This window comes from Vidua macroura, chromosome 2 (assembly GCF_024509145.1).
Source record: "Vidua macroura isolate BioBank_ID:100142 chromosome 2, ASM2450914v1, whole genome shotgun sequence".
In the NCBI taxonomy this organism is placed as follows: Eukaryota; Metazoa; Chordata; class Aves; order Passeriformes; family Viduidae; genus Vidua; species Vidua macroura.
The window spans coordinates 72,261,573-72,405,751 of NC_071572.1; the positions used below are offsets into that span (position 1 = coordinate 72,261,573).

Genomic DNA, 144,179 nt, shown 5'->3' on the forward strand with positions numbered 1-144,179 from the left:
CATATGGAGAGCCGGCTTGTGACACCACAGTGCACCCTCAGCTGAGGTGACTGAGGAGAGAGATGCCAAAACCAGGTACCAAAAGGGGAAGGCTGGCTGCCTCTGCTTACCTTAATGACAGGGAAATAGATGTTATGGATCTTGTATAATGAATTGCTGTTTGATGATCCTCTACGAGGCCTGGAAGAAAAAAACATGGCCATGTGCACATGAACTCAGGGACTGATGAGAAGGGTGTAAATGGTGATACAGGAGAGTAGCTTGGGATGCAGAGTCATCTTATAATGACAGATATCCTCTGATCTAAATTGGGAGAGATGGAATTCCTTCAGTTTTGTCTCTGTTTGCTGTCACTAGTATTAGGGAAGAATCCTTGGAGAAAAGGACTTTTCACCACCTCGCCTGGGGAGGCAAGTTTTGTTTCACAGGGAAAAGGGCCGGCATTTCTGTTCAGGGACCTGTGGCCCTGAGTGGGCGGCTGCAGCCAAAAAATCTGAACAGCGAAGGATGTGTCCCAGGAAATGTTGTTATCTCTCCCTAGCTGCTGGCACAGGCTGTCCTCTTGAAGTTTCCCTCTGGTTCTCTGATTTGTATCACTTGTGACAGGTCTGTGCTAGTGCAGTACTTGGGCGGCTACTGACAGAGCCCAGCTTGTGCTTTAAATGGAAGAGGTCTGTCCTGTGCCAACAGTCCTCTGATAGGAAGTTTAATATCCTTGGGACATGAATCCCTGGATTTACAAACCTGAACAGGAAAGCACTTTCAAGTACAGGGCAAGCTTAAATCTGTATTGTTAGAATATGTATCTCACCTAAGAGTGTGGATGTGGCGATTCAGAACTGGCATTCATATTTCACACTTAAGAAAGCTGCTGTTAATGCCTAATCATGGGATTCTCGGTCACTGTGAAGTGTTGAGAGAACAAGTCATCTACATGTATCAAGGAAAATTCCCCATCTCTCTCTCAACATGTCACATGTTGGAAAAAAGATGAAGCATGGGAAAGGACCTTGTGAGAAATGAATTCATAGACTGGAAGCAGAGCTGTGCTTGGTCACACAAATGTGGTGGCTCAAAAGAGCCTGTGGTCTTTTAGCCATTGCTGTGTAGGTGGGAGCAAGGAGGGGCAAAAGACCATGTCTAAGTGGCTCAGTCTTCCACTATGAAGAAAGATGAGCAGGTGAACATTTGAAGGTGCTCATGTGTGACTGTGAACAAGAGGGTATAAGAATCCCTCTCCTGTCAACTTTGTGTACTTGCAACCCCCATCTGGTATGTGCAGCTTATTAAAGGTAGGTGAGCACACAGAACGTTAAGCCTATGATTGTGAAAGCAAACAGAAACTTAGGAATTAGAAGACCAGAGCAGCTCAGCAGCTCCTGAAGAATCACAGTTGACTGTATTGAAACCTGGTGCATTCCCAGTAGTTGAAAAAGGTTTCAGGTGCCTTAGCACAGGTTATTTGAAACCTAATCCCTTTTAAAAACAAACTTAGTGGGAATCATGCACCAGTGCTCTGTAGTAGGGTTGAAATACAGCAATCTTTCCACTGTTTACATTTCAGATAGCCAAGTCAGGAGATCGTGCAACTTTTTGGACCACCTTTCCCATTAACAGGGAAAAGGCAAAATATTTATTCTCATTTAATCTGATTAAATGAATGGAAAAATGACACTGGATATTTCCATAAGGTTGGACTAAAATCTAGGTATTTCAGTGTTGCTGATCCTCATGTTGATCTTCTAGGGCTCTAACCTGTAGTGGAAGAGGACAGAAAATTAACATGAATGGAAGTAAGAAAAAATAAGAAGAAATCCCAGCTCTACCTTTGTACAGTTGCTGAACCAAACCTAATAATTATGTCCAGATTCTCTGCAAGTGTTGTGTGAGCACTGTGATTGCTACAGACTAGCTTCAGATTTGGCCTTTTGCTGTTGGAAGGGAACAACAACATGAGATGGAGTTCTTACACAGGCTTCAAGGAGATTAGGGGTTTGCTTTTATTGCACAAATTGAATGGTACAAAAATCACAGCACACATTCAGGATGGACACTCTGCTTAGGAATACTGAAGATTTTCATGGGCAGCTTCCTGTGTGGTGTTTAACTCTGAGTATGTTAAGAGAATCTTTTTGAAATATTTTAAATATTGGTGTGAAATAACTAAGGAAATACAATGTGATAGGATTAAGTTTGGTCAGGTGATGCTTGATCAGTGATTTTTGCAAGGCTGTCTCTGCTAAGAGGTGTGGCAAATTTGTGATCAAGTTTAATATTGCAGGGAGGTTTCTAGGTCTCAGTAGAGAGAATCACTGGCTCTGGTGATAACCACCTGGGAAAGGTGATAGAAACTTAGAAAGTTCTCAGAGTGCCTCTGCAGTGACTTGACTTTCTGTTCTGAATGGCTGAACAAGGCTATTTAACCAGTAACAGGATTTAATTCAGGAGTGTCAGTGTTCCATGTTTGGTGAGACTAAACCAACCAATCCAGAGTTCCTTGACATGTCTGAAATGGATATGGTTTTGAGTCCAGGAGACTTTGAGGGGAGGAATATTCAAAGAGGCATTGGGTACAGTTGTTTGGGTAGCATGCGATAGCTGCAGCCAGCTTCAGTAGGAATTGTCAAATCAATTCACAAAAGGACACTGTCAGAAGAGAAGGGAGGTTTGGCTGTGGTGACAGCAGCTATGATTAGCTGGATTAGACATGTGAAAGGAGAATACTGTGTAATTAATTTCTCTCCCTTTGTGCTTGTCATGGAAGATGGCTCTGATCAGAACTTCTCTTGGGACTGGGGGTGTCTTACTAAAATGTGGACTGACTGGGTGAGTATTTCTCTTAGGTTTCAACACAGAGTAAGAGAAGTTTATCTAAACTTCCTCCATGATGAGTTCCAGGTTGTAAATCCCTAAGGTGGAAGGCATTAAACTAGTTGTTTTTCTAGACTATAATTGTGTGTTACTTTGGGGGTAGAATTCCACACTGGAAAAGGTAAGAAGATATTTAAACAGGAAAAAAAAAGCTATACTTGATGTATACTGGGCAGTCCTAGAGCAGATGCAGCAGTCAGAGGTACATGTCTGTGAAGTTTTTGAGAACTGACTGATGTGGTCACTTCTCTTTTTCTCCAGAGGAGAGGAAATGAGATACAGCTGGAATTTCTTTGCTGATTGGTTAGATAACATGGCAGGCTTACAGATGTTTAAGTTGAAAGAAAAAGATTATGTCAGTGTTACACACATGAAGCAAACAGGGACTGTTCAGCTGAGGAGAGACATCCATAGGGTTCCTGTTTATGAACTGTCACCATCAAGTGTGTTGTAAAGTGCCTGAGCTCATGGGGGTGAGGTGAACACCAGCCTAATGTTAAACATGTTGACTGCTGGTTTGTGAGAAATTCCCAGTAAGGCTTTCTTACTTGTCAGGGAAGACTTAACCATTCTAAGACAATCTTAGAAAGCATCCAAAGGAGAGCTACAAAGATGGTGAAGGGCCTTGAGGGGAAGTGTGAGAAGTGGCTGAGGTTACTTGGTCTGTTCAGCCTGGAGGAGACCGAGGGGAGACCTCATTGCAGTCTGCAACTTCCTAACGAGGGGAAGAAGAGGGGCAGGCACTGATCTTTCTGCTGACCAGTGACAGGACCCAAGGAAATGGCCTGAAGTTGTGTCAGGGAAGAGTTAGTTAGGATATCAGGAAAAGATTCTTCACCCAGAAGGTGGCTGGGCACTGGAACAGGCTCCCCAGGGAAGTGGTCACAGCACCAAGCCTGACAGAGTTCAAGGAGTGTTTGGACAATGCTCTCTGACACATGGTGTGATTCTCAGGATGTCCTGTGCAGAGTTGGGCCTGATCTTTCTGAGTCCCTTCCAACTCAGGATGTTCTGTGATTCTTCATATAGACTGAATCTGTAAGGCTACAGAAATGTGCTGTATGAAACTGTGTGTGCAGAGGGTTGTGTGTATTTGAACTTGTCACATGGAGGCTGCCCTATCTGTAAGACTCCTGTCCCTTATTAGACTTGCTGTCAGTGTCAGTGGGTCACCAGTAAGACTTGGTTTTAGAAAGTGAAAAATGTTAAGGAGATTTATTGGGGCTTAACTCTAATAAATCCAGCTGCAGGAGGTTCAAGGACTTGTTTAATCTGGAGACAGTAAGTGAAAGATTTGGGACAGGACTGAGGAGGCTTTGCTGTGAGTGCCTCCACTGAGCTGAGCAGTTTTAATAACCTGAAGTCCCCTTGTAGTGAGTGCTTTGCTTAATGTCATCTAGAGTTTCCCTTCTCTTGTCACAGTACCAAATCAGTTTGCTACGTGCCTCATTTGCATGAGCTTTGTTCAGGATGCTGCTGATGAAGTGAAGAGGAGGTAAAACAACTGTACTTTAATTTACAGCTGCTGTCACTGCATCCAGTACTTACACTAACTACAAGGCTTTCGTGGGAGTGTAATCCGTAACCGTGGCTTGGGGCTCGTAGGAACTGCCTGGACTGCTGCTGCCATCCCTCCCTGGGGGTATCCTTCTGGGCGGCGCTCATAAATGTCATGGGATAACACTGGTGGAATACCATGTTAAGGATCTAACCATTTTGGTACATTTATTCAAGTAAAATAACGTGTGGAGGTAGGAATGAATTCTGGAAATAAGGTTGTGAAACATCTTGAATCTGGACTAGTGCCCTCAGCTCAAAGATTAAAGGAACAGCTAAAATATGGGGGAAGGGCACATGTTTTGGAGGCTGGTCTGCAACTGTGTCTGAGGACTGGGTGAGTGGGAACAGAAAAGCAGCTGGTTTTGCTGCTATGCCACTAGTCCTGTCTAGCTCAATTCTTCAATTATAGGCATGAAAGGTTTCTTTGGGTCAATGCAAATAAATTTGGGGAGTTTCAACATCACATCCAGAGCATATATAGCCTCAGAAGAGTGGCTGTTACTCTGGTCAGGCTCAGAGTATCCTGAAGTTCTCCTTTCTTTGGTAAAGGGTGGTCCTTACTCTGAAGTTTCTGGCATGTTTGGATGTAGCTTGCCTTGCTATTTCTTTTATAGGTTTCCAGAGGACCCCTTCTCTCAGACTTCTAAGTGTAAATTTGATTAAATGTCAAACAGAACTTCACCTGGAGCACAAGGGAAATAGAAACAATAGCTATTGACTTGGCTCTTTTCTTTTACTGTACTGCTGTCATGAGTTAAAAAACTGAAAAGTCCACTGAACCCACACAGGCTCATTTCTGGCAGCATTCATGCACTTCTGTGTTTGCATCTTTGCTGCTGCAGGGATTGTCCCGTTTGCCTGTTTACTATCTGGATGATACATCATTTTGTTGCTCATGAGGCTGTACCACCTGATGCTACCACAGATTCAAAAACATAATGAAATATTTTCATTTAGTTTTTAAAAGCAACATTTTTCGGAGTTGCCGTTCTTCTTCACTTTTCAAACCACGTTATTCTGATGTAAACTGTGTTTGGCATCAGAATCTTAAATTGTTCATTTGTTGTGCTTTTGAAAACACCCATTTGTGTATTTCTGAAAAGGACAGTAAAGCTTGCTATTGTAGCAGCCTGCACTGGAAACAGTGCTTGAGGCTCCCAACAGGAAGATGATCCCCAGGGTTGATGCTATGAGGTGTATGTGAGAAATAAGACAAGAAAGGATATTTGCTTTCACAGGCAGGAGAAGAGTTTCAATTTCTGTTAATATCTCAATATCATGGGAAACTTCTTCAAGGCCACCAGTGTCTTTGTCTCCAATTAGCATGGCAAAAATCTCTATCTCCAGTTCAACCTGCAAGCCTGCTGCCACCTAGGAGAGACAGAGAATGACTCACAAGTGAGATGCAAGTTTCATACACGGTCCCCTCCAGCAGTCCTTGGTGGTTGATGCCCCAAGCCTGTCAGTGTTAGAGGCATTTGGACAGTGTCCTTAGTACTTAATACTTTAATACTTATGCTTTAACTTTTGGTGAGCCCTGAAGTGGTCAGGCAGTTGGACTAGAGGGCCATTGTTGGTCCCTTCCAAATGAAACAAAATAAAATATTCTATTCTGTTCTAAAAAGAGCATAAAGTAAGGAGGTACAAAAGGGGCAGATGTGAGGAGAAAAGAATGGAAATTATTCTGGCCATCTAGATGGATTTCTGTGAGGTCTTTGACACAGTCCCTACACCATCCTTCTCTCTCAACTGGGGCCTTTAAAGATTCCTTCCAACCCACACTATCCTATGATTTTAAGTACTGTGTTGTGGCTCAGGCTCTGGACTAGGAGGTTTGATTTGCATTCTGTCACTGACTCTCTGCACAAGTCATTGCTTCCTGATTCCATGCATTGGCAAGATATTGCCAATGGTATTACATGGATGCTGTGGGGACAGTGGCCAGCACTGTTTATTCAGAGATAGCATGCAGGTAAAAAGAGAGACTGAACAAAAGCAGAAAGCATGAAAGCTTCCTACTTAGTGGGATAATTTAATGTGCTGTGGTGTTTTGCTAGATAAAAAACTTAAGGTGGAGAACAGTTGGAAGCAGGAGAAGAAAGGATTGAGGCAATAGTTTACTAGGTTCACATCCTGAAGGTATCAGGACAGGAAGTCAAGTCTAGGCATAAGACAGAGCAGATATAACAAACACCCTAAGCAGAAGGAAAACTCAAGAGGCATCTGAATGGTAGAATAATCCTGTTTGCTTTGGAAAAGCTCTCTATAACTTCACTACTTGACCTACTGTGTCGCCCTGGTTATCAAGAGTTTTCTAAAGCCTTCTGAGTTTACATTCTTGTAGAGAACTTTCCCACACAACTTTCTGTAAACAACCTATTGTTTTGCATTCTTTCATAGAGGCGGAGAAATTTGATGTACAGGTAGTTTGACCAGTGTCGTTGGAGAGGTGGCACGTTCACCCTCCAATCCACTGGCATCTTTTGAGAACTATAAAAGATTGGAGTCAGAAAAAATAAATTAGTCTCTTCATCGTGACCAAGGCTGTGGTGCGTCGTTTTTGCTTGTGTCATTTGGTGACACTACTGCTTTCCACTGAACTTAAAATTTGTATTCCTCTGCATTCTTGCACAGGCTGAGACAGGAGTGCATGGAGTGCTTAGCTGAAGGTGGCATAGGGACAGTGGAAGACAGCATCACTTCAAGTAACTTTAAACAAAACTGTGTACCCTGGCAGCTCTATTCCCAGACAGATGCTGTCCCAGAAAGGTGCCCTAGCTAGCCTGAGGGCCAGCTGACTCTAGAAAAAAATCCAAAAGCTCTCCTGTGTAACCTACAGGTCCTGGTTTGTACATCACTCTCAGTCCTGTGTGTGGAGGCGGCTGCTTCACTCGAAACCTGTCAGAAAGAGAAAATAATCAGTTTGCCAGAAACTGTTTCAGGTGGGAGAAATCACATCTAGGCTGCCTGCTCTTCCTCTGCTTTTTTAAATGACAGCAGAATTTCTTAGCTCATCTTTTCCATCATAATGTAAATGCTGGACTACAGCAGTATTCCTGGGCTTCTTGCCAAGGTTCAGGTTTCTAACAAAAAATCCCCAAAGGAGCAGATTAATGGGCCAAAGTAAGCTTTCAAAGAACTTGTTAACACTGCCTGGTCCTTATAACAGAATGTGTAACAGCAGCATTTTAAATCAGCACAATTCAAAGGCAGCTGAAGTACAAACAGCTTCTTGGCAAACACCTGTGTTTTACAGACTCACAAGTCCATAACAATCTTTATTTAATGTCCTTTGATGTGATTCTATTGCAGAAAGCATGATACTGTATGAATTTCGTGCAAATAATCTTTAATTAAATGGTACCAACTAAAGCAGAAGTTTTGCTTCCTCATTTCTTACTGATTGTTTCACATCTGAGATTCAGTCCTTTTGTGAATGCAGCTTCCTACTGTTCAGATTTTTAAAGATCATTAGATCAGATATGACCTATATTTTTGCATTGCTCTGGAACTGATCCTGTGGATTTCATTCCCCCCTGAAGAAGAGTTTACTGGCATGCCCTTGCACCAGAAGCTGTTAAACAAAAGGCAGTAGAAGAGGCATTCCTAGGATATGGCTCCATCTTACGGAATGCTCTAGCAGACCTATGAAGTGGCTGTCAGAATTCCTTTCTCTGAGTGGTGGGTCCAGAGAAACTGCACTTGATTTTTGTCAGGATCTATTTGGAGAGATAAAAACCAGTGTACTAAGAATTCAAACTAACCTCGAGAAGTTCACACCAACATTCTTCATGATTACAGTGGTTGCATAGGTGCAGCCTTCCTTTAGCACTCCAAATGTCACCCTGGGTGGGATGAGATGGAAGTTGGTAAGATCCTGTCTTGTTGCAAGAGAAGATGTGCTGACCTTTCCTGAGGCAGGATCTTCTATCTTTGCAAACAAAATATGAGACAAAGAGAAAGTTGGTGGCTGTTAAGTCAGGTAGAGAATTACTTAATCTATATTTGACCTCTGTCCACTCACCCTGAAGAATTACAAAAAGACATCCTAATTTGAGTAAAAACTGAAGCAGCACTGTGAATACTGTCTGGAAATTTATACTGGTTTGAGTTTTCAGATTTATTAAGCCATTGAGGCATCTCAGGGAAAATGGGGGCTTTCATGTAGGTGGCTGATGCAGAATGAGTTTTTCCTAGCTGTTGAGAGGAAAGGTACTTCTGGAATTGCCAGTAAACATAAATAAATTGTAACAACCATGTTACAGTAAATAGATTCAAAATACCTTCCAGTATTGCTCCAGGGTGAAGATTTTATAGAAAAGAGATGACTCAGAGGATATGAATACTGACAAGAAAGATGTTATTTTTTTACCTTTTTATTTGGTATGGTGTTTGGTTTTTTCCCCTGAAAGTATGATGGTAATATTACTTTCTCTTTTCTTTTCTGTCCTGTAACATCCACCATCAGACTTGGAACTTTATGTTGAAAAGCTGTCTTTTCTGCTCTTGCAGCCTTGTTTAGGTCTGGAAGGGAAAGATTTCCAAAAGCATGAAAAAGTGACAGATGGATTGAAATTTGTATTGCAAATATTGTGTCAGAAGTTATAAAAGGATACCAAGCTGCTCCAACTACATTCTGGAAGGCAGGTGTACCTGTTGTGCTGCTGGAACCATCATCTGGTTTGGAAGGATCCTGCAGTGGAAGGCCAGATGAAAGTGAAGAATCACTTGTGGTATCAAGAAATTCAGCTGCTAAAGGGAAAATAATAGAATACTGAGTCAAGTGTTTTTTATGATCATCATAATTTTCATAAATATGTGAAAAACAACGTCAGTCTTTGGCACTTTAATTGACACGATCTTGTAAAGCTGTCTACATAACCATGAGAGGCTGGGAAAATTCTGCATGTGACATTTTGCTCTACTGGACCACAGGGATCTCAAAAATGCCTATTGTGTGATTAGTCATTTTTTGTTCTCTGGCTAACTGAACTATAAACCAGAAAGGACTAAAAGACAATCCAGCACAGTCTTATGGTGTTAGAAAATGAGGAAATATGAGAATTAGTGGGGGTCTGATAAAGCCCCACAGAGGACTATTTTCCTGATATGAATCTTTGCTGTGTATGAATTTTAATCTCACTGTATGATTTCAGTAACTTGTCAGGGCTGCTTTTTAAACAGAAATGAAGTACTCTTCTCAGTTCTGAAAAGCTGAAGCCTATGATAATGATTCCCTCTTTCCCTGCTTCCTGTCATGGAGTCACTGCTTTCCTCCTATGTCCTCCAGTCTATATTTAGCCTGCATGTTTCCTATTCCATATTGCTTTTGTACCAGTTCCCTCTTACCACTGAGTTTCAGAAATAAATCTCCCATATTTTTCATATAGTCATACTAGTTGTTTTCTAAGCTTGGCCTCCTTGGTTTTTGCTCATCCACCCCTAACTATTATTTATTCAATTTTTTCTTGACCATTTTTCATCTATCCACTTCTCATTCATAGCAGAATTCATCAGCTTAGCTGATGGTTCTTCCACATTCAATGATGTCTGCAAGGGCTTCTTCCTCCTGAAGAAGGTACAAAACCGATGCCAGACAGTGGATTACCTTCACCGGGTTCTCTTATCAGCAACAGAGGGCAAGTCACACTTCCTTTTTTTTGAAGTGGAGGAAGTTCCTTAGACATTGCTTCCAAATCAGGAAACTGGAGAAAAGGAAGAAAGAGGGCTTAGGTTTCCCAACTAAACACCTAGGAAAACCAGCCAGCAGACACCCTTCTCCCCTTGCAAAAAAAGAAAGGAAAAAAATTTAAAAAGAGGAATGCAAAGCAAACAAATAAGCAGAACCAAAGTGGTGACTATAAAGGAGATGTAATAGTTACATCAGATTACAACCTACATTTCTGAGTAGGCTTTATGCACTTACAGCATTTACCAGTAGAAAAGACCCCAAGATCACCTCTAAATTAGGAGTGTTAGTTTTACTTATTTCCTTTCTAATAAGCAAGGAGAGGGGTTTGAGGGTTAAGTAAAAAAAAACCTGAGCTTGAGTTTTGCTCTGAATCAGGCTCTCTCCAGAGTTTATGTAAGGAATTTTATAGAGTTTGTACTCAGTGAACATATATCATCTTTAAGATATGTTTCCTTTACAAGGATGTATGATTTCTAGTATTAATTCTGCCATGGTTGTCTTTTGTAATGGTTTGTTGAGATAAACAGAGGCTGAGATATAAACTCAAAATTGTCTTTGGGAGCATGGGAGATACCAGCTGGCCTAACAGACTTCATCCAGTTTTCAGCTGCATTACCTTTTCTTTGTAAAAGTCGTTGCTGAATTCAGATTCAAAATATGGAGCAAAAGTTCTGTTTTTTATTGCTGCAAATGTAGCCTTCTGTTCATCCAGTTCTTTCCTAGGGATGTTTTTCACGTTGTTGGTAAGGAAAAGAAAGAAAAAAAAGCATTATAACTGAGTTCACCCTGTTTTTCAGTATTGTGCATCAAGAATTGGTAAAGGCAAGTGGCATTTTCTTCCCTGGTTCGTCACATGAAGTAATATTCTTGTAATTGGCAATTTTCTTGGAGGTGAATTAAGAATTGACTGGCCAGAATGCACATGGACAGCGAGTTGCCTGCTATGAGGAGCTCCTCCTCAGAATATACTCCATTTCTCTAAACCTCATGGAACATGCCTGGGATCGCCATTGGTGTCTTTCCAACCTTCCAATAAACATTTCAAGCTAAGAACTGGTATTCCAGATGCATTGCTAAAATTTTGAACACAAACCTCATCTAATTTCCCTATTTTATCACAGAAAGACTTGATGGCTCTGTGGATACAGAAGAAGCTGTTCAAATTTCTAAAGGTAAGGTTAACCAGAGTAAAGATCAGTCATGTTTTCAGCTTGATATAGCCCAGTTTTACACTATTAGAATTTCACTGACTTGCAGGGTCTAATATCAGCTATGAAATGATCAGTCTTAATCATACTGAGAGTTTTAACACTGGTTTTAGAGCCAGAATTGCACATAATGTTCTTGTGTGCTGACTGCTCAGATTTATATAGTTGAATTATTTTTTTAATAGGATCCAAACCAGTGTGAAATGCTATATTAAAATGTAACTCTGCAATTCTAAAAGGCTTTTTTTATCTCATGCAAATCAGAACATAATTAAGAAGAAATATGGAAAGCCTCACATGGAGTGTTGTGTCCACTTTTGACCTGTCTGGTGCACAAAAGGGCCGCAAAGATGATTAAGGGTTTGGAAGACCTTTCATGTGAGTAGAGGCTGAGAGAGCTGGGACAGTGTTGCCTAGAGAAGCTTTGAAGCACCACCATGTGAGACATGTCTGGGGTTTTATTTGAAAAAATCAGATTTTATTTGTGGAATACCTGAATATTAACCTAAAGCATGAGCATTTGAAAATATTAATATACAGTATTTTCTACACTAGTGGCAGAACCAGAAAACAAAACACGGGGCTTCTGACCTCAGCCTTGGTTTGCATAGTGTAAGTTCACAGTAATGCTGATGGGTTTTGGAAAAAAAAGAAAAGAAAAAAGAAAGAGACTCAAACCATTTATTCAGCATTTCTGTTGAGCAGAAAATACCCCATTATTTGCAGGCAAGCCATTGCACCATCACCCAAGACCTGGTGAAATCAATAACATTCTTTACAAAAGTAGATTAAGCTGGCTTATAAAAGAACGTGATCCTACTAATATTATTACCTGTTCTGTTCCAGTTTGCTTTGCCACTTGGATATTACTCCTGGACTGAATCACCCAGAAGAAAAAAAGAGAGAGTAGTGGGAATGAGAAAACTAGTAGTCTTCTATAAATACAAAAATATTTACAAGATAACCCTGGGAAAAAAAAGGTTTTTATGAGAGTGTGTTATGTAAACACCTCAGGTGGCTCCTGACTTGGACTTGTATGGTTTGCACAAAACTGTTTGTTCTTATCTGCATTTCTATTAGATCATTCAATCCAAGAAACATCCAAAATCCTTTCCCAACAAACTTTGAATTATCTTTCAGATAAGGAAAGGGAGGCATAGAGGGACAAAATAATCACAGGACAAGACAGTAAAACACTGCCATATGTATCTAGGGATCTAGGTCCCAGTCCTTAATGACAGCCAGTAAAGCACAGTTCCTTCCCTGTGTGCTTGGCTTCACCCTTTGTATTATTTACATTTGCACCAGTCCTCGCTGCTGTGTCCTACCTCTGCTGCTGGTCCTCTCTTCGTGCAGTGCTTGTCTTCCCTGTGTGGCCCTGGGCAGGAGGAGCCACTGCCTGCTCATACAGCTGGCTCACGTGGGCTGCAAGGTGAAGGGCATTACTGAATGGGCGTGCTCTGCTATGCAGCGCTAGGTGTCACGAAGAAAAACATCAAAGGATATATTTTTAATGCATCCTCCTGCCACTTTATGGAAACCTAACAGAGTTTCTGTTACTGTGAGGGAAAAGGCAGAAAGAACTGCATCCCAAAATCAAGATCAGAACATTAACAGATAAGAAATTGAATTAAGTATTGGAAGGGCAAGAAGCAGATTAAATTCACGTTCTCACCCTGTATTTCCTGACATATCTTTACATTCTTTCAAGATACAAATACCTGTGAATAGGATAAGTTGCTGACGTTCAGCCACTCTCTAACTGGGGTGCTCTGAGGTCTCCATCTAAGAGTCTCAGCTGAAGAAAATAACGTGGGCTTTCAGGGACCTTATTACATTTAGCTTGCTTAAGCTTGCTTGTGCTTAATTGAGGCTGTGAAGCAGCCATAATCAACATTCTCATGGAAGGAACTACTAGTTCAATATGTACAATGGAGAAATGCCAGCCTTTCCACATTTAATATTGTGACCAGCTCTGAGGCTTTATTAAAGAATTGCCCTGTCCTCTGACATATTTTATAAAGTGTGTTGTTTACTTTATACGTTGAAGCTAAATCATGGGTCCAAAGAAGTTTCCTTGGCTGAAAACAATTTTCTGTAGCAAAATTTAGGAGATGTGAGTATTTGAGAGATATGATTCTCTTAGACTATGACAATATGTCTTAGTGTTCTGGGAATTACATAAGTTCAAACTTCAAAATGTGTTGGTTTTTTTTTTATCAGCTTTTTACACCATAAAATATGATTTTATTTTTCAGCTTTTTCTATTTTTACCGATTTCAAAGAGCTTTTCTTTCCCACTATCTTCTTCATTAGCAATATTGCCTTAGAATTGCAGCTCCATTTAAGGGGAAACTGTTCAGCAAGCATTTGTTGCAGCAGTTGAGGTTTTTTGACAAGTATGAGGTTTTTTGACAAATAGAAATACTCTTGACAAGGTATGAAGGGCAGAAAAATAACACTTTAAAGATGAGCACAACTATGGGATAGAATATAATGAATTTTTCTACAGAAAAGGCTTATGGGTTTTTATAAAGAAACAGACATCTTAACTCTTATTTATACATATTGAAAACATAAATCAATGTTAATAAATATCTTGTGAAAACTTTAACTGAAATCCATTATGTATTGCTCCATCTTTTCCCTTAGGTAAGTGAATGTAACCCCAACACGTGATGGTTTGAGATTAGATTTTGAAGTGTAATAAATAACCAGGATTTACTTAGTTGATTTGAAAAACTTGTCTGAAAAGTTGTTACTTGCATAAAAGTAGCCAAGTATTGTTATAGTTCTTATACCTAAGAAAACCCACTACATATGGAAAAGTGAGTCAAAATGTCAAATACACATGCCTAAAACCAGGAATTATTTTTCAGAGGTACTGGATCATTGATGCTAAGAAGTCCTAATCACCTGTGAAAGTCACACAGAAGCATGTACATAGCACATTGATGAATTCACCTTTATATTCCCTCTTTAAAAATGTTACAATACTTTTAAACTTATGATATTTAAAATTTTAAAAATACAGGTATTCAATTTTTATTACCTCTATCACTGAGCTTTTCAGTTGACTTCTCCCAGTCAGGGAAGGACTGCAATGAAGAAAGAATAACTGTGACTACATGAGAAATAAAATTCACAACAACATTTTATTCAAAGCATTTATATTGTAAACAAGTGCTGTCTTGTTATCCCCATTCTTGTAGTCACATTGTCAGGTATTTCAGTGTGTCAGAAAACATAAGCTGGGAAAAAAGGATATGAAGTACAAGTTCCCTGTTCTAAACAGATATTTGTTTCCTTCTTGATGACCCACTGCACAGATAGCTTTGTATTTTATATGGTTAGTTTTTATTAGGTCAACTAAGCTAATTCCTAATCAAATTCAAATCCTTCTGCAAAAAAACCCAAACAAGATATACTTGTATTGTATTAAACTTAGATTCCCAACAAGTCAAATGGGAAATGTGCTCAGGAATTTGCAGGCTTTGTTACTGAGGAAATCTCATGTGACTGGCTGACAGTAAAGTGAACGAGGGTTAAGAGGCTCTAAAGTTTATTCTCATGCTGCCTCTGAAGCAGTTAACTGGAAACCAGAGCTCCTGACCAGGCAGTCTGGGCTGTAACAGAGCTATTGGAGACTTGGGAGCAATGTGACAGTGACTCCTGGGTCACAGTAGGTGCACAGTGAGACTATTGCGCACAAAGAGTTATCTAATGTGAAATCTGTAACTGGAAATGCAGGTGCTGAAGGTAGCCAGGACAATCAATAATAATTAGTCACTAGAAAAGTCCACTGGATCTGAGAAGCATGTGGGGTTCAGACCTGGGTCTCATCAAAGTAAATAAATGTCTGCCTAGAGGATAGATGTAGATGGAATTACTGACAGATCATTTCTTTGTCCCTCTTTCCAGAAAAGCTGCGATCCTCTTCTCCTATTTACCCACTCTTCCCATTACCTATTCCTCTCCTTTTTCTTTTTATGCTCTAATTATCCCTGAAAATTCACAGATTATATTTTAAAAACCAAAATGCTGCTCAGCAGTAATAAGAATATTCCTCCAGACTGTTTTTGTATTATCCCAAAAGTAGGGTTTAAATTCTTACTATGGAGGTGGCTGTGGTTGAAATAAAAGTCTCCCATGTGCAATGACAACAGACTGGAAACATTTTCATCCTGATGTTGGGGGATATTAAAAAAAGTAAATTACTGGAAAGTAATTTTGGTCTGTGTGTTTGGGAACATATCATTCAGTAGAGCCAGACTCTTGAACTGTTTTGAGCATTGCTTCCCCACATGGCAGCAGTGCCCTGCTGAATTCAGACCAGCTGAAGGCTGAGCGTGGCTCTGCTTTACCATTAACTGGCACTGTGCTACTCTGACATTTGCTGGTTTATTAATGGATAATGTGTTTCAAGGCTCACACTTCCAATGCTATACAAGGGTTTTGTGGAAAGAAGTAGTTAAAATTTGATTTTTCTCACTGTAACTTGTTCAAGGAGACTTGCAGCATTCTCCTTTTCCTCTTCTGTTCTTGGTTCTTTCACATTCATCTCTTCCAGCTCATTTTCCTGCTTTAAGATGTTGTCTATATATTCCTGGTGGAACAACGAAAAAGAAGAAGAAAGATGCCGATGTAGGCTTAAAAATAGATGTTTACATTGACATAATCATACCAACTGCTACAGAAAAGAAGCACATTTCTTTTCCCACATCTCTTTAAATCAGTTGGATAGAAAAAAGGGTTTTAAACACATCACTCTGCCAGAAAGCTACATGCAGTACAGAATTTTACTAACAGACAGGTTGGTAGAAACAATCTGTTTCCAGTGCCAGTTTGTTTTTTTTTTTTTTCACTTGTTTATATCACTTTAATCTTATAGGAGATGAAGAAAGGAAGAATATTTTCCTTAAATCTTGATTTTGCTCTGACAAAGTGAAGGTGTGGCTAAAGATTTAAGATACTTCATTCTGGAAAAAAAGGAATTAATTAAATATTGATTTATGAGCAATGAGGGTATTTTCATTGCACATTTATGCAATTATTACAACTGTTTTTTCAGTGCTAATAATTGTAGGTCTTCCTTCCCAATGTAATAAACAGCATTCATCTTTCTCTAAAAATCAACAATAGATCTGGGCGATGAAGAGACTTCCCTTGCCATTTTGGAACTTTTCTTACACTGTTGCCTTTGAAAGGTCAGTATGCAAATTAAAGAATAATTTTATATATTTATAGACTGAAAAACTGGTAACATTTCATTCTGATAGACTTGCATATCCCAAACATGTCTGGGCTGGACAGCTGTCAGTGTTTTTCTGTTGCAAGAATGTTTTCTTTGAAATGTAATGTGGGAAAAAAAATAAATTATATAAATGGCTGCAATATACTACTATCTTCCACATTTCACATGCTGTTAACTTTCAAATTTAGTCTGCAATGCCATTATCAAAATAAGTTAAATGAATAAATTACAGGACACATATATTTTGTTATTCTCTAATTCTTAAGTAATAATGGGGTTTTGACTCTAAAATCTCTTCTAAGAGCATCTTTACAATGTGAATAAATTCATGTTTTACACCAACACTGAAAAGGACAAAGCTGCTGACTTTTGGACACCATCTCAGAACACTGGCACAGGAGGTCTAGCTTGCACCCTGCTATGAACCAGTCACTAATGAAGGACAGCCACAAACCTTGTCAGAAGGCTACACAGCTATTTCGTAGACATGGATAGAGTAACAAAACTCACACTGGAACCTGGAAATGTTCTACATTGATTTATGAAAACAAATACATAACCAAGACCACAGTGTGTCTCAGTGACCAGGTTAACTGTAGAATTATGGTGAGCTAGAAATTCTTGTTCAGCTTTATAGATTTAAATTCTTGAGACTTTTTGAAGGAAAACAAGCCCTAAGCAAAATAAAAGTGAAGAAGAGGTAAGTGAAACAACTGAACTTTTTCAGAAGAACACAGCACCTGTCTATGTATGAAATAATTGTTCTTCAAGCACAGTAGATTTCTTCCTCTCAGGTATATGCTACACATTTATCACACCCAATTTGTCTACTTGTTTGTTCTCTATTTCCTACTGGAAGAATGAATAAATGTGGTTGAACTACCTTGAGGGAAAGCTGCAGTTTTTCTCTTAGTTCATCACAGAGTGGCTTATACTGGAATAGCTGGCGGATTTGCAGTTTTTTGGGACATTTTCGTACAGGGACTGGCAAGGAGAAACGTGCTGCTCCAATGCTGAGACCCTTCCAGACACACCTTCTGATTGGGTGACCTGTGATCTCCTCCTGAACAAAGAGGAACAAACAAAAAGAGCAAGAGGCTTCTTACATTACCCAAAAATGCAGCTATTGGCACTGTGTCTCAGTTGAAAAGTGTGTGCTCTCCTTATGGAATCATGACCTAGACAATAAAGCCAGTAAAATTCCTGGGAACAATTTATCTATCCTAAAACATCTTCATCTGGTACGATAAACTCCCCTTAAAATTGCTATGTCCCCTCACTAAGTGTAAAAGAACGGGACCATACATTCCCTGACACAGCCTACCCTTTGCTCTGTCTGCTTAATAAACTGAATTTAACATTCACATTGTTTAGAGCTTAATTTCCACAGAGACAAACACCTATTGTTTAACATGAAAGGACAGTTTTGAAACAATTATACCTCAGGAGGAGAAGATTCTTTCTGAGTCCCCGACTGTAGATATGGAGGAACAATACTCTCTGGTTCTTTCTTCATTACCCAGGGGGATGCTTCAGCCATAGGGCGGAGGATAGTAATACTTAAAACACCTGGTTTAAAGACACATTTTGCTAAGAATCAGTTCAAAATAAAAAAAATAAGTGTCTCAGACCTACAGAAAAAAATACCTATCTACAAAAAATCATATTACTAACAGGTAAAACTCCAGGTATCAGATCACTGAGTTGATTATAGAATAGCTGTACAAGTTCAGATTACTCAGCCCATTTTTAACAATAAACTGCTTATGCTACTTGCTCTGATTCTTGGTTAACAGCTCAGTTGTATAGTTGGGAGTAGCCCAAACAAGGAAGAGCAGAGCATTGACCCATGTATACTGAATACTAATCTCAGAAGTAGTACAACATGTTCAGAACATACATAATTCTTCACTGTATTTTATACTTCATGCCCTGATCACTGGATGGATTCCATTAGATATTATTTATTTCTATTGTTTGCATAAATTTTAATGTTCTTCAAAATATTTTTTCCAGCCCAACCCAAAAATTACTTAATCAACTATGATCTACCCCACGGGTGATCTTCAAAATGGATATCACCACTGATGTACTCTGTCACAATGATACAAAATTGTGAAGCCTTGTTGCCAAGGCAAATAGAGCCAGTATTGTGAAATGTGGAGCAGGAAATCTGGAAAATCAGATGTGCTACTATTACAAACGATTGCTGGTTGTAAGTAAATTTTCTTGACTGGGATTTTGACTGGGTATGTATGCTTTCCATCCTTCTGATCTTTTCACCTTCAGCATTTTGCTGGCTCCCTCCATGTCCCTTCTTTTTTTCTTTTTCCCATGGCAGAATTATTTCATTTGGTTTCTGCAAATATTCTTCTATTCTGTGTGAATAGAAGTACATTTAAAAATGTGCCACATCTTATAAGAGTAGTAAGTGGGAAAGCTGTTTTATGTCATATGCTTATGACATAAATCTATGAGAAATATGTCTTAGGACTTTATGGCTTGAAGCAAACTTCCCTTATCGTCCCCTCATATCCAGGGGGACCATACTTTCCTCTCTTTTAAAGATATATTTTTGTTAGCATTTACCTGTTACACCAGTGTCTTTTATAGAAACACAGCATCTCCAACTACCTTTACAATGACAACCAATAATTCCAGGATGTAATTTCTTGCATTGCTGCTGCAAGGTGGCTGGTACCATGTAGTATTGGCTATTCCAGTCATGTCTTTTCAGCTTTTTAATATGTATCCTTTCCAACAGACAGGCTAAAAGTCAACATCAGGGTATCACTGTCCTCATTGCTACATCATTAATGGAGACTGTGATACATTCAATTTTTAAAATTATAAACACAAAGAATATATTTATTTGGTAATCACTTTTATTTGTGTGACTGAGAGTGGATAAAGATATGCCATTTGTTTGTTCACTTATCCCTTAACAGTGTCCTTCAGTTAAGTCTCTGCTTCCCAGAGTTTCCCCCAAACTCCTTTCTTTCACTCCTAGAAGTGTGAACCCTTATTTACAAGGGTATAAACATTTCCTGCCCAAATAAGAGTTTTGAAACTTTTCAATTCTTTCTATTAGTAGTCTGTCAGAGAAGAAACATTTTCTACCTGGCTGTTCTTGTACCGGATCCCGCAAGACTGCAGTGGCAGGATCACTGCAGGCCTCAGCCACATACTTGTGTACATCCTTTTCTCGCAGGAGCTCCATTCCAGAACCATCCGCAGAGATGACAAAAAACCTGCACAGACAGCCAAACACACACATGTCTCTATCAAGAAAGCAGAACTCCCACATAATGACATCAAATGTGCAAATACAGAGTACTGAACAAACGGAGCACAAATCCATGAACCCTGTAAAATACTGTGTAGTGAAGAAAAGAAAGTGTTAACCTATGAATGCAATGCAGTTTACCTGGGGACATGCTCATTATCAGTGATAGGTTTGTTGACATCATCTGCTGCTGAACTTCTGTCCTCCTTGCCATCAGAGTCAATGCTGGGAATGCACACATCTGTGCTGCCATCAGCCAGGACCTATAGCAGAAGTTATGTGAAATTACTTGAGTTAAAAGATCCTTTTAAAACAGTGACTTGTTGGTGAACTTTAACATAACCTAGACCAGTGAAAGGGACAGAAAAAAACATTTTATGCTGAGCAACTGGAAACTCACAGGGAAAAGAAATAAAGAGGAAAACTGAAAAGACAGTAACCCCCCCCAAACATTTATTGAAAGACATGCTGTATCATAAATACTAATATCACATGCTGATATTTAATAAATTCTCAAGGACTGTTACACAAAAATACTCCCTGGTCAAGCCAGGTAACTGTATACTCAAGATAGACATTGATGTATGTTCACACCCACTAAGTGAACTTCTACAGTATTTCCCTTCTTGAAAATACTATGTGCTTATTAACAAATGTGACATTAACATACTCAAACAATATAATATTAACATATTCAAACAATAACTAACAATGACCTAAAAAGGAATAATAATGCCTTTTTCAAGACACAATTTATATAAGGGTGATTCAAAGGACAGTCCAAGAACTGAATCTGACACACTCAGTTTTTAATCCTCACTTGCAGAGCTGATTTTTTGCTATAGTACAAATCATGCCAATTAAAGGAACTTTACAGGTGAGCTAAATTGTATATCATGTGTTCTATTTCAGTCTCTCTAAATAGGGATAAATAAAAAAAAAAATTATATCCATCACTTAGTCAAGAAGATATCAGAGACCTGATTCTGGCTACTTTAAATATTACAAGGTTACAATTTGAGTTTGAGAGAAGTTTATAAGATAAAATTAGAATGCAGAAACTTGTTTTCTTCCATGTATTTTACCTTGAAAGTATTTCCTTCAGGATCCATCATCTCACAAATAGTGCTGGAAGTGTGTTTCATAATGTATCTCCCTGCTTGTTTCTCTTCTTCCTTGCTGCTGGAATCATAAACTTCATGGCTGTAAACTGCTGAGCAATCTTCATCAAAGAAAAGAAAGCCTCCCTTGCTGGGTAAAACCTATGACAGCAAAAAGGGAAGAGATTAAATCCTCAAAGGTGAAAACTTTAATTTAAAGGTACTGTGAAAATGAAGAACAGATACAAATCAACAGGACAGCTTTCAGACATTCAATACTCAATCATCCACTTAAGAGGAATCAAAGGGGGAGAAAAAAGGCAGATGAGGTCCAAGAGGTAGGCTGATCTGAGTCTCTGTAATATTTAACTTCAGGAAATTTAAGACTGTGATTTAAATATCCTGTACATTTGTGAGTAAGTATCTAAACATTGGCAGAGTATGAAAGAAATGGAATAATAGGATTAGTGCAGACTATAGAGAAGGGAAGTAATGAAGGTGAGAGCTGCTAATGGCAGGGGACTTGGAACACAAAGATTAAGCATCTCTGTCACAAACTAAAAATAATTCCTACCTGATATGTTCCCTGTGGCTTTGCTAGAATAGATGTCCCATCTCCAAAGATAGTACAACAGGTACCATCCTCACAATTTGTTATAACAGTAGCAAACTCAGGATTCTCTACTCGTGTACCTTTAAGCTTCTTTGTGGTGGCTTCTGTGGGCTCATCTAAGAATTAATACAGAACAATGAGACAGGAGCACATGAATCAAGGAAATGTCTTAGGATTCAATTTGCTTTTTCTCTCATAGTGCTGGTTCTTTATCTTTTCAGTGCAAGACCTTCATAAACTTTATAGTATCCTTTATCACATATTTTTATGTTATGTAAACAATATGCAGCCTTTGAAATTCTGGACTGCAAATTCAATATGGGAAAACCCAACAGTAAAAAATATCTGTAACCATGTGTAGCTGGCCAGGAAAGTACACTCTAACGTATCAAGTATGGTACTAACCATGATGATCTGGATATTTGTAATATACAAGTTGGATCACTGAAATTCTTTGTGCCTGTAATACAAGCTCTAAAATGTGAAGAAATTCCTGTCCAGCAACACAAATCTTGGAAAACAAATGAAAACAGGCATGTTAATCTGGTTATTGCCTTTCCATTGAAGAGATTGGTCAGTTCAAGGGATTTTGACTTTTAAAATCTCACAGGGAGATATTCCTGAACATCTGCTAACTCAATAATGGTACTTTCCTACACTGTGTTTGAACAGTCCAGACACCCACACAGTAAATGTCTCCCCTTCATTTTAATTAAGGAGGACAGGACTTGTCTTGCAAATGAAGCAGTCATACAGAATAAAACACCAGCCAGAAGAATCACAGATGACCTTTAGCCCCATTTTTTTCAGGCGAATATGAGTTACACTTTTCTTGGCAGGACATTTTCCACAGCTATATTCAGATATTTAGTATCTGTAAGGTTGGTGAGTCCATGGTTTCCCTGGGGAATATAAGGATGTCTCGGTCCTTTCATACCTCTTCAGTTAAAACTCAAAGCAGCTTCCTTGTTATTATTAGGGCAGGGGAGAAAGGACAATGAACACACTAAAACTCTGGCACTGTGGTCTCATGGTGAAGGACGACCATATAGATATGAAAGAAGGAAATTTAATTACTTGCAACAGTATAATTTTTGCACTGAATATACTGCTGAAAGAAAGCAAACAAACTAAGCCTAGACTGCACTAGTGGATCTGTTCTCTAGGCTACTGGTACAAGTCACCTTTAGTACATATTTTGACAACTTTCTGCTTTACAAGATATGTCAAGTGCAAGAAAAGTAAATGCTCCCCTTTAGATGTTACCTGTTTCCATACTACCCTCTGGAACAGAAAGGTTTTCACATTTTTCATAAAATGTTGTGATCCTGGTACCATCAGCATGTTCTACTACTCTGTTACCACCTGGCTTCTCAACAATTATCACTTCATCTTCTCGTACAGTCATAATCTGAAAGAATGAAGGACTACTCATTTATATTGGCACTGTGATACTTGTGACAGCAGCAACAACAATATAAGGCACCAGGACTGAAGCTGTAAAGAAGCTTGACTATTACATTGTCATCTACTTCAGACATAGAGGAATCACATTTTCTTCAAAATCTAAAGCTACTGCATTTCTAACAGTGCAACACAACAAGTAGGATGTTTTTAAAGAATAAACCCTACAATGTATGTGATGGCAGCCCTGTCTTTTAGCTTATAGACAGTGCTATAGTAACACCAAAGCAGTTAATACCGTTCCATCAGCTGGATTTGTGGCCTGATGCATGAAGAGTGGCTTCAGATCCATTCTTGTGGCACCCTCTGTGCCCACTCGAATGCCTAATGGAGTTGTTGTTATCCAGGTTCCTGCCTTAGGTTGTGTAGAACTGGCCTTTTCAAACTCCTCAGACTTCTGTGACTGTAGTGATGTCTTGTCACTGCCTTTTCCTGCAGAAACAAAAATTTCTGTATCAGACTTGATATTCTTTAAGGCAAAAGACAAAACCAGTAAAGTTCAGAGCTTGTGAACATTGCTTTTGACAGAATTGCAAAATGAACTATTTAACAGGCTAGAGGAAAATTACAACTCCTGCTACTCAAAGACATGATCCTGAACTAGCCTTATCTAATGTGCTTCCTTACAGAAAAAATAAGTAGCATGCTAATGCCATCAGTCCTATGGTGCATCAGAAGAAAAGGATAAAGATCTCATTATGAAAGGCAATTGGAGAGATCTTATTAGGAATGTTATAGAGAACTCTTGTCTCCCATATTCAGGAAAATTAGACTAAGTGTATGCAAAATACAAGAGCATAGTCCAGAGAGCAGGCTGAAAGACTTTGAGCAATTATCTAGCAAAAAAGCACCCCTGAAAGCAAAAAGAGATTAAACTCTTTGTTAGAAATTTGTCAAGAATAAGCAGAGGAGAAGAAAGGTGGGGAAGGTGAAAAAGTGATCATAAATAAAGGACAAGGAATGAGGGACATACACTGCTCACAGATACTGAGAATTCATATTACAAAATGGTTTGTCACAGTTTTTCTCATCTTTGCTGGTATCTAAAGGAATATCCTAAGAAAAAGGACTGGACTTGACTCAAAAAGTCTCTTTTTGAGACACCTTTGGCAGCAACTTTCATTCACCTATTTCCAATAAATTGTATGTTAATACGACAGGTCAGAATTATTCTGTGTACTAAGTAATACCGACAGTGATCTTCGACTACACTCTGAAGTATGAAGTAAACATTATTTGGCTCTTTCTCAGTCAACCAAAATACAGTAAGAATGTCTATATTACCACCAAGCACAATTCCATACAACCAATTGATAATGACCAATAGTAGGTGCCTTGGAATACACAGAGTGAGAAAGAAAAATGGATCCTCTTTGAGGGAAGCATTTCTTAATACAAAGACTAAATACTGTAAGACAAAAGTAAGGATTTAACACCAATGTAGTTATAAGGATTTCTTTTAAAAGACTCTGTGTTCACTCTGATACCAATGAAGTTCTTACACAACTTTTTATTTATTAGAATCCTACCATGTTAGAAGAAAAATAAATTTGGAGTAGGAGAGAAATCATTTGCTATGAAGGTAACATAGCAGTGTGCAGCAGCTGAGTACAGATAAAATTACATTTTCACACTGTCAGAATTTTCAGACTAAAGAAATATGCTCTTTATTAGGTATTATTAGCCCTACTAACTTTCTATCTAACTTTCTATCTAACTGTCCAAGATATAAACACAAGAAATATTACCTTTCTTAGTGCTGGTCTCAGATAAAAGGTCTGATTCTGATAAGGGAATTTGCCTCCATGTTTCATCTGGAATTGTAGGTGGTGGTAGGACAGGACCAGAATTGGGGCTATTACTAACTGTGCCATCAGCAAACAGAATCTACAGAAATCAAGAACATATTAGAGGTTAAAATAAATCCAAACACCACTACAAAGTCTTAAAAGAATGTGTCACAAATGCAACAGTCACTAGAATACTGTGGGTGACGGAGAGGAAAAAAGTAAAACCTCTCAGAATTAATACAAGAAATAAAGAAGCTTTCTTAAAGAGAATTAACAGAACAGACTACTTCAGTTCGGGAGGGATCTACAATGATCACCTGGTCCAACTGCCTGACAACTTCAGGGCTGACCAAGTTAAAGCATCTTGTCAATGGCTTTGACCAAATGCCTCTTAAACACTGACAACCTTGGGGCATCAACCAGCTTTCCAGCAAGTCATTTCTAATGTCTGACCACTCTCCTGGTAAAGAAAGGCTTCCCAATGTCCAGTCTGAACCTCCCTTAGTGCCCCTTTGAGCCATTCCCATGTGTCCCGTCAGTGGATCCCAGTGAGAAGATACCAGCACCTCCCTCTGCATTTCCCCTCTCAAGGAGCTGCAGAGAGCAAGGAGGTTGACCCTCAGCGTGTGTCTCTCCAAAGCAGACAAGCACAGACCCCTCAGCCATTCCTCTCAGGATGCACCTGCCAGCCCTTCCATCAGCTTTGTTGTTCTCTGGACTCACTGCAGGACCTTCCCATTCCTCTGAAGTGGTGGTGCCCAGAGCTGCTCCCAGCACTCCGGGTGAGGCCGCACCAGCGCTGAGCACAGCGGATGATCCCCCCTCTGCCCTCTGTTCTCTGTGTTTGATGCCCCCAGGACACGGTTCCTGCCCTCTGGGCTGCCCGGGCACACCCTGCTGACTCTCACTGACCTGCTGCCCCCAGCACCCCCAGGGCCCTCCCTGCAGGGCACTCTTCAGTTTATACTTGTGCCTGGCATTACTCTGTCCCACGTGTAGGACCCAACAGTTGGTTTTGTTAAATTTCATCCCATTTGTCACTGCCAGAAGGAGTGCTATTTGCTGCAGTCCATGGATATAATTAATGGGGACTCTTCTAATTATAAGAAGGTGTTATAAAAATAAACAGTAAAGATTATTCTTTGACTAAATGGTCACAGGTTAATGACTTTTTTTTGGCAGCAGTGATAATGCATCTGTATTGACATATTGATCTGTACTGAGATATTCCACATGTCTAGGACTGCTGTGAATATTTTAGCCATTATGACAGTCAACAAAAAGAAGTCTTGGCTATTTATCAAATTATATCTGGTTTCTGAGATCCATTACACTCATCTCTTGATATGCATGTTCTGTGTGTCAGATAAACTCTGGAATTACTCCAACCATCCCTAAATTAGTTTAGAAATACAGTACAATGTAGAAAAGAAATTGACAACATATAGAAACAACTCTTGAAATTGTTACTGTAAAGAATTAAATATTTATTCTTTTTTGAATGCTTATCATACGCAATAAATTTCTGATGACTCATAGACATTAAGTTAATATAAAGAAGGATGCACTCATAATCTGTTTAAGCAAAGACAAATTTTAGGCACATAAGATCTACATCTTTCTATCAGGAAACAGAATGTTGTGAATATATAGACATACATACACACTATTTCTGAAATGGATACATTTCTCAGGAATCCTGGCTAAATGTTTTAACATCTAGTCTGATGAATAAATGTAAAAAACTTACACTGGGCATTGTGGTCTACTTAGACAGGAAAAAGAAATCTAGGAAATAAGGAATTATTTTGACAGATTCTGAGTCAAATTAGATGACTCCTCTTTTCATCTGTTTGCTAACTACATGTAGAGTCTTATAGTTTAAAAAAAAGTTGCTTGATGATTGATTATAATATTTGCAAAGACAGCTTATATCACCTAAACTGTATCAAAATTCTACACAACAAAAATATGTGTAAACAAAGCAGGTACTTAGGAATATACAGAATTTTTTCCTGAAAATTTAGGATACGTAAAGGTGTCTGCAGGACTGAATTACAGTTCAGGTCTTTTCTGGATCTCATATGAGTGTTTAAACTGAAAAAAATATATGAATGCTTTCATATTGCCAAAAGTACTCAAAGCTGAACTAATCCACACTTCAGAAGCTTAAGAATGTAGTTCTCTGAACCATATTCAGCTATTTCCTAATCACAAAGTTGCCTAAAACCTTCTCATGCCTGAAATTTTCATACTTAAATCTCCCTAACAAAGGGACTGACTCTGAACAAAGCCAAGAGTATTTTAGTCTTGACATGGCTGCATAATTCAGTATTACTTAACTCCTTCATCTACAAACTGGACACTTGTACTAAACTGTACTGCTTGCAATGAATTCTACCAAATATACCTGGGTAGATCCATCCATCAGGTGCTTTATGACAGTTCCTTGACTAGTGATGACTCTTGACACCTCTTGTTCTGTTTGCCTCGCTGGAGGTGAATAAAGATGACAGTTCTTTATCTTTTGGGGATAACTCTGTCTAACCAGAATTTCCAGAGTAGGCCGCTTAGCCTGTTCACTTTTGGTGTCTTCCTGCTTTATTTCACCTTCTGTAACCTGATGTTCCTCCTCTCCACTTTGGATGACCTCTTCCTTCTCTCCACTTGGCATAACCTCTTCCTTCTCTCCTTCATCTGCTTTGGCCTTACTTTCTTCTACCATCTCTTTCTTTGCTTCAGTGGCAGTGGCTTCACCTTTCAAATCTGAAAGCAAACTTTGAATTACTTAGTATTGCATAGCACACATTCAAACAGTGCTACACACCCAGCATCATGGTGTCGACAGAAGATGCGCAACTTTAGCTAAGACTAACCCTCCTTGGCCGAATCTGTAATCCACAGAGTAAAAGACTGACCCTGATTTCAGAGCAAAGTTCAAAACAGTCACCTACTCAGAAACTCTGCATCCTCTTGTGAAGGTGGCTGTCTTTGCAAATGAAAACAAGGGGAATTTGAAGATGGATTTATTATGGATGCCGAACTTTTGGAAGACTAACATGTGAGAGGAATTCCCTAACTGCCCATAACGGAGAAAAAAAAAAACCCAACTGAGTTTCATCAAGTTTGAATTCGTATAGAAACCCAAGTAATATATTCTGTCTGCCTGAATAAGTAAATTTCTTAGATTAAATGATGGCAGTGTTTTGAGTATGCTAAGGGGCATAATTATGGTAATTTTATTGAGAGACTCCATGTAAGTGTCTGTAACTGCTCTGTTCACCTCAACTACTCAGCATTTCAACTTATGCTTCTTGCCAAACTATGTATGTTTGAGAACACTCTGCATGTTCTTTACTTCATACCAGATTAATCAGAGCACACAGGCTGTACAGATTTGTTGTGCATAGGTATTAAATGACATCTGTACATGGCTGTTTTTAGAATTAACTAGATGACAACAAAATACAAATTTCTCTTCTTCAAAACCTAACAGCATGACTAAAAACCTCCAAGATTTACTACAGTTTACAACATGCAAAGATGAATCGAATAGTGATTTTAAAAAACACTGCAAAAAATAATTATTGCAGAAGATTTGTCAGGCACAGAAGCTTTAAAGTATCCATGTACCCTATCAGTTTTCTAAAGGAAATCCAATGATAACGGCAGAAAGGCTTATTCTGAGTGTTTTCTCTGTATGTACTGGATGGCATAAACCAAAGGACTTCTGTGAAATAATTTCTGTTTGAAACTGATTTGATCTTTTAGAAAAGCAACACAAAAAAAAAAAACCCTGATCGTAAAACAACCAGCAGCAAAGACTCCATCACAGCCTTGGTTAGTCTTGTTAATCATTCTTACCTTTATGAGTGTAACATTCTTACCAAATGAGTATAACTTAAATCTAGTATAAAGTCCTAGTTTTCAGTTTAAAGCCCCTGAAAATTGTAATGACTTTGTATACTGTGTTTACAAGCTATCACCAAAATTCAGTTTTCTTGTACTTCCAGGCTGGCACCAGTCACTCCTTTGACCTTTTCTTTGGTACTTAAATGGAGGTCTCTGGTGAAATAAGCTCATTATAAGATACATCTTCTGATGCTTTAATCATTCTTGTCATTCTTCCCCGAATCTTTCAAATTATTAACATTTTGTCTTGGGGGCTTAAGTACATATACTTCCAAAGGAAGTGCAGACACAGGTAATGTGACTATCTTCCTGCTATCACTCAAGATTCCTCAATATATGTGTATTTATTTATTGAATTTACTTATTTTTCTTTAGCATTCCAATCTATGTGCATAGTCAAATGATTACCCAAAATTACTCCCAAGGGCTTTTTAGGGTTGCTACTTCCTTGCCCTCAATCTTTTATATTCAACAAGTTGTGATTCTAGACTTGATATTTGTTTGAAAAAAAACATATTATTCATGTTACAAATACTATGAAATAAACATTATGATAGACTTAGCATTCTGACATGTTAAAAACATTAGAGTTACATCTAAACCCATCAATGAAGAAACAATTTTCTTCTGTAATCTTAGCTTCTCTTAAAATCTTTACTTTGAAGTGTCTCAGAAAACTAACCTTGAAACCTTTCACCGAGGAAAGTTAATAAAAGCCCATTGGGACAGGAGGCATTCAAACTCGGAAAAGCAGGAGCATCTGACATCTCTTTTTTTTGGGAAACTGGTTCTTGCATTTCCATCTACAGAATGAAAAATTAATTAAGTTATATTTCACATATTAAGATAATAAAGAAAAAAATAGAGTACATATTTAGTCTGTACAGATTCCATTTTAACAATACTTTTTTTTTTAGGTGCTGTATACCACTCATATTTAACATTTTCAGAGTTTATGGATTCAGAAGTGAAAACATTAGTAATTTTCTTTGATTACGCTATCTTCTTTCATTCACCCTGAAGAATCATTCCCTCAAAAACCTATGTAACAATGGACTACACTATACCAGTAGTCATAAGATGAAAAATGTTTTGGGTTGCAGACATAAGTAACAGAGATAACTTGTCCTGGTATTACCCCATATTCTTGCTTTTTAGGAATAGAAATATAGGGGGGAAAAGGCAGATATTTTGCCACCTGTTTTTCAGCATAAAAGATGCTGTGTATTTTACAGTTAATTTACATAATATTACTGGTAATTAAAGCTACTCTCAATACCCTAAGATTGTAGTCACAGCATCATGAGGTAGAAGTCACATAATAGGGCAGAAGTAATTCTCAGTTGTCATCTACTTCTCTCTGTCTAATGGTAAAAACAATAATCAAGTATAACTACACTGTTAGCAAAAAATTCTAATGTAACATATTTTAAAAATTTCCAGGGCTGGAGGTCTCCTGGTGAACTATTACAAGGGCTTTGCCTTGCTTAGCCTCACTGACATTTTCCCAATGATTGACCTGAATCACTACTGCAGAAATTTGGTTTACTTCTAAATATCTCTGATAATGATACAAGCTTACATAATACATAATGGTTTTTTTTTAGGTCTTTACAGAAGGCTATTTTGTCTCTCAACTCAAGATCAAACAAACCCAAACCAATTCTTTTAAATCTTTCCCACTGGTTAAGTCTTCTAGACCTGTAATCTTCATGCTTTCCTTAAAACTTTCAGTGTGGCCCATATTTTTCTTGCAGTGCAGTGTCTATAACTGGACACACTACTCCAACTGAGACTCTACCAGCCCTCAAAGAAAAAGAACTTCACATATTTAGCAGAATATACTCCTCTGTATTCACATCTCAGTGGTCTTTGCCCTTCTCACAGGAAGATGGCATTGTTGACTTATGGATAGCTTGTGATCCATGACAACTCTCAGACCTTTCTCTATAGAACTGTCACTGACACAGTCGTTATCTATTCTGTAGATATATACTGATTATTTATATGTAATTGTTAAACCTATCTCTTATTCTTACTGAATTGCATCCTATTTTACAGACCATGTCCTTGTGAATTTGTCAAGTCCGATTTAGATTCTAATCCTGTCCTCCAAAATATTTGCAGACTCACACAGACAGGTGATGTATGCACTAATATGGATATTCTCTATCCAAAGTAGTTAAAAGCCTTTTGGTTTCAAAAGTCATCCTGACAGAATTTTTATCTATAGGGCTATTTTTCTATAGGGTTTGGTTGTGCCACACAATGGCTGAATGTTATGCTGAGTGCTGTTTGGCAACTCCCTACACCATTTTCCACTATGAAAATGGGCAAGGAGCCCTTTTTGTGGATATGCACAGAATCTGTTTTGCAACAACAGCCACAGTGTTACTTCAACCACGAGGTACTAAAACCTACTTCAGAACAGAAATTCAGAGTCCGCTTTCCAAAGATTGATTCTTTCTTTCCAAAGACCTGTACTGTGATAGAAGTACTTCAGTTAAAGGCTAAAGTAGCTTCCTCAAATTGCTGGTCCCTGGCTTCTTATCAGCTGGAAAGACCAAATTACAGAGCAAGAGACTGCAAAACTGTCTTTGCTAATTTTCTGGTTGGTTAGACTTTTGAATATGGGTTTCGGGAAGCCCAAAAAATTCTACTTGATTAAACGAAAAATTTAGCAGTTCTTGTAACTGAGATATTAATAATCATAGAATGGTTCAGGTTGGAAAGGACCTTAAAGAATGTCGAGATCCAACCCCCTTCCATGGACAGGGACAGTTTCCACTAGACCAGGGTGCTCAAAGCCCCACCCAACCTGGCCATGAACACTTCCAAGGTTGGGGCATCCACAGCTTCTCTGGGCATCTGTTCCAGTGCCTCAACCACCTTCACAGTAAAGAATTTCTCCCTAATATTTAATCTTAATCTTTTAGTTTAAAGCCATTTTCCCTTGTCCTGTCACTAGGAGCTCTGGTAAAAAGTTGCCCTCCAGCTCTCTTGTAGCCTCACTTAGGTACTGGAAGGCGTTCTTTAAAGTCTTCCTGGAGCATTCTCTTCTCCAGGCTGAACAACCCCAATGGTTTCAGTTTGTCTTTGCAGAAAAGGTGCTCCAGCCCCCTGATCACCTGCAGTGTAACAGCTGGAACCGTAAAGCCAAATCTGACGAAAGAATATGGGCCATGGCAGACTCGCTGCCTTAGATCACAGAGTCATAAAGACTAAGTTCATTAACAGCTACCAATATGTACATCTGAGAACAACTGAAAGAGTAAAACATATCCTTAAGAGCACCACAAATTGTTAGGAATTTGTAAAGGCGCAGCTCAAAGCCCTCTGAGAAGAATGAACTTCTACAGAAGTTCATGCCTCTGAATTTTTGTTTTGTTTCTTTGGATTGGATATTGTCTCTTCTCTCACCTTTTGTTCTTTCTGTACCAGGTCATCAGGTGATGAAGGGACTAATTTGCCATGATTTCCTTTGGCAGAAGCTTTTCCTGGTTTTCTTCTGTCAAACTTATCTTTTTTTCCTGGAGCTGGTGTAATAGGAGAAACCGTTGTTGGAATTACCGTCGGAAGATGAACAGAAGGGATGTTCAGAATTCTTGTTAAGACAAGAACTGTTTCGTCATCTAAGGAAGGGAAAAACAAGATTTTCAATGTAATTAAGCTTAATAAATGTAGATGGCCACATTTTTTTTTTAAAAAGATTTTGTACACTGAATTTTACCTTAGAAATAATAACCTCAGTGGGGGAGTTTGTTATTTCAGATAGAGGGACTAAATATATAAGAGTATTTAGAAAATCTTTCCACAGACTGACAACTTATTAGCCTAAAAGGCATCTTGAAACTATTGCTTCCCACAAGTTGTTACTTGGTTGTCACCTCAAAAATAAATTACAATTTTAAAAATCTTTTTTACTTCCAGAATACTTAGAAGTGGAGACATTCTGAATCTAGTATCTTGTAAATGATCACTGTGTTCTGCTTTATCATGGACTGATCCAGCACAGACTAACTCTACAAATTTTGTACTACATATGTCTATTTTGCTATAAATTCTTCAGAAAGATTCTAATGACCTAGACTTGATGAGACTCTTGCAATTCTTCAAGCCTAGCATTAGGACAGCTTGCTAGGCATGTCAACAGGAAGTACTCAGGTTGCCTTTCAAAACAATTTCTTGAAAATAAAAGAAATACAAAATTACATTTTCTGTAATTATTTCAACAAACTGACACTTCACTTACATAGAAATTTCACCTATGTCTTTATTCTGGTTGCCCCCAAAAATAAGAACATGGTGTCTGAGGGTAACAATGAAAAAGAGTGGATTGTCAAGACTGAGATAAAGTGCCTTTAGAAATCTTGAGAGAGATGTAAAATTCCAGATACACATATTCACATGGTTAAGACTTGGAATTATACTCTCATTATTTTGTCAAAATATAAAGAGCAAGTGCAGATGTTCTATAGTATCCAGAATCAAAAGCCCTACAGGTGCTCAAGCAGTCCCAGATTCATAAAGAGACAAGGAGATTATTTCTAGCATAAATGCAAGGTGATCAGAAATTAACCTTTGATAATGCTGGAGAAAACAAAGAAAAATTCAAAACTTGAAGAATTATTAACATCTGCCCCCTAAAAGAAAAAAAAAAAAGTTGCATAAAGCTGAAAAACAACTTGAGGCCTTTTGTCACCTTAGCTTCCCTAAAAGGAAGATAGATAAAGTATGAAAAACAGTAAGAAAGATGCGAATTAGAGAGTTTCCAGAAAACTATTTCAGTACTGCAGAGAAAAAGGGTAATTTGCACACAATTTAACTGATCAGTGGAGAGAAACTGTAGATTTCATGGTATACCATTCTGCATTAGGGATGGATGGCATATGAGAATCACCTAAGAGTGTATTTCTGGTCAGAATTATTCTGAGCACTTACAATACAAAGACCCATGGGAATTTGGCATAAGCAAAAGATCATAGAAAAACTGCAAGCAATCAAAGAATGTCAGTTAGCAGCACTCTAAAGTTCAACATGGCAAGGATTATTCTAATGCAGAATAGGATGATTATGGTGAATGTGAAAAAAAAGCTAAACATCATAGCTGACATGTTGGTATTTAATCAGACATGTGTCTCTTTTATGCCATAATCCAAGTTTTTGTGGGCCACTATTGTGAATGCTCTCTTGACCCAAGTCTAAACAGTCTATTTTTCAGTAATTAATTTGTAAAATATATTTGAACAATTAAAACTAAGTGTACAGTTGAATGGTTTACCACAGTCCACACAATGATGCATTCAATTAAATGTTTTCATATTTTAAGAGCTGAAAAATGCTGGAAACATTTTCTGATCAGAGAAGGGTTTCACTTTTGTCCATAAAATGGCTTCAGTGGCCTTTCAAATGTAATGGAAACAAAAAGCTCTTGGTAAAAGCAGACACTGTTTTCACTGTGGTTTTCTGAAGCAATTGCTTCCAGTTGGTGAATGTGTTTATTGAAAGGCTGAGAGAAATCCCTCATTATGTCTGCACAACTGTAACCTAAAGTCCAACTCCTAAAGTAAAATGAAAGTTCCATAATCGCCTATATAAGTTTACAAAAATATTATTTCTTGGAAAACCAAGAAGACTCCTCAGCAAATCACATTTTCTTTGGCTCAAATTAATTGGCTGATTTTGCTGGGCTACTTAATAACAATACTTGCACTGCTCTGTTTTCACAGTAAGCAGAAAATCTTGGAGACCTCCCTCCATTTTGAAAATTGAATCACAGAATATTCTTGACAATGTAATCTCATTTTGAGCCTTGCTGAAAATTCTCTACCATGTAGTAGCAGCTGCTGAGAAAGGCAGAATTGCATGCAACAAATTATTTGGTTAAGGAGTGTATAGAGGGAAAAAAAAAGGAAAAAAACTTCCCCCTATGGTTCTCAAATATCCTCTTCTATTTGCTTACTTTACCTGCTGCCTCCCCTGTAGGTCCGTAATAGCTCAGAGACAGCTGGATTCCATTTTCCAAGGTGGCTGAAAAAGATCCAAACTTGCTCACAGCTTTCTTTTTATTTTTCAATTCTCCTTAAAAAAAAAAAAAAATTAATTTTAAAGACAGCAACACATACCATAACCACCTGACCTGTAAACCAATGGATGATGTGAGAAGTGGAACCTCAGTGAGGATGACTAACCTAAATAGACTAAATTGAGCAGGGAAACCAACATTCCATTCTTAGGGTATGATATAATAGTCAGTTTTGTGCAACACACCTGTGGTTTTTTATCCAGAAATAGCATTCTAGTAAGTTAGGTGTGTAAAAACAGGCTTAATACAAACAACTAGTGTAAAACCTTATGGAATTTAAGCAGCAAAAGAACCCAGTTCTGGAGTTATGGATCCTTGTTTCCTGGCTAACAAGAATGTTAAACTGCTTATTTCTATTGCATGTGGCCTATGCATTAATAAAAATCACTGTCCCTCACATGTTGTCACAGGGACAGGAGCTGAACTTCAATTATCCCTGAGGGTTCCTTCCAACTCAGGATATTCTATGATTCTATGTGTGTACTTTGAGGAGAAAGTAAAAGAAAGGACAAAAAATTGAGAAATTAGATCCAAAGACATGTCTGGGATTTGTAAAAGTGGAACAGGAGTCAAACTCACATAGAGGGGCAGATTAAGGTGTCATGTGATGAGTATGTCATGGTGAAAGCCACATGAACTAGGCAAGATACCCCTCCCAGACTCTGGGTCCTACCTTGCCTCTACTTCAGCTGCTGTTGACTTAAAGAAATGTCCTATTGGTAAGAGAAAAACCTGGGATTTCCCATATGGAGAGCAGCTTCTTAAAATGGTGAGGAGTAGCAGAGAAGACTACAAAAGCAGGTTAAGGCAGGCCGAGCTATCTCCCAAACTCATCAACATGGGACACATCCTGAGACCTTGTCTGCACCTATTTCTTGTCTGTCATTGCAATGCTTATTGCTGAATACCACCTGTAGGATGATGTTTTGGAATTTTGACTGCTTTACACATTTACCATTGTATCATCCAGCCACTGTCAAGTATCAGAGTGGATTGATTCTTGTCTTCCCTACTGCCTTTCTATAAGGTGATCCTGTTTATATAGGAGGAAAGAAAAAAACATTCACTTTTGTCCAGTGAATACAACTTGTCTCAGATACTCACACACTGGTGATGCCAGTACTGTCTGGCAGACCCCAGAATTATACAGGTCAGCTGTCAGAAGTGCGGACAAAAAAAAATCTTGTCAGTGGAAGGGATGCAAATTTTGTATTAATACAACCTACAATTACATTGCTGGTAAGCCAAGGGGAGAAGCAAGAGCAGGATGTTTTCTAACACTGATGAAGATGAAGATGAAAAGAGCTAATATGTATAAATTATCCTTTTCTAATACTCTTCCGTTTGGTGACAGGAATTCCATAATGCTTTTGGCAAACATATACACAAATTATCACAAACTGGCTTCTTTCTTGGAAACACTCTCACCTGGGCTCAGAAAGGATTTGGATTCAATGCTTTCTGAGTATTAACAATATGTCAACCAACTGTAGAAATTGCAGGATTGCAGAAAGATCTGTTTTCAAAGCAAAGGTCTTGAGGAGGCAACAATGCTATGGTCATCTGACCCACAAAAGGAGGTCCACATCAAAAGGGGAAATCTTCCCTTTCAAGGGCAGATATTTACTTTGGTTACAATGGGCAGGATTCAGTTTTCATCTTCTTAGGCTTTCTCAGGCCACTTTAAGATCTGAATGAGTCCTCCACTAAAGAAGAAAACTAATTTTTTAAGGAATGGTGATTTTTTTGCTTTGGAAAAGAGACTGGTTTGCACATGTTGACCTGGACTGTGCTTCTACATCTTGCTAAGAACTCTCTATAGTGCCTAAGTCAGCCAACTGGATTTTTACTTTATTTTATGGAACACTGACTTTTCTTACTCTCTGCCATTAGTAACAATATATTTTTTGTTACTTGGTAAGTTTTGCATCCAATTATTAAATACATCAAACTATTAATTCTTTATATCAGTGACATCAATCCACTGACCTGATCTAATTTGCTGTTTTTCATTAATTTCTTGCTCTTCAGCTTCTTTGAAGTTTTCCTTGGGGTCTGTGACATGAATGAAGAAATTATGCTTGTCTTTCATTACTTTCACCTTTATAAAAGTTTCTGTAAAGCAATGGAATACTATTAGTGCTTCCACCAGGTTTCAGAACTTATTTGCACCTAAAAAAACAGTGCATCTGCTACTTTAAAGCACTCAAAAAAAAAAAAAAGAAAATTGCTCATAACTGGACTGAATCATGTAGTAGAAAACCAAGGCAACAAAATAAAGGTTATCTGAGTTTAGACTAAATATTTTAAAACTTCCTGATAACTAAATCTGAGAGTCAGCAGAAGAATCTGTTGCTTATATATATTGCATTTGACTGGAAAAATAATTTGAACATTCTGGAAATATCATGCATCAGTTGCCATTGAACAAATAAATACAAACTGATTTTTCTGCATTTTTAGTTTTCTGGCACTTCATTTATCTATCAACTGTTAACATATTACAGGTAACTGTAAAGATTAGTAGTGATAGAGCCAAATATGGAATTTCTCTAACTGAAGTTTTACTGCTGAGACATGAAAAAGCATTTATGGATTAAGAAATTATTCCATCAGTTAGCACTGAGTCAAAGCAAAGCATAAAGAAACAAAGAATCACTTTTTACAAACTGTATAGTCTCTACTTGAATCTGTCCTCCATCGGATGGGAAAAGATATTGATTGGTTCCTGATACTTGAATGATATTCTCCCCTGTATTGTAGCCACGAAACTGGAAAAAAACAAGTTTTAAATTATCTGTAAATGAGAAAGGCAGTACACGTGATTGAGGTAAATGAAGGACAGATGATAAGGATCACACTGCACTGCTCATCATCTTTTGCTTAGCTATTTAACTAATGTAAAAAAACCTTGAGCAAATGTCTATCATACTATAGTCATATCCAAATAATTGCCCAGTTATTAACTGATGTAACTTGTTACATATGAAAACCGTCATGGAAACTGAAGAGTAGCAAGTAGACCAGTGGGTTAACATAGAGTGTGAGAGAAAGAAAAATTCTGATCAAGTCCAAAGAGACAAAGTACAATGCCATGGGATTACATAAAGGCAGGTAAATATTCAACTTTCTACCCTCTAGGTTTTGGAATTCAGATACTGTCAATCTAATTAGATTTCTATGCCTTCCAGAGTGCCACAAGAAGGCAAAAATTACTTGACTGTATTCAAATAAGTTCAGACTGAAACGCCATCTATTTCTGAGTTTGAAGTCTGTACTTTAGCAAATTTAGACTGAATTATATTGATGTGTGCGAGTTTTGGATGCAAGACAGACTCTACAAATATAAGGCAGTGCAAGCTGCTGAAAAACTGTTTGAACAAAACTAGCGAAGAGCTCCCTCTGTTAGTGCAACAGGCGCAAAGAGGGGAGCTGCTGTGTCTATTGAACTGTCTAGACATGAGTTCCCGGGATTGCTAGGGACATGAAGCACAATTACAGTTTAGATTTCATGTATCTTAATCTCCAGGAGTGATCTGAGCTCTACATTTCCTGTTGCACACATGCCAATGGAGTTACTTTCTGAAATACGGGAAAAATACATATTTTAGATTAGGGCACTTCAAGAACATTAAATTTGAAAGAGGAAATGTAAGAAACAGTGATTTCCAGCATGGACTAGGTCTAGTAGTTCCTTACTATGGAAGATGGGACAAGTTCTTATGTTCCCCTTTCCTATCCTCTCCCACAGAAATCTCAATATGATCAACTTATGTTTGTGTTCATGTCATATTGCACTAAAAAAAAAAATCTGGTGAAAGAAAATCTTGAACATCAAGTACTGCTTTTTAAAACTTTTAGAAAAGGACCTGCTGCTAAAACAACAGAGGTAACAAGACCCAGTTAGGCTTAATTTGCCCTGAACTCAAATTTCACAATAGATAATAGCTCTGCTGTAATCTTGACTCTCTATATAGTTAGCACTTTTCTAATGTGGTATAATAATACAACTCCTTACCTTATAAACTTTCTCAGAACATGGTTCTGGAATGCTATGATCCTCCTCAAGTTCAGTGGCTTTTGCTGACTCATTTTGATGCTTCTCTTCAGAAGCTATTTCGTTTGATTCTTTACTTCCTTTATCTTTTATATCCTGTCCTTTCTTTTTACTTTGCAATCTTTCTTCCTCTTCTTGATTTTCTTGGTTTTCTTCTTTTTCTTCCTCTCGTAATCGGTCCTGCTCAATCTTCCAAGCCTACATTCAACATTAAGAATTAAACAGACTGTGTTTATCTTGGTACTACAAGATATTTCATATGTGCATGCTGAAAAGAGTAGAAGCAAACAAAACCAAAGGAATCAAAGTTCTAAGCTAAGACACATTTCCAAATGTAGCAAAAATCTCACAGTATTACGCACCAAATTTTGGATAAAAATAGTGATTCATTCAATCTACAACAGCAGCCATTGTTGACCACAGGAGATGAATCAGGTGATTATTCATACCTTACAAAATCAGTTACAGGAGAATGATTTTGTTGAATACTTTTCCACAATGTTTACCACCAAACCACAATGCATCATTGGTATTAGCTTATTCTCCAAATGCAACTGTGAGATAAAATGATTTTATTTTTTACTGAAATAGGAATGAGGTGTCAATGCCAAAATTAGCAGCTTGCATCAGGAAGACATTTGAGATTTTCTGGAGTATTTAGGGGTTTGTAGCACTTTATAATCTAAACAAATTAAAGGAGAAGCATTTATGGGGAAGAAATGGCAAGCATTGAGAGCTACAAGTCAGGCGTTAGCCTCGACTGAGCTGTGACAGTTAACCTCATTTCCTATCTACATTCCACATCAGGACTTGAACTGCACAGCATTACACACAACGAGCAAGATGAGACATAATATGTCTGTGAGGAGTCAAAAAAAAAGCAGGAGGACACATGAATAAAACTAGATTTGTGCAGATTAATGGATACTACCATTGCTAACACCAAAACGACTGTGTGCTTAATCCCAACCTCAGTCAGAAATTTACTGTGCAAAGCTGCGCAAGTCAATTAATCTGTAGTGGACTAAATCTATGAAATGGGATTCTCTGACATAAGGGAACTCTGAGGTACTATATTTACATTCCCTAATTGCAAAGAGCTGTAGGCAGTGAAAGTATAGTTGGGTACACAAGTACTTCCATGAATCTGGATCTTATCTTTTCATACCTTTAAAATCAGAAAACTTCAGTAAATAGTGGGATATTATCCATAGCTTTCACTTCCTAGTATTGCAACTATGAATTGCTTTGGAATGCCTAGTCTAACTCCAAATAGTCGTCTCCTAAGAAAATAACATAACATGACTCACAATCATGAAGAAATAAATTAAAGAAAAGAACATATACAAAAAATAACAGAGCAGAAAAACTAAGAGGACTCAGTCAAACCTATGTAAACAACAAAGGCTTACCTTCCTAAGAAAGCACTGCTATCTAGTCCATTTCAGATACATAAATATTTTTGCCTCACCTTTAGAGAATCTTCTCGGATAATGAGACTTTCTTCATTCTTGGATTGAGACTCTGTTACATTCTCAGGTTCAGTTGTGCTGCCTTTGAAAAGTGAAAGGGAGAATAAGTGAGGTTATAAATACAGGAAAAGAGAATAACTTTAAAAAATGGGGAAAAAAAGATGTGCAAGTAAATAAAAATGTATATTTAAAAATAGGGGAAGCACAACAGTACAATAAAGCAAACCTTAAATATATTTAGAAATAACATTAAAAATCTGTTTAGGTTAGAAGAAACTTGATTCTCATAACTAGGGACCAAATACACTAAATAATATATCAACAACTTGTAAAGACTGGCTCTCTGCTTCTTGCTATTGAAGGCTTTGCTCTGGCAGTGTTTTGTTTTTAACTGAGCCAGAACAAGCTGAATACCAGTGTCATAGACATCGCAACCTTTCAGGACAAAAAACCCCAAATAAATGCTATCTGAATCTTCAAACCTTCACTAAAGAAACACTCACCATATCCCCCAGTTACTATTACAGCTTTATAGCATCTATGACTTATGAAAAGAGTATCTTCTATAAGTGTAGTTTTATACTATGCTTGGATAACCCTTATTAACCTTCTAGAAAAGATAATTTAAACTATATTAAATTAATATCAGAAACTTCTAGTTAAATATCTAGTTAAATATTAGATATAGTTGATATCACTATCAGAAACTTCTAGTTAAATTACTTTGTATGATAAAGTAGAAACTGCAGTGTCAGTGAAATTGAAAACACCTAAGGACACTGTTGCTCATCTATGTGTTCCAGCTAGAGGTGATTATGTCCTTTCAGCAAGTACTCTATGAATCATAACTGTCATGAAGCATCACATGGGCAAGATTCAGTCTAGCTCCTCTGACAGCTAGATATGTACAAATTATGATTTAGTAGTCATAACTGTACTTTTAGTTTCCAAACTATAATCAGAGGTGTTAACTGAGTTGAGAAGTAATGTTTCTATTTTCGTAAATGCTAACAGCTAGTCCAGGGAGGTTTCAAAGTGCATTCTCAAGAAAGGTAAGAAAGCAAAGGTTAAATATAGACAAATCATTGTTAATACCATTTAAATAAACAAGTAGACAACTTTCACAGAAGTTCTTTTTTGTCAATAGATGTTTTCAGATTCTGCTGAACAGTTATTTTATGAACTGCTTACAATTTTCACAACCCAAAATGGTGCTTATAATTCAAGTTTGCTCTGCAGTCTTGTCAATTCAAGTTTCCAGTTTTAGCTTCTAGCCCACAGCTTATGGCTTCCAGCTTTTATCCTGGCCTTTAAAAAGGAATTTTCCTGAATCGTGTTACCAGCTTTAACCACTGCTTACCTCTTCATATTTTCAGTAATCTGAACTGATACATATTTGTACGTAATTCTTAATCTCATTAGATAAGAACAGATATTAAAAATGTAAATTGATACTAAAGCTGTCAGTTTTCAGAACAGAGAAAGACACAGAATACATAAATATATACATTTAGTTAATTCCAAAACATATTTATGCCTATATAGATGTCAAAACAGCGTCATCCTACGAAAAAACATATGAAATTCTGCTCTGAACATATCTGTGTCTCAGCATTTAGAGTGAAAAATTAATTTCCTAGGATACAATAAAAAGATACCCACTTCTGGCCTTCTTAGTAAAGCCAGTTTTTTGACAGTACAGGCAGACAGTCCTAGAGGGCCTTCTGCCTTGGCTTTTTCCAATTTAAAAGACTCTCTTTGCTTACCCATCTTCTCTTTTTGATATTTAGCTTCTTCCTCTTTCACCCAGTCTTCAATTGAGTTGGCCACCAGCTCAAGATAGCTCCTGAAAAGCAGAATATACCTCTATATAACATAATACGGCATTCACTAATATGATTTCAGGTCAAACAAGATCACTTGGCTTCTCAGTTTCTTATACAAGTATTATTCTATAATCTTTGAGACAAGACTTGTATTTGAAAGGATTTCTCTCAGTTTTTACAGGAACTGGTACTTTTGCTTGGTTGGTATTTGCTTAGTACATGTTACACTTGGAATTTTGATTATCCTTTCTGCAAAGAAATATAAGAAACTTGCCTGCCAAAGAATACCTGCTAAAGAAAAATCCAGGAAATCAGAAAACTTCAAGACATTCAGTTCCAAAAGGTTCAGACATTCAGTTCCAAAAGGTTCAGACATTGTCATCCTCACTCTTTTACCACTGAATAACTTATTTTCTTAGTTGCTTTTGATGTTGATTTTTAGCATATACTTTACTTGTTCGTTCAGAAACTGAAGTGTTATTGTATATAATGCAAGCTCTTCTTCATCGCTGTGACAAGAAAGGTGTTTGGAAATTGTCATCCAAATCCAGATGACAGAATCAGTGTACCATAACCTGCCATGAATTAAGAATACTCATAAGTAACAATTAAGTTGAAGTGAGAACTGAAAGACAAACTGATCCAGAGTTTGCTGCTGGCATCTGCAGTTGCCTTGTCTCATCTTCCAAAGGTGTCTGAAATGATTGCTAAAGTAGCTCGCTGTAAACAACTGCTTTCAAGAAAGGAGGAAGCCTGGGAGTCTTATATGCAACTGCCACTCAAGCCCTCATTTTGAGGTTTTTTTTCCAATTCTTGAAAGTAAAATTCTTCATGTGTGCAAAATTGAGAGGAGCTTTTGAAGAACGCATCGGATTCAGTTCCTGAGTGTATATAATACCTTCATGATATTTTGTATTTACAAGTTCAAGATGATTCAATTGTATTCAAAAACTCTATGTGGAGTAGAGGTTTTTGAGTATGAACATGTAGACAATACAATAAATTCTTGACTTCATATCAGTTTTAAAGTTCTTATTGCAGCAGTATGTCCAAGAGAATTAATCTGTAGGTCATGTACAAAGGCTGGAATACACAGTTCAGGTATTCAAGATATACAAGACTTTCCCAGCTTCTGCAATGTAGGTGGAGTCTGCTTTGGGAAACTTGCATGGAGAAACTGTTGGTCATATATCTACTCAGCAGGGAGAAGTTTATTCTGTTTGTATCTGACAAAAAGTGCACAAGCTATAAAAACCTATGGTGTTGAAAACAAAAGGCAGACCTAGTTTGGAACATAGAGCTGCCAGTACTGGAATAACTTGAAGATGAATATATGTTATAAATAAAAAAGACTCTATTTGTGTGGAAAATATTTTAGGCCAATGAAACAGTCATTCAAAGTCTAAAATACACATTCTATTAATATATATTCTGATGTCACTACTGCCAATGTCTGACTCAGAAGCATTTCTCAGAAAGGATTATTCTTTTCCAGTAACTTGTGTAATGTGTTTACTGTGAAACTATAAACAAATGTCATTAAGATTAACTTTGAGCAAAATAATGGTTTTGATAATGCTTGAATTAATTTGGCTTCCTGATAGAGTGGCCACTTATTCTAACCAGAATTAAAATGTTTTATATACACACTTATCACGTGTCCATGCCTTTGGATTCCCTTACTCAGTGGCATCCATTACATTTCACATGCAGACTCCTGCTGCCTACCCTTTAAACAGTATAATTTCTGAAATTTTGTATGTTCTATATGAACTACAGGAGGTGATATCCATAAAAAAGAAGGAAGGTAACTGGAATCTCCAGGAGCAAAAGCTGCTGCAATGTCAGAAATTTAATTTCCTTTTTGCATGAGAATTTGCTGTAACAGGACCCACTGTAATCAAAATGAAATTATTCTGTGATTCTGTAACCAACTGATTAGCAGATAACTGATTTATATTCCAGACAGCAACTATGAAACAAGCCTACAAAGATGGTCTGTAGTCTATAAGTTGTCACAATAAAGAAGTAACAAGTGAACACAGATAGAGAACTCTTATCAGAGAAATTGTCAAGTTCTGCACCTATTGCGCATTTGTAACTCTTCTATGATGATTCTTAAAGCTATACCAAAACTCTTCTGTGATTCTTAAAGCTATACCAAAAATAAGAATGATAGTAATTTTGATAAAAATAAAATCAATAAATTGTTATTAAACTCATCAGGAGTCAGTTATTTCATACAAAGGTAAAAACAAGTAATACTACTCTTAATTAATAAGTTGAGTTTGTGCCTGTTTCTGGCAACTTAGCAGGATCTGGAAGCTAACTGCAGGAAATAGCTTGAAGCACTCCAGGTATTTAATGAGTGTCTTCCACAGAAGTGTTATGTTGCTTGGAAACATACACTAGCAAATATTTATGATAGTTTGTCTGGAAATCTGAAATCATCTTTAGCAATAAGGGCTGAATAAAGTCTGAAAATGTGCTGATTATTTTGCAGAGTATAGACAGGTGTCAATGACACATAACAGAACCAAAAGAGGACCTATAGCTCTTCAAAAATTCTAAGTAGCATATATAGCAGTGATGTTGAATATGTCTAGGAAACAAGAGCAAAGCCAAACCATCTTGTCAGCATTCATTCCACTTTCTTACTCCTTGTTGCTTTGAAACAGAACCTGGACAAGCAGGCATTCTCCAAGCAGAAGTTATCTTTAATGTCTAAGCCTTGTTTCCAGGGGATGTGGAAGAGTAAGACATAGAAAGCACACAGTTATTTCATCCTCATCTGATTTATAATGCAGATAAAATGCATAATTTCTCCCTTGGATGCAAAATTAGCAGCTTGTCTTTTGCAGCTAACAAGAGCCTTTCCCATCTCCCAGTTGGTCTTGATCGATTTCAATGAATGCTCTTTCAAGGTGACCAGCCAGTCTGTGGTTTTACAACCCCAGAGATGATCAGTGGTTGTTTCAGGGACAAATGCTTCCTGAAGAAGTCTAGTACCTCCCTCTGCTTCTACAACACCAATATGCTGTTAGGATGAGGCGTTACTCAGCGTATGCAAACACCAGGTGACACGTCAGATGTTCTGGGGTGTGTGTCGTGCTCTCTGGTGTTTGTTCCTAAAGTGTATGTATGGGTCTCCTGGGGGTCTCATGTCATATGTGCCAACTCTGCCCAGAAAACCCAAATACACCAGGCAGCTGAAGTGGCACCAACTGTTTATGTTTAGGAAACTTGAATTAGGCATCTAAAGTCCAGTCCCACAAACGAGTGTAAGAACTTCTGGCAGAGTAAAGAGCTCTGGGTGCCAACAGACTGCTGTGTGACAGCCCTTGAGACCACTGACCCTATGCTTGGGTCTGTCTGAATGCAAGACCCAGCTTTACTTGAACATACCATCTTTCACTTATCTTTTGGGGAAGATTTTTGTTGCTATATAAATGCAAAACCACTGAGCAGACATTTAGTGGATCTACCCAACAAAACATAAAACAGCCAGCATTTTCTCCAAGGAACTTTGAATTTCTGCTGGTAAATATCTTCTGGCTCTGGTCCTATTCACTGCTAATCACAAGACACTGTTTTCATGGCAAATAATTTAAGTCCAAATGCCTGGAAAGCTGAGATGGACCTACACAGAGTTCCTCGACTGAGAGCAAAGATACAAAACACAATACAAAATATAGCTTCAGAAAGGCGCATTTTCCCTATGTAGTATTCAAACCTGTTCAAATTTATATAGGTGTCAACAAAAGTTTATTATAAAAGTTCCCATAATATGATAAATGAGGCAGAACACTCCGAAAATGATACCTGCTGACAAATGGCGGGGAAGTATTTTTACACTGCATAATTTGTTTGTAATTTTATTTGATAAATCTAATTAATCCATAGAGCACAAGAGTGACATACTTACAAATATTTCAGCTGTCCCTCTGTGGCATTTAATATTTTTACACATCAGTATATGGACAGTTATTCTATTTTCAGTCAAATTATTTGGAATAGTAGTTGCATCTACATAATCATTTATATCACTGCTTCAGTGCAAAAATGTGTTCCAAAATAAATAGGTTCACTAACAAAAGAGCTAATCGTGGACATATCAACCACTTGCACACATCCATCAGGTGAGCAGGTATTGATAAGGAATTAAGAAGAATGTGTTATTTTGTGGGGAAAAAAATCTAATAGTAACAAAGGGATTTGAACTTTTCTCAAAAAAATTTCCCACTAAATCACTCAATTTATGTATATATAGTAGAAAAACCTGGTAAGTATATACTTAGACAGAATTATTTTTTTAACATTCTTCACTTGAGATGTCCTACAATTTTCTTGCTGTGGCATTTCTAATATGATTTTGTATGTGTGTGTACACTATTTACATTTTTATACTTGATGATAAGGAGCTACACTCTGCATTGTTCTCACTCAGAAAAGTTCAACAGAATTCTTTTGATATAGCACTGTTTTTGACCTGCATGACTTCCTCATAAATGTGTCACATAGCCATATCTTAATTTCAAAGCTTTGCCCTAAGCACATCCATGGAGGCTTTAATTAAAAATGACTGTGAATAAGATAGGGAAGATAAAATCCATCACCTGAATCCCACATTAGAGTGCAGAGCAATATGCCAAGTCTCTTGGCTCAGACGATGTTGATTCATAGGATTGTGAAAAACCATTAGTAAAGAGTTATCTTGGGTATGATAAAAGGAATCAATACATCTATATTCTTGAGATGCTGTATGAAGGACCTGAAAAGGAAAGAAATAAAGGTACATCCTTCCTGCAGATGGTAGCATATGCGCAGAGGCTACACAGCACAGCTTTGAGCAAGAGGTGCTCCAGAACACTCTCCTACAAGATATACCCAAAGCATTTGGATTCCAGCAACCTGAATTGTTCAGGTAGGTGGAAACTGGAAGTGGATTGCTATTCATGTTGAGAATAGATACCAACTATGCTCCACCTTCTGACTGACCATGAATGAAAAATTTCAGCTTCACAAAACCCAAATAAATTAAAATAATTAAACAAATACTTAAACAAGTTTAAATAATAAAGTACTTAAATAAATAGCAAATAAAACCAGAATTATCATATACCAGATTAAAAAACACCCTAATTTACTTTTTTTTTATCTCAGTTGAGTTCCCTTGGTATTCAGTTTGCTTTACCATGACCTGCACATCTCTGAGATTTGCTGTGATCTACATTATTCCACCCTGCTCTGTACTGTCCCATCATTTTCAATATTTACATTGCCTGCAGGTTGAAACTTATTTTATAGTAATAGGTAGAAGAAAGCCTTCTTTTAAATTATTATTTTTCAGAACTATGCAGCTGAAGGTTCTAGAAGGATCTGTTCTATGATCTTTCCAGGAACAGAGGTGAGGCTGATTAAGTTGGTAGATTCCAGAGTTCTCCTTTCTACCCTTTTTAAAGATGTGCAAAATGTTTCTCTTTATCCAGTCATCTGGAACTTCACCTGACTGCCATGACTTTTCTTTCAAAAGGTTAATTTCAGCTGCAATAAAATGCTATTTTTTATTTTCCTTCAGTATATTTTTACTAGACTCACTAGTTATTGGTAGTTGAAGTAGTATTTGCTATTTATGTTGCATATGAAGGGATTCCCCACGCATTGAAATGCATGACCAGACTTCAAAATTAGCACACTAAAGGTGCTGCAAAAGTCCAGGCAGCACTTCCTTCATCCATGTGTCAGGATGAAATAAGAATTACAACCTATGAAGCTCAAGTCAGCACTAAAGCTCAAGTCAGGAACTAAAAATCCACTCCTCCCAAGAGGATGCTTCCCAATTCAAGCCAACTATACTTGAACATATCTTTCAGATTTGTCATTCTGTCTTTCTGCAAGATAAGTTATTAGTGTTTAGCTTGCAAAATTTCTGTAAATGATGCTTTTAGCCCTTAAAGGGTGAAGTACTGTAACAACTAAATTTTCTATTTGCCCATAAAACATACATTGCATATGCATTTGCAAAGTATGTTTTCACAACCATTGCACTGAGTCCCAAAACTGCTACAGAGGATGACCCAAAGGGCAAGGTGGTTTTGTCTCCACCACTCTTTCAGCTAAGAGACTTGCTGCCAAATAGAACACCTCCAGTTTGCCTAAACCAGGAAATAACAACCTGTTACAAACTAAATTTCGCATGAAGAACTGAAAAGTACCTAAAGCACAATAATTTTTTGTAAAAATGAAAGATAAAACTGAATCAATTATTGAGCAGAAAAATACCCTGAACTCCACTACTTCTACTTTATATAATGTTCCGAGGGAGGACTGCATAGATGAGTTTGTCAGTTCAAAGTTACCTGACGAAGAACATGTGGTTGAAAATGCTCTTCCAAACTCCAGTCTGCCAAGCAACGCCTCTGTGTCTTTTTTATTTCTTCTAAACTTGGTCCCAGGCCATAATTTTCCAGACTCATCTCAAAATACAACAAACCAAAATAATGAATATCAACATTTCAGTGTCAGTATTAAATTGACTGTAATCTTGTTGGATTAATAGACTGCACCCCATGTTGCATCACAGTTAACTGCATAATGATGCATATGTGCAGACCCATATGGCACTGTTTAATAAAAAATACAATTACTTGCAAGCAGGTTTGGTTTTGGACTTTTTATGACAAAATAATCTAAATACTTTTATTATTAGCTTATGTGTTTTTGAGTTCTGTAAGCAATTATGAGTACTCAAACATGTCCTGTGATGTAATTTTTAAATTGCTATGTTTATTATGGGATGTATGGCGGACAGGTGATTCTGAAGATGCCAAACTACACAGTTTTCTAGTGTGACACAGTTTGACAATTTCTTTTAAACTTTCACATTTGTATTTGTCCCCTGGTATTCAGCAAAACCAACAGAGAATTAACATTAACAGCTTCATCGAAACCTGTCACCTTGGAATTCAAAGAAAGTGATTTCACAGAGCTTAAAAATTATGTCAGTCTTTTCCAAACATCATAGAATTAACATTTGCATGCAGGATTGCAAAGGAATCCCCAGTAACATGGCCTGGCATTGAACAGTATCTTCTGCTGCCTCATATAAAGCCTAGTTGACTCCATTTCTCACACTTACCATATCAGAATAAAGATGATCCAATTCTATGTTCAAAAGAGGATAAGCCAGATCATCTTCATCTTCATCACTTGTTTCTGTACACCCTGCAAATTGAAAGCAGAACTTAAAGAATTGTTCCATAAATTTCAGCCCTACTAAGGTTGGAGTAGTGCAATTTCCTTGGTGTCCCTGATGAGACTGACAAAGTTGAAGCTTCCTTTTCTTGTCCTATAATTATGTCCTATAATTACACAACCAGCTCTGCTATGCTTCTTTACTAAGACAGCACTTTAAAATCCAGTGACAACAAGTGCCAGATATTTAAATAAAATTAAAAGAAAAAAAGAAGACCCACTCAAATCATCCTTTCTATCTGACCCATGCTGGCCCACTAAAAATACTCTCAGAAGTAGCCTCCAGGTTCATAAACAAAGAACCATTTTTCTTCTTTAAAAAGCATTGCTTTGCACAGATGGTATTAAAATAAAAGGCAAGACCAATTGTTCTAGTATTTTCACACGTTTTTGACAGATGTAAATTTTAAAGTTTAAATTAATTTGGTTTATACAGATCCATAAGCTACTGACAGAATGTTAGTTCTCCTGAGGATCTGACTAGTCATTCCATTGTTGCAATGAGCACCTGATATGAACAGCATCACATGAGGACTTTAACTTCTATATTCTCTTAATTAAAAAAAAAATTCCTTTCAATACAATACTTTATTCCCTAAGTAAGGGCAGAGGTCCCTAATATTTGATCAAAATTCACACGTACAGGAAAATTACTCTTTCTGGTGGAAAATACACCACAAAGTATTTGTTTGTAAGTGTCTTATAACCAGCTCAGCTTCCAGACACACATCTTTAGGCTCTGCTTCTCTTGGAAATTATTTCTGTTTACTGACTGCCTTTAGAAGATTGAAGAAACCTGAAAGGAAATGTTTTATCTTCCTGGTATTTGCTTTTGTGCTGCAGAAGTGCTGAAATGTTATGTTTGTAACTGCAAAATTTAGTATCATGACTAGTACAAAAGCAAAATAAAATAACACCAAAAATGTTCCCTAGATGCAGAAGAAAAGCAGATAAGCAGGACTCATTTTTGTCTGCTCCAGCCTTCTAAGAAAATGATCCCATCTAAGCTTCTTGCTTAGATATTGCTGTTAGGAAAGCATGGACAACATCACAAAGTACTGCATCCAGCTCTGGCGTCCTCAGCACAGGGAACACATGGACCTGTTGAAGTTGGTCCAGAGTAGACCCAATGAAGGTGATTGCAAAGATGGAGAACCTTTCCTGTGAAGACAGGCTCAGAGAGCTCAGCCTGGAGAAAAGAAGACTCTGGGGAGTTCTTCTTATTGTGGCCTTGGAAGAGACTTTGTAGTAGGACCTGTAGTCTAGGATAAGGAGTAAAGGTTTTAAAGGAAAGGAGGATACATTCAGACTAGGTATAAGGAAGAATTTTTTTATCATAAGGGTGATAAAACGCTGGAACAGGTATCCCAGAAAGGTGGTGGATGCTCCATCCCTGGAAGTACTGGAGGTCAGATTGGACTCTGAGAAACCTGATCTAGTTGAAAATGTCTTTGCTTATTGCAGGGATGTCAGAACAGATGACCTTTAGAGGTCCATGCCAACCTAAACAATGATTCTATGATTCTGTGATCATGAACCTAAAGGTATAATTGCTTAAAATGACCTAATTTCTACTTTTCTTGTGTCCTGAAAAAATAATAACTTGATTTTAATGTTGCTTTTTGGCCAACACATCCCTTTAACCAGGCTGACAACTTTTCATTATGCTAGAGTCTGCAGGAGAAAATGCAGAACTTGAGAAAATTCATTCTGCGTCATCTACAATTGTTAATGCTGTAGTACAAAATAGCTTTTGTCTTTATTCTAGTATTCCTACAGAGTTACTCAATGTACAGGCCATACAATATTTGAAAATTTGATGACTTGTGCAAGGAAGAAAAATCACATCCCTGCAATAGCAAATGATACGGTAAGACAAATAGTGGATTCAAATTCTTCAGGACTAACGTAAACAGAAAACTTTTTACCAGAGCTTCTTGGAGATTTCCCATTAAATTTCTTTTCCATAAGGAAGAGTTGTCTCAGCTGTCTTGCAAACATGGCTGGATTATCCCAAGGGATATAAGACACTTCAGAATCACCTCCAACCTTAGATCCAGAGCTCTCCAGGAAACCAGAGTCACTTAGCCCAGTCAGCTTCATGCTTTCAAAAGTAAATACTCTGAAGGCTCTTTCTACTTCAGCCCAACTCAGAAGTTCTAAAAAAGAATTACAATCATTAACTGAAAATGCCCTTACAGCTCAGCAGAAAATAAATACAAGACTATTTAAGTGTATTGTTCTTGGCAACTCTGCAAAAGCCAACAGCAATTTCCTTTATGGTACTGGATCAACTTATGTGGGCTACATTTTACACTGCATTCAAAGTTGAATGCTTCAAAATCGCAAAATGATATGGCTATGTATTAATCCATCTTAAATGAAGTGGTTCCTACATCTGAATACCTTCTGGCTCATTAACTTTATATAAATGATGTTGATTTTAAAATACTGAGTAGACTTTATCAGAACAGTTAGCAACTAGTTATTTTCAGTTCATGAAATGTTTCCATTATCTGTAACATTTCAAAAAAAGTATCAATTTTTTTTCCTCTTCAGAAAGAATTTTACACATAATTTAAACAGAAGCATGCAAGGTGCAAAGGCAACAATAAATCCTGCTTATGCTTGTATGCATGTGTGTCCATATAATAATGATAATCATGCGAGGGACTGAAGTTTAAGACATGGAGTACAATGCCCAAATCACATAAAGCATATCTTCAGTTTTAAATATTTTCTCTTTAGAGTGGTTAAGCACCTAAACACTTCATATATGTTGAGAATGTTTGATCTCTCATCTTCTGTTCAAATTAATCATCTCCTTTGATAAAAGCAAAGGCTTTGCTAGCTAAGTTACCAGTTAGGAGAGTCTGGCAGTACAGTATGGCCCAGTGAGGATCATCAAATTCAACACCCATCAGCTGGAAGACTATAGCAATAGTGAATACTTGAATAGCTTACTGTCCAAAATGAACATACCAACAACTAGAAACAACAGAGAAGTGTAAATTAATCCAACACAGGGAATTCAGGTTGAAAGAGCTGGGAAAGTACCTTCAAATCCTGTGATTTATATGATGACATGAATGTAATCAAAGAGATTTGGATGTTTATATTTCTTAATAACCTAGAGCAGACTTTTGACACTACCTAAGGGTATTTATGTAGTCTTTGGGATTGTTTCCCAGCATATGTCATGGCAGCAAGCACACTCCAAGAAAAGGTAACTGCAGAAGTGATTATGGTTGGAGAAGTGAATGTATTCTTGGTTTGATAAAGGGACTGTTATAAAGTATCTTCATTATTAACACCAACAGCTTACACATGAATAACACAACACACAATGTATTGTGAACATTGTATGAAATATACAATGTATTTCAGAATACATTCTGAAAGCCATGTATTGTTCCATAAAAATTGTCTACCTAAGATACATGTGCTTTACCTCAAAAAGTGAGTTGATAAATCAACATAGTTTACATCAGTGTATCTCAAAATGCATTCTACATTCTAGGACCAAAATTGCAACTTTTTACCATTGTTTTTTTTTTTTTTCCCCGTCAGAATTAGTAAGGGTTTGTAAGTTTGTAAATATAGATAAATAAAGTAGTTCCAAGATAAGTTCCAGCTCTTAGTTACACAATATTTAACACTCACAGTCATTCCCGTTAACCATGAAACTGAGGTCTGAAGTTAGGGTTAACTTGTATAGTAGGCTATAATTATATATAAGCAAGAATGTGAAAATGGGAAATTCTGCAAAGGTTTATTTGGCAGCTTTAAAATCTTGCCCCAAAATTCCTGCTATTTGAGAAGATCATCAACCAGAAATAAAAAGAATGGAAATTATATCAATGAAAATCATTTTACCAGTAGTAAAATAATGCATGAGCTCGTGAGCTCTGGCCAAGCGTTTAGTGTTGTTTTCAATTGAAGGAGGGGTGAAATGGATAAGTTCTGTAAGAGGCAGTTTATCCATCATTTCATGCTCAATCTTTTCTGGATTGAAGTTCTCCTGGACCTGGAACAAAAATCAAAGTACCAGAGTTAAAGTAAACTTTCACACTATTGACTTTCCAAAAATTATGTTTGAATAAAGGATAATGTCTGCTTTCTACGGCAGAAGACTTTAGCATGTGCTTAAGCCAGTTGGACATATATTTGAACATGTGCCCACAGTGTGGTTTTGAATCATGGTGTCAGATACTGTAGGCAGAAAAATATTAGACACATAAAAGAATGACTGACAGCATAATAACAGACATTTGTTAGAAGTTATTTGCCTGTGCTAGCTAAAAACACAGAAATATGTACTGATCTGTTCAGACTGGCAGCAGGTACCTTCCATGTATCTTTCAGCTGGCCTGCGCTACTTTTTATAGTAATGAAATCAAGAAACTTATTGATCAGTCTGTGAAGAGAGGCATCCCTCTATATCCAAGGATTTATTTTTTCAGATGTAGTGGTATCTTTCAGTTTCACGCTTTTTAGTATTACACACTTATGGTACCTTTGTCTTCAACTGCCTATTACAAATGTTTGTCCTCTATTCTTTCCTCAAACATTGTGCTATATCCTGAATTTCCTCTTCAGCAAGTATATAAAATACATCAAGAGTATGTCTGCTAAGAGCATCTTTTACATTGATTACTCAGTCCTTCCTTCTGCTTGAATACATCCAATGTGTCAAACTTGAGTTGTTTCTGAGTAGTTTTAATCAGTGGTTGTCAAAGTATTCCCCTGATAATTTGTAATCCATGAAGCCAGGCAGACATACCTTAGCTGTGAAATCTAGAACTGTATTATCACTTTTATTATCCTCAGTGAATTTTTAAAGTTTAATGGTAAAATTACACCTTGCCTTTGGAAAAATTCAAGACATTCACAGTGATTTTTTTAATTCAGAAAGTCTGGGAACTGTTACTTTGCAATAATCCCAAACTATGCAGTCTCTGAACCTTTCTGTCTTTGTTAGAATTTGGCAGTATCTTGGTTACATGCTATGCTGCAACTATTTTGCTAACCTGAATACATTTGTTGTGTTCATTAATAACTGCTATGTATTTTCTTCTACTTCTCAGCATTTTATCATTCAGTCTAATTCTCCATGCAAAATCACTGTAAACTAGTTAGCAACTCATTTTCCATAGTACCATCAGTATTTAAAAGCAAATCAACAGTTCTGTAATATCTCTCATCTATGCCAAAGGCTAAACATTCTCATTAATAATGCAAATAGATCACTGACATCAGTAGGTTTGTGCTCCATGTTTGTGAGGTGCCCCCCAACAGTAACTCATTGCTTCTTAAGTAAACTAAACATGTGTTGGTGTGTCCATCTCAGTAGAAAAAAATATGTAGGACATGCTGTCCTATTGTGTAAAAACACCACTCCTCCCCTTCTAGTGCATTGAGCATTCATTGCCAGTGAACTTTGGAAATATTTATATATAAATAAGTTGCACTGTACCTTCAGCAGGTGCAACCGCTGAGCCAGGGCATCATGGTAGTTAAATAAGAGAGGGTATTGGGGGGTGACAGTCTCTTGTTCACCATATTTAGGAGAAAAGTAGTCATAAAGATTCTGTTTAAAAAGAAAAGGAAGCAGCATTACACCCCAGTAATGAGATTTGTCATTTTAGGAAATGAACAAAAGACAACACAAACCTTTTTTTCACTCATAGGAAGTGAAAGAGAAGGAAGGACAGAGATTATATGATCTGCAATGGCACGATGCAGGTCATCTGCCTGAGGCTCTGGTGCCACCAGACTTGGTGGTGGAAGGTCTTCTTCACTTGCAATAACCTGGCAAATACAGTATATGTTAGCTTCCATCACGGTGTGACTGCTACTTAATTTTACCAGAAATACCAGGCAAATCCTGCTATAAGCTAAGCACACATCCATAAATTTTGTGAGGGAAGAAAAGCCTATTTTTTTCTACAAGTAGCAAAAATACAATTTTCCAAGTAAGTTCCTGCACAAAGCAAGGGCTGTGGAAAACAGAATTAAATGTTTTCCCAATTAGTTGCTTCTGAAAAGATAAGAAGAAAAATACTTCCAACTTGAAATGTTACAAATCCTGTGTTAAGGAACACAGGTAATTAAAACCTGATTGTCTATTAGGTGTTGGACTTTGAGTATTCTTACTCAGTCTATTTTCAGGCTAAGTTACAAAAAGAAAAACCCCCAAAATTATGCTGAAATGTTACTCCTTAAAGAAGGATTTCCAAATCATATTGTGTGTCTCGTCTAAATCATAAATTGTGCCTGAACTCAACAGAAGTCAGATCTGCCTAGCACTAGCATGGATGCTCTTATGTTAGGCTTGACCTAAAACCTTTGAACTGAGTAAACCAACAGAAGTTCAGTATCAATAACATTGCTGAAGGACACGAAAACTTGTTATTGACTTGGATAAGAAATTGCACCTTTCTCATTTGATTATATTTGTAGTCTTCAAAAATTAACTAGGGAGTAACCCTACATATATATATATATATATATATACATATATATATATATACAGGGTAAGTGCACAATATGAAAGAAAATCAAAGTTTGGAGTTTTGATGCCTTTGTATTGAACCTCCTTGCTCGGTGCCTCATGCACAGTCTCATATTTTAGGTTTAAACAGATGGATTTATTTATCTTTGATGATTCATTATATTAGGTCTAGGCCAAAATAGCCACAGAAATTAAAAAGAGAACATTCCCACCTGTTCCAACATGCAGCTCAGCATTAAGGGTACAGAAAAGTACTCCTCAGGAATCTGATTCAGCAAGTCATTGTAATACCTCATGTCCACAGAAGGAAACAGAATAGAAGTTTCTTCTGCTGTATTAAGAGATAAAACATTAAGATATGTTTGTTCAGAAATGCCAATTTATAGTCCAAGTCAGTTCTGCAAGCCTGCAGATAATGCAAAACCGGGAGGAGCTGTTGATTCTCCCAGAGGCAGGGAGGCCCTGAAGAGGGACCTTGACAAACTAGAGGGCTGGGCAATTATCAACTGTATGAAGCTTAAAAAGCAGAAGTGTTGGATTCCATGCCTGGGATGAGGCAACCCTGGATGTACAGACAGACTGGGGAATAAGATGCTGGAGAGCAGCACCACAGAAAGCAACCCAGGGGTCCTGTTTGATGGAAAACTGAATATGAGGCAGTCATGCCCTGGCAGCCAGGAGGGCCAACTGTGTCCTGTCATCAGGCATGGCATCGCCAGCAGGGCAAGGGAGAGGATTGTCCTGCTCTGCTCTGCACTGGGGCAGCCTCACCTTGAGTCAGTGGAGTTTTAGGTTGGGTATCAGAGAAATTTTCACCAGAGGGTGGTTGGGGACTGGAACAGGCTCCACAGGAAAGTGGTGAAAGTACTAAGCCTGTCAGTTCAAGAAGCATTTGGAAAATGGTTTCAGGCACATGCTATGTGATGTCCTATGCACGGCTAAATTGGACTCAGTGATCCTTGTGGGTCCTTTCCAACTCAGAATATTCTGTGATTCTGTGAACTTTCAGACAATATTTATTAAAAAGAGTCTAACAAAGTTAGATACCAAACAAAATTACTGAGATATTTTAAATCTGAATTTTTCTAGGAATAGATAGAAAATGTGATTTTCTAAAGAACTTGGTTATCGCCACTCAGACACTTCCAGAATGTTCACCAGGATACACAACATCTTCAGCTAACTGCACAAATCATTTTGAGGATTTGTGCTGTCTGATGAATGAATGGTTTGAAGAGGGATCAACTACAGACAGGTGCTTTAACCCTTTAAACATACTCTCTGAGAAAACTACTGTTGGCAGAATTTCTTCTGATTTCCCTTTTTTCTTTGTAGGTGACATCTGTGGTGCTGGTTGCTCCTAAGTGAACGAAAGTTAACATAAAAAAAATCAGAAACCACAAAACAAATAGGTATTGCACAAATAGGTGGGAGAACTTAATTTCAAGTAGCTTTGGTTACTCACCCTAGACTACATGATAAACTTTTAACTGGAACAAGATAGTAAGAATGTAGCACATGTTCTAATAAGCTACTTTCTTCTGCCTACTTAACCTTTTGCCCACTACCAAAAAAAAAAAAAAGGAAATAGATATTGCATAGAACTAATAATCTCTTTTTTTTTTTTTTTGACAGTTCACAGGTCTGTAACATTGCATAGTAGCTCTGTGCAGGCATATTGAGTTTTCAGACACAAGAATGTATCATCAGACGCTATTTAAGAAATATCTACACCTGTGATACTTTATGCCTATAGGATCCTTCCAATTTCCTTTTTCTGTTTCCTCAATGCTCAGCTATTTTTTCCCCGTTTTTTGAGTTTTAAATGCTAAAACCAAAAATACAACTGAAAATTATTCACAGAGTGATGTTCCAAGGTGAATTTTTGAGACAAAATTAAAGACAGGCAATTCTACCCTATGAGTAGTTATTTTCAACAAGAAGAGAAAGGGTCCTTGCCTCAACTGAAGGTGGTTGTGTTGATTTGCTCTCTGGTAACAGAGGCACATTAATTAACTTGGTGTTTTCCAAGTAGTTGCAATGCTGTCTTCTCCAGTCCAGGCAGTCATACATCAAACAAGCAATGTGTTCAAACAGCACAGTACCAAATGCAAGCTATGAGAGAAAATCAGAGACAAAGGATGAAGAGCGTGTATAAAATGTCATGTAACTTAGTGACAGCAGTCATTAGCTCTTTAACCAGCAGATCTGCATCTGTTTATAAAATTTCCAAAAGACTTTTTCCTCCACCAATTCAATATGATTTATAGAGTTATTCTAAAACCTTCATTTTATTTGCCTTAACACTACCACAGCACAGTATGGACTGGTTATTGCATAAAGGCTGTAGTTGTTATAAAGTCTAACTTGTCTTAACAGTAACTGCTCAAGATCTGCTATCTTAAAGATGGAACTTAAGAGGTTTTTTTGGATGGTAAGGAATAGGAGAGGAAAATTAAAAGTAATTTGTAATGTATGTACGTTTTTACTAGTGATCAACCTGCAGCATATTTGCAAGGTCAATAATTTCCCTGCTCTAGAAGGATAAAAAATAAAACCCTAACCAGGTATTTAATATAATCTCATATTATTTGCTTTCTTTCTGTTGCCCTTTGAAAACAAAGAAAGCCTCAAGAATAGCATTCTGAAATCCACAGCTGTGAGTGAAAGAATGTCAGCATAGTACCCAAATGTCCAAAAGGAGAGCGCTGTATCTGCAAAAATCTGACAAGGTAAGAGTCATGGTTCTTGAGGTCATGTACTGTGGTTTTCACCAAAGCTTGAGAGGAATAAAAAGAATAATAGCAACTGCTATTTTAAATATTAAATGTTCTTGTACAAATACCAATACCCTGTAGGAAACCACTTGAAACACTCAAGTTTCAGCAGCTTGAATGGATGCATTCTTATCATGTACATCCTGGACTTTGTGGAAAGGACGGAATTATTATAACTTCTAAATGATTTCTGTAAAAAGCCCTTTTCTGAGTGATTCTTTCACTTTTGTGAATTGAGGGCAAGTCTCTTGTACTAAGAAGTTTGCCTCTAAGAGGTGGCTAACAACATTGAATTTCTCAACTTTAAATTTCCTAAAATAGAACACAGTGAAGAAGCACAACTGACATTAGGCACTAAGAATAATAACAAACCCTTAAGAATTATTAAACATCTTATTTCCTCAACTCAGTGGCTCTTTATGACACTGGGAAACAGGCAATCCAAATCATTGATAAGTTATGGAATACTTGACTCCATTTTCAGAGCATTTAAAGACTAGAAGAGACACTTGGGAAAGAAATTCTATTTGCAGAAACAAAATGTTCATTAATATTCTTGCACCTTTGTTTTCCCAGTTCAATAGTCTTCTGAAGAATGGGTGTTAGTATAACACCTTTTCATCCATTTATTTGTATATATAAGGTATCACTAGAGCCCATAAAAGTTTTATATAAAATACTGGAATGTTTTCAATGCAGTCTTTTAAACAAAACAAGATTTTTTACAAAGTCATAAGTAACAAAACTCTGCTACTCAATGGGATCCAAGCAAAGTTTAGCATAATTACAATTTTGTGATTCAATTTGCCTGATCTCTCCTCAGGACATAGATGTTTATCAAAAGTTTTTCAAGTCTAACCATTAGTGACTCTTCAATAAAGTAAATATTTTTTAAAGTACTTTCCATTTTAAAGATCTCAAATCTGAGAGCAGAGACTACTTGCAGTACGCAATACTCTGTCATTTTTGTATTAATGTCTAACATTTTGCCCCAAGAATTTTCCTCCTATGTGTCTTGCACATCAGAGATGCAGCAAGTTTGGACTCAGAGATTCTCCAGAAAGTCCAGAAGAATGGACTTACTTTATCCACCTATGATTTCAGAACTTATATGCTCCCCACCTGTTTCCTAAAAAACTTTCAAGCTTTCTTACTTGTGTAGGGCTCATGAAACTGTAACTCCAGTCTGTTGAAATCTGTTTCAGTGACAGATGTTTTTTCCTTAATTTCAACTATAATATAGGTGCTTGCAAGATATTCAAAAGTAGAAACCCTGTAAGATGTGATTATAGGGAAGATAAAAACTGTTTTCCCAAAAGAGGCTTGGCACTGTAAGATTATATAAAGAGGATAATGATAAGTAATATCATAAGTAGCAAGCCTACATGATTCCACAATTAAGGCATTTTCAGTGAATGCTTTGGAAACCACTGTGAGTTGTTTGCATACAGAATCCACTGTACTACAAATAAGGGTTAAAAGAATGTAGTTTAACCCTAGAAAGTCCTTTAATCCTCATAATGCAGACTACAAATACAGTAGGTCAAATTATAGCATGTTGCCTAATTTTGTTTTAGCAGTTTGTATTTTTTACTGCTGACACTGTAGATTGAGAAATACTAGACTCTTTTACCTCACTATATGTGAGAATCTAGGATGGAAAACATTTCTAATGATTCATTTTCTCCTTCAGTGCCTGGTAATAGTCCTGACTCAGCAGGCTATAATGAGTAATAAGTTAGAGCCATGTTTTGGCCAAAAAGAAGCAGAACTGAGTATGATAAAGCAACATCATATATCAAAATGTATTCTTGCATTCAGCTATTTTTTTCTCATGTGACTATTCTGAGGTGCAGTAAGTAGGCCTGATGTTATGAGAACAAAAATATATATAACTATGTGTTATTTCATACACACATATGACTCTCAAGTGAGATGTAAACTGGGTCTATAAAGATGCTGAATAACTTTAAAGCCTCAAACTATTTTACAACTCTTCTGTTGTGGCCTACAATATTAAGAAACTCCAAATCAGTCATTTTCATTCAAAGACTCCTTGTAAACAGATGCTGAATGAAGTTGTTGGATACATAGAAGTAATTTTTGTTCAAGATAACAAATATACTAACTACTATGGTTCTGTTTCAGAGAAGACTTGAGATTAAATTCCTAAAGCGTTCTTAAAAGTTACAAACCCTAAAGCATGGCATGCACTGTAAAAACCGAATGTACTGACCAGCATTTCACTGTCTGACCAATCAGGGGGAAAGTCACTTTCCTTAACTAGGTAATGAAGCCTGGCAACATCAAAGAGACTCGATCCATGCTTTCCACTGTTCAGAATGGGCTCCAGGAATTTCCAAAATGTTTCCAGGTCTTTCTTAGCTTCATCTTCCTTTTTTTTCTCTGCTTCTACATCTAAAATATATAAGTATTTGACAAATCATGGTACAATGTCTCCCTTTAACATAAAGCACAAATCATGCATCAGTCTTCTGTAAGTATTACTAAAGTATTTCCATCCTCAGAGTCTCAGCAAATATCTGACACCCAACTTGGAGATTAAAAAATACCCCCACTTATATCTTGCCATCATCTTCTATTCCAACTACATCACTGATCCTGAAAGGGACCTGAGGGGCTCATCTGGTAAAACTCCTCTGCTCAAGCAGGGTCACCAAGAGCAGACTGCCCAGGACCATGTCCAGATGGCTTTTGAGTACCTTCAAGAATGAAGACTCCATGACCTCTCTGGGCAATCTGTGATAGCATTCAGTCAACCTCATAGTAAACAAATGTTTCTTTGTCTTCAGGTAACACCCCTTGTTTCAGTTTTGTCATTGCCTCTTGTCCTGTAACTGAACACCACTGAAAACAGCCTGGCTTCCTTTTCTTTGCACATTCCTGTCAGGCATTTATACACATTGATGAGTTCCCTCCAGGCTCTTTCTTCTCCATCATTCCCATACATTTCCATACATCAGAGTAAACATTCCCAGCTCTCTCAGCCTCTCCTCATATGAGAGATGCTCCAGTCCTTTGAACATACTTGTGGTCATTTGATGGACTCTCTCTGGTAGCTCCGTATCTGTCCTGTACTGAGAAGTCCAGAACTGGACACAGAACTCTAAGTATGGCCTCACCAGTGCTGAGTACAAAAGAAAGTTCAAATCCCCTGACCTGATGCAGCCTTGGATACCACTAGCCTTGTTTGCTGCAAAGGCACAGGCCTGGCTCACATTCAGCTTAGTGCCACCACCCCTGAGTCCTTCTGTGCAGAGCTGCTTTCCAGCCAGTTAGCTCCCACCATGAACTGGTGCGGGACTTAGGCCTTACTGAATTTTATGAGGTCCTGCCAGACCATTTCTCCATCCTGTTGAGGTCCCTCTGAAAACCAGCACAATTCTATGGTGTTTCAGCCATTCCTCCTAGTTTTGCATCATAAGAGTACTTGCTGAGAGAACTCTCCTGATCACTAACAAAGATGTTCAGCTGGACTCATACCACCAATACCCTCTGATACCCTCTAGGCCAGGATGCTCAGCCAGTTTTCAATCCAACTCAGTGTTTGCTTACCCAGCTTCTTTATGAGAAGACAGTGTCAAAGATCTTACTGAGTCAGGGCAGACAATATCCCCTGCTTCCTCCTCCTCCTCTACCAAGACAGTAATTTTGTCATAGAAGGTTATCAGGTTGGTTAAGAATGACTTCCATTGGCAAATCCATGCCAAATGACCAACTCCTTGTCCTTCATGTGCCTGGAAATGTTTCCAGGATTAACTGTTCTATCATCTTCCCAGAGACTTAGAAGAGTCTGAGTGGCCTTTACATTTCTGAGTCATTCCTGCCATTTCTGAAAATAGGAGTGATGCTTTCCTCCAGTCTTCAGGCACGTTTTCCAATTGCCATGTTTTTTCAAAAGTAATTAACAGTGGCCTTGCAGTGACATCACAGCCAGCCCCCCAGTATACCTGAGTGAATCCCATCAGGTCCCACAGACTTATGTGTTTAAGTAATCCCTAACACAATCCTTTTCCACCAAGAGACTTTCTCCAGACTTTCACCCTGTCTCTCGGGCCTGAAAATTCCAAAGGCCATTCACAAACACTTTTTCTTCCTTCACGTTCCTTTAGCCAGTCTTTGTAGGGAGGCTGTTTGCTGAATTGAATAGAGTTTATTGGTATTTTTTTTACTGTAGAGTCCATAATTCTATTCTCATGACAGCCAAATAGCAGGGAATCACCACCTCCCTTTTTCTGCTGGCTATGTCACTACATCTCAGGATAGCCAGCCATCACTGATGACACATATCTAGCCTCTTGCTCACCAGGATACCAGTTCAAGAAAGGTGTCAACAGCCTTGGGACAGCTGAGTATAATTACAGAGCATTTTTCTGTGGCGTATTTTCCTGTGGCTGGGGCCATAGTCCCAAAGCAGCCAATCGTTCACTTTCTTTGAACTTACCAAATGAGCCAAGTTTTCTTACCAGTACACTTCCTAACAATTCACAGAAGTATGCATTTGATAAAATGTTGTTTTTTGGTGGCTACTGTGGCTGGAAACTCTGTCTGCTTAGCCAGACCCCCTTTATACTGTCCAGTTTTTGCACTGGTAAACCATTTGTTTTGGTGGCCAACCAATGGCAATACTACTTTGGCACTGGCAAACACAGCTGCTCATCGGTAGCATTCACAAACACAAGGCATGGAGAGGGAGAAAAATACAGCCAGAACAGTCATTCCCTGGATATAAAATTATCTCATTTTTACTTTTTTTTTTAATGACCAGATTACCTTCAGGTAAAATTGAAGATTGTCTTTCAAGTTTAGTTGCTTCTAAGTATATCTGCAATGGCTTGTAATTCTCAGAAGAAATTTGAATTACACTTGAAATGTTAATCCCAAGGTCAGTCAAGACAGGCAATAACTGAAGATTGGGGAAACCCAGAATGATAAAGTAATAATGAGCACCATCATCTGGTTCATCATCTGTTCAAAATACAACAAAAACAAATTGGAGTAAGAAACATACATCAGCTAAACAAAATAATTTTTTTACTTGACTATATGAGGCAATGCAAATGAAGGTCAGAAAATCAGTTCTTTTATACTCTCATTGGGAAAATTACATATAAATTCAAAAATTATGTGCATAAGACTCAGGTCTTCTGGACCAAACCATCTAGAACACAGCAGGAAGAATACAAGTCAGAAGTAATAATTGTTTGGAGAAGGACCAGGAGAGAAACTGCAGAAGCTGATTATAATCAGAATGTTATAGCAGCATTTCTGTAATTGCTCCTCTCAAAGGAGTTTAGTGTCAGGACATATCCACATGCTTTAATGGTAGTTTAAACTATCCTATTTAATTCTGCTAATAAAGCTGGACATGGAGCATACGAAGAGTAAGTTACTGTATCTTACATGGAAGATTACCCAAGTCATAATAATTTCAAAGTATTAGCTGCAGGTATCAGCTGACTCACTGCTGACTCCTCCCTACCCAGCAAGTTCATGTTCACTAGATGTAATTCTTGGCAAAATCCTCATCAGCTGGTAATACCAGCTCACACTAGTTCTTTTAGGTGGCAGGGACATACCCAAATTTGTATTAAAATGCAGATGAGGAGTTTCATTGAGTACCTGCTCTATTTGGGCTTATCAGTTATGTAAAAATATGCATAGCAACATGTCAGTACCAAAGGAAAAGGTAAGCATGATATAAGTAGAAATGAACTCTCTAAAAGCTCTAGAGTTGTATAGTTTCCTTTTATGCCTTAAGGAGAAATACAGGTAGTAAGACAGGTTTCAGGTGTTTAATTCATCCAGGACAGTTATTTATCCTAAATTAACAAAACTGCCTGCTGTAGGTCCTGTATCTCTCCATAAATGCTGAAACACAGAGTTAGTGCAGACAAACCTACACTAAAATCACAGCTTTATACTCAACATTAAGATCCTTTCTTATGTTTACTGACACATCACATGTCCAAGTGGTTTACTGACTCCTCAGCTTGTGGGATTCATTTATCCAAGGAAGGAAAAAAGGTATCTGCCTGTGCTCAGATATATGGTCAGGGCTGTGCAAATGCTGCTACCACCTGGAGCAGCAGGCTCTCTGTTGCTTGTAATATCAGCTAAACATAAAATAACACAGAAATTTAGAGAGAGACTGACTGAGGAAGCAGCCACCACAGTCCAGCGCATATATTGCATAAAGCAAAAATCAAAACCAGAAGAAAACTAGCTTATTATTTCACTCCTAGTACTGAAAATGAAGTACATAAATTTATGTCTCAGTTACTGCAGGAAGAAAAAGTATGAGCACATACAATTACTGAACATTAATTATTTTTAACAAAAAAGACACAGTTTCTGCACAGTCACTTACAGAGATCCAAAAATTCCAATGCATACATGCCGAAGACTGCCTGCCATTTGAAAATGATAATTATGATTATGCTAATAATCACAAGTGCATAACGATCAGTCAGTTCTGATTATCAGTGAGTAGTCCATATGCAAAAGAGGAGAGACAAGAATGCAAGCAATTTCAATATTACTCAAAAGTAGAAATATTTAATTTCAGAAAGGTGATAATGTATTAGGGATGAATGATAAAATGACTGCTAGCTACCAGAAACAGATATAGACTGTCTTTGAATTTAAGGCATGTTCTTTTTTTTCCTCTTTCTTTATACAGCCATATTAGAACAAATATAAAGAGGGGAAGCTTAGATTGGATGTTATGAAAAATTTCTTCACTGACAGGGTTGACAACTCTGTCAGCTGTGTTTTAAACTATAGTATAAGGAGAAAGCCACCTTTGGATACTGACACATTTAATTATTCTGAAATCTTTTTCTAGGATAAGTTTTCTGTAGGATTTGTTTGGCTACTTTCTTGTAGTCCTACATATGCCCAAACATTTTGATGTTGACATGCCACATATAATTTATCTGCATTTTACTTCTTGGACTGCACAATACATCCTAACACTGAGCAGAACACAGTGCCCTCTTCAAATGCAAAGTGGCAAAATTTTGATATTGCTGAATAGATCTTGACTTTTCAACATGGAACAAAACAAAATATTCCAAAGGTTTATCAGGAGTATATCATTATATTTTACTTACCAATGTATTTGTCTTTCACTTCCATTTCTCCCCGTTGTTTCAGTTTGGTGTCCTTTTTAGCAGGGGTTGATGCCACTGACTTTTTTCTTTTACTATCTTTTCCATTTGTCTGATCAGGAGATTTAGCTTTTTCTTTCACTTTTTCTTTTTGCTGCTGTTCTGCCTGACAAGATGAATAAATGAAGTTCTCATTAAAACATTTGTGCAGAACAAAGGTCAGACTGTTGTAAAACTTTAGGTGTTCAATTTTTTTATTTTCACACTTTTCCCTTTCAGCTGCTATAATATTCATATTGTGGATTATTCATTCATTCTACAATATTCAATTGACGGAGCTGTCTTGAACACCCTGCTTTTTCCTGCTCAAACACATATTCAATTATTTATATCTTCTTACTCAGTCATAATGCTAAGAGTTCACATTAAAAAGGAACTGCAAGATGTAGGTAGACATTATACCTACCAAACTAACAAAATGCATACGGGTAGAAAGATGAGGAAAAAAACCCCTGCGCTTTAGTTACTTCCACTACAGCACTTGCATCAGCCAGAAACCTTCCTTGAACTGAGGGGAAATATGGCAAAAATTCAATATTTGTTAATATCTTTAATATCTCTGTTAACACTCTTGACTATGGTGTAAAATAGTACCAGCATTATTTTTCTTTGATGTAAATATCTGTCTAATGTAAACTAGAACCAAGAGTTGTGCGTTCATTTCACACAGGATGTTACTCAGCCCTTCTCATTATCTTCAAACAAAAACACCTACATAATGATCTTCCTAGTAATTTAAGAATACAGGATGAAAAAAGATTTTGTAAGTGTCCCAAAGCCTCACACTATAAATCCAAAAATTTGACATTTTGAAATGAAAACAATCAAAAAAGGTTTGAAATGAAAACAATAAAAAAATATTAAGGTAAAGTAGGTTCTGTAGATCAAGAAAGTGTCCACCTTATTTTTGCCCAGCAGAAATACTACATTCAAACTATGTAAAAATTAAATTTCAGGATTTAAACCTAAATTAATTAAAACAAAAATATTAACTTAACTTACAGTTACAATCCTGCTGATGTCACTTTAAAGGCTATTAAAGCAATTAGAAAAGCGCTTCATGCAAATGAGAGAGGGCAGTTAACACTATATAGTTGCTTTCCCTAGATCCAGCTGAAAAGCAGACTTTCCAGCTGTGGAAGTTGTATTTAGTTCAAAATCAAAATCAAAACAGAAAATCTTTTCCTGCTTTTCCCTTCCTTCTTGAATTTGCTTTCTGTAAAATTTAGAAATGTCTTTGACAGAATCTTGAAACTATTTCCACTGTGTAATGAAGGATTTGGAGGCTTTCATTATTTTCTTTCAAATTTGTTCCACCTTTGACATTTCAAATCAGAAATTTTGATAGCACTTTGAATTCTAAGCTGATGAACACATCAAACATGATACAATCATCATGCCACAAAGTTCACAATCAACTTGATCTATTGCATCTGCATAATTTTAAGTAATTCTTAAATAAGCAGAGACATTTCTGGACTTGCCAAGATTCTAACAAAGAACATTACTTGACCTAAATACTTTAGAAAGTAAAAGCCTCTCCTTTCTTGGACTCTTTCCTTTTCCTTTCAATGTCCTATTTCTCCTCCCCTACAAGGTGCAGCTTTTTGTGGAGTTTCTAATAATTCATGAACTTCTGCAATTTTGTTATTTTAAGCTTCACATTTCAAAATTTTACTACCTCAAAGTTTTCTAATTCAGAGATACTTCTCTTCTACATAATATTTATGCCTGTCAGTTTATGACAAGCTCCTCCTCCTAATGAAATACAGAAATTTCCTAATGCCTTATTTTTGGTTATTTACATGTTGTATTAGTTCTGCTGATCCATTCTATTAACTGGTATCTATTTAAGAAAAAGACCCAAGGACAGATATGTTTGCTTTCTGAGAACTGATTTGTGAGTAAAATCCTGCTTTCAACACCCAGATTGTTGGCAGCAGAACTTGTATTGTACAAGCTGGTTGGAAAGGATTAAAAATTCTATGGCAGCCAAATTAGAGATAGAACTCTAAATTAGAAGTCAGTTTCTGCCCACTCTGTACTGCAGAGCATCCTCATAACCAAGAGCCTTCCAGTTCTTGACTCTGTCCTTCAACAGCTCCACTTGTCACACATTGATATAGACACAATTCAAAGGAGGTGACAACTTTTGCAGACAGTTTGGCTAAAACAGAGAACTGGAAGTGTCAGAGACTCTTCAACCCTCAACATTGATTATCCTCCAATTAATCGGGGAAATAAAATTACAGTTACAAGACAAATTTTGCTAAATCAAAGCTCTAAAGACTCCATTTTAATATTAAATTGCCATTAAACTTCAAAGTTTTGTTTGACAGTTTACTTACAAGAGTTGAGTGCTATCTAAGAAAAAAGCTATTTTTCTCAATTCACTATTAATAATCTATTCTATAGCTTCAGCCTCTCAATTTCTTTTCAGATTGAAAACATTATTTTTCTCATATTCTTCATATATTTCTGTGGTTTAAATTATCATTTCCGAATAAATTGACTTCTGTGGAAAGAGGACACAATTGTAATGGAATCACCTAGCATTTAATGTTCTTGTGATTGTGTGCTACACTTCATCCACCAACTACTCCCACAAATAAAATTATTAATAAAGAAATTTACAGACTTTTCAGCTATACAAAGTCCATTAAACTATTTTCTGCTTGCATCTTTTACATGTACAGACTACTTAGGTCTCCATATAATCACATTCTACATTATAGTTTTTGATCAAAATTAACAGGGTAAACTTACTGCAGCAATTGTATGACTTCCTGATCATTAACTGACTTTCTTCAGTTTCATGAATGTTTGTTGGAAAAGGACTATAGCAAAACCAACTGTTCAGTAAGTTGTTGAAATGTACCACTGACAACTCCAAAAGATGTTAGAAATTAATTAGAGGTCTGATCTATGATTCTGGGCAAGCTTGGTGAAATTCCTCCTAGAACACATAAACAATCTGTCTGAGACAATCTTGAAGCTAGTAGTGATGACCTTGGAGACAAATAGAAGCAAATTTTGGGAACACTGGAAAATGTGGTACCTGGTTCTGAGAAGTGGACTTCAAAATATGTACTGCTTTGAGAGAGTTCAGAGGAGAGGAACATGCATAATCAAAAATGAACAACCATGGCACATATTTGGGTTTGTTCAGTTAAATATGTAATAGATTTCTGTAGAATGGAGTGTAATGTTGTCCCCATACACAGGGAGAACTCAAACAGATTTAAGTGAGAGTAGGGTTGGTAGGATCAGAAACCTTCTTCAAATGCCCGCGTTGCTGAGATGGCTCAGAAATAATACTGGTTGCCATGGAAAAGAAAAGACACAGCACTGGAAAGGTTTAAGAAAAGATTCAACAAACATCTGCCAGGAATAGCTTATGTAAATATTATCCTGCCTTAGTGCCGGAGGATGGAAGAGATAACTTCTCTAAATTCCCTCCAGAAAGTAGATTCATAACAAGAACTCCGTGATAGTCTGCTCTGTATCTATCCTTGATACCTCCCAAGTAACAACCTCTCCCAGTACAATTTGAGTATTACACCTTTACTTCAGCAGGGATACATTCAGCAGAAGCCTGTTCCTAGCTCTGTTTTCTATTGGTCCTAACACTCAGCAAAGCCATTACTAGTTCTCACTCTAGCAAAGACTTCTTCCATAGTGTTTTTATTTTCTTTTTTTTCCTCCACATTCTCACTGGCATTTGAGTAATTGAGAACATCATCCACAAAATCTAATCAACTTAAAAAAATATTCCTAATCACATTTCTCTTTAATTACAGTTCTAGAAAGCCAAAGATGAGAAGAAAGCTGAATTTATGGAAGCAACAGCATAGAATAGAAGTGTCTTCAAAAATGTAATGTTGCTAGGACATACTATAGTACCTTCTTTTCCTCTTGTCTTCTCTGAAGATCCTTCTGTTTGAGACAAAGCAATTGAAATTTCAACAGCTTTCCAATTAGTGTTACAGGAATTTTTTCACCCTGGTCCAGAAAGGCTTTGGCTAATTCCATCACCTGCAAAAGAAAAAAAAAATTACAACAAAACTACTACTTGTATAGTTTTAATACTGCACTCAACTCATATCTATTTGCATGTTGAAATGAGGAAATGCTATCTCACACTGTACCATGTATGGGTTGAAATGGCCATATTTCCAGAAGAAACAATGCATCAGTATGATACACCACTATTCTTTGGTTCCAAAGACCTCAAATAAAGTTATATCAGCTACAGTATCAGCAATAAAAATAGAATGGAAAAAAACCTTGTATGATTTATGAGAAAGTCAACAGACACAGAGGTCTCACAGGAAAATGTAATTTTCTTTAGGTTTTAAACAGAGAAACAACATGAAGCAACTACATATCATAAAGCAATAAATTAAAAAACACCTAACAGATAGCAAATCAAGGGGAATAGTTTCCAGTACTGTTTACAAAGTGACCAGTGTCTTAAGGACTAGCCCTAAATGAAAGATAAAAACTTCTTGAAGGGAATTTGAGAGGGTCTGTCTTGGTGAAAACACACCCCCTCCCTGTGTAATTCTGATTCTGTTGGTATGCAGCCTAATTGGGGTGAAATAAGGCTATTGAGTTTTCTTAGGGTGATGACAGCAGCGGGAACATACAGCTGCATTGTCCAGATGTGTGGCATTGACAGGCTGTTTTATGACTATGTTTTTTACAGCTTGTTTCCACTAAATTTCATACAACTCACTAACATCTGGGCCGTTTTCCTTGGAGCCTCATAACCACTTTATTTACTGCGAAAAAAATAAAATAACATAAAAATACTGTTAAAAAGTTGTTATATGTTTCTTTTCACTTGTGTTGTCTCTGTAATAAAGTTCACCTATGTAGGAAGCGCTATTGAGGAATAATATAACCATAATATTTTCTTACTTTTGTTTTTAAGCAACCATCAGCTTTATTTATAACCATGGGCTGAATTAGGTGTTACTCAAATTTTCTGACATGTTTCTCTTTTCTCCTCATGGAGCAATTACAGTTGGGCACATATGGTGTCAATTTTGCTTGCTAACACTGAGACAATGAAGGTGCACACTGCATCTCACTGAACTGTGTCTTGTCTAATGCAAATACCACCATTAGCTTTGAGCTTCCATAGATTCTTGCCTAGTTTAGAAATTTTCACTTCTTACCTAAATGTAGCCATTAAAATGCTTCTCTGAATAAAGCAAAGCCAAATCAGAATCCAGACCATTATATGCCAAATCATTGTTTCATGAAAACAAAAGCAAGGAGCAGAAAAAGAAATGTCTTAAAATTCAGATCTTTTCCAAGTCGCATAACAGGGAGACAAACCAAAACATATGCATTTAAAAACCCTTCCAAAACAATCCTGCTTCTGCAACACAAATAAATCTAATGATCTTAACATACACAAAGGAAGATACATCATGATTAAGATGAGTTTTGCTTTGTATGTTTTGTACTCAAAGTAAGATCAGTCACTGGCTCATAAGCCAATCATAGAAGGCTTCGGGAAAGACCCACTGACATCAGAGCCACAGCAGAAAATCAAGGACATGTTAAGAGCAAGACTTAAAAATTACCACACACTGTGGGCACACTGGGAGCTACTAGTTATTCCAACAAGAAATAGTCACTCAGAGCTAGGCACACAAATCGGTGATCTGAAAGAAAGAGACTTTGGTAGAAATATCACAGTAATTTCCCTCAGAGAGAAAAATTCTCGTGAAGTTTTTCTTTTTCAGAATCGATATTAAATGACAAAAGTGATGCTTCTCACTGGCCAATGTAGATGAGTTGCACTTTTCTTGAAACACAACAGAGGGGAAATGGAGGGATTCTGGAAAGATCCCTGAAGAGTGTATATATAGTAACCCAGCTCAATGGCAGTCGCTGATTTATTGTTCATGGAAGAAGAAAAAAGTTCTTAGATTCTTAAACCCCATTCTTCCTGAGAATTTTAAAGCATTTTACTAGTCAAAAGCAATGCATAATAATTATTCCTATTTTGTAGATACAGAATACAGGAATGAAGAGACTTGATGAAGTAGAGTGGGTAGGAAGGACAGATTTTCTTATGTGAGCCATGAGAAGTATAACCAAAACTATTTAACAGGAATACATTCCATGACTATGGAAAGAGGTCACACAAATAAAACAAAGACAGAATGAGTGCACTACATTTGGCAATACAAAGAAAGCAAATATCTTTTCATGCAGAAATGTAAAATATGCTTTATACAGGAGGAAATTAAAAACAATCCTAAAGACAGAACATAGATCAATCCATGCACAGTAGATAAAAGAAATTAAATTTATTACACATCCATATTTACTTCATCTGTGGTCCTGTGAGCTATGCAGGCACCTGGCATAAACAGTTAAAAAACTACAGAGCCTCATCTGAAAAAAAAAAAAACAACCAAACAAAAACCTCAAGACAAAAACTGGGTAGGGATACAGAAGGAAGTTTTTCAGATACTTTGAAGTGGATTTGTTACAGATTGGCTATACTTCATCCCACCAGTGATGATCTTTTTCTTATGTGAGAAACCATGGAAAGTTGGATGGACAAACTTAGTTAGGTAGGGCCTTTTTTCCTCTAAAGCAAGAGGAAACACAGCATTCCTCACACAGCAGGGGTCACACTGGTGAAGTGCAGAAAGGCTTTGGTGATGCAGTATTTGATCTCATATGGTGGCAGTATGAACCACGCAGAGATTTAGCTGTCTGGTGCAAAGGGCATGTATTTGGAGCCACCCAAACACTGCATGAGTGCTTATAAGTGACCCTACATTACTGACAGATGTCAGCACCACTGAGATAGGAGATAGGTCTTAAAAGTTAGGGAAACATTTAAAGCCAGAGTCTTTGTGCTATCTTTCTTTGAAATACCTCTTTTTCAAGATACAGAACAATCGTGGTTGCCAAATTATAATCAGAAAACCTTCCAAAAAGATAAATTAGATTATAAACTTTCACAGCTTTATTACTACCTGGCAGCAGTAATATTGCTCACTATGAACAGTGGTCAGCCCACTTCACAGTATAGCTCTCCCATACTCAGGGTGAGCTTTCTAAAGCCTTGTCTTCCCTCTTGTTCTTGAAATTGTAAGAAATCCAGACCATCACATATGCCTCAGACTCATATAACACTTCCTAAAAGAAACATAATAGTTCCTAGAAGAACCAAATAAGTAAAATCCCTTAGTTGCTGACACAGTTCAAGTCAATTTGAAGCAGGATAGTCATCAGTCAAGAGGCTCTATGGACTACACAACCAAGCTAGTAATTACTATTCAGATGTATTTCCCTGAGCAAAATAATGAAAGTGATGAAAAAAAAGTGGTCTTGACTTATTACAATCTGCTGTCAGTCTCATGAGTCCTTCACGAGCAACTTTTAAGATAGACTAGGAGACAAAGCTGCATGTGTCAGAATCTGTTTTTCTAAAGAAGACTTCTTTACCTATACTATTAAATACTTCTGACTGTCATTGTCATTTCATTGACTAAAGCATATTACAAGCAATCATTTTGAAAGAATACCAGAAGGATCTGAGGTAACTGAAATAACTTTTTTCAGATGACACTTCCAGTGTGTTGGAAGAATTCAGTTTCTCAGACCATTCACCTAACTTCATTTTAACTCTCAGAACCTCTTCCCACCTATGATGTCCAAAGACCACTTGCTTAATCATTATCTTTCACTACTGAATTTATGACTCACAGTTCAAAGAGAGCTTAAGGACTCACATAAATTAAAAAATCAATTGCATATCTGAGCAGAGCTCCATGTAATGCTTATGTATCCACAAGGTAGACTGTGAAACCTAAGATAAACCAAATGAGTCATCCTTGTTACTCAGTGAAGATGTATTCCAGAGAATGAAAATAATTAAAGTGGATTTGATGATTCCTTGTACCCCATGGAGTCCTTTTCAACTAAACCTACTAAAATGAAGCAATACTGAGCAAATATGAATGTTGTTCATGTGCTAAATATCTTCTTTTTATTGTGAGAACATTTTTCAAAGCAGAAGCAAATGGCTGCTTGTACTCTAGAAAAATAACTTGCCACTCATCTGAGTGAGTCTGTTTTTTGCCAAAACACAACACAGCTTGATCTGGTTAGCAGAAACCTATAAGAATTATCCATTTTAAGAAAGTCTGTTCTTGAAACCTCTCTCTACAGAAAATCTGCAACCTGAGGGGATATTTTAACTGATTTAATCTCAGGGATGCTCTACGAGCATTTTCTAACACACATGTACAGCATTATGTCAAGTACTTATATAGTGTTTTAAGAAAAACACAAATGGTGAATAACCTAATTTCAGTAAAAAATGAAAAAAATACATTAGATACAAATAAGGAGGGTTTTATTAGAGAGCTCATACAGGAGCTCTCACCATCTGGGATGTGCACCTCCTATAGCTCTCTGGCCATTAGCTGCTATGAAAACCAAATTGCTTTAAGGGATACAAATATCCAGTGATTGGAAAGATCAGGCATTAGCACTGCTATCTCAGGAAGGAGTTCCATGCACAGGCAAGGTTTTCTTACGTGACCTTTTATATATCTGTTTTATTTTAACACTGATTGGGGGGCAGTAGTTGAAACAGCATTTAAGTGATTTCAGAAGAATCCCTACAGAACCCAGATCCTTTTAGAAAAAGAGGACAGGCCAGTCTGTTGTGATTTGTGATTAGATGAAGGGATATATTGCTATGATCAAATACTGAAATGTTTACATTTCAGTGGGATGAATCTGCCCAGCAAATCTTTCCATTATGGCACAGAATATTTTAAGCTTCTGAGAAGTAAATTGTCTCCAGCAATTTCAGCCAACTAAATCCACAAAATGAACATCACAAAGCTAAAAGATTTAGTCATGCTTCTCTAACATTGCATCTGGCTACAAAGAGAACCCAATCAGAGGTGGAACAAAAAGATTAGGAAACAAAATTGCTTCATCAAACCTTGTGTTGGCAGAACCCATCCAGCTACATCTTGACAGAGTTTTCTAAGCCACATCAGAATATTTCGGCCAGGTAGTTCCAATGGTCTTGTAGACTTGGCACCACAGAACTGGGCAGGATCTTTCCACCTTGGTTGGTCCAGCTTTGCAACAGGGCTTTATGCTTTTTTTTTTTTTTTTTTTTTTTTTTTTTTTTTTTTTTTAATTTGGTGACAAGGGCTTCTAGGATTAGTTGCTGTACTTGAGAAAAATGTCATACACTTTATTGTCCTTAATGAACCTATTACAGTCCCCCAAAAACTTTGAAGACAAAAAAAACCCAGAAGACAGCATTGCCATTGGCCACTTCAGAGAGTCCCTCTAACACTTCAAGGATGGCATTCCCACAGACATAATTGCTGTTTCCTGTAGTTACACAGACATCTCAACAACCTGCACAGAAAAAGACGAAATTTGATACCAATTTGCATGTAGGCAGGAACTCTTGAAATCTGTGAAGGAAACCCAAAGTCTCTCCAGTGTTCTAAAGCAGATTTTAAACAGGTAGATGAATTTCAAAAGGTTATCAATTGTCTTCCCTAGAAAATAAATTGCTAACAATTTGAGTATTACAAATGGCCTGTCTTGGTTTGATAAAGAAGTGAGTCAAATAATTTCAACTAACAGAAATAAAATAATAATGCATGTTTCTAAAATCCTGGCTTTAGGACTATGAAGAGTCACTATTCTGGAATGAAACTAGAAGATATGCATGTAAATTGCCTCATGTAAATAATAGAACCTGATGGATCAGAATTTAGGAAACAAAACTAGAAAACACAGGTCATTTTCCTGATCAAGCTCAATAATTTTTCCCCCAATTTTAACATTTAGAAATGCTGGTACATCGTAACATGGCATGCTCCTGGAAAAGGATACTGAACTGGATACACCCAAACTGACAACGAACAGCTACAACTTATAGAACTGCCTGGTTCATTGCAACAATGGTTTCCTCTCATGGAAAAATTAAATCTGAATGGAAGCCATACAATTTGATAACTTAAAGGACTACACAGGGCACTTGATCATGCAGTGGCATCAGATGCTCTGACAATGACAAAGGCAGATGCAAAGACATGCTAAACCAAAATTAACAAATTCTTTCCCTAACATCTTTTTAAGTAGATTGACCTAAATACCAGGAACCAGCAGGCAGAGTAGATAAACCCTCCTCAGAAGATAAGACACGAAATACCTCAGGTAAATATACCACCTAATTTAGTGGATCATTTATAAAGCATCCTATATTCTGTAGTATAAACTGGTAGGAGTTTGGTAAGAGATAGAAAAGAGCTGAAAACAGATGAGTAGATAATGCCCACAGCAAGATTTAAAGTCCCTTAACCTTTCCTGAGCCAGTACCTCCCTAAAAGGCATATTCATTTAACAACAATTCCCAAGTGTACACATTAAACCTCTGTGTATCCACACAGTGTAAGGGCCAAGTCCTTCTGCAATAAAATTCTCTTCACTTGCATCCACACAATACCACTTGACAAAGGCTGACTGGAAAACTGCTCCATTTTATTATGGCATTTAAGAGTGCAGTATGAAATTTACTTTGTACTGGAATGAAAAATAAAATTAAGTCTTTCTATCCTTTTAACCATTCAGCATGGCTGCCGAAGTTGTTTTTAGTGTCAAACCCTCTCATGAAAACAATGACACCAGATAAGTTTTGGCTTCTGAGCTGTTCCACTTTACACCAACTTCTAAAATTACTTTTGTCCAATAGGAATGAAAACAAAATCTTTCTAACTTGTATTAAAAACAAAATTCTATTGACACGCACATATAGAGTGAGGTTTGGTTTTGATCGGGCTATCTTTACTTTTGAGAAAGCCTAATCTTGACCACAACCTTCATTATGGTGTTGTGTCAAAATCTATACACTTACACAAAAATAGGAAAGCTTTCATTATATATTTCCACAAGAAATAAAAAGGCTTTCTTAAAAACACTCCTGACTAATGTTATGTTTGAAACTGTTTTCTTGAGTGCCCCATATCCTGGCTACTACTGGGTTTGCTCTTCTGCCAGTGGCAGACAACTCTTCTGAGCTTGTACTTGGGTGAAAATATTCCTTCCCGTAAGTGTTACATCTCTGACATTAAAAGTCCCCTTTCACATCAAGCTAAACCAAACATTTTTGATTTTTCTACCCTAGGAGTTTACTATAAGGAACACAAATAAATGCATACTCCATATCCCTAGTGCTACCCTCCTTTTTTAAAAATTTTTCTGAAGATATTTTTAGGCAAAATGATGAGAATCTAAAAAAGGGACATAGACAATAGAATAATATAAGGTAATACAAAGGCATAAGGTATTTAAGACCTACTGAAGAGAGGATATGAAAGATATTTAGAAAGAGAACATCTATTTTTAACTTTTTTAAAAATTAAATTCAGGCTATTGGGGTGAGTAATAGAAGGTAGTTTTGAATAATTATACACATGCATACACAATCAAAAACATATATTTTAAATATATCTATTACCTAACTATAATTACATATAAAAATAATATATTTATACATAGTACAAGATGCAAATATATATAACATTTCATTATATAGTAGGAGCACCTATCCCAGGAAACACACACTCTGTTCCAATCTAAAGTGGACCATCTCTCTACATCATAATGTGATCAGTACTTCAAATAATCTTACCAGCAGCAACCTTTACTTCATAAGTCTACACTCTACACATTTCTAACAAAGCATAAATTCACAGGAATGCTTGAAAACTGCTTTACATCCACTGCTTCCTGGCTAAAAGTATTTCACTTTTTTCGACTTGGTCTTGTCAATTGTTATGTTTTATTTTCCTACAGAAGTTCTTAATATCTTGGTAATATATTTTGTTTTGGAAGTGACAGAAGAGGAAGCTGTTTCATGCACACCCAGAAAACTCAAGGATTCTTCTGTATCTGCTACAGTCTATTGCCTATTAAGGCAAGAAATACTGTGAACACTATGCAATTTCCCAAGGATTATGGCATCACAGTCTTAGGGGGAAAAACAACAATAACAATGAGCCCAAAGAAAAAAACCATAACATGTACAACATAAATAATTTTAAAACAATAAGATTCTTTTTCTAAGCAATTACCTTTTAGTCCTTTAAATGAGCTGTACAAAACATGAGCTAATTAAGATTTAAATGCAAGCACTCAACTGAACTGGATTTTAATAGCAAAACTATGCATATTATGCTTTGCAAAAGAAGGATCTAGTTTGGGGATCTTTTTGGTTTGTTTATTGAAACTGCACAACTAGTTGATATATCATTATGCCTGGTGATAAGGGTTGGCTGTTATGTATCTTGACAGTAAGCCTGGAGCTTCTCCTGCTTTTATCCATCCAAAGGTTTGAAGTTTCCTTGCTGACACTACTTCCCTGTCAGCAAGGAAGTAAAATAAAGTGAGGTTTTGTATGAAAACAATCTGCCATGCAGATCTGGAATAGGAGAATCCAACAGGTCTTGTGTTCACCCAGTCATGACAAAAAGTAGAACGATTTGTAGTCAAATTTTTGTATTATCTTCTATTTAAATACTTACAGTTCCAGCATGTAATTTGAAATCACATGTTTGTTTGCTCATCACATGTGAATATCAGAGATAATTCACATAAACCAGGTGGGATTACAAGATCCTGGATAATGTAAATTAAAAATTTTCACTATTTCAGATTCAATGAAGAAAGGAAAAAAATAAGAGACAACATATGCCAGCAGATATAAGGATGAGTTTATTTTTTAACTGTATCAGAGGAAAGAAAATCATTAACATGGCATTGGTCTGGTATTAAATTGAAACAATAGAACACTGATCCCAGAAACCCACTGACTCAAAAGAAGAGAAAGACTGAGCATGAAGACTAACCAGCATTAGAGGTGAGGTAATAATTTAACCAATAGCATAAGAGAACTCTGTAGCCAACAAGCATTAATTCCTTTGGTTGCTAAAATGTAGAGATAATGAAAAGCTTTGAATGACCTTGGGACCCCCCACCACCAAAAAGCCCAGAGCGAAGAAGGACCAACAGGATGCTGTTGGATCCACGGGTGGTGTTATTTTTTACTTGAACGCTCTCTCTCTTCCCCCTCTCTATTCTATTTCTAATTAATTGTTAAATAAAATCTGTACCATTGACTTTGGCATACGGTCTTGTTTGCACCTTAATTTGGGCAGAGGTATCTCTCAATAATCAGATCTTAACAACACTATCATATTTAATACTGGCAAAATATCTTAATTACACACAATGTTATTAACCTTAATAGAAAACTGATCCAACAAACAGGTGTGTAAACAATAAAAAAATACACCTGATAAAATACATATATTTCCTGATAAAATACATATATTTCTAGTTGTAGGTCTTGTTAGAAAAATTGTACATGATAAATTATGAAATCTGTTGATATATTACAGGAAGTATAACATTTTCCCTTTAACATGTAAGGAAAAAAAAAATTCCTCAGAATCTTTATGAGAGAATCAGCCTATCATTATTCAATTAAGAGCTGGAATTAGTACAAAATTACTAAGCAGGACTCCTACTCCCATCAAGTCATGTAAGAGTCAGAAAAGTTGTTGGACATCTACTTCTCCTGGATTTGGAAATCTTTTAGCTACATCTTTATGACCCTGCCCTGAGCCTCTTCACTTTGTACATTAAGAGTGATATGAGATACAAAACAATAAAATGATAGAGAGCCTGAAGAGGAATAACTTAGAGCAGACAGCAGGAATTATTTTAATATTATATATGATTAGCTTGCAATGTATCATGAGCCGTTTGTTAAAGGTTCTTGACTTCTACGCACTGCAGACTGCTGCACTGAAATTTATTAAAACCCCTGCATTTCAGTGGATGCAAATTGTAAGACCAATGGCATGGGTAACTATATTACTACTAATACCAATAATAATCACATTACTATGCATGTTATTAGTCCCAAATTCACACATATGTTATATGTTCAAAGACCACTGAATATTAGGAATCTCACAGTACCCTTAAAAATGAATATGGAAACTTGTGGAAATGGCAGCATGTTGAATCCTCCCACAGAGAACTGTATGTGGCAATGACAGAAATGCTCCTCTCAGAAGAACTTTTCACAACCCTGTGCTCTGTGCCAACCTTGTATTTGTTTATCTTTGCTAGTGGAAGCAGTAAAAGCAGTGAAAGTTTTGACTGCTCAAACTGCACATGGAATGTATGTGAATATTCAGGAACAAACTCTGCCCAGAGAGGTGGGATCTTAATGCTGTGGCAACATGATCGATCTTTTAATTTGCTACAGCCTGAACGGAAACTGAGTCCAAGCAAAAGGTCAGAACAGGCATTTTATATTCTGTGTTAAAGGAGGGGAGGAAAAAAATGTCTTTGAGGAGTAAAGTAAGTAGCTAATGGGACACAGCACTGACAGCTGGAATTTAATAAGTGTCCACTTCACAAAGAAAATTGCTCTTAGTAATTAAATACAGGTATCATACAAAGCTTCTGCTTAGAGCTAGACTTCAAAATCCTTCTGTCAAGTAGGACTGAAGAAGATTACATACCAGGTAATATAAGGGTGAGTTTGCCTGGGAGGCTAGTCCTAAATGAAGAGAGTTAATTGCATAAAATTCACAGTCCTTTCAGTGGTAAATAATTCCAAAGGGACTTACTCGGATAGTAGCCTGGCATTACTGAAAAACAGACCGCAGCTAAAAAGTACTGTTATAAAGTTCACCAAAACCTGAGACACATAAAAAGTTTATTAGTCATTGCAGAAATAAAACACAAAGTCTTTTTAGAGGGATCCAAAATTCTTTACACTCCAGGTCTGTAAAGACCATAAAACTCTACCTGAGAAAATTTTAAACAATCTTCTGATTAATCACAGGATTTTATCACCTCTCACAAGCTGTAAGTAAAACATTAACAGGGTAGGAGGAAGTACTCTTTGTACTAAGCATGATTCCAAACCCTGCTGACATAGCCCACTAGATGAATCAGGTTACATCAAACTGAGATTATAATGGGTACTATCACACAGAATAGTGTTTTATATAGGGGACTGCATACCTATAAATAAAGGTATAAGTTTCTAAATTATTGGGAGCCTCTGAAACAGAGGACAGGTTTTCTGTAACTTGAGACACCACCATCAAAATATGACCACATAACATATCCTTCAATAGTGAAACTCTCATCCCTGAAAACGTGTTTTGATCATCACCTAATCAGCAGTCCAACAGAATATTGCTGGTATCACAAAAACAAAGCAGTTTAAGTATCTAGATGGTTGAATGTTTTTACTAGCTAGAGCCAACAAATCTGCATTTATTCAAGAATGTATAACAAAGCCACACAGGTTCACACACTTCTGTGTAAAAGAGCACTGATTCTGCAATACCTGTTTTAACCTACCTCATAGTACATAGGCACATCCTTAGCCTTTTTTTCCTTTTGACCCCCATATTCTGCGATCTGCAAGTAAATAAAGCATTCTAGTGTGAGAAGATTTTATGTTTACCCAAAGTATTTTACTCATTATTCCCTTTTGCAAACACTACACTCACACTCCAAAACAGTGAGGCATCATCTTACGGCAACCCTGTGCCTTAGGCAGGGACTTTTATTGATCAGCACCTTGAAGAAAAGTCTGTAACAAAACTTCATTTACAGGCAGCAGAGCAGCTTATATCTTAAGCTTTTCTTTTTCCATTTTTAACGCCTATGAATTAGAGCAATGAAGCCGGTAAGAAGAGAGTAAATCCTATGAGGAGTGGATGAGGGAGCTGAGGCTGTTTAGTCTGGAGAAATCCATTTCTCATGGGAGACTTACTCACTTGCTACAACTCCCTGAAAGGAGGTTGTAGCAAGGTGGGGATCAGCATCATCTCCCAGGCAACAAGTGACAGGATGAGAGGAAATGGCCTCAAGCTGTGCCTGGACAGGTTCACGCTGGACATCAAGAAGAATTTTTTCACAGAAAGGGTTGTCAAGCATTAGAATGGGCTGTCTAGGGAGGTGGTAGAGTCATCATCCCTGGACGTGTTCAAGAGATGACTAGATGTGACACTTCATGCTGTGCTTTAGTTGATAAGGTGGTGTTCAAAGGTTGCACTCCATGATCTTAAATGATCTTAAAGATCTTTTCCAACTTTAATGATTCTATGAATTAGAGTAATTTTTGAAACTTCCACAGGGTGGTTTATCACTACCACAGACCAAAGAAGGCAGGATCTAGAAGTGACATCTACAGTTTGGTTCATTATTAAAAGTTACTTTCTTGAAATACCTGTCTGTAAATGTCTTCACACGTTACCACACTGAAGAGCTTGCGCAGTGGCACCTGCACAGCAAGAGCCAGGGCCTGGGTGTGGATTTCATCCTCAATCTTGGTCCCAACAACAAAAGTGATGCTAGGCTTCCAGTCATCCTACATTCCAAAATAAAATATTTAAGGTATTAAAACTCATGCCAACAAAAGTCCTCTGCAGTTTCAAAGAGTAAGCTGTAGAGACGGCTTTATGTCACTTTAAGACATATTAAACATCACTGTATTAATCACTGAAATTGCATGCAACTCGAAAAAGCCCCTACTACTTTGTCCCAATTCTTTCTGCCATCAGGTGGCAGCATTATGCTACGGAAAACACAAATGTCCACTAAAAGCCTTAAACCTTTTCACACGCAAATTATGCATCAGCATCTCACAGAGCTGTACTAACCTTTAAATGACATTTGCAGATTTGACAGTTCAGGTAGCAAAAAATAAGTGAATTTTGAATATATGTATTGTGATTATTCGATGTAGCAAAAAATTAACAATTTTCAGCTCCCTCATCCTGTGAATTAGATAATGCCCAGATACTATTTTCTGTACATCGTAGCATTATTTTATGATGTTTTATGAAGGTATATTTATGCATAGTATGGCTCTTGCATGGCTTCACTAAATATTCTGAATCAAGAGAAATTACTTACCAATGGCAAGTTGTACACTACAATATTGATAAGTTAAAAACACTAGCAGTTTTCAAACATTTGCAGTAGCATACACATTATTATAATGTAAAAAAAATGTTTTCAGCACTGAAAAAATGCAGAACAAGAGACGACTGGAACACTTTCTTTAGTGATGTATATCCACAAAAGCTTAAAAATTATGTGACTTAAGCAACTTTTACTGGTTACTGTCTTTCACATTCCTACTGGAATTCCTTTCACAGAGTGAGTCACTATCTCCAGCACATCTACATTTAACTCTAGAGTATTCTTTAACAGCATTAATGGTGGCTGAACTAGGAGCATTTGTAATGGTTGTGATGTACAGGAATCACCTTTTTTTTTTTTTTTTTTTTTTCAATGCATGCCTGCATGTGTAAACTGCAAGGTTCCCAATGCAGCTGCATAAAGGTAAACATGGAAAGAGATTCAGTCAGATCAAGGCAGTCCCAGGACAGTCACATTAATCAGGACTAGGCTAAGCAGAGTCACAGTCCTGTGTGCATCACAGCAAGGAAAGATTTTAAGATATTTAAGACAGGGTGGTGAATTTAGGATATTGAATATTTTAATATATTTATATTATGTACAAAGTCCTTGTATGATAGGAACAAAACTTGAGCTGAGTTATGGTAAAGTAAAGAAAATGACCATTCTAAGAAAAAGACTTAGATGGTAAGAGAAGCATTTTCTTCCAGTTTTATAGTACCCTTCTTCATTTGTTTCTTTTCTTAGCTGGTGAAAAGCCTACCCAATGTCTGCAATTTGAGTAACTGATGGCTTGGGATGGGAGAAAGCCACAGTTGACTTCAGTTTCAAAACAGTGCATGCTTGTATGGTGGGAAACAGTTTGTCAAACACTCAAGGTAACAAAGGATAACATCACATGAGTATGCCCCATTTTTCTAACCACAGAATATTCAGAAAAACAAAAAGATGTAAAGATCACCTGGGTCATTAAGTGAAAATGCAAGTAGTTACAGATCAGATAACTAATCCAAAAGGGTGCCTACAGCTCCACATATCATGAACTTCCTTGATGGTTTATTGCAGCACAAAATAAACTTCAAGTTTTAAAAATTATGAAGTGCTAGAGAGATCAAGCATATCACTGATGCTCTAGGAGTGTGCAAACATGGTGGAATTTATGAGCGTCCAGCTGCACTGCGGCAGCAGACACTGCTCATTGGGAGAAGTGGCAGCAGTAGTGGGGACTGCACCAAGTACACTGAAATTTATTTTGCTCTTTGAAGTCTTTCTGCCTAAAGCTAGATAGCTACTGGTGCACAGCACTTTGAAAGAGCTCTAGGTATTCCAGTATTGTCAACATGCACAGAAGTTGCACCGAATCTGGATTAAAGCTATCACTGTATACCTGACAAGAGCTGGATGGTAAAACTTCAGCATTCTTTGAACAGGAAGTATTTAGATGCCCATGCTTGTGAGGAAATGCATAATTTTCTAGGCTCTCAGAAGTGAGATTGAAATGCTCCCATGTGGCAGCATCCTGGTGTTCCCAGTGCTGACCAGCAGACACAGAATCTTTACAATAACCATCTACCTGTAGCATGAGCTAATGGAGCAATTGTTATCACTACACTGCCCACTTCAGTGAGGACCACCAAGAGAGGGAAACAAGGTCCAGTAAGTCTCACAGAGAGACGCTGACAGCTCGAGAGCAGCAAGAATCAGGAATGTCAGGTTCTACTCAGGATCCTATAGTAAGCATGGTTCAGCAGCAATACAGAGCTTACTCCCACAACTTCCTGCAGTTCTTCACATATATAAAAAAATATCTATCAGAGACCTCTAAAGCCCTGCCTTGTGCCTTCTTTAGTTCCTTCTTAAAACATGCTGATAGCTTGCTGCCCACTTTAATTAAACCCGCTTAGCTCTGATTAATATCACTGCAACAACAATGTCTGTGGAATCTGTCTTATCGTCCTCTCTCTTCTTATTTTTCCACCCCTTGGTCACAACTGTTCGTAGTTAATTTCTCCTTCATTTTCCACTCTTTTTTCCTTAGTTACGCCACTTGTCTTAATGTTTCCCCCACATGCGAGTTGCTCCCCAGCTCCTGTCCTCTGCCTCCTTGTTCAGCTAGTCTCCAGTTTCATTATCCAATCCCAGTTCAAGATTCCTTCTTCAAATTCTTATTCTCTAGCCCATATAATAATTCCCAGGCGTTTTTCAGAGTTATGGTTGAGCAATGAGACCCTCCTCTTTCACAAAAGTACTATAAGCCTTTCTAAGAAATGAGAATTTTCCTTGTTTCCACCGTGGTGCCCTCCTTCTCAGCAGCCTGTGACAAAGCACCAAAGCAAAACATCAGAGTAGGTCCTGTTTGTACAAAATGAGTATTTAAAAAAAAAAAAACAGGACTTAGGCAAACAAGATTTTTGTTATGCAAGAAGAAATTATCATCAGTGGGCCACACCTTCTCCCCACTGAAAATGCTCTGCTTCAAAGAAACGAGGTGATAAAGCTGCTCCATGGAACATCTATGAGAATATTTATACTATAGGCAAACCATTGGCTAATACATTAAAATAAAATAAATTGAATAAGCTTCTACAAGATAACTGAACTGGTAGTGAAAATTATAACCTTACTTAATTCTATAGAAGTATATTCAGATTGATACAAGTTATTTTGTACAAAAATTTAATTATTATTAGAGACAGCCTATACCTCTCTATTGCTAAAGGAAGAAAAGAAACTGCAAAAAAAGTGCAATACCTGGGAATAGGAGCTGGAAGTGGCTAGTAAATATCTGAAGCAGCTACACACATCTTCAAAGGCAATAATGATCTAGACTTCCCGGAGTCATTAATAGTATGTCATCTATTTCTAGACTGACAGGTTTTGAAGCCATTAAAGATCATTTTTCAGAAAAGCTGCACACTGAGAACATGAATTGAACTCAATAGTCAATGTGCTGTATAAATACACAGCTTAAGGTGTTTAATTGATTAGACTATTTTCTGAAGTTAAAAATCTAATATTTTTGCAATACTGCGTTTATATTATCGATCCTGTAACAGTATCCTTAAATGTTCAAGGCACTGAAAGGACAGAGGAGAAACAGACCCTTCTTCTACAGCTCACCACCTAAAATCACAACATAAAAATGTGAAGGAAAAGTAGTAAAATGTATATGGTTACTCTAAAAATATTTTCTCCCTCAATATACAACTGCTCCTCTACTTAGTTTCATTCTTTCAAATGTTATTGTAGTATGAAGGCTTAAGAAAGGATCTGAAAGAGGATAGATTAGTGACTCTAAGGCTACCTCAAATGACATTCCCAGCTTAATGAACAGGATAGAAAAAAACATAAAAATAACTACTGGAAAATCATGGAAACTGTCTAGGAAGGTTGCCACTGAGAATTTAACATGAGCACTACAAACTGCACAAAGACCAAAATGCAGGGAGCAGATATCCCACAGAATCAGCAATGCCAGTTCAAACGTGAATTTAAAAAAAAAAAAAAATTGAAGCTGGAAATGTGGCATTGGCAACTGAATATTGCTTAAGCAATCTGAAACAAACTCCAGTTAAGGGCAGGCCAAATCACTTTCACTGGAAAACATCTAGCGACAACCATTGCTACAAATGACACTGTCCTGGTTTTAAAACTCCTAGCCATGTCAAGAGTTGAAATGCACCAAAGTCTCTCGGTGTTAGAAATAACCATCTGTGTGGGAAACTTCTATGTCCCTCAGCTGGAGAGGCTCCAAATCCGCAAGATCAACCTAATTCTGGAAGCTCCATGTAAGCAGCAAATGGCTGTCCAAAATCCTTGCTTTCACAAAACACAGAAGGTGCCTCATCTTCCCATGATTTTCCTCTCAAGGCTTCATTGTGTTCCTCTGTAATGTGATTTTTCCCAGCTCTTAAAAACCAGTACACATAGCCTGTATATCTTCATCACAGCAGTACTGGAATAGCATAGCTGTGGTTGAGAAAATATCTAACTTTAATTCACATTGAAGAAAAAAGCAGATGTACCACACCATTTTTTTCTTCCTTTTTATACGTATCTGGTTTTCTCTGCTTCATTTCCTAGGCACAAAAGGCCAGCTGTTCTAGGGAAGACAGTTGAACAAGTCAGGTATATTGTTTATTTTTTCAGTACCAGTTTCTAGATTTCTTTGGCCAAGAAAAGCATCAAGCAGCCATCTTACCCTCCTCCTATTTCCAGACAATCTGGGCATCATCATTTTATTTTTGTGGTACTTACTGTTGTGAAGTTTACTGGATTTTTGTTTGGTTGCTATTTTGGTTGTTTGTTTGGGTTTTTTTTTTTTTTTTTCAGGCTGTGTGTTTGTTTTCTTTGATTGTTTGTTGTTTTTCCCTTAGGACAACAACAAGTAAGTTCATTTCATTATAGCAGAATTTCAAATTTACCTGTAAGGGCTGAGAAGAAACATTTGAAAACTCAAAACATCCGAGCATCATACATATTAGTGATTTATGAACAATTAGAGTAGTAACAACTTTAGCTAGCACTCTTTACTTTCAACAATGGGGGAAGCTTGTAAACCAGTAAATGCAACTGCCATTACTTGGAAAGGTTGTTTATCAGGAGTTTTGTAGCCTTAAGGTTCCATCACTGCTTGGAAATCTGCAGACCCACTTTCATTGCTGATGACACACCCACTTTTACTAATGGCTTTTGTTCTTAAGAGCCTGAGCTTTTGCTGTATAACATGGGCAAGTGAGAGAATATCAAAGCTCAACAGAATGTTAATTTTTCTCTGAAGAGAAAGTAGTATGAATGGCAATTAAAAGCGGAGCCATCCTCTTCAGAACATTTTTAGAGGTTTCACAAGATTTTAAGTTCAATTTTCTGGCCCTAAAATGCTAATTAAATGAGAGAAATCATACAGATGGAAAGTCAGCACAGAATATGGCTTCCCACTGCTATGCTTAGTTATACCAGTTAATAAGAACAAATAATAAATGACAGTTATTTCAATTAAGGGTTGTATTTGCCCAGAATTCACCATTCACTTAGCAAATATCACCCTTTAGCTACTTAACACATGCAAAGTTTAAAACTACTTAAGAATCTTAATTTATATTTTCCAATTTAATTCTTCTGTAGTGAGCCCAATCAAAATAGATGATAAATATCTAAAGGCAAATACAGTTTGCAGCTCCATGTTCTTCTGCATAGCACATTACAAACAAGAAAGATATACATAAACTATAATGCGAGGCTCTGGAAAATCCATATTTCCTCTGTATGTGTTTTTAAGTTGTGTGGTTGCCAGTTTTCACAGTGCATTTAGTAAGAGCAATTATTTGGTTAGTAAATACCATTTAAATCATATTTTAGTTAGTATACCCGTTCATAAAAATCTTAACGGCACTGGTAAAATGCTTTTCATAGATTGAACTAATAAAATAGTGTAAGTCATAAACACATTAAAATGTGAAATTTCACCACTCGGTCTATCTGGTACAATTTAAAACCAGTTGTAGTAAATTCCCTTTGCCTCCAATAAAGAGAAAGAATATTTTTCAAATTGATACAAGCAGATCTAAAAATTCTTTACATATGAATTATGAGGAGAGACATTTATTTACTTGATAGGAGTTCCTGTCATCTCCCAAATAATTTCAGATTCATACGGTATTTCATATACAATACTGAGGACGAGTAAGAAAAAAGTCTGGTAAGAAATAATAGGTCTGGTCAGATTTAAAATTCAAGCTGTTCAACACTCTTTTACAGACTGCTTTCAGTTCCTGAGTTTTATATATTTGAGTTTATACTTTGTATGTTGCATGATTACTGGGTTAGGGCGAGTGGGGGGAGGGAAAGTGTGGTTAGACTATTTGCAGAATGAGATTTGATTTTTAAAAATCATGTTTATCCTTTAATAAAAACCCCTATGTGATTAAGTAGTTAAGATATTCAATGCTCTCTGTGTTCAAGAGGAAGGAATTAAATTTGGCAGCAGAGCCATACTTGTGTCAAAGATTTGCTTTTACAGAGCATGTTTATTTACATTATGTACACCCACATTTGGCCACACTTGATGAATCTTGATTCACACATGCTCTGAAGAGATTTGCTGGCATTTGACATTTTTGCACCGAGTGTGCTCTTGCCCATGACTGTAAGAGCTGAATAAGAACACTCCTGCAGTAAGAAATTTCAGTGGCTGCCCAGCATCTCAGAAGCCTGAGCTCAAGCTGACCGCAGCAAGGGGACAGTTTTTCCCAAGTTTCCAAGGCTCTGTCTGTGAACAGCATGGCAGAGAAAGTGAAATTAGCTTAACTGGAACAGAAAGCAGTCAGACGATACCAGAATTATGGAAACCAGAAATCTCAAGTCAGCTCCCATGGGTACAGGAATTACTATAATCTTTAATTAGGTGATCATATACCTTTCCCTACAGAATTCTTGCCCCATTCAGTGAACATTCAACATTTTTTCCATCTGCCTCAATGAGTGGTCCAGAATAATACCAACTTTGACATTTCCTAAATTTTGGGCATTTTACTTCCTACCTTTAAAAATAATTCAATATAATGGTTTGCATTTAAGAAATGTAATAAACTACATGTAGAGGCAGCAGAACATACAAAGCACTTTGTTCAGCGAATTCACTACACAATATCCACAGCCACAATAAACACTACCATAAAAAAACATAATCACTAATTGGCACCTTGCTAGTAAGCACTGGAGGAAGACCAGGAACAGAGTAGGTGATGGAGATTGAACCTTCACCCCGTTCTTATGCTTCAGGGAGGTTTCCCAAGGGTAGGGACAAGATTCACAAGTAAGAAAAGGCTCAAGCATCTTAGAACTCTACTGAAAAATCCGTGTTCTACGGAAAATGGGAAACAACAGCCTAAGCTATTCAAAAAGTCATCTTGTTTGGCTAAGCTTGTATTATACGGTTACTACCAAATAAAAGTAAAAGCAAGTAAATATTTAAGAGATTTTTGGACATCTGTGGCCTTTTCAGGAAAAGCAATTAGCCAGTTTAAAAGCCTCCCCCTGAATTAAAAGTTCCTCATATTTAACCAGTGTTGCTGGCATATTAAAAGAAAAAAAACCCAACAAAACACAAACCCACATCAGCTAAAACAAAAAACTGCTTTTTTTTTTCTTTTCTTTTAAATAGGACACAACAGGAATCCAGAAAACAAGGAAACCACGGAAGCAATTTGTCTCACTTGCAGAAGCTGTGCTAGATAAACACATGTGAGATAAATATTATTGTTTGCTAAACTACCACCCTATTTTGAAACAAAACTCTCTCTTGCAAGTCAAGATTTATGAGAATTACATTGCTTACACAGAACCTGGAAACCTAAATATGCCTTTAGATCCTCACACTCTGTAAAAGAAAAAAAAAATTAAAAGGGAAAAAAGTGCCCTTTAGCTGCACACACTCGGGCAGGAAAATTACAGCCTCACATTTTCAACGCTACAGTTAATGCTGTGTCAGCACCTCCATCAAGCCTCGTTGTTCAGCAGTTTATAAAAAGTTCACTCCGAGCCGAAACTTGGCACCCAGAGCCCAAAAAAGAAAGTGCCGAGGAGAGGAGGAGCAAAGGAACCCGCAGGGCCATGCTCGATGGCGGGGGGCAAAGGGGCAGGGGGGCTCCGCCGCACATCGGGACCATTCACGGCCCTCCCCGGGGCCCCCCTGGAGCCCCCGGCAGCCGCGACCCCCGGGCCGGGAGAGCGGCCCGAGCCGCCTCCAGCCCGCTCCCCGCTTCCCCCCGCGCCGCCGGCTCTGCCCCTCGGCTGCCTTCACCTCCTCGAGGCGGGCGGACACCAGCGCGGGCTCCCAGCTCGGCAGCTCGGGCACCGGCGTCTCCCGGCCGGGCTTAGCCCGCTTGGGGCCCATGGCGGTGCGGCGGCGGCGGCAGCAGCGACAGCGACAGCCCCGCCGGCCCCACGCGTCGTCCCGGAGACGGCGCCCGCGGGCGGAGCCTGCCCGCCGCAGGAGCGCTGGGCCCGGCCGGGGCTGCCGCCTGCAGCATCGCTCCGACGGGGAAAGGCTGGGGCGGCTCAGCCTCGGGAAGGGACATCACCATCAATATCTAAAGAGGGTGTCAGAGCATGGAGCCGGGCTCTGCTCGGTGATGCCAAGCCACAGGACAAGAGGAAACGGGCAGAAACTGATGCCCAGGAAGTTGCACATGAATTACGGGTGAGAACTTTGCTGTGCGGGTGGCCGCACACTGAAACAGGTTGCCCCGGGAGGTTGTGGAGTCTCACTCGCTGGAGATAGGCAAGAACCATCTGGATGTAACTCTGTGCCATGTGGTTGTAGGAGCTCTGCTTAAGCAGAGAGGTCCACTGTGGTTCCTTCCAACCTGATGGATTCTGTGCATTCTCTTGGGGCTTTTGGGTACTTTCATTGTCATTTTTGAGACAACGAGTGGCCCCCATCACGGCCACCCGAAGGAGAAGCCTCACCGAGGCTGTGTGGGGAGTGCTGGCATGACACACTTACACTGACACCAAGTGACACATCTCATCCCCAGGGCCACGTGGCAGCGCCCGTGGCAGCTCTCGGCATGCCCCTGAGGAGGGTGAAGGAGCAGGCTCAGGCGCAGTGCCGGAGCGTGACCCGAGCGGCGAGGCTGGGGGCACGCAGGTGTGGGCAGCCAGGCCTGCTCCCAGGCCCAAGTGGCTCTTCAAATACTACCATATGTTACGGCACTGGGACCAGGAGGGGAGAGGGAGGCACTATTGGGAGAAAACAGGAGTGCTGCCAAGATAAAGAATTCATTACAGAGGAGTCATGTCGTGATCTCACACTGGAGACGAGTGAAATATTCTGTGTGATTTAACATTTGGTGAAAATACCCCAAACCACATGCTGCCCTTCCCCCACCCCTTTATGCTGACCGGGGTTGCTCAGAGCCTCCAAATCTTTATTTTATTTTCGTCAGAGCTTAAAACCCTACTGTGCAGTGTGTTACTGCCTTAGTCAGGATTTCATTCTGGGATGATACTGACCTGGTATATGTGCTGCATAAAACACCTTTCATTACACAGCGTTGGTGAAGGAGTAGGAATTTAGCTTCATAGGGGACATAACAGGCAAGTCTCTCATCTTTTTAGTTTGCAGAAAGGTGTCTTCCCAGTGTTTCTAAATAGTGATACAGTTGGTAACGTGGGAAAACTGCACAGAAGATTTGCCAGCATCCATTAACATTTCCCCCCCACCCATCTCTTAGCTGGTGTCCATTTTTCTGCTTTTGAGTTTTTCTTTTATTGTCCACAAAAAACAAAAATCAGGCTTTGCTTGTTCAAAGAAACAGGCTGCATGACATTCCCACAATATCCTTTCTCTTCACTAAAGTCTTGGATACACAGCCTGTGCCTGCTAAGGTGCACTGACAAGAGTATGGAAAAGAGAAATGGGGAAGGATCACCAGCTGATGTAGCAGAACAATAGAGAGGTTCGGGGTTGAAAACACAGATAATGTTGCTAAATATCATAACTATGAACCACCCCTCAGATTTTTCATGGTTCAGTTTTCAGGAATAAATATAAATTTCAAGAGTGACAGGAGAGGATTGTGTACCCAGATCGTGATGGTGTGGCTGGAATGTGCATTACCATGAATTTGGTGGGAAATTATAACTGTTTAATAATGCCCATACCTGGATCTGTATGCTCAGATCACTGGAAGGTTAAAAACCAGAGAGATGGATGTTAGCCAACCAACAGATCTGAGAACACACACAGTAGCTAGGAGAACCATGACCTGGCCTGTTTATATCTACTGTGGGTTTGCTTGATGCATGAGGACTATTTGAAGGAAATGGTTTTGTTCTGCTGCTTACCACCTTTGTAAATGCATCTTGATAACTTATTTATTGTTGGCTGCTGTGGCAGATAGCAAGTCCAGCTGAAGCAGGACTGCTGATCACTAGGAGTTGATACCAGTTCATTTAAAATTACCTCCACCCCTCTCACCAACAAAGGAGAGGAAGAAATTGTATTTATGCTCTATTAGAAAGGGTTGTAGTGTATAAAATGGGTTATCCACCAATGAAGTCAGATGAAGACATGTCCTTTTTGGTTGCTTGTCCCTGTCTGTTGTGCTGCCAAAGATGCTTGTAGGCCAAGCTGTGAACCAGGTCACTGAAACCCCCTTGGTTAAATCATGAAACAGACAGACAAATCAGAAATACTGAGAAACTACAGCCTTTGTTTCCTCCCAATGGTCTGAACTGCACAACACCCAGCTGCATGTTTTGCAGCTGAGACATCTGAAAAACTTCAGCTTCGTTCTGATAACTAAAATATGAAGCTGCTGCAATCTCAAAACTTGTATTAGCAAAACTGAATGTAATTCAGCTATACTGATAAGCCTCTGGTTAGATTCAGAGAGACAGTATGCAGTTTGGGGTACCTTCACAGAAAACAGGAATGTGCAGATGTAAGCTGGACATTTCCAAGAAGTGAAATTTGGTTGAGGGCAAGAGTTAATGGGACTATCTGTGATGACTTTGTGTGTGAAAGGAATATTTATGGTGACATTTTCAGGGAGAGTGGCAACCTAAAAATGCCAAGATCAGCCTTTAATTTTTTGGCTTATTAAAAAAAACCACTTGTGAATATATGTGTGGAGTAACCTAAGGCATGAGTTTACAGTACGCTTGCAATTCTGAATAATACTCTGTGTAAATAAAGTGTAGCTTACTTTACCCTGGGGGACCGCTTAGCAAGCCTGTGTGTTGTGAGTTTATAGAGCAGGGTAAGAAAGCATGCATGGTTAATACTGGAGTACCAATACTGCAGTGTACTGTGGAGTAGCTAAACACAATAACATGTTTGCATGCCCACACTTTTCATAGAAGTATAGAAGGAGTGTTTAAAAATGAGGCATACTCTTTGCTTATCTTCAGGAAGAGAAAGAACATTGATTGCATTTTCTTTTAGGGCAACTTAAAGAACATTTGCACTTCTTTGTTCTTCAGTGAAGTGTGGGGAATGGAAAGGCATTACTAGTTGTACATGTCATTTTTTTCTTTGATATTTTCTGAAAGACTATGGCTGACTAAAGAACCAGTAAAGGTTTTGACTCTTACTAATTAAAGCGTGATTAACTGAGAGGGGAATTAATTTTAATCCTGCTTGCTTTGTTTTAAAAATGTGCTTATTTTAAATTCTTGAAAATTATTTGGAAAAAATGATCTTTTCAGTAAGAACCATCACCTTCTCAGCTTTAGTTGGGAAGTAAGCAGAATCTCTTTGCTTGAGTCCTTAAAACACGTAATTGCTTTATACTGCTTTCATAAGATTTAAATGTTGCTGAAACAGGGAGGCTTCCTGAATTATGGCTTCAGAAAGCTGTTTTAGAAAGCTGGCCAGAAAAGTTGTCTAGAACAGCTAACATGGCCCTCAGCACTGCTAAGGAAACAGCCTTTCATCCTCCTTATATTTCTAAAAGAAGAAGAAAGGTATTAAGAAAAAAGAAAAAAGCACACTTCCTCCCCCCCCCCCCCCCCCCCAGGAGAACACTCCTTTTTCCCTTCAGAAAGGAAGAAGGGGAGGAACAAAAACCTAATTTTGCTTTCCTTTCCAGTTTCATAGCACTGCAGCATCTGGGCTGGGAACAGTTTTTGCTTGAAGTTTGCAACCCCCCAGGACACAAGTGTCTCACAAGTTACACATATTTGACAGCTATAGCATGTGTTACCAAAGCTTCCCTGAACTCTCACATACCAAGCTGGATGTAGGAGGTCTTTGCCTACAGTTGCTGCTCTGGCCACCAAATGATTCTTTATAATAGTCTCCAAAATTTGTTTATGCAATTTGCATAAAGCTTCCCACATGGGATCAATTGGCCTTGTGGATGTGGACCAAGTATCTCTTTTGGCTTTAGGATCTAGAAAGGTTATTTCTACATCCGTAAATTTTAAGTGAATGTGACCTGAAAGGGGAAAGGTTAAGCCAAGTGTAAATATATTAACACATCCCCCTTCTGAATATGACATGGTGCTCTTATTTTTCTAGTGCCAAAGGTCAGTAACTTCTTCATTAGACTGAGTTCTAATCATGAGACAATAAAACAACCTCTCCTTCTCGGACTGTAATGGGCCTTCCTGATAAAATAAGGGTTACTAGATGTTTGCTGAACTGTGAGAACTTGCAGGGATGGTTAGAGGGAAAGGGAACAGCTGGATTGTGAAGGCAATGCAATTCAGACAAGTCCATCCACCACCTGGCAAGGCCTGCCCTCCAGTGCTTGGCCACTCTATGCATGCTCTGGGCCTTTCCTATTTAAACTGGTCCATCTAATATCACGGCAAACAGCAAAGCAAGTTGTAGATATTCCCTTCTCCCTCCAGCTCTTGCATTTAGTGGGTGCCTGGCTAGTCAGTGGGGTTTTTTTTTATTCACGCAAATGTTTACAGCCAAGCTGAGTTCTAACTGTTTGCAACCTCTGTTGTTTATTGCAAGTATAACATATAGAACAGATTAAACTTTCTATATACAAATACATTTACATTTAAGAGTCTTCACCAACCTTGTTTTACTAGGAAAAAATCCTCAAAACTTGCAAGGCCCTGTATTTAATTTTAGAAAAGATGCTTTCTTAGTCTGCTCTCCCATGTGCATGCATATGCAAGGAGAATGTTTTTTCCCTCTCTGTAGCAAATGGCATAAGGGTTCCTGGCAAAGCTCAAAATGAAATCCATTATAATCTGTCAGTAAAATGACTTCCAAATTCCAGCTGGATGCTGGATGTGCAACAGTCTCTTTAAAGAAAGATTCCTGCATTTTGTATTGTAGTTCTACTATCTCTAGGTAACTGAATTTTGGAAGTAGATCAGTGCTATCAGCTAGCAAAAAAAATTCCAAATTCAGGAATCTCAGGTTTTATTCCAGATCCTTTCCAAAACAGCTCACAAGTTTTTATATTTCTCCTTTAAGGGAGAAATCCAAAGAAAACATTCTCCCAGTCTTCCAGAAAGCCAAACTCCCCTTCTCCACTCAATTCTCCAGCATTTTCAAATCCTGCATCATTGCATGCTTTCTTCTGGCACAAAAGGCGTAGTTTCCCTAAGGTTATAAAGTCTTTAATGGAGATCTGCTTCTGTAGCAGTCTTTATTTCTACCACCATCCAGAAAGGGTGACTTGCACAGTAGTGCTGAGCACTAGCTGCTAATATTTCTCAACAGCCAAACAAAGCAAAGTCTAAATAAGCAGGATTTGAAATATTATGCCATTACTAGTGAAAAAAAAACCAAAAACTTTCTAATCCATTAAAAACAAACATTAGCACCATACAGGGTAAACAGACTTGAGCTGTGTGCCAGAGTTTGCAATGAAAATATTGATGAAAAGAGGTGGAAAGATATGGTGTGCTTATTAAAAAAAAAAAAAACAAAAAAAAAACAAGTGTAAGCTGTACTAGAATTGGAGAAACTTAATGGCTAGGACTATACTTCTTTGGCCTTGGTAGTCTCATTCAGTGAACTTTTAGTTTGTAGCTGGATTTTCTTAAGGTGATGTCTAATGGCAGAATGACTAAATTGCCACATTATAGACTATACTGAAACTGTTGCTTTGACTTTATTTCCCCCTCATTTCTTTCTAATCCATTTTCCTGAGCATATACACCCCCCAATAGATCTGGTTCAGTGAGAACATTTTGGAAAGAAGTACACTGAGTAATGACTATTTCCTGCTCCATTTTGGCTCTCAGTCATACTAGTGCCTGAAATCTGCTTTGTAGAACAGCCATGACTAAACTTCCCAGTCCTAGGGCTATATCACAAAACACTATCATGCCTTACAGGGTCACCCACTAAATCCTTTACTCTTTCATAACCCTGACGTGCAGCTACTATCTCCTTACAGCAGACTAGAAGAGAATTCTGTGCTTCTCTCTTCCCACCTGCATCATTCTTACTGCACAAGCTTTTCTTATCTTGCATCTCCAGAATTCAAACTGGACTGCACGCTGTGGTACCATAAAGAATCAAATCCAGTGTTGCTCAGCAGGAGCTCATCTTTCACCAGCACTTCTCTCCTGCCAGTCTTGGCTTCTAGATACAGCTGGTCTGTGTGATCTGAGCTACACCTGCCAAGAACCCCATCCTGTGAACGCCAAGCACAGTGCAGCAATTAACATATTTGTGCAGGTGTGGTCTTCTTCCTCATCAGCTGTGCTGGAATGCCTCCTCTCTTTATTGGGCACCCCACTACCACCATTTCCCAAGCAATTGTATGAAATAAAAGAACATGGAAAGGCTGGCTTCTGTGATAGCTGGTGAGTTCAAAGCCTAAAATTTGTGAGCCTTCCTATAAAAAGTCCAGATAATTCCAGAATTTACTTACTCCTAAGGGCATCAGGATCTAGCCCTGAACCTGTGTAGTGTCCCCTGCAACTGTTGTAACCCCTGTTACTAGGAAAAGGATGGTAATAACCAGGTGATGGAGATGAGAAGGCTATTGGCAGTCTCTGCCTGCCAGGGCCTCATCTTGCACTGTCCTGCCAAGAGAGTGAAAGTTGGAAAATACTATGAAATCTGGTTTACCTTTGTGGAATTATCTGTAAGGGAGTAGCATTCTTCTGCTTCTTTGGAAGGATATTATGCAGTTATGTGAAGTGACCACAAAAAGTTTTCTGCCTCACCAAAGTCCATGTATGTATCCTTTGTGCAATATTTTAGCAGGTCTTAACAATATGGGAAGTTGAAATAATTTGTGGTGTCTTTTTTTTTGCAAATGACAGCAAAACCAAGGCTCTGTCAGAGTGATTTAATTCTCAGAGAACTATTTATTTAAAGATCAAATTAAATAATTTTAGGAGAGATAAACAATATTTTCATCTCCATGAAATGCTAACACTTGCTTTAATGCAAAAGCTTCACTTATTACTGACAGATGCTGTGTAATAAATAAAAGTTAGAAGGAAGATTTGGTAATGCTTTATCATAAACATTGGATAGCTTCTGCCATGACCAGCCATTCATATGGATTCAGTAAGCTTTAAGCAAATAAAATGTGGCAAGTTTTTATATTATATCGTATTATTGCAGAGACTGAGTTCAAAAGCATTTCTAATTAACACTTTTCTTAATTAACAAACTGTGTTAGCACTAATTCCCATCAGTCAAATTCCTTAACTCAACATTAAGATTAGTCAAAATGAAAAAACAGGCTTTTTTTCCATCTCTCTCCATCTCATTACTTCAGACAAAGCAAAACATTTACTGTGGCAGGGCTGCAATAGGTGGAGGGCCATTAATGGAAAAGGTACAGAGCGTAACTAAAATCTGGCCATGCTCCAGATGCATTGACTTGCTTGTACCAGTGCTTTCAGATCATGCATCCTTAATACTTACTTTTGTATCCAGTGATTTTTAAGAGAGGTAGTAGTCAGCATTTGAAAATAATGTGGAGAGATTTGAGATAAACAGTTGAGCTCAGCAGTTTGGCCCAATGTACCAGCAAGAGTGTCTAAACTCTAATTCTCAGCTGCACACTTAGGCTTGGAGTATGTGAATGTTGTAATGTCATTATGATAGTCATTGGGACTATCATAATTAGGACTGAGAGCAAAATGAAAGAAAGCAAATTTCTTAGTTTTCTTTATAAGTTACATGCCAACAGAAAGCTTTTTTTTGGTGAAAACATATTTTTTCACTTGCCTTGAATTATCTTTGCTTTTCTTCGTCATCCCACAAAATCCTCTGGTGACTAAACAATAATAATTTAAAGAAAACACTGACAAATTAGTTATTTTTACTGCAAACTCTCACCAGTAAACCTTGAGTGCCATTACTACCAGTGTGGATCAATGAACTGCAACTTGTCTGGTTTTCATTTAGACAAACAGCTAACATTTGCAAGATTTAACTGAACTTTTAATTTTTCTTTTATTTTGCAAATATTATATTCCAGAACAGAAGGTTAATTAACTGAAATTGAAGTCTTGTAGTGTAATGTTGTTTAGACAACACTACATAGACAGAGCTTTACCACCAAAAAGTGTGAGAGTTTGGATGGAATAAAAGACTGATCTGAAAATTAATCACTCCTAGAGTGATTTTCATTTAAGAGGTGATGGAATTATATTTTGGAGATCATAACAACTTTTGCACAAAAGGTTCAATCAGCACTTTCTGTTGCTTTCTAGAGCTCAGTACTTGAGATTCCAAGCTGGAGCAAATATATCTCTGTTAGTTGTTTTGGGGCAGTAAGTTAGCTGTGGGAAAACTGATGAATTCTGAAGTAAGGAAATTATTGACTACTAAAGCTCAACAATTACCTCATTCAGATCTTGCCATCAGAGTTCAGGTAATTCTAGATGCTTTGAACAAGAGGCTGAAGCCCAGATCTGTGGGCACTGAGCTCCCCAGACACCTTGAGTGACCTGAGCTTTTGTACCTGCCTTGCTCGTCTTCACCCACACACCCTGGATCACCGGAGGTATCCTTGCCTCTGATCAGAGTGCTATCTGATAGGGAAAAAACAGGGCAGACTGAGGTGGATTACCCTTCTTTTCTGCCCAGAATGAATGGATTAGCAACATGCAGTAGGTACAATTGGCAGCATTTCTCATCCAGTGGTCCTAATCGATTTTAAGGAAATGTTAGTCAGTTGATTCACTACATGTACTAGGATCCTGTTCAAATCAGAGACTTGGAGATCTTTCTTGCCAAGAACAGTGGAATGCCCTGTAGAAGGCACTATCCTTTTTTGCTTTTCAGACATGGCAAAATGATGGAAGGCTGCACAGTGCCATAAACCAATTTTTTCCCCAAGTGTTCATGATAAAAGACTATTGATGATGCAGCTTGGCCTTTGGGAGGCATTCCTCAAGGCTTCATTTATTCCATCATTGATATTTCTTCCACTAGCCAAGAACAGAGTGATCTTCTGAAAGAATGAGTACATGCCTGATCCTGATTTTATCTATAGAAGTAATGTGAAGGCATGGAGAAAACAAAGGAGTAACAGAGTTCAGAACCCTGGGAGCCACCGCATCACTGCTCCAACAGCGATGAACAAAGCAGCTTGAAGTGTACAGCCTGAAGTGTGCTGAAGGGTGAGAATACACTAAAGGCAGGCATTTGAGACTGGAAGAAAATAATTCCAATTCTCTTAATGCAAATACAAGTGGTGCATGGCAATATTACCATTTGAGACTCTATGCTATGTGTTCAATGTCTTTTTAAACTGAGATGTCTTGACCTGCTTTAACCCATTCATTTGCCCATCCTCTCATGCTGGTATCTAAACCTCCACTTATATATTTGGAATTCAAAGAATTGTTGAAAGGAAGAAACATTATGCACACAATTTCATCCAGTTGTTTTCCTCAAGTCAGTGGGGAAATAGAATATTTTAATTCCATTTTAAAAGGCTCCTGACCTAGATGGGAAGCCCTGGAACTCACTTGCATCAGACTTTCTAAAAGAACAGCTTATCAGCCTGATAAAGATCAAACTGGGGATGTTTTGCCCAGCTGCTTTCTGGGTTATGTATGAGAATCTGAGCTAGTGTTTTTAGAGTACTTTTTTTTTAAGTACATAAGACACTTGTGTACAGTAGTACGTCTAAAACATAAATTTAAGAAAGGACAAGACAAAGTAAAGCTAGTTGTAATGTTAAATATCCATATTTTCAGTATGGTTCAGTATGCATTTGTAAAGCTGGAGATGCAAAACTCAGGTGAGATTCTTGATAGCAGTCGAAGAGCAAGATTGTTCTCTAAGCTAACAAATGCTCAGTACTTTGTATCTATGAAAAGTACAAGCATAGGAAAGCAAATATCAGTAGGGATTCTATCCTTCAGGAACATGTGTATGTGTTACAGAGTTAACCTCTGCACTTCACTGGGAGCAGAAACAGTGGGATGTGTGTACATGCTGAATCATGAAACTTTAGTATTTCCTTTCTTACCATTTGCTTGTTTCAAACTTACACTCATGACCTAGAACTCTGGAAAATACTTCAAATTATGAAAATATTCTGACAAATCTGGTGAAAGGTAGACTTGTTACCTGAGATAGAGCTAATGGTAGAGATCTCGATTATTGGCTAGATGGCAGTAGAGTTTATTTATGTTTTGATGTACATGTACACTGTGTATCATACCACTTTGAAATTCAGCTTACTGTACTATTGGAAAAGTTTCTAATATCATAGATCTACTCATCCCTATGCTAATGCTACTGTGCTCTGTTATGTCAAGCAAAAAACAATTTTCATAAGGACAGTTCACTCTTTGTCTCCATACTTCCTTCCTATTCACAAGCACTTGTCCCTTTTCAAGAATAGATTTCTAATTAGCATTATACAAATCAGCCAGATGCCTACTGCTCCATGGCAGTGAAAGCTGTTTTCTCTCAGCTTCTTGGTAGACTCCCAGTGTTTCCAGTGGTCCCTCTGCTTGGTTTGTACAATAGAGGGTTTGGGCAGGATATGGGCTTTGGTTTGCTAATGTAGTGATGTGGCCTATGATAATTAATCCTCTTCATGGTGAGGACAGGAGTAGCTGTGGGAGCGCCAGGACTTTTGTGTCCCCTCAGGGAATGTCATTCAAGATGGTGGTTGGACTCCTCCAGCAGAAGAAGGATGCTGTTGGTGTGGGAGTCTCCGTGTCTCCACAGAGCCTCCACAGGCAGAGTGGCTGCAACTGGGGAGATCTGAAGTTTAGGCAACACAGCATGTAGGGGAAGCTCTGGCAGCCAATCCCTGTGATTCCCAAGAATGCTAAGAAAACCAGTGGTTTGCAGACCACATAAAGTACACTATGGCAGGATTCCTGGAGACTGAACTTGTACAAGCCCTGTGTTGCTGTACCAGTTGCCAGCCCACCAGATGCTGGCAGGGCAGGGGAAACACAGACCAGCCTGGCCCAAATATCTTTCAGAGAATCAGGCAACATGCTGATGCCACCACTGAGTCACAGACCACCAGGATGATTTAGATCTGGTCCCCTAAACAGGTGTTGATGCAGCTTGACGACATTATGCAACCCCTGTCTCTTTCAGAGAAGGAAACTGCCCTGCAAGGGAGCTTTTCACAGTGCCCTTGGCCTCACTCTGTAGCTGACTGGGACAGGTTTCCTGGGGCCTCAGGGAACGGACACACTGAGATTCAGGCTTGGATCTGAAAAACCTGAGGCCCAGAGGAGCTGTTTTACATCCTCCATCTCCTCTTCTTTGATCTGCTGTTCACAGCGTCCTGTGGAGCCCTCTGCTGCAGCTGAAGCTGGTGCCCCTCTGTAGCAGCAACTGCCTTCAGCCCCGCTGCTCTGCCCTTGCCTTACCACCTGTTGATGGACGCACTCTCCCAGGCAGCCTTAAGCCCGAGGAGATTAGACCCATTCATATCTGAAATGACGGGGGGTGCGAAATTTTAAAATGGCTTGTTCTCCTTAGTGCTGCTCCCTCACAGACCCCTGTCCCCCCTGAGCAGCTGCCCCCTCCCACCCCCCAAAGCTCCTTGGAGCAGCTGCTGTCCGTCTGGCTGCCTTGGCCTCCTTGTCAGCTGTTTGATGTCACCCATCAATCTTCCATCTTTCCTGCAAATCTCTGATGATCAAGTTTCATGTATCCAGGACTCTGGCCGTAAAGCCCCTTTCACTGGTATAATTAGTAATTAGAGGAATAATGTTAGCAAACTCCTCTTGGCATAAACAGACACTCAATCCCCATCTGTCAGGTCAGGAAATTCACATTAGGGTGAAGACCCAATACAGATTTTTCTATCTGAGGTGACTGACCGCACACGCTCTGCACTACTTAATTAAGCTGGCCACATGACATCAAGTGGGAGCTATTTATAAGTGACCACATCAGTTATAAACAATTTTCAGTGTTTTGAAAGTCATTGCCTCTTTCCTGCTACGAACCCCCTTGGGCTTGGAAAGGAATGGTCTCTCTCAGCAATGCTCTGTAACTTTCTGTAAGGAGCCAGGGGGTCATTGATGACTGGTGTTCAAGTCCATGGGTTTTTTTGGAGCTGCACTGCTGAGATGACACCATTCAGCAGAGTTATCCTGACATTCAGATGTGGCAGGTAAGGCAAACTGAGCACCAGATCTCTTCACGGTAGACCTCTTCACTGCAGCTAACAAACTCCTGATATTCTGCAGTGGGTAAAAACTCAAGATAGACTGGTTCAGACTGGAAACAAGGTAGCATGTATTTAATGTGAATCAGGCAAAATTGAATGTTTTATTATCCTGTAATAGACACTATAACTCAAATATAAGATAATTTAAGGGAGTCCTATGCCTTTTGTTATGCAGGAGACTGGAGCAGATGATCACAATGGCTTCTTGTGGCCTTATCATCTGTATTGTTTGGCTCCTCATAAGAACTACTGTTTTCCCTTCTGCAGGGGGGAAGGTTCATATATGACTGAGGATCAAGCTTCGGGTCCTTCTGTAATTATATGAGGGAAGCCAAAAGCTGTACAGCTGGGCAAAGCCTCAGCAGCGGTTAAGATCAGAAATCCTTTTCTGGGGTTTTTGTTTCATTTATAGGTGTTGGTGCAACCAAAATAAAGATGAACAAGCCAAGTCTGTGGCTGTGTTCCATGCCTGTAGTTGGGCAGACTGTAAATACAAAACCACAGCACCACAACCAGGCAATTCTTATGTGCCCAGAGGTGTTGTTTGTAACTCAGTCCTGCCAGGTCTCTCCAGAAGGAAAGCAATCTCTTTTCAGGTTTCTGAGCTAAATAAGACATAATAGCCCCTGGTTGTTTCAGGAATGGGCAGAGAAGCTTGAATCACACTCAAATAAGGACCCATTGCTAAATGGGAAAATATGATCTGATTTTTCAAGCAGTATTTAACTTTAAATTACCAAGGCCACTCCATAGTTTGTAAGATGTGTAGCTGAAGAAGGATACAGACAATTATTTTTTTGTTGGAACAAAAAGGTATTTTGAACACTGTGTCTCAGCGTACTAAAAATCAAGCTGGAGATTGAGTTCACTGTTAGATACAAAATAGAAATTAATACAGTATGACAGGATAAACTGTGTGAAAAACAGGGTTAAATTCATACAGTAGCATATCCTCATACTTTTGACCTGATACATACCTCACAATGCTGTGCTAATTTTAAACAATTTAAAAGTCTTTGACCTTAGCAGTTCAATAGTATTGTCTTAAAATATTTTTCTGAATTATGTTTCTAGGCCTCAAAGAGGAAAGGTGAGCTTAAGGAAAAATAAAACAGTCATGTAGGATCACCCTGACATCCTTCACAACTGATAACTTAAGGTCACTTTCTGGAGCCCTTGTCACTTGAGCTAACTGAAACAACTGGCAACAGCAGAGGTTTGCTATGTGATGGTGAAGGAGCGTGAAAAAGAGATGAGGTCATACAATTTGTAGTACCCCAAACTATTGAATTTTGGAGAGAGTGTGTGGCAGGAGAGGAGTGATGAGATTCAGACTTTGCTCTCACAGGGACCGTGATCACAGCGGATTCCCTCTGCCAGCTCCAAACAAGCTGTGATCCTCATGTTCCATCTCTGTTCTCTGAACCTTGCTGCAGTTCTTCCTTTTTCCTGTTCATAGGTACATATTGAAGTTAAATCCCTTCTCCCCCATGCTTGCCCCAGGTTCTTGGCTCAGCTTGTTTCTGACCCCCTTCTCTGATTTGTGTCACTAGCATTGACTAGTTCACTGATCAGTGTTTCTCTTCCACGCTGAGTTTACAGTAATTTCTCCCTACCTGTGTTTCTCACTATCTCTGTTGCTCTGTCTCACTCCAGCTTCTCAGAATCTTCAATCCCCCTTAGTGTTCACTCTTTTTTTCTGTCTTCTGTATGCTCTTCTCCCTCTCCAGCCTCGGGCTCTATGCGGACAAACTCTTTTACTTTGCACACAACTCTTACTAGGATTAATGTCTCACCTGCCACACCTCTTCATCTGACAGGTTTGCAAATAGCTTGTGACTCCGTCCTTCTGTCCTTCTCCCCAGGCCGAGTCTTTCCTTTTCAGATGCCGCCTCCTCTACTCTTCTGAATGTGGCCTTCCCTTTTACTCAGATTCCTGTCCTGAGCATTCTGGTCAATTTCCTGCTCAGTATCAATTGGTTTTTATTCCTTCCCTCTTCCCTCTCCCCTCCACATCTGCTTCCATTCAGTAGGTCTTCTCCACCATTTTCTCTGATTGCCAGTAGCAGGTCATCACAATCCTGAGGGGAGTCTGTCCTACCACTATTAACTACAGGAGCAGGAACTGTAAGAAGCAACCTACTCGACTTCTTATGCATGCAGGGAATGCACAAAATCTTTAGTGACTTCACATGCACAGCTCTGACCTGCACATATCAATATGTGACCTTTGAACTTGGCCAAGCTTTGATAGTTTTCACAATGAGAAAATGAGGAACAGTCCTGACTCAAAAGTCATTCTTTCTGATAGGACTACATTTTCATTTGAACATTAATACTACTACAACTTCCAAAAAAAAACCCAAAAAACTCAGAGTACGATCAATATGAGAAAAAAAGTCTATAAATTAATTTTTTTTAAAGTTAATTTTTCCAAACAAGTGTCTTACCATGAATATGATCATGACCAGGCAGGAAAGGCTAGGAACAGAGGGAGAGGAAAAGGAAAAGTGAGTGGAGACCTGAAAAGGAAAAATATCAAGGTATCTATGTCTTCATTTCTTTAGAAGCAGTTTCAGTAAGTCTTTAACAGCATATGGTTATTATGGTCCTCTTTTTACTCCTCTGCCTGTGTTGCTTCCTACTTTATTCAATCCTTTCTCTAATTCCCTGTCCCCAGCATTTTTATCCTTCAGTTCTGTACCTGTTTCGTCTCCTGCTGTATCTCCTTATACTCACTTTGCACCTCATTTTGTTTTTCTTTCTTACTCTGCCTTTTAATTATCTCCTAAATCTCTTATATTGGCTCCTCTCTCATGTCATATTTTTTCCCCCCTCTGTCTTCTTCATGGAATAATTCTGGCTATAAAAAAAAAAAAAAAAAAAAAAAAGAAAGAGCCAAGAACAATAGCTATGAGGCCAGATGTCTGGACATCAGCATTCATTTGTGCTCTTACTTTTGGTCATACACAAAATGTGCCCAGCTGTTGCACTAAGCCCTTTAAACAATCAACAAATCCCTGCTGTGCCTGCCTGAATATATTAATGCATAGAACTCCATCTGGAATTGCTCATCTTTTCTCAGGTCTCTTAAACTACCTTACACTTCTGGGTCTGACTGAAAAAGGATTTTATAAAGAATATTTTGAGAAAAAATTAGCAAATCTTTTCAGTTGGAAATCTCTTCAACTGACCTATATTTTCAACTCTGAAAGCAGTGTGTGTTTCCCTGTCATTGTTCTCTGTCCTCTGTTTGTCCCTCTGTTGCTTCATCTCCATTCCTCCACACATCAGTGCTGTGCTGCAAATTGGCTGGAGAATGTGTCTGGTTTGAAAGCCCCAGGCTGCTTAGTGATAACACCTGTCCAACCAGTTAGAGAGGGTACAGATCTAATGGGGACTGTGAAGGGAGGCAGAGGCAGCTCTCTCCATTCAGCATGACACTGAGGGTTAATAGAAGGAAAATATTGATGTTTTATTGAATTACTCCTATAGGTCAGATCATATAACATGCCCAAGATCTAAACAATGATCCTGTTCTGGAGGAATGTGTGGTTCAGACTGATGAGATAAACCGTTTGCTGGAATATCTCTCTGAGTTCACTAAATTGCTTCCCTTATTTAATTACAAATTAATTGGAAACACTCCTTGCCCAGTGGAACAATGCTTAAATTCTGATTTGTTGATAGTATCCTAATCCTGCTTCATATTCTGTAGACTCTCCCACAGTTATGTCATCAGTTTTGCATGTTTTTAGACTTTGGCAAAACCTTTTATGCAGGTTTTTCTTTTGTTCATTAACATAAATAAAAGAAAAATCTGCAGCCCCGTGGCACACAAAGCCTCATTAGTCCCAGCCAGGGTGATGCTGACATAAATAACAAAGTGGCACACTTGTGTCAGATGTAAATTTGGTAGCAGAGGCGCTATCAGAGCTCAGAATGGAAAAATGTATCTCTGTTAGTAGAACAAGGAGATGAGTATTCAGACAGGAACCAAATTAAATCTTCCTTGCTAATGAAATCTTGCAGGAAGAGGCTGAGTTATGGAATTAGTTGAATTTAAAGCATCTAAAGGGTCACATGACCTCTGCCTTTTGCATTTCTAATCTTTAACCAGTACAAGATTACTCACCTTGCTGCACTTTTCAGTGCTTAGCACAATCTTTATCTTGATATTTGAAGGGAGGCAGAAACTACCTTGAAGCAGACAGCTCCACAGTGTGGTAGAAAAACCTGGCTGTCAAAGAAAAAAATCAGAGTTAACTTTCAGTCCACATGAAGCAGGTTGCTAATTTTGCAGTCAAGTCATTGGCCTCTCTGTTTGGGATGATAATCTGTTTGCCTGCTGTGAAATGCTTTGTAACAACAATAGAAATCTGAATACGGCATTGATAAGGTACTTATCAAATTCTTACAAAACATCTGAAAGCCAGCATCACAAAGTATTCTTACTCAGATAACCCAACTCTATAAATTCAAACCACTATCCACTTTCCTTCACACAGATAAAAGCTCATTCTTTGCCTTCTATTCTATAGCTGATCCTTTTCCTGAAACACTGATCATATAAACAATATATATGATGTACCAAAAAGGCTGACAGATCTGGGGAATTTTGAACACCATAAAGAAGAAAATATATGATATGACATGATACGATATGATGAGATGATATGATGTGATGAGATATGATATGATTGATATGGAGATTCTGGGTCTGGATTTGTCAGCCATCCCTAGCTTCAGTGAGGACAGGATCCTGGGAAGAGGGAATGTTTTATGCATATTGGTTCTACCTATTTTGGGTCAAAAAGTGAAAGTTGGAGCCTAATAGGCATGTGGTACAAAGCCTAGGGCTGTGGGGACGCATTATCTCAGGAAGATGCTCCTTTAGAAGGCAAGTAATACTTCCCACTCCCATCGTTATGGAATTTACTTCAAGTATCAGCCCCTCCCTGGTACATAACAGTGAAGAAATGAAAGCATGAATTGTAATGGCACAGTGGCTAAGTCCCCACAAAAGTCACACCCTAATGCAGGTGGAAAGGCTGAGAGTTACTACCATCATTTGAATGCCAAACAGCTACAGAAGACATTTAGTTAGCTCACAGATGGGCATAGTTCAAAGGCCTCTCTGAACTATGCCCATCTGTGTTTTAGATCTGGAAGGATGAGACTGCATGTGCTGAGTTTTCCAAATACCTGGGTCTCTTACCATAGAGGAACCAGAAGGTCTGAAGCTCTGCATTTGGTTGGGCTATTTAGCAAGGGTTCTGGGAAAATAAGATGTTAAATACAGCCTGGGGTGCTGTGTAAGCAAGCAGTTCCACTTTTAATCAGCCAGAGCTTATTTCAAGCTGGCACTACCCATCCTAGATATAGATGGGTGTTCTGGTAGTGGCTCCAGGACCCATCTGGACATCTGAATCTTCACGAGCAAAACAGGTACAGGGTTTCTGCTAGTTCCAGTCTTGCAGTGGAGTGAGGAGACCACTTTTCTCTCTGATGGGGGTGGGGAAGATGCATATGTCCAGTTCCTGTGTGATGGGTGCTCTCAGTTACCTCTTTTATAATTCCCACTATGCAATGTCCCCATCCATTTCGAACATTGTATCATCAGTCAGAGAAATTTTAATAGTGCCTTTTCCTGAGGAATACTGTTCAGTGCAAATATACTAATTCAGTTCTTCAAAACAACTCTGAAATAAAAATCACAATGTACCCAAGAAATAGGGATCGTCAGTCTGGGATTGGAAAAAATGCCCAGGCATGTTTGGGTAATCAAGTAAAAGAAGTATGAATATATTGATGGATATAGTGAACAAAAGAGTGGATCAATGAATAGAGATAATGGACTCAAAATTTTCAGGTTATACAGTTTTGTGTGTTTGCAGTGTCCTTGGAGTTTTCAAGATAAGGAAAACCTAGCATAGGTTCCAATGAGTACAGGGACAAATGACTGAGGGCTTTTAAAGATCATCTGAACATGCAAAGATTAGGTACCTGTATCCCCATCTATGTTTTTCTAAAAGCCAATTTACCACTTTTCTAACTTCACTTTTCCTAAGGCTAAAACAATCCCTGTCGTACTGTTTTGACGTGGTTGAAGTCACTTTAACAAAAACCAGGAAGATTCGTTTTTCTTTAAATACAATGAGAAGTGGGAATGGAAGAGAGCAAGAGACCCAGAAGTCATGGAGTGCTTAGGGCAGAGAGGAAAATGTTCACAAACTGCTGACAAGATTAATATGGAGTTGATGGGAAACGCTTTCACACCAGGGTGCCAACAAATAAACACAATTCAAAAATATCGTCCCTGCTGCACTGGGTAAGGATGGATTCCCAGCAACAGAGAGGGAGGGAGAGAGGGAGGGGGAGACATTTAGAGAAGGCGGGAGACCTGTTTGCTCTGTGAAGCTTCATGCCCAGAATTCCTCTGTTGGAATCTGATAGTGGGGGGCTAGCTGGGCCAAAGGGTTACTGCTTTCTGCTTTAGAAAAAAAAAAAAAAGCAGGGAAAGAAAGCTTGGGCAGGGGAGGTTGAGGACTGTGTGTGAAAACCTGAAGACCAAGTCTGTGCACAGCTGCTGCAGGGCTGGGAGCTTCCACCTGCTGTGAAGGCTGGGGAGTGCTGCAGGATTTGCAGAACCTGGAGATGAACAAAAGGGTAGAGTCCTCTCCTTGCTTGGCACATAGTGGGAGGCTGTGCCTGGTTTAAGTAACACATACATGTCTTGCTAGTGTGGGCTGTCTCAAAAGAAAAAAAAACACACTTGGGGAGAGGTAAGCTGGAAGACCATGAGGGGAGGCACCTCCACAAGCTGAAAAATGTGCTGTGAGACTAACAGTTTACAATCACTTTACCAAATTAAAAAAAAAAAAAATAAAAGCCGATTATTTTCCTTTTCCCTTTGACCATTTCTGTCTTCATTCCCTTCTTCCTCTGCCTTCTCTCATCTCCCTTACACACTGCCATAGTCTGCTATTGAGGGAAATGCTGCCATTTCACTGCCAATCACCTGTTTAAAAATGCAATTTAGATAATATTTCAGTTAAGCTGGGTTGCAATTGCCAGGCTTGAAAATTGAACAGCGCTGGATTATGTGTCTATATATATCAGCAGAGGAGATTTAATGAAATTGTTCACTAATGAAATCTTAGCTTTAAGACTTCACATCCCTTCAGAGAAATGTGACATTTAGAGCCCTCTGTCCTATGACAGCCAATAACTTTAACTGAGATTTTACTCAGTAAAACTTTAGAGTAGATTTACAGTAGTCTACAGTAGATTTTACTGTAAACAAATATAAAACATTGCTGAAGTCAGTGTGAATGCCACCTGTTGCTTTAAAAAGGAGTTTTAAACCCATATGTTCATCTCCTTATAGTTGAAAGCACAGTCATCTTAGTCCTGTCCTGCAACTCTTCACTCTTGCAGTCCTAAAACTTCCATCCCATGCTACTTATTTTCCCCAAGCCGTTCCACTCCTGCCATTTCCCCTGGGCAAATCTACTTCCCACCCCCTTCCAGCCTTCAGCCATTCAATATCTAATGCAGGCTTTGCACCCAAGAAGCCACACAATGGTTTAGTGATGTGCAAAAATGGGGACTATGAAAGGCAATAAGGAGAGAGTCCCTCTCCTTGCCTCTTTGAAAGGGAATGTTTAGATCTAGGTTTCCAAAGGGAAAAGGCACTGGAGGAACTCTGTCACACCTCTCCACCTGCGCCTCTATTGGATGAGGAAGGATGGTTTTGCTTTTGGGGCTGGTCCAATTGGTCTTGTAACCTTTGGGTTCCCACAGAGCATGACAGCTCTGTCTGTGTAGCAGCTAATGCCTCGCAGTTGACCTCCAGGGTCAAGGACATTGTGCTGATCTGATGACAGTAATAGTTCTGTTGACAGATGCATTTCAGCAGCTGTACAGCCACTTGGTGGGACTTCAAGTTAACTCTTCCTGTGCCACCTGACACCAATGGCTCAATTGTAACTTGCATGAAACAGATCGTCTACAGCCCCTTTGCCCTCCATGCAGCATAAACCTTTGCAAAATAAATTGCCTCATCACTTTAAAGAAGAAATATGCAGATTCTAAATACCAAGCTCTCCCTACAGCCTCTCCTTCTCCTTGACTTAGTCTGTGCAGCTTTATGCCTCTTCCTTCTCCTCTCTATTTGCATTCTCTCAAATCCCTGCTTCATTGTTAAAATACTCATTTAGACCTTGTGATCTTTTTATGGTTCTACTCACTGCCACTGAGACCAAAGTTTTCCCCTGATGAAAAGCCTGACTCAGCTGCTGCACTGAGGATCCTGGATGACTGTTGTTGATGAATCTCCTTCTTGCTCTGTCTCCAGTCCCTCTAATTTATTTCTCTGAATTTTTTATCTGTCTACCTCTTTCTCCTTCATTGATACCCAGTCCTTATGCTGAATAACATCCCTGGTTGCACTAGTGATGTTTTGAGCTTAGATTTCTTTTTGCTTTCATCCTCTTCAATGCTGGTCCAATATCATTATGCACCCACTCAGATGCTCTTATAGCACATTTTCTGTGGCACCCTGGCTTCTGATAGGCCTCTAAGTTTCTTTCTCTTTATTTCATTTCTTCCTCACTTCTCTCTCAGCCCTTTTAGAATCTTGGTGGGGTCTTCTTCCCTAACAACATCTCTAGCATCTGTGCTTATACCTACCCTGCTTCGTTTATCTTTGACATGTTTTTTGCCTTGTTTTCCTGTTGACTCCTTTGTTGCCCCAAATAAGTGTGTTTTCAGCCCTGTTCTCTGAGTTTCCTTTAGGACTTGTGTAGGTGACTTAGGAAAGGAAAGCTTTTCCCAGCTTTCCTCACCCATGAAGCTGCAGCAGCAGCTGTTATACCTGCAGTGACTTAGCTGAGAAGCACCACAAACATTGCAGGATGCTGCATGGAGGCCACAGATCAGGCCTAGCTCCATCATCCCTCAGCTTCTTGGAATACTCCTGAGGTTTCATGACAGCTACACTTGAGCCCAGACCTAATTACCCGTTGTACAACTGGTTTGTGTATGTGGACAGCAAGATGAGAAAGCCTCCCAAAAGGGCTGCAGCCTTTGGATCTACAAGTCTGCAGTCCCAATCTGCAATCCCATAAGATGGAAGTTTCAGGACTGGCTTTGCGTTTCAGGACTGGCTTATAAAAATTGAAATAGATGGTTATCCTGCATCTGGAAAGTAACAGTCTGGTGCTTTCTGGCCTCTCTCACTCCTAGACCTTTTTTTCTTTTCCCCTCCCTCTCCCATATTTTAAAGACTAAATATTCTGACACAATTGAAAGCTCCTTCTTGGGTAATAAAAGTGGTTTTGGAATCCATTTCTGTAAAGGTGAAAAAATACACAACTCAGGAAAGAGAAAGAAATGTAAAATGTGTAAGATTTTTAAGAACTTTTGCAATACATACAGAATTAGAAAGGTCAAATTGCTTTTTTTTTTTTTTTTTTTTTTTTTTTGCTTCTGCTTTTGACATCATGGTACCATTTTAGATACACATTTTAATTTTTACTTGTTTCCGTTACTGTTCTGTTTTTTCTTATGCATAATTTTCCACTGACTTTACTGAACTTCTTTGACTGCTTGGGAGCTTTTATGGAGCAAACTGGCACATCTTTGTCCAGATCCTAGCAAATATAAATTGGTCATGTGCCTAAAATCACCAACACAGCTTCCTTTGGCACACACTACTCTTCCTGCCCTAATCGTAAGAACAATCTACAGCTCAATTTCCCAGTGAGACTGCAACATTTCTTAACACTCATTTTGATAGAGTATTTGTGAAGGGTTTGAACTACCAGAATGATATGGATCAGTACAAGCACCCTCCTGCTGGCTCTCAACTTTATTAGATTAAGGAAAATTGATCTATCTCCAAAGTTACTCTCTAGGCTTACTATTGCACATGACTTTTTCCTGCTCTGGATTTAGAGAAATAGTGCATGTCTCTCCATTGCCATCTCTTAGCCACAGTAATTTTGTAAAGTTTGGAAAAAGAAATAGTCAAAAAGAAATGAGAAATTTTGAGAAGCTTGTATTCCTGTATTTCACAGATATTGGATACATATCTTTTAGTGGACGGCAGTGATGTGGTAATTTTCTTGTGAATCTAAATGTGATATTATATAATTCCATTAATAACCATGATGCTTGTATATCCCTCGTTATCATGACTGTAGTGAGTAAGTGATAAAAAACATTTATGCTCTCCCTTTCCTATGGGGAAATGATAAGTTTGGTTTGATTTTCTAAATGAATGCACCACATAAAGTATTATTACTTAAAAACAGCAACAAAAACAACAACCCCCCCAAAAAAACCGACAAAACCCAACCCTTTCCAAATATATAGGTATTGCATTTGTTTCTAAAAGTGGCAAGACTGAACATTCACTTCCTTTTCACCAGACAGAAAAATTCTGCAGCCTGACCTCGGTCCTGGCCAGGCTCCTGCTTCCTATGGTCAGAAGCCTCCCTCTATCGACCAATAATCTTACTGTTCAGAAGGAGGGAGCTTTGGCCAGAAGTAGGAACAGGACCTGATCTGCCAGGTATCTGGGACCTCTTACAAAAGGTCTTTGAATCTGCCAACAAAATAAAAAAGTAATCATTTTATCTGCATAGTTTTGAATAGTTTCTACACTGACTTCTTTTTGTTGATTAAATGCATGCTTATACTGTTGAATGAGTTGGTCCAGCAGGACTAGGAAAATTAATTCTTTCTGTTGATACAGAATAAATTCTCTTTCTGCTGTTGTGTCTCTGTTCCTAAGGACAGTGAAAAAAGGAAAAACTTTTCCTACATGTTTCTTACCTGAAGGGCCTTCAAACAAGAGCTGTGGAGAACTGAATCAAAAACTGGGTGTAGCATTCAGAGATGACTGTAACACCTTGGCTGTATTAACACAGTTATCATGAGAAGCCACACAGAAAAACTAGAAAAAAATTGTTGAACCTGTCCTTTCATACTTCTTTGGGACAAGCACTCAGTATGCATTGTTATGTATGAAAAGCTATTTTCCTGGCTCCAGTAATACATTTTTTTTAAATCCATTAGAGTCAATAAATATATGCTCTGGTTTTTGGTTGTTTATTCAAATGAGATTATCATGGGAAAATACAAATTTGCAGAATTATACTTACTAACAAATCCCAGTGTACCAGACAACAGAGAACCATACTCAGGCAGGCAAGTAAGCAAGACTGTCTAAAATGTGTCTTGCCCTGAGTCATGATGGAGCAGATCCTCACACAGTGTAAACCAACATGGTGCCCTTAACTGCAGTGGAGTGCTGGTGAAGTATCACTGGATGCCTAAATTGTCTGGGAGAAACTAGCATGGTTCTGGGCTTTGTCATGTGTACTGACATGCTGATTTATTATTAAAATTTAGGGGTACACAGGAGAACTGGACAAGGTACACTGTGCTGCTCTTTTGAGTTTCTTAGGAAGGCTGCAATGTGCACCCAGAGACTTTAACAGCGTTGCTCAGAAGATGCAACTGGGGAGCATGAATTAAGAAAATGGAGAGTGAGAAAGCTCAGGGAAAAAGGAGAGTTAGAACATATTTCTAGACTATAGCTGTGGGAATAATTTAAAAAGCACATTTTTGGATAATTTATTTTTGAAACTCTGCAAAATTTGTCAAATCATTTATTTGATGAGCATTATTTGACCAGCTGTACAGAGAGCCACACTGGAGTGCTTTAATGAATGCTTTGGAATGCAACCAGCGTTAATGTGCCTGTGATAGTTGGATAATTCTTTTACCCTGCTCATTTCTGTGGTTTGCCTGTAACTATGGCCCCACTTGATTGCTGTTATGATGTGTGCTTTGAATTCTCTCTCTCCTTTGGCCTTTTCCTTTTGGCAGTTCCTGCTGAGCTGAGCCCTGATTAGAACCACAGCAGGTCATTTGATCTTCAGATGGCTATAAAAGGTCTGTATAAGTGACCATCTCGCTCCTGTCCCAAATGGATGATCATGCATAGCGCACATTGCCGCACTCCTGGCAGGACTTCAGCAAAACTGGCGAGTTTTTCCTTCCAGAGCTAAAGCATAACACAAGGTACAAGGAGCAGTTCCATTAAATGTCCCTTTAAACTGTCAAATTTAGCAGGAACTTTAAAACAGATCAGACTTTCAATTGATGAGGGAGAAGTACTGTTCCCCTGCTTGAAACTGCAGCTGGGTTTGTTACCATCAGGTGTGATATGAAGTCAGCATTTTCCTTGATGACTTTTTCCTTTGCCATTGTTGCAATCTGGCACTGGAGATTGGTGCTTCATTCCAGGTTTTTAAAGGGAACTATAACTTTCCTGAAGGATTTTATTCCTTGTCTCCTTTTAAATGGATTTCGCTATTTTGTAATTTCTCAAAAATGAGTCAGTTTGATAAAATCCAGATATTTGGAATGAAGATGGAGAGTTCAGATAATAACAGTTTTACTGCAGAAAAAATAGAGGTTTAAATACTCATGCTATTAAGTAAAGTTTATGGTAATACGCTGTTCTTTTTCATTCATGGGTTTCTTCAGAATACTGATGCCCTTTCTTGAGAAACTTGTGCTGTTCAAGTGCTGGTGGCATTTCCAGGTGAAGCATCATCTAGATTATCTTCCCACCTTGGTGGGAAACACTCAAGTGAGGGGTCTCCATATCTCAGTACCTGCATATACCTTGCTTTGTTCAAAGACATATTCTCTGGAGCACAGGCCTTTGAGTGCTGGACCCAATTGTTTCTTTGGGAGTCTCAGTCTCTAATGCAGTTCACAAAAGACAGTGTTTCGAGAGTTCACTTCAATCAGACATTGAAACAGAGAGGGAATTTTTCCAGTGCTGTCCTTAGACACAGATGATATCAAAGGCTGAAATTCATAATGCAGAATATCTTCATATAATTAAAATGCTGCTTTTTTTTTTTTTTTTTTTTTTTTTTTTTTTTGCTAATTGCAAGTATTGTTTGGGATGCCTGGTGTAGGAACACCACCAATTTTGGTTTCATTATTTGTTTGCGTTATTTCATTGATATTCAAATGGTGATTTACAGAAGTCTGAAGTTTCAATCCAGCTCAAAGATCAGCTCATTGACACTACTTTGGACTCAGCTTCTGGCTAAAGGTCCCAGTAGGAAAGAACATTATTTTGCTGTTCTGTCAAACTGTCCTTTAAGATCTCTCAATACACTCTGCATTAGCTCTCACAGGTCTGATCTCAAGTTTGAAAATATTAATAGCAAACAGCTTATGATTTTGAAGTAGCCCATTTAAGTTTTTATCCCCCAAAAAGTTATCCTTATAAATTCTTTAAAAAATTACAATTCCTGAAAAATACAATGGAAAGAAATTATAAAATATACAGCCTCTTGGACATATGATTTAATTTTTGCTTTTGGTCATTTTGACTGATCAGCTGATATGTGAGTGTTCAAATCAAGGAGTTTTTCTACTTTCTTTGTAAAAAATCACAGTAAAATACATTGAGAAGGATGATTAGCTAAGGAAAAGAAATGTGGTGTGGCCTATAAAAAAGTGATTCAGCACTGAAATAAACTCTGCTCAGTTAATATTATATGCAGATAATTATCATTATCAGTGCCACTTCAGCATGTCATGATAGCTTATAAATATAAAAAGGATATTCTTATTGTTAGGGAATTAATATAAAAAAATTCAGATATATTTTTTTTCATATTGGAAGTATTTTAGCTCATTCCAAACGTTGGTGCAGAAATTAAAAGCTAAATACTGGAATGCCCACACAAACTCAAACCTAAATTCCTCTTTTATTAGTGTTCAATCACACTCATATTACATAAAGTTATATCACAGAGTTCTGCCAGATGTCAGGGAACAAAAACTCACACATTACCAGGTGAGGAGAGGGCAAAGAAATCTGTGTTGCAAAACCAAAGGCCGACCACAGAAATATTTTGGCAATAGCTTTCATGTGAGGGGATCATATGTATCTCCTGGAATGCAAGTCCAGCAGTAGAGCAAGAGCAAGAACTTCATGTGCTGAGATGGCCACAGGCACCACTTTCCCCTGGCATTTCTGCTTCAATCCTTTTCTGGAGGCATCACCTGTTTTAGCAGAAGTGCAAGGATAGGAAGTACATCTGTGCTTCAATGCTGCAGTTCACACCCTGGCATTTCAGCTTGGCCCAAAAGCTACAAAGACACTTTCTGATGAGTGGTTGGAACATACAAAATGTCCGTCCTCCCATTTCAGGAAAATTCAGCAGAGCTTCTTGGTTGGTTACTAGTGAAGAGTTCCCATCAGAAGGAACTGTAACAGGACACAATTTATTTACATTGCATGACATTGTGAGAAATTCTGATATTTCAACATTCATTTATGTTCCCAAATCAAAACACAAATCATAGGATAACAGAATATCCTGAGCTCGAAGAGACCCACAAGGATCATTGTTTACAACTCCTGGCCCTGCACAGGACAGCCCAAGAGTCATACCATGGTGCCTGAGAACATTGTCCAGACGCTTCTTGAACTCTGTCAGGCTTGGTGCTGTGATCGCTTTCCTGGGGAGCCTGTTCCAGTGCCTGACCACCCTCTGGGTGAAGAACCTTTTCCTAATATCCAATTTAAACTGACACAACTCAGGCCATTCCCTCGGATCCTGTCACTAGTCACCACAAAGAGATCAGTGCTTGCCTCTCCTTTTCCCCTCTTAAGGAAGTTGCAGACTGAAACGAGGTCTCCCCTCAGTCTCCTTCAGGCTGAACAGACTAAGTGATCTCAGCTGCTCCTTACAAGGCTTCCCCTCAAGGCCTTTCACCATCTTTGTGGCCCTCCTTTGGATGTTCTCTTAAAAAAAAAAATTAACAACCAAAATTTCTCCTTAAAAAAAAAAGTGATTCAGAAATAGTGAATGTTTATATATTTATTTAGTATCTTGCCCAAGCTAAACCCCTGAAACTGATGACATTGTTTTGAACTGATATGGTTCATCCTGTGAAACATCAACCCATGATACACTGAATTCTCCCCACTAAAGCCAGTGTTCTTCCGGGGAGTTCCTTGCCTGATGCCCCTCTATCACAGCTCTGAAGATAGCTTAGTAGCTGGATTGCAGCCTGCACCTATGATCAGTTTTTGGCTAGAAGTGAAGCACCGTGACATGAAGAGGAAGGTAACTTGCAGGGAACTTGACTGAGAGAACAGACACTTCAAAGAAGCAAACAGACAATTCAAAGAGTTCAAAGAAGCAATGGTCTGATGGGGAAATACAATTCAAGAATGTACTGAACTGAGGTGCCTAAAGTTGTAAAGCCTTGAAGGAACAATCATCCTTGCATCATCCTTCTATTAAAACAGAGGCTCCCAAACTTCTCCTATTAGTTGTCTAGGAACATGTGAATGGCACAGTAGATTTCATTCTATATATATATATATATATCACTGTCATCATTGTGCTTATAACCCTGGAGGCCTTTGTGATGGGATGAAGATCTCGCTATGCTAAATGTGATACAAAGAACACAAAATAGTCCCCTTCCAAATAAAATTATGATGGAGACAAAGAGTGGAAGCAGAAGAATCATCTTAACTGATACAAGTTGCATGTACTCTCCCCTTTATTAGCATCAGCCATACTACTCACTGCAGCATGCATACTACCTTGTTCAGATAGGACCCGTAATTGCCCCCAAAAAACGAAATGAAGATACCATCTTTTCTTGCACAGAAGGGATGTGGTTCCAAGGAGGCATACCATAGACAGTACTAGAGATGGCTCAGAGGATGCATGGTGAAGGAAGTGATCCTGAACAGTGGAGACAGAAGTGGAAGAAGACGCTGCTGGAAGACAAAAGGTTGCTTCATGGGGAGAAACCCTTTGATTGTAATTTTTTATTATTTTAGAATATAAGAAGAATATTTTGCTACATGTCTCTATTAGAGAAGAGTGTATCAAAAAGCATGTGGGCATGTGGAGGAGCAGATGGTAAAGAAGATGTTTATCCTAATTTCCTATATCCTTATTCACATTTTACACATCTTTGGAGTACACACCCTGAGAATAGGGGAAATCAGACGTCATGGCTACCAACCTGTATGGATGAAATGATAGCCTGTTCCCCTCTATATGTAACCAGAATTTCCTATCGGTTACAGGCTTCTTCACGAAGTCTGTGACCTGGGTATAGTTCAGCCATATGATGATGAAGACACAGCCAAGGCATTCTCTGCTAGGACAGCCTCCCAGCTGCCCGTTAGTGGAAAGAAGTGTCACTTGAAACTGTTTTTGGAGGTGGCTGAAGAGGGAGTGTTCTGCAAACTGGAATAATTTTTCTGTTAGTTTTTTTGTTGCTATCACCTTTTCCAAGTGCCCAGAGTCCTTCCTTCCATCAAGTGACAGGGAGGGAGATGAGCACATGACTGAATGTTATTCCCCATTATACCACTGCATACGTGCCCCTCACATGGGTGGTGGCATTTTTGGCACATGGCCTGTGTGCATCTGATCACATGTCAGGAAAGGAGAAAACGGAGAGCAGCTCTCCCATATGAGGCTGTGTAGCTGGCCCCATGCTCCCCCTATTTAAAACTTTGTCTTGGTTATCTGATAGGGAATGGAGAGTGGAATTTTGTGAAGCAAGGTAACAAGGAAGTTTCCTGAAGGAGATGAAACATCCCCAAGGAGAAAAAGTCAAGAGGCTGTTTAATTTATTCAGATTTTAAAAACCTATTAAGCAATGCTCAAACCTCCAGTATAAATACTGAAAGCACAAACTGGACCCCAGTGAACTTTTTTCAAATTTTTCTTTATTTCTTCTTAAACAGATGTTCTTGGTTTTCTCAGAAGATGCATGAGAGAGATGGTAATCCTATTATCAGAACCTGACAACAAAATCAATTCCCATGGTACTTTCAATGTTCTCACTATGAACAGAAAATCTGTTTGATACAGTAGGCCTAACTAAAACTATTTCCACTACAGTTTACATGAGGCATCATTTTACCAGTCTGCCATCTAAAGAAAGGAACAGCTCACAAAGACACCAGATTTCTATTTCAATTACTTGTGTCACAGGATCTGATTTACTGCTGGACAGAGGCTTGATTGAGATCAGCACAGATCAGTTTAGCATCATCCTGGAGAACTCCCTCCCTTCCCCCACCCTTATGCAACCCTTCTGGACAAGTGTGACCTGCTTAGCATGACAGTGAGTCATCAAGTTGGCTCAAATTGTCTCCCCATACCTTTGAGACGGATGATTAAGATCCAATTGCAGGCCAATTGAAAACTTAACTAACTTCAGCAGTGCCAGTGGTTAAAGCTGAAATGAATTAATCAGTGAAGCATCCAAGGATTCTATCAGGGGTCATGTATGAGCGATCATTGCTATATCAATTTTCCACTCAGACACATTTATTTACGTTGTGACTACCTGTCAGAAGGAAATAGTGGCAATATTTCCTAAGGCATCCTCTGCTAAGGTTTTGGTTATTCTGAAATAATGTGCCTTTCATCACAGAAGAGCCCTAAATGGAGCTATATGCCAGTTTGTTTTTGCAGAAGGCCTGGTATCAAGAGTACAATGCTAATAAGAAGGCATCAACATCCTGATGTTCAGAATCAGGAGGTGGGAGCAAGGCTACAGGGCATTTATGCTTTTCTCTAAGTTAGTATGAAGGACGTAAAGAAAATTATGTTCTAGAGTCTACCCGTCTGTGGAATAACAAATAGTGCCTCTTTATTATGTATTAGTTACATGTTTGTTAGTCCCCACCTTACCACTCTGTCTGGATCACTGCTTCATAACATGATGGGTGTCCCACTGCAGCTCTCCCTTCTCAGCATCCTCATAAGATAATTCTGATTTCACTTGTAACTGTCTACACGGGAAATGTGAAAATACTGACTTTGTCCTTTTCACATAAATGTCAGAATTTCTCACTTGAGGACAACTTACAGCATGGGGTTACAATTAATTGCATTATTTGCTTGAAAAAATAAAATAGGACTCTCTCCCACTATGTCTGATGAGAATAGAAATATGGAGGAAACATATGAAGATGAAAAACTAGCAGCATGAAATGATCTTAAGAAAACAGAGGGTTTTTATTTAGGCTCTCCTTTAAAAGTTTGGTCATGAGGTGAGAAAAAATCTGATATTATACTGGGCAAACTCCTCAAATTACTGTTCTATAGCCCAAAGTTTCATGGTATCTGCAGTACCAGCTGGAAGACCAGGTATTTGTAATTTGAATAGTGATATGCAAACATGAACAACTATCATTGACCTTTTGCACATACTGTGAACACTGGTAAGAGACAGTTCTAGGACAGGCAAATATAACGGAGCATCTGGATAAAGCCCAGCTTACCAATGACAGACCAAGCAGGTCTCATATGTCTGGAAGCTTCCTCAGAATTTAACTAAATCTACACTTAAATTGCAATACAGTGAAGCTATTCCTCAAACTTCCTGTGAGGTGAAGGATTTAGACCTATTATTGAATCAGGGACTTTGTGGGTCCAAGAACATCTGAAACTCGCGAAAGAAAGATCATAACACTGAGATATTTCCTGCAGCTGGATGGTGAAACTTGTTTAAATTGCTCTGTGGTATAATGGGGAAATTTTCTTTGGCCATCACTGATGCTTCAGGAGTTTCTTGAAGGGCTTCTTTATAGGAACATCTGGGTTGACTGCAGCAATTTCATCACCGGCTCTCTAGCAGTATTTGCAAAGCTGGATATCTCTGTGGTTCCAGGATGAGTCATGTAAAAGAGTGCTGAGCTTTTCCTGTGTCAGAGCCTCCCATGTGTGACTGATCCCCCTCTGCTAGCTCACACACCAGACTCCATTTCATGGCTTTTCCTCATCTTTCATGGTTTAGTCACATCACAATATTCCTTTACTTGCATGGCAAAAATAACATCTGCAGGAGCTTTCCAATGTCCTGTGATTGAAACTAAGATACAGCAGGGTTTCTGTGTGGGTCTAACATGCATGTGAGGATAACACAAAAGAGTGCCTTCTCACAACTTTCCCAGCAGGTCATTTTGATTGACATATTTGTAGAGGCTTCAGGGTGGATTGTAGATTCAGCTGGCATGTCAAACCAGCTGGGAGAATTCCACCAAATGCACAATGAAATGAGTGCTGTTGTATGGCTTTCTCTGCTTCTAACAGATGGATGGGAAAATAAAATACCTCATCAAAATCTCCTTTTCATTCTGAGGGCCACCTCTATTCCTCTCATTACCTTCCCCTCTTGTCCTTCCCCTGTGTTTTCCTTCTAATTTTGTATGTCCCTTCAGCTTCTCCTGTCTTTGGGCTTTCCCACAGAACCATTCTTTTCTGTTTCTTTCCCTCCCCTAAGTGTTCTTTGTTGCTCTATAACCAGAGGTGTTCCCAGCAGAGAAAGAGCAGACAATGCACAACAATTTGTGCAGCTCTGGGAGGGGTCAGTGAAATTTTCTATCCCAGTGTGGAATGAAAAACACCAGATCAGATCAGGGAATGAATGAACCTTGTGGCATTAGAGGTTTGGCAGAATTTTCTTGCTATTTTGGGAGCTCATTGAACTAGATGGAGTCAATAAGTCTTTTTCTCTTGTAATTTTATTCCCCCCATTTTTTTTTTTTTAATTTCTTTTGGTGATTCAGTTAAGGAACCCAAAGATGTTTTCCTAGCCCAAAGGAATCTTTTGTATATGTCAGGGAAAAAAGAAATACTCCATTTTCTGGGCTGGTACAAGTAGTTACCCTATATTATAGCTTTCAAAACAACAGAAGCTATCATCAAGGTTATGTCTGGACTTTTATTATAATCTCCCATTTCAGTGCATGGTCTTAGCTCTGGAGGTAAAATGTTTTAGAAAGTTTGACCACAATCTCATTGTATGTTTGTTAATTATGCTAGTGAAAAAGGTTTCCCATCACATGATGTGTTTAGATGCTTTTTAATCAAGGAATACTGAAAAAAAAAGAAAAAAATTACAATAAAATGAAGGCACTTTGAAATATGAAGGTAATCTTCAATCACACTAAAACAATTCTCTGCAGCAAAAGCAATAATCATGCTTTAAAACTTAGCCTTCTACCAACTGGATGTTCTTCTGTACTCTGGCTGCTCATAATTGTCTATATAAAGAAGGTAGCTGAAAAAAGCAGTAAAGGCATCCTTCTCTTTTCACAGAGCTGCACACATTATCTACAAGAGGCATCTACACTGCTGCAGGGCCGTCAGTGTACCCAGCAAATTTTGCTTTCAAGCTCAGACTCCCCTAAATGTAGTATTGCAGTCCTTCAAGCCATGCTCAGGAGTTTGACCTGTAGAAGTGAGGCTGTGCAGGAGAACATCTACCAGCCATTAAATGCAGCACAAGTGAAAGAAAAATAAAAGTTGTTCAAACAATCTTTATCATCAGGGCCAGAGTTGTTCCAAACAGGGATTTCTTTGGCTACAGACTAAACAGAAGGACCTTGTTTACATTATTTTTGGCGGGGGGTGGGGGGGGGTGGGGGAGTGGGGGGTGGGTGGGAAGTGTTTGGTGGAGCTGAGTGCAAGTCTTCTGGGAGAAAAGTAATGCACAGAGGTCTCCTTTGCCTCTGGAGAGCCTCAATGGTCAGCTGTGGACCAGGAAGGATTTAGAGAAGATGGTTCCTTTGGGCTGCTGAAATGCATATGCTACAGGTTGTGAACTATCCTCAACTGAGCACTCCTCGGGGCTTCCGGTGGTCATGTCCTGCCTTATTTCCAGCCGTGGCTATTTCAAAAGCTTCTCCCCTCAACCACTATCCAGTCCTTTGTGGCCATTCCATGTTTCTTCTCAAAAATTGACCAAGTCCCTCAGGGCTTCTTGCCATGGGGACAACATGAGTCTTTTGGCAGTGCCAGAGGGAGGGCTTTGGTGTGTGGTGAGCACTGAGCTGTGTGGGATGTGCTGGAGCAGGATCTGCACACTCATTGAGATACCTGAGAATCTTCTCAATGTGAAAACCTGAGCTGTCTCTGAAGCTCAGGCTTCATCCACACCCCTAGTTTTCATCCAAAGAGATTTTCATCAGTGCCCTCTTTGCTCTTCATATCTGTTAAACGCAAAAGTATTTGTGAATGTCCAAGCAGTTGTTGTAAACATGAACATGGGGCAGAAGTTCCCCTACAAGCCACCAATGCCCCCAGCTGCCCCTGGCCCCACACCTGTCAGTCATGACACCAAAAGTGCAAAGAGTGTGAGATCAGGCATGTGGTGACAACATCACAGCCATCATTATTTGTTTTGAAAATGGTTTCTTGACGCACGGCCGCCTTGCTGTAGCTGCCCATTGCTGTGGCAACAGCTGAATCTTTTTTTCTCAGGTTAACAGAGTTAGAGTGAGGCACCACTGACTCAAACTGTCTGCCTACATATTTTTAGAGATTTGTCTACAAAGCTAATGGCTGTCCCAAATGTTGTTTAATAGTTTCCACTTCCACTGCAGGGCAGTCTCAAATTTGGATTGGGTTTTGCAGAGTTCATAAGCTCCACAGGAGGGAGTCTTTACCTATACTTAAATACCACACCTAGTTACTGAAGGTATTTACCACCTACAGTGATGATTGGTAAAGGCTGATTTGTGCTTTTCCTGCCAAAGGATTGTGGATCAAATGGGGTGCACCCTCTTTGGTCAACATGGCCCATGTCTTGGGTTTCAAGTCTGACAAACTTTGGAAAGTCCATGAAAAATATTTCACATGCATATTGTATCATTGCTGGTTGTTTTCCAGTGAAGTGTCAATCTCTGTTTTCGTCTAGAAATTGTAAAGTGATTGCTTTCCCTTTCCCCTGACATGACTTTATGAAAGTAATTTAACTTTGCCATCTGTTATGTAAAAGAGAATAAGAAGACCTGACTTCTGGTAAAAGAGTCCTGGAAATATATGCAAAAACAAAAACCACCAGGGAGATAAAAAGCAAAGCTCCTAAATATAGACAGTCCAGGATATTTTGAAGAAGACAACAGGATAGGAAAACACATAAATTAATGAGGATAGAATGCATTTGCTGTTAGCAACATTCAATAGCATGGCGCTGCCCAGAACTGGGAGGCTGAGTCATGCCAACCACTTCAGGTGTTGCAAGTCTACATACAGTGACAGACAGCTCTAGTGGAAGGATGGACAGCTTCTTCCTCCACCCCATAGGACAGCATTTATCAAACAGAATCTTTTCTGATTCATGAGTGAGACAGAATTAAGAGCAGAGTTATGAAGGGGGAAATAAAAGCACATAGACTTACTGTGGAAAAGGAGGAGGCAAAAGGTGCCAGGGTTTAGCTCGAGAAGGGTATTGCAAACAAAGGACATGGAGTGCAAGAACCAGGAATGACAGCTGCAGCCTGCAGTGCACTTGGGAAGGGAATAAGTGGTAGCTTTGAAGGACTTTTAAGGTACCTAACACAGACTGAGGACCTCCAGGTAGGTTTGGCTGGGTAACAGGTACAAAGCAAACAAGGACTTTATGGAACATTCCTGTCTGCCACATTTGAAGTTTAAAGTTCCTGGTGGAGAATGCTTTGATACTGCTGCCTTGATTTGAGAAAGGGAATAAACCTACCTGTTTTAAGGGAAAAATTCAAGTCCTGAATTTTTACCTGAGTTTCCTTTGCCTTTACTGAGACAATAGTAGTGAAAAACTCTATCATTTGCATGCACATTCTTGCTGTGAATCAGAGAAGGATAGGAGAAATCTTAGTGATTCATAAACTTATTAATCAAGAAGTGCAAAGGAGATTTTCCATTTCTACTTCCTCTATGTTTTGGATAAACAAGTGGCTTGCTTTCTAGATGCTCAGAAGCTCCTTTTCTACTTGCAGCTTCGCAATATGTGTGTTATATAAAAACACTCTCTTCCTATTTTGTGTGCTGTTAGCAATGGAGTTTTCCATACAGGGAAATTATGGGGGCTTAACAGCACAAAAAAGGTATCTTAGAAGGTTTCTTAGACAAGGCTTGGAACAGAGTAAGACAAGAATCCCATATGCACAGTCTGGTGGTCCCTGCAAGAATAGCTCCTATCTTATCTGCCTACTCTGGCAGCCAAGATTTTTCTTCCTGAGGCATCCTATTGTATGCTCTGATAACTAAACAGAACAGAAGTGGTATTTCTCTCCCTAAAATGCCTCCCCTCCTTCCTGTCTCATTTCTCCACCTGCAGCTACTCTTCTGATAGGCGCTTCTCCTTGAGCAGAGTGCTTTCTATCAGATCAGGTTTTGCTGGATGCCCCTGAGAGCAGTGTAACCCCTGCCCCGTGCAGATGGATTGAATAAAGCCACTAATCGTTAAGTGAAAGTCACACCAGACTTTGTATGGAGTGAAAGCAGGGGGCACAGTCTTCAGCCTCCAGGGCTTGGCAGATTTCACAACAAAACAGCTGGCTGTGAGACATGGGTGCTGATGGAATACATTAATTACTGTCGTCAAGGTTTTAGACACACTTGTGTGTTTCTGGTAATATCAGCATTCAGGATTATCAGAGGAATCACTTGTGAAAAAGAAAAAAAAAGTGGAGAAGGGAAGAAAGGAACTTGGAAAGAAGGTTGTCTGACAAAGGTCCACACTGCATTTGCATGGGCAAGACAGACTTGTTGGCTTTGACCAGTGCATTCCATGGTATCCACAGGAGATGCATAGAATTTCTCTGAACAGAGTGATGGACTCAGCCCTTTTAAGACCTGTAATGGGTTTTGCAAACCAGACTGTGGCTGTTTGAGGGCCAAATTCTGGAGCATTTTAGCCAAGCTCAGTTGCAGTTTGTCCAGTAGCAATAACAGGCTCTAGGCTTCCTCCTAAAGTGTGGCAGAACTTTGTATTTTCATCTCATATATATTGTGGCCTTGAAACAATGGAGGAAAGTATTTTCACTTTCAGTCTACATAGAAGCAAGTGGAGGCAAGGCTACACTTGCAAAGCAATTGAATCAGCCTGTGGAAGAACCAGGAGGAAATGTCACAGGTTGCTAGACAGGATGCCTTATCTTTGAGTTCAGAGGTGAGTGATGAGTCTCACTGTTTAACAGCACAGAGACAGGCACCTGGTGAGACTGAAAGGAGCTCTTAGCTTTCCGGTTCGCGGCAGGGGTGCCTCTGCTGCCCTGTGGACTTGTTCATTACTAGGATGAGCTGCCAATTTTTAAGCCCCACCTGCCACTTCACGTGCAGTGGGGTAGAGGTCAGGCCACAAAACTCCAAATAGTCATTAAGAGAAAAAGTAATTGACCTTTTTTTGATTGCATTAACTTTGCTGATCTTCATCCCTGAAGTGTTTATTTTGCAAAAGATTCCATCACTGCTACTGCACCAAGGAGACAGAATAATGCCATTAATATAGTTTGTTTTGGTTGGAGGAAAAACACTCCGAACCTCTAACAAATATCCTCTTGTTAGCAATTGGAAAGGTATAATTAGGACAGACTCTCCCGTTACTTTAACGAGATTTCAGTTCCCCCCCTTGCTGTTGCTCTCTTTCCCATTTTTAATGAGATACCAATTTCCTCCCTTCTCATTTGCAGATGTCTTTCCAATAAAACAGACAGCTTTGATTTTCATTTTAGTGTGCATTCTTAGCCTTAATTCATTCGTCTACATAAGTTGCCCACCACACTCTCCATGTGCTAAACGGCTGTTAATCGCTGAAAAATTAACAAGGTGTTTAACACCAAAAAAAAAAAAAAAAAAAAAAAAAGGGCTAAAAAAATCCTTTTCTTGTTTGGTAGAAAGACTTGTATTTTTGTCACCTGCCAAAGATCAACTAATTCTAGGCACAGAGGGCAACACAGGACATCTTTTTTCAAATCCACCCAATCTCTCTTCTGCTACACTGCTTCTACTCTGTATCTGCTACTCTTATCTTTCTCCAAACCTCTAATCCAGTCTTCTTTCCTGTAAGCTGTAAAGAAATCCTCCACTTTCCTTTTGTGAAATTGACTGTAGGCCAGTATATTTTAGTTGCAGAAATGCTGTCAGCTTGTGGGCAGCCCAGGAGGCCCTGGAAGATTTGTAGGTGTTGAAGGCATGAAGAGAGGGACTTTTCTTAATGTAGCTGATTCAGTACAGCCAGTTCTTCCCCTGAGATTTGGGGAGATGCAGCCTTGGCAAGTTTGGTCAATAAACTATTAATTTATGAAAATTTATTTTTATTTCACTTAAATAGCTCTTTAAGACCTGCAGAAATCCTGAAACAGCACAGAGTAGACATCACCTTGCAGCAAAGAATCTGGGCTTTGTTTTAGTCAGCCCAGCTAACAGATGGGATTTTCTGTAGGTCTTGCATGTCGTTTCTGTTGTCTGATATGTACCATCATGGAATGCTAACCCATTAATTCTTATCTCTGTAGAAATGAGGTGGCTCCTTGTTTGGATTTTGCCTCATGTCCAAGGGAGATGGCAGCTGCTGCAGTCAGTAGCTGGCAGTGTGCTGTACACAGCTCCTGATACTTGCTGATGCTGGAAGTGTTGTGCTACAGAAAATGATCCTGTTGACCCATACTGGAGCATTTTCCCTCTCTTGCTCAGTTAGAAATGGAAAAGTGGCTCATGCTCATTGTTTCATCACAGTTTTAGTCAGATATCATACTATTGTAGTATCAGAAAACCTTTTGTTCCCTTTGCAAGTAATCTTTTGTACTAGACCTTTCTTGGCTGGTATGTTTTAGACAAACCAGAGTCACCGGGTAGCAGTGCCAAAGGGCAGCAAGGTGATACAATGAAATCTAACAAAATTCTCTGTAGGAGATGGAGGAGCTCAGAATGACCTCATTGCTTTCTGGCCTGAATTCTGTGATTTTGCATTGTAGGAGATGGAGGAGCTCAGAATGACCTCATTGCTTTCTGGCCTGAATTCTGTGATTTTGTATTGATGTTCTCCTGACTTTATCTTAAAACGGAGGTTGAATCAGCCTAGGAGGTGAGCTACAAGCAATCTCTGTACTTTGACCAATTCCCTTTGTGAAGAGTGGATTTATTATGCATTCCCCTTACTTAGGGATGATTGTCCTGTTGCTTTAGTTAAACATTGCATCCAGTCTCTCACTTGTATCCATCCTCTCCTGTGGAGGGTAGGGTGCTGATAGTTGGACAGGATGGGTGGAGGAGGTGACTGCCACTGCGTGGCCATTCATGCACATGTGATCCAGGCTCACACAGACTGCAGGTGGTGCTCTGGGGAGTCACCTGTGGTGAGTGAATCCACACCTCTTTCCATTGGTGTAGCTTAGTTCTTTACTAGAGGAAGATAATCTATACCAAGATAAGCATGAAGTGTGACTGTATCAACAGCTGAGGCAATAACTCAAAGGTAAAAATAAAGTCAAGCCTCAGTTTATGCTGGTACAGAAATGTAAGTCCTACAAGGCCAAATGTGTAAACCACAGTGAAAGATTATTATTATTTCTATTGTCGAACTTTTTTGGGTGCTTAGGATAAATTCCCTTCTGTTCTGCATGTGAAAAGGCTTTTGGGACGAATCCTTAAAAGCCAGGATCCTATTTACTCAGAGTTGGAGTTAGTCTGAAAAAGGCACACATAAGTTTCTATAAAAACAATTGAACTTAGTAACAATAGTGTTCTGGGAAAAAGGATTGCCCTCTCCTCCTTTCTGAACTGGTGCATAAATTCATCAGACCATTCCCTTCCAGCTCCCTCTCTTCATGAAAATGAACTCGCCTCTATTTGTTCTCCTTAGAATAGATAATTTGGGTATTCTGAATGAAAAGTGTCACAAAGGTAGAGTAGAAAAATTGTAATAATTACTCATTCAAAATTAATTTTCTTTCTTTTGGCAATTTTGATGGAAAGACGGGAGGCTGGAAAGACAGCAGACACAAAAACTGATCTTTTACGGTATGGGGAGAAGATGCCTGTCAGTCATGAGTGACATTTGCTGGGTAGTTCTGAGTAATCTGGAGATCTCTGTTTCTCTGACAACTGCAAAACTATAGAGTGACAGCATAAAACTCACAATTGGTATAAGCTAAATGAAAACTAACGTGTTACTCAAGCAGAGTTGAAAATAGAGAATTCTTTAATGGCAAAAGTATTAGCAAGTGTTGGTGACTCAGTGTTCAAGTCACTAAAACTCAGAGTTAAAATTGCAACCATAAGAATAATGATCTGCTGTAGCTCTCTACCCAGGGACATAATAAATTCTTTACCACTTGAAGTCTCTTAATGGGGACTCATTGTCTTTTAAAAAGTTATGCTTTGATTCTGCCAAAAATTAATGGCTGAGATGGAGCAATTGCTTGACATTTTTTTCTCTGTTATATAGAAGTCAAACTAAATCATCACAGAGTTCCCTTCTAGACTCTATAAATCTGTGTGAGCAATCCACATGTAATTCCAGCATCAAACACCAAAGAGGGTAAAGTATTACGGTTTGACTAATGAGATAAGAATGAAGAAACCTAAACATAGGTGGTCTGCTCAGGGAAAAAAAAAAAAATCAGTGACATTTATGAGCTGTGGAACTCCATCTACAAGAGATGGTGAAAGCCAGTTCTTGAGTCATTTGAAACAGTGATGCATTTAAAAGTAGTACAGAATTGTTGAATATAGCAAAAGGAGTATGCCTTCTTTAATAGTCTAAGAGACTATTAAAACAATGGACTTTTCCACTTCTAGTTCCATGATTGTTCCACAGTGTGGAAAATTTGGAGAATATTAATGAAGAGCTAGCTCATGAGAAAATTACTGCAGGTGACTGAACATCCATGGACATGTTCATCTTATGCCTGTAGCGAACCTTTGTCAGCAGCATAGAAGTTAACATCACCACTGGTTTATTTTCTTCCTCATTTCTTTTGTCACAGTAGATCAGTGAATGCTGCTGGTTACTTGACTACTGTGGAAAGACAGAGAAACTGATTGCTCAGTCTCTCAGCAGGTCAGTACCTGAGACTGGCAGGCATAACCTTTGTAACTGAGGGCCTCACCACATCTAACCATTGCTTGGTGTCTAGAAATTAACTGGCTGAATTGAGGCCATCCCTCAAGGCAATGTTAAAAGGGATTCAGATGGTAGACTTCAAGTGACTTCCGCACTTTACAATGTATTTTACAGGAGAAGATAATTTCTAGGTTTGAAAACTCTGTAAGCATGGCTAGTACATTGATGTGGAGAGAGGGGAACAGCAGGGTAGGATAAGAGGGTAATTTGCAATGGTTGGCTAAAATTGTACCTTACATGTCATATTTTGGAGGCTTTTTGGGCACACCAGAATCACTAAAAGGAAAAGAAGTATAATTTCTGCAGAGGTGGCTTCAAGCCTAATTTTTTTTCCCAAGAGAGATCCTCAACTGGTTGTGTTACTTTAAGTTGTTCTGTGCTACTATTGGAAAGGCCCAGGCTTTTCATTAACACTTAATTAAGCCACAGTGGCCCTTCCTTCCTGCCAAGGGCTTCCCTCATTTGCAGATTTAGTTCAAGGGGTTCTGTCAAGTTGGTTAGGCTTATAATGTGACTGATCTTTCCAGCTGCATAGTCCAGCAGGAAATGCCCAGAATGCACCCCTAGGGCTCTGTCTGTCTCTCTAAACTAAAGCCCATCCTTCAAAAAGCAGAGAACTACCATTTTTTCAAGTAGCATTTTATAGCCCTGGGTGTGAGTCAGGATGTGATGGATGCACACAGGCTGCACCCTTGTGGTCTGAGTGCAAGCACTAGCCAGTATTTACACATGCATGATAGGCAGGCCAAGCCTATACTTGCCTTTCTTATAAAGTACAGAAAAATACTGAGATTTGAATGGGACAATCTGAAAAGTAATCCTGCAGGTGTGTGCAGGAGACACAATAGACACAATTTTATTACTGAGTGGGTTTTCAGGCATGTAGCCACATGCAAGTTTGGTTCAGGCTGGGGTGAGAGGGGCAGAGGTTCAGGAGCTGTGTCACTTGAGTGGGTTATTCACTGAGTGTACTGGCCACAGTTGGAGCCGCAGGCAGGGAGCACATCTCTCCCCTTCTGCTGCTGGTTAATGCTAGCAGGAAAAGTGGCCACATGGCTACTTCTTTTGCAGAAGTTCATACTTGATATGCCTCTTCATGCCCAATTGCTTAAAAATTATTAAAAGAATAAAAATTATAAAGAGTTATGTATACAAAAGTTAAGAAATCATGGGATTAAAGTTGCCTGCCCAAGCTTAGCTCAACCTTCTTTGGAAGCATGTTGCAATGTTAACTTTGTTAACTTAATTGTGAATTTGCTTTTTTTGCTTCTTTCAGTGCACAAAAAAAGGGTGCCTGGGGACTGGATCAGGGTGAGGTTATTAAGGAGGTACAGCTGCTTAGGCCTCCCTTCTTATAGATGGTGGAAGGTGGACAACAGATTTCACAGTCTTCCAGGTCAGGCAGTAGAATGTTGTTGAAAAGGGGAAAGCAGGTGTGGGTAGGCAAGGAAGCACTGCTCTAGTAAAGCCAGGGGTTTACCTCAAGGTTTGGGCAAGGATTGACAACTTTGTTGTTATCTGAGTTTCTGATAAGTGGTTTGGGCTTCCTCCATTGTGCTCATAGAAGTTTTTCTATTACTTATGATGTGCATCACAACCAGCACAAAAAATTATTTTTCAATCAATAGCCAGTATTGTCCCTAAATCTGAGAAACCCCTTACAATTTTAAATCATGAGCTGTTTCAAATCATGTGCAATTTGGAGTTTGTAATTGATCAGAGCACTCTCTGCCAACACTTTCCACATGCAAGAAGATTGACTGCTGGTGGTTCTCTGAGCACATTGTGGAAAAGGGGGCTTCCTGGGAAGGCAAGAGTTCATGGACACACACTGCCTTTGGTAACAGCCAGTTAACAATGTCATTCTCCTGTGGTGGTGAAGATAATCACATCCACTGGAATCCACCACACAAGAAGCACCATGCAGTCAAATATGTGAGTGGCAGTACTGGCTGCCAACAGCACATCCTCCTGTTACTCTGTCAAATCTCCCTGCCGTTTTTAGGCAACCTTCTTGTCACCCTCATGACCTAAGCATTTGTTTAATTTGTGTCTTTTGCATTGATCTGCGAGGACTGATAATTTCTCTAAGAATCACTCAAGTTTCAAACTCAAGTTTGCTACAAATCCATCTGATGTCATCAGTTATCCTAACCCCAAGGCAATCCAGGAGCATAGCATGTTGTTTTCCTGGCAGCATGTCAGCAGATTAGCTCAGAATAGACAGAAAAAATATTTAATAACATAACAGTGGCCAATGTGCAGTTCTGGACATTCCTCTTTTAGTCTATAAATCAAAGAAATTACTTATCAGCCATCCTAGAATTAGGCTTTTTTGTTTGTTTGTTTGGTTGGTTTTTTTGTTTTTGTTTTTGGTTTTTTTTTTTTTTACATATTGGTAGCATGCACGTATAGAAAAGCTTCTAAGTAGCTTAGCATTGCTCTGATGATTTGTATGAAGTAATGGCTGTAGGACATCTGTACTATCATATGACAATGTGACAAGCTTGAAAGAATTTTTCCCCACAATGAAAGAGCATACTTCATACAGCTTATTTCATAAAAAGCTTGTGAAAGCCATTTCAAGAGAGAGAAGTGAACTTGCTACAGGCAATACAGTGGGCCACAGAAAAGAAATAAAACAACCCCCTGCACTCTCCCTTACTTTAGAGGTGTTGCAATGGATAGGGTATTGTCATAGAAGGTGACATGTCACAGCTATTCCTGTAGAGTAGCTGTAGTTTGAGATACATTCTAGTAAGTGTTCTTCCCTCAACTGTAGGAAATCCTGGTCCATGCAGTTCCTGAAAAGTGTAGGTGTTTCACTATAAATGTTAGCATCTCACTGTAAGTGGGAGCATCTCGTGTTTCTATGTGGGACTTTGTCTTAACCGACATGTTCCCGAAACATTCATGTAGATCAATACCAGTTAGAGCTGAGAGACCCAGTTACATCTTGTGATTTTTGTCAGATGTGGTATTAGAAACTCAGAAGGTCATACAAAGCAGAACTAATCCTTAACATCAGGACTCCTGGGCTGACACAATGGAGTTGGATGAAGGCCATGCTTGCATTGGTAACCTCATACTGGCGTGTGCCTTCTCCTCTTTCCTACCCCAAGTGCCCTCCCCACCCTCAGAGGGTGACCTGGCACAGCTGTTTACAAAAACTGGCAAGTATAGGCCTTTCTAAAACTGTATTCTTTAGTGCCAATTGCAGCAAAAAATTCTTTCTTCTTTTCAGTATGAAAACCATATCCAAGTGATTAAATGCTTTGGACTTGAATGTAATTTTCTCTTTTGGGCCAAATGGCTTACCACATCATCAGCATGTTTGTTCTCTGTACAAATGATATTTTGAGATGGAAACATATCTAAGGAACTGTTATCTATTAGAAGCTGAATCCTCTTTTTCCTGGCTTGTTCAACGGCCTACTTTTAGGGGGATTTAAATTCCTCTTATCCTTATGTTCCTGTCACTGTTTGGAAAAAAATATGTAGGAAATTATGAGCGACAAGTACAAGTCAGTAAAGAACAGATCTCAAGGCCAGTGGCATCCTTGGCACTGGCTATTGATTACTCCATAAAGAGTCCTGCATGAATGCTGGGACAGCCTGATAGTTTTGGTTCATGGACATTAAAATGAAATAATCAATGATGTAACCATTGGATCACAACTCTCCCATGACTTCACCCTCTTCATTGACTCTTGACTTCAACAAATTAGTACCATCTAATGATTCACTGAAAGTTCACTTGCAGACTGACATGACATCTGTATTTTCTCTCCAGGTTTACTAGAATGTATTCTTTTAAACAGAATTATTATGCTTTGCCTATCTGTGCACGTGTACTTTCCTGGCTGATCTCAGTGGTGCTTTTTGAACTGAGACTGTAAGTCAGACACAGTGAGTGTATCTCAGTGTATACCTCTTCCAAATTATGGTTCTCTAACAATCAGGATGGTTCCTAAAACACTTCTTTCCTGAATTAGCCTAAATAATGAAAAATAAATCAGTAAGATTTGCCTAAAAAGGTTTCTTTCAAACTTCCTAATTACAGAAACATGTCAGTTAAGGGAATGATTGCAGATTTAAATACATGCAAATAATATTTATACATGCTGCACCTTTTTTTTTTTTTTATATTTGTCTGGACAGACAGCCTTATATAAACATGAATGTTATAAATAAGCACCCTGTAGCCTGCTTGGACAGAGCTGTTGTGAGTCTGTAAAAGGATTTTTTTTATTCTTGAGGCAAAAAGAGATGGGGCATTCTGAAGTGAAAAGCTTTTCTTGGTTACTGTTTTGTTTTCTCCTCTTTATTCTGGAAAATTTACTGTTTCACGGTATTACATATTTTAGAGTTTCTTTAAGTCAGTGCAAATATCATTTGACAGTAGCAGAGACTATGCAATATGTAATCACATAAAACCTCACATTTGTGTCTGCCTGTTTCTTGAACTCATATTGCACACATGTGACTATTCAACCATTTCTATATGTTTCTTATTTGCAAAAAGGCTTATTCACACTTTTGACAAAACAATCTCCTGTATTTATTCTAAGCTGTACATCTACACATCTCTAAAGTAGAATCAGTCATTTTTGAATCGGAACATTTTTTCAAAAATCTATATATTGCAATGTAAAAAGGGCTATATAATGTCTATATTGACATTATAGGTCATATATTGACATATAATGTCAATACATGCTTGTGCAATCTTTTTGTTATTATTAGCTCCATTCACTTTTAGGATTAATTGAAACATCCTTTGTCTCTTTTTTGTAAGATTACTGACCAATGTTAGATGGTCAGTAATGTTAAATCAAGTTTAGAATAAGGTGCTTTCTTCTAGTAAACACCTTTTGAGAAACATCACAGCCTGAATCCTCTGAGTGACTAAGTTTGTGTTTTGAAAATTAGTACAGACACTCTGATTATTTAAGGGGACTGCAGACAAGGAGCCAAGAAGAAAAGCAGAAGCAGTTCAAATGATTTTGTTCTGAGGTGGTGATGAAACCTCTGTGTAGGTTACTCCAAAGATTACTTCTTACAAGGTGCTATGCTTGATTTTGGTGTTGGTTCACAAAATAATGTTGGAATATTGAAGAAGGTATGTAAAATAGAAAGAAAGAATTCTGGAAAACATGCCTTAAAATGAGAGATTAAAAGAGCTTACGTTTTTTAGCCCATAATAGGAAACATTAATGGGTAAATAAATCAGCAGCAGCAGAAGTCTTCAAAAGGCAGAGATGTATGTCATTTTGAGACTCTTTAATTTAGCTGATGGTGGTATAGTAAAATGTGGCCTCTGGAAACTGAGGTCAGAAAGATGCAAATTTGAATAAAACATGTAGCTTCTCAACCTTTAGTATAATGAGTCAGCTTATCAATCAAGCTTTCAAAAAGCTAAATTTGTAATGGATTAGAAACTTCAAATTAAGAATGAATGTCTATTTTAAAGTTGCTTTCTAGACCAGTCCCAGGCTGCTGAGCAATTAATCATGAAAGCCTTGTCCAGGTCATGGAAATGAGAATTTTTTGCCCATTTCAATAGAGGATATTACATAAGTAAGGAAATAAATCTTTGAGTGAGGATGTGATTTGCATTACATCAGACTCAGCGGTAACAGTTCTCTGGTGTTAATATCTATGAAGTATCACAATAAACAAATTGACAGATACATATTGAATTTTGCCCAAGTTTAAGTTTTTCCAGTTCCATTTACGTAACTGTTCAGACGTAACCCTTTGCATAGGCCATATTTTGGAAGAAAGCACCAACCATTTAGTGGAGCAGGGAATAAAGAATGTTCCCACTTTTGAACTATTCTTGCAAATTTTCATCACATCTAAAGCACTCACCTGATTCTGAGATAGGATGTGAAGAAAATAACTAATGTGGTTTTCAATGCTACAGTGAAATTCTGTTTTGGCTGATCCTCTAAATCATCTTTGATAGAAATTTGTCATCATGGCAGTGCATCACATCCAGATGGCAAGCGCTATGTGTGGGTCTGGTCTATCAGTGTTTAATCTCCAACCCCCCACCAAAGCCAGTGCAAATTGATTTCTGTATTTACTGATGAGCACTTAATCCTATAGGCTTCCTTCCTGCTGAGTTGCCTTGGCTAATGACATAGGGAAAGGCATGAGGAAGCAAGAATGTTGGACTCAAATTATGGTTCTTCCATTCATTTATTGTATAAGCAACTGCAAGAGATGTCCCCTGTGTGGTTTTGGTTCCTTCAATGGCCATGTCACTTGTTCAAGATGCTTTTGAGTCACAAAAGCTGAGAAAAAAATGTATTCTCTATTTCCTCATCCTGCTCTCATGGTCTTATACTATTGCGTAGACAGCATCTGAGTCTCTTCATGGGCTTCTTAAAATTCAGAAAACATCATTGCAACACAGATTAAATGAAGTATGTAAAAAAAAGAAAAAATGGTAAAATCTTATTCCCCCCAAATTCTAATTTATGTATAGCTCAGCCTATGATGTTTATAAAGTAGTAGCGTGTTGAACTGAAAATGTCAGAGAGAGGGGGTTTAATTGCTTTATTTTAAACCTTAGGAATATCATACATACAAGTTCTTATTTATCATACTTGCTAAAATTCCTTGCTGGAAATACCCAGAGAGGCTGATTTGAAATTCTTAATAGTGAAAATCTGATATGTTGAATTGTTTTGTTTGAGCTGATAAAAAGAGCACTTCAAAAAGGTGACTGTGGACAAAATCAAATAAAAAAGAAAGTTGTATAGCCTGAGTAGAAACTACTTGTCCTTTCACCCTTTATGCTCAAGTATTTTAAGTGTTACCTTTGCTTGGCAGCTGTCTTATGTCAAAGCCCCACAGCCACTTCGTGGGACATGAGGGTCTACTGTCATCTCTTCTGCTGTGCCCCGCTGGGTGTAGGACAAATAATTGACCCATTACCCCTAGCTGGAAAGGTCCCTGAACAATGGGCTTACAGCTCCTCATTCTAGCACCAAGCTGTGACACTGGGAGAGTTACAAGACACCTGTGTTGGATGAGCACTCCTGCTGTCCCTAAAGCCCTGCACAAATGGGGGGAAATCTGCTGCTACCACTGTTTTAAGCAGCATGTCAATTAGACTTGTTCCAAGCAGGGTTCAATGACATGGTACATAAATTGGCAGTAGCAGCTGGTGACATAGCTATCCCAGGTCTCCACCTCAGCAGTGAAGCAGGACAGATGTTTGCAAGCAGTAGTCCAACCTAGTGTTCAGGGAATAATTTCTCTCCCTGGTTTGCCTACTGCCACACTGTCATCAGAAAAAGACCCAAGGCAAATATGCATAGTGTCAAAAATGAGCTACTGGTCCAGTTTTTAGGGATGTGAGGAAAGCCCACATTGACCCCGCACCCAGAAACATGGAAGCTAAACATTTCTGTCCAGACAGAATATGTTGTCCCTCTCTCTTTGTACCTTGTTCATAGCTTGCAATCACAGTTTGCAGATATAATTTGTTTTTGTTTGAATCTTTGTTTCCACCTCAGCAGGAAAGGTTCTGTTGAAGAGGCTTGTGTGCCTTTCTCAACTCAGCACAAGGTGAACATCCTTCCCTATTGCTTTCACAAAGTGTTAATCCTTCCTACTGCTCTGTGCTGACTGATCTGTCAGCTGCTCCTGCTGTGCTGGTGACCACCTCCAAATCACTCCTGCTGTGCTTCAGGATTTTTCTTAGAGGTGAATGAGTGACAAGCAGAGTCCTGATGCAACAGAGCCACAGCAAAGGTGGTGCAAGAGAAACTAGAGGTGCAAGAGAGGAGGCTCTCTCCTGTGAGTTTTCTCTCTGCAGGAGTCCTCAAGGGTCAAACCTCACCACTTAAAGCCCATTTCCTTTCCTCTGCTCCTCACTACTACTTACTGCCATCCCTTTGATTAGCAGGACCAATGAATGGATACAAAAAGGTCAAAAATGGGGTGTAAAGTCTCATAATTTCTCACAGGAGGATGCTCTCTGTGGTGAAAGAGAAGGAAACAAATCACCTAACTTTTACCACAACAGGGAACTACCTGATGGGGCCTGGGAAAAGGAAACCCAGGTAAGCACTTAAAAATAATTTACCTGGTGCTCCCTAATACTCTTATGGCAGCCTATCTGTTCTGTTTTACCATGGGAACACATTCAAAACCCTGATGCATCCCACAGAAGCCCAAGTGTCCCTCTGGGATCCCCAGCTGCAGGGCAGGCTGAATGCTTGTGTAGACCCATGATGCAAGGAGCTCTGACTGGTGTGGACTTTCATTGCACGGATATTTCCCATTTCAAGCAAACTGGAAACAGCTTTAATGGGCATTTCTTGGTACCTGCTTTCTCCCAGTTTTTCATCTCTTGTCTTTGCTACAAACCCATGAAACCAAGTCAATCATATTTCTCTATGACACCTTTATTTTATTCATTCTGTTGCTAGAAATATGCAAGGCCCCTTACTCTGCTGAAGCCGTGTCTGTCCTCAGCAGAGACCTTTAGACAGACTCCAGCCCCTTTTCCCCATACTGCAGCATACCCAGAGCTTATGGATCACACATTGCAGAAAAATATCCATTTTGTTGAGGGAACAAGAATACATAAATGCTTCCTTCTTTGTCCTTCCTTTTGTCTAACTACCCTCCAGATGTTTCAGATTCTGTGGTTCACACATAGCCAAGTAATGCTCTTGTTTTTGCACAGCAGGAAAGAAAGGGATTTTGAAAATGGACACATAACAGTTCCTTAGGTCTGCTGCTTATCAAATATTTCCTGGCAACTCTCTGTAATCCCTGATCCCTCTTTCAGATTTTCTCTCTGAAGCAATTGAAGCCTTCTGTTTTACAATCAGCCCCTCTTCCATTTGATAAAGTTCAAAATGGCCTTTAGTGGAAATCATTTCACTTGGTAAAAACAGCTCTGGTATGGCACCCTGCAAAAGACATTTTTTTCCAGTGGCATTTGTCAGTGTGTCTTTTTTTTCTTTAAGAAAATGTCTTACAGGAAAGGCATTATAACTACATTTCTTTTATTTTTCAGATTACTACAGAGCCAGATTACCTACTAGCAATCTTTATTTCCCGTTGTTCATTTTCTTCAACTATAGCAGCTTTTTACTATTGCAGTCTAAAGCTGAGGCCTTGATGAACTGGAAAAGTTTGTGCTAGTAAGCTGTCAACTTTGCCTAGCTATGGATCTGATTTTAGAGATTTTATTCCTTCTGAAAATTTCCAAATGTTTGGTGATAGAACCATACACAGGCTATGGTTTAGAGCAATACAGTTTATGGGACATGGCGTTGAGTTTTGCTGTTTTCTTCCGCATCTTTCTTTCAGCCTGACAGCAAAGAATAAACTGATTTTATACTTGCCCAGGACACTTGTGTGTCCTTACAATCCCAGGCAAATTTGAGACCAGTAAAAGTGATAGTTTTAGCATTATAGAATCATAGAATGATATGAGTTAAAAGGAAGCTTAAAGATCATCTAGTCCAACCCCCAAAGATCATTCCTCTTCAAAGTCTCATCCACTGTCTAGCAGCAGCTCACAGACACACTTGATTTTTATAATTTAAACCCCTCAGTTTTTACCATTGAATGAAACTGGGGAATAGGTGTTTGTCCAATTACCAAAATAGGATTTTATGTTTTCTCTGCTGGACATGAAATGTTGATTTAGAATCCCATTCAAGGATGTTTATTCTTGCAGTAGCCATGTATATTTTAGACCTTCTTAAATCTCTAATGTCTGCCTTTATCCAGCAACTCCAATGTTGTTTTTTGTCCTCTAAAAGTATTTGACTGGCATTATCTACACTTCTGGTATGTGTCTTGATTCAGCATAATATCATGATAAAACACTGCAATATTTAGGTTTTATTCAGTCAACACTCAAACACTCAGTATTGTTATCTAGAATTAGAGTGCAATTTTTATATAAATAGTCCTGATACAGATCATGGTTGGGTGGGTTGTTTTGGTTTTTTTTTTTTTTTTTGGGGGGGGGGGGTTCGCAAAATAAAACACAAAGAGGATAATCTGTTCACATATATAACATTGGGTAATAGTGCCATAAAACCTATTTTGGCTGAGATACAGAAAAAAATGACAAAACTTCTCTCATGTTGCACTGACAAATGCAATGGCCTTTTTTCTTCTGCTCTTGTTTTGATTGTGTGTTTGAGTTTTATCTGTGCTTCCAGGGGAAAAGACCATCCGCTCTTATATTTCTGAAGAAAATTTTGTCTGTTTGACACCCGGGATTTTTTTTTTCCCAGGATGAAATTTATCCCAAGAGAACAGCTTAATCTGGGAAGCTTTTTGTTCAAATATCACACCTCTGGGACATTTTTCTCCTCTGGAATAGCTTAGTGAGTAATTTCTGCAACTTTAAAAGAATTTTAGCAATTTTAACAGTCTCCCCATTTGATTTGATGAAGATAATAATTTTCATGGATAATTTCTGTAAGAAAACCAAACTATTTTGTTTTTTGGATATGCCATGCCTGCTGAAATACCTCTTTGCTTAGTCTCTGATTGCTACTGTTGTAATGTCTGGCAGTCCATTTAGCTGCCAGAAGTCTATACAGCCATTAACAAATAGCAAAGTAGTTTGCATGGATTCCTGTGGGGGAAAAAATAAAAACAGCAGCACATAGCACATTTCTTCTTTACTGCAGTACTCTAGAATGAGAGTGTGTTTCCTTTTCTTTTTTCTTTTTTCCTTCTCTATGAATTCCATGTTTGTACACTGACCACAGCTCTTCAACGTGTCTCTGGTACTTGTATTTTTATCTGCTTACTGCATGGCATATGTGACCAACTTGTTTCTGTTCCCGAGTTATGTGCTCCCAACCTGACTGTTCTTTTTCTTTCAAGCACTGTCTGCTGTGTGTATACCTTAAATTTTTAGAGGCTGTCATAACACAGTGACCTTTCCTGGAGATCCACTGTCATTCTATCATTGCTGCTCCATTTCTGTGGAGATTTTTCCACTGTCACTGAAGATTGATTTTTCAGCCAGCACATGGAAATACTGCATTACATTACTGATTTCAGTTTTGTTTAATCTCACTAGATCCTAATTTTAATAACCTATTAGTAATTTGTCTCACCTTGTTTAATTGCTGCAATCCCCAGTTCGTTGTGTAGGTAAATACCTCAATATTCTCGAGTCCTTTCTCTTAAAGGCATGGTAATTGTTGTTATTTGACATTCGGCAACTATAAAGGTTATAGTTAAACCAATTGCCTCCTTAACCGTGTTTAGGGCACTTAATCTGCTCCAGAGAATTTGGGGATTTTCTCAAGCTCTCCTAACACCTCTGGCCGGGTGTAAAAACACATTATATGTGGAGTCTGCTGCATCAGGCCCGTGTTGTCTCAGTTCCTTGCAAACTCCCTCCAGATGTTAGAGCAACCTCCTGCTTCATAAAACTAATCAGAATCCGCAGTGAAGCACATTCCCCCTGCACAGGCTCCAACTGTTGCTTTTTGTGCTTGAGCGGCTGATCCCCCCCTCTCCCCTGCCTCTGGTGTGCTGCCTGGCACAGGTAACGAATGCTTCGTCACTGACCCATACTGGTGTGAAGGCCCCTGGGTTCCATTAAATGGAGCAAAAGGCAGTAAATAAACTGCATGGGCGGGGGCAGTAAATCACTCAGGGTGGGGAAGAATCAGATGCCGAGGAGGTTTGGGTTGGAGGTGGGCCGCGTGCACTTGCACCCACACTGCAACTTAATACCCCTGCTGCAACTTAATGACAATTGCAATCAGGCAGGGTGATGTCCCCTTTCTTCCTTCCACTCCCGCTCTTTTTACATTCCCAGCGCCCTCCTCAATAAATTAAAGCCTTTCTCCCCCTGCCCCTGCTGCCCCCTCCCTCCTTTTCTATTTTGTTTTACTGCCTTCATGCTGTTCTTCTTTATTTCCAGCATTTTATTTCAAGGAGTGGGTTTGAAGTGCTCTCAGCCCATCTGCTAGTTTGGTTTAGAAGGACTGGAAAGAGACAAGGGCTTTTGGAAGTCATGAACTATTTATAGCATATTTGTTCTTTCACATTGGCACTAAACTTTGTTTATAGAATCACCTGCAGTAGAACCTGAGCCAGGGGACCACAGCTCACTTGATCTAAAATTGGCTTTATTTTTTGAGTTTCTTAACAGAGACCACATGTGTGTGTCCAGTGCAGGCTAAGGTGTGTTTGCTGCTCACACACATGTCAAAACACAAACGCAAAATGCCCATGAGTGCCTGTGTGTGTGTAAAGGGCCAGAGTGTGCCCTTATGAATATTCTTATGGATCACATGTGTATGTAGAATAAGAAGTGAGTTCTATGTGTGTGTTACCACTGTCTAAAAAATAAAGGCTCCCAAGAGAAAACTTGAATGAAAAAATGTTCATTACAATTTCTCCAGCCAGTTTTCATTTTCTCCAAACTGTATTTTTGTCTTGGGTTGGCCTGTTAAAACACAATGCTCATTTTTGTTTTCATTCTGCTTTAAATATCTTTTTTTCAAAACAAAACAACAATTTAAATTGAAACCGAAGCATATCTGTCATTTAAAATTGTTATTTTGACGTAAAAGCGTTTCATTTATTTTTCCAGCCAAAAATTGACATTTTAATTTGAACCCAAACAAAATTTTTCATTTACTTTCAAAGTATCAATTACAAATGAAAATATTTTCGTTGCTTCTACTCAGAAAGTCAGACTGTTTTGTGCTTCCAAAATTGTAGGCGTGCGGGTTTGCAAGGGTTTGTGTGTGCATAATTGTGGTGGTGTGACTATTGTGCAGGATGCCTGTTGAGTATTTGCAGGTGTTACACGTACATACTTTTGCAGAATGGGCCCTCATCCATAGAGTTTGTACATCTACATTTGCACAGCGGTGGTAAGATATGCACACATATGTTGAGTCTGTGCCAGTAATATCTACTTGTATTTATGTTTTTAGGTTTTCCTTGTGAATGTGCTTTTAATGTTCATGGGCTTGTTGCAGTGCTGCCAACAGTGTTAAAAATAACAGACCAAGACTGAGTAAGTAACTCATAAGTTTTGAGAAACTGATAGATTTTGGTTTCTTTTGACCACTTTCCCCTTTT

At 38.5% G+C, this 144,179-nt stretch overlaps 1 protein-coding gene and 1 long non-coding RNA gene across 5 annotated transcripts in view; one reads left to right on the top strand and one right to left on the bottom strand.

The window, feature by feature from the left end:
* Window positions 1-5,428: 5,428 nt before the first annotated feature.
* On the bottom strand, window positions 5,429-90,892 carry SPAG17 (sperm associated antigen 17). Of its 4 annotated transcripts, none has more exons than XM_053970912.1 (46): window positions 90,770-90,892; window positions 82,271-82,411; window positions 81,397-81,456; window positions 69,832-69,963; window positions 65,872-66,034; window positions 63,530-63,724; window positions 60,972-61,153; window positions 57,918-58,073; window positions 57,237-57,318; window positions 56,171-56,289; window positions 55,118-55,255; window positions 54,921-55,034; window positions 53,321-53,471; window positions 51,373-51,603; window positions 49,329-49,414; window positions 48,550-48,666; window positions 46,807-46,961; window positions 42,131-42,210; window positions 40,364-40,446; window positions 38,854-39,090; window positions 37,495-37,606; window positions 36,825-36,950; window positions 34,718-34,831; window positions 32,171-32,382; window positions 29,433-29,553; window positions 27,249-27,604; window positions 24,797-24,935; window positions 23,287-23,480; window positions 22,851-22,995; window positions 21,546-21,700; window positions 20,957-21,133; window positions 20,013-20,134; window positions 19,706-19,836; window positions 18,027-18,154; window positions 17,469-17,648; window positions 15,824-15,937; window positions 14,384-14,429; window positions 12,660-12,756; window positions 12,164-12,208; window positions 10,740-10,842; window positions 10,040-10,136; window positions 9,085-9,180; window positions 8,804-8,955; window positions 8,196-8,362; window positions 7,269-7,329; window positions 5,429-5,802 (listed from the first exon to the last, which is right to left on the bottom strand). In XM_053970912.1, exons 1-46 carry the CDS (start codon window positions 90,860-90,862, stop codon window positions 5,488-5,490), a joined length of 6,420 nt encoding a protein of 2,139 aa, XP_053826887.1. In that variant the 5' UTR covers window positions 90,863-90,892; the 3' UTR covers window positions 5,429-5,487. The 4 variants fall into 4 exon arrangements, with proteins under 4 accessions (XP_053826887.1, XP_053826886.1, XP_053826889.1 ...); XM_053970911.1 differs by having other exon boundaries at window positions 9,085-9,183; XM_053970913.1 differs by having other exon boundaries at window positions 5,717-5,802; window positions 7,161-7,329; window positions 9,085-9,183.
* A 38,107-nt stretch (window positions 90,893-128,999) lies between these two features.
* The window catches only part of LOC128803795 (uncharacterized), a 15,382-nt gene continuing 202 nt past the window's right edge, over window positions 129,000-144,179 (top strand). Inside the window, exons 1-2 of the long non-coding RNA XR_008435836.1 lie at window positions 129,000-129,029; window positions 144,032-144,114. This is a non-coding gene — a long non-coding RNA (uncharacterized LOC128803795). The remainder of the gene's footprint in view (window positions 129,030-144,031; window positions 144,115-144,179) is intronic.

Bases quoted from the DNA above. Each gene is read 5' to 3' on its own strand.
- SPAG17 (XM_053970911.1), bottom strand. From the start codon at position 90,862: ATGGGCCCCAAGCGGGCTAAGCCCGGCCGGGAGACGCCGGTGCCCGAG. The intron at 32,383-34,717 runs GTAAAGTAAGCA...TCCCTTCCTTAG, and splicing joins ACCTACAGGGGAGGCAGCAG to ATGACGAAACAGTTCTTGTC. The intron at 8,956-9,084 runs GTACACCTGCCT...TTTCCCTTCCAG, and splicing joins TGGTTCCAGCAGCACAACAG to ACCTAAACAAGGCTGCAAGA.